This window comes from Stomoxys calcitrans, chromosome 1 (assembly GCF_963082655.1).
Source record: "Stomoxys calcitrans chromosome 1, idStoCalc2.1, whole genome shotgun sequence".
NCBI classification, from domain to species: Eukaryota; Metazoa; Arthropoda; class Insecta; order Diptera; family Muscidae; genus Stomoxys; species Stomoxys calcitrans.
In genome coordinates this window covers 205,481,408-205,603,303 of record NC_081552.1, presented here as the reverse complement: position 1 = coordinate 205,603,303, position 121,896 = coordinate 205,481,408, and the positions used below count along the sequence as shown (strand labels likewise).

The following is a 121,896-nucleotide window of genomic DNA, read 5'->3' as shown; positions in this document are numbered from 1 at the left end:
GGAACTATATCAGGTTATAAACCGATTTAGACTATACTTGGTAGAGTTGTTGGAAGTCAATAATAAAACACTTGGTGCAAAATTCCAGCCAAATCGCATAAGAACTGCGCCCTCTAGGGGCTCAAGAAGTCAAGACCCAACATCAGTTTATATGGCAAATTTGCAAATTTTGCTCATGGACATTCCACTAAGGAACAGGGGCAAACTTCTCACATATCAATGAGTGCAGTCCGATTCAAGTTTAAGTTCAATGATAAGGGGCCTCCTTTTTATAGCCGAGTCTGAACGGCGTGTCGCAGTGTGACACCTCTTTGGAGAGAAGTTTTACATGGCATAGTACCTCACAAATGTTGCCAACATTAGGAGGGGAAAACCACCGCTGAAAAATGTTTCTCATGGTCTCGACAGGATTCGTACCCAGGCGTTCAGCGTCATAGGCGGACATGCTAACCTCTGCGCTACGGTGGAGTTCATATGGCAGCTATACCAAAACTTGGTCCGATTGGACCCATTTACAATCCCAACCGCACTGCACTAATAAGAAGTATTTATGCAAAATTTCAAGTACCTAGCTTTACTTTTTCGAAAGTTAGCGTGACAGACGAACAAACGGACAGACAGACGGACGGACATGGCTAAATCGACTAAAATGGAGATTTATTAGCAAATTTGGCACCAATTTAGAAAAACTAGCTACTCTAACACTAAGATGTACTTTAAAAGATTACATATTGCTGGCTTTAAGGTAAATTTTTGAATTTTGATGTAAAAAAGGGACCTAAAAGATCCATTTAGGAAGTTGCTAAGGGGCTAAACTGTTCCACAAGAATAGTGCTTGCAATCTTGTCAGCAATATTGCCGAATACCCTATACATTTAAAATACAAGCATTACGAGTATATGTAAGACGAAAATTTAGATAAGTGTCCGGAAGGGAGGAACTTGCCTTCTCTTGCTTGATTACTTACTCGATATAAACTTTCAAAGCGCCAATAGACGCATGCACTTTTTAAAACCCTTCATCATAGGATGTTTTACGCGTGCTGTGTGGCATTTGACACTGTCTTGTTGAAACCACACGTCATGCAAATCAAGCTCTTGCATTTTGGGCAAAAAAAGCTGGATATCATCTCACGCTAGCGCTTACTCCCATTCACAGCTACGTTAAGATTCGCATCATCTTTGAAGAAGTACGGTCCAATGATGCCACCAGCCCATAAACAGCACCAAACAGTGACTTTTTCTGGATGAATTGGAAACTCTTGCAATGCGTCTGACTGCTCTTTACTCCAAAATCGACAATTCTGCTTATTTACGTACCCAGTGGGTCCATAAAATGGAAGAAGGCGCGATGAACATTCTTAGCAGAGTACGCATTTTGTTTGTAAGACGATTCATGCTTAAATGTTTGACATGCGTCTGACTGCTACGCATTTCTGTTTGACAGTGAATATGTTTGCCCGTCTTTAAACCTGTTGCAATATCCATATGTATCAAAAAGGGAAGGCCTTCAAACTGAACCATCTACGTTATCTTTGCCCGTCTTTAAACCTGTTGCAATATCCTTATGTGTCAGAAAGGGAAGGCCTTCAAACTGAACCATCTCCGCTTTCCTCGTCAACAGTCAGATATCAGTTTTCCCCTTGCTAGACCTCAGACCTCTGGGTCGAGCTAACTATTTCTAACACCCTCTTATCATTGCTGCAGTGCCAATTTCGTATCCTTTTCCATTGTCTAAGCCTTACACAGCTAAGCTAGCATCCATTACATAGCTGCTGTTTTGTTATCCCTGATCCGTATCAAATTCGATGTACTTGCCACCAGATAGTCTTACTCATCTCTACTGATACATGTGGCTGTACAAGCACGCTGGTCAAAATACCTTAACCTTTGGAGGCCACTTAGGTGGAGAGGTAGCATATTTGTTGTTGTGCGCTCTAAAAACTAACAAGTAAAAGCGTGCTAAATTCGGCCGGGCCGAATCTTATATACCCTACACCATGGATTGCATTTGTCGAATTCTTTTCCTGGCATCTCTTCTTAGGCAAAAAAAAAGGATAAAAGAAACGACTTGCTCTGCTATTAGAGCTATATGAAGATATGGTCCGGTTCGGACCACAATTAAATTATATGTTAGAGACCTGCGTACAATGTCAGCCAATTCGAATAAGATTTGCGCTCTGGCTGAAGAAGTAAAATAAAGAGGTCGATTTATATGGGAGCTGTATGAGGCTATAGACCGATTCATACCATAATAAACACGTTGTTGTTGATGGTCATGATAGGATCCGTCGTACAAAATTTCAGGCAAATCGGATAATAATTGCGCCCTCTAGTGGCTCAAGAAGTCAAGAACCAAGATCGGTTTATATGGCAGCTATACCAGGTTATTGACTGATTTGAACCTAACTAAGCATAGTTATTGGAAGCCATAGCGAAACACGTCGTGCAAAATTTCATTACAATCGGATAAGAATTACGCCCTCTAGAGGCTGAAGAAGTCAAGACCCAAGATCGGTTTATATGGCAGCTATATCAGGTTATGGACTGATTTGAACCATACTTGGCAAAGTTGATGGATATTATAACAAAACACGTCATGCGAAATTCCATTCAAATTGGATAAGAATTGCGCCCTCTAGAGGCTGAAGAAGTCAAGACCCAAGATTGGTTTATAGGGCAGCTATATCAGGTTATGTACCGATTTGAACCATACTTGGAACAGTTATTGGATATCATAACAAAACACGTTGTGCAAAACTTCATTCCAATCGAATAAGAATTGCGCCCTCTAGAGGCTCAAGAAGTCAAAACCAAAGATTGATTTATATGGCAGCTATATCAAAACGTGGACCGAAATGGCCCATTTACAATCCCAACCGACCTACACTAATAAGAGGTATTTGCGCACAATTTCAAGCGGCTAGCTTTACTCCTTCGAAAGTTAGCGTGCTTTCGACAGACAGACGGACGGACGGACGGACATGGCTAGATCGCCATAAAATGTCACGACGATCAAGAATATATATATACTTTATGGGGTCTCAGACGAATATCTCGAGTAGTTACAAACAGAATGACGAAATTAGTACACCCCCATCCTATGGTGGAGGATATAAAAAGTAACCTCGAGAAAGAAAATCTATGTTTTCCATGCCACGCCTCTAAGTTGGTTCATGGCTGGTATGGTGTCCTCACCTAAGTGCCGGTATCTGTTAGACGCAAAAGCTGGGCAATGACAAGGTCTCAACGTCTCATTATCTCCCCGCATGCCCTACACATGCTATCACTTGCAGCAACGATTTTTTTATAAGTGAGCTCGTAGTCCTATTGGTCCTGTCATTATACCAATAGCTATACTGACCTCCTTCTTACTTCCTTTCAGTAATAGCCTCTTCTTCTCACCATCTGGATCCTCCCATAGGATTTTCGCCGTCCTACCGACTGTTTCGCTGTTCCACAGGGTTGCATGCCCGTTTGTTGCCCAGGCCCTTAAATCGGACTGCGTCGACCCGAAAGGCTACGCGATAACCAAGTTTATTGAGGGCAGTTCTTTGGCCTTCACCGTCAAATCGTCTGCCCTTTCATTTCCCCTTACTCCGTTATGGTCCCGCACCCAAACGATGCGGATTTTGCCATGTTTGCAATGTAGACCCCAGGCTCACTCTGCCCCCTAGCTTTGATTCATCCGCGTATTTTATAATAAGTTCGTCGTCTTTTTCATCCTTGAAAAACTCCTCTAGGCGCTCTATTCGAACTCGCCAATTAAACGAAGGTCACTTTTTATTGAACTTAAACTTAAATGGGAATAAATTCTTTGACATGAGAAAGTATCCTCGGTGTTCCTTAATGAAATTTTTATGGGCACATATGTAGTTGCAACTTTTACCTTGGTCACCTCATAAAATATGCCAATGTTCTTGCAGAAGAACATTCATAATTGAAAAATTACCACATCAAATGGTATAAGTGGCAGTAACGGGATCCCAACGACAATACCTAATGGACGTTCACACATTTCATTCATTTAAAGGTTGTACTCGGACTTGTGTAAATCCAAATGCGTCTACGCATTCATGAGAAATTTTTAATTTTTTTAAATCTCACAAAAGAAGTCGTTGGCTGCGAGATACTGTCAGTTTAAACAAATGGCATTGTATTCAATTGCAATTCATATCTAGACTGAAAGAATTTTTTGTACAGTGTAAATTACCTTAAAGTGACGGCAAATTGAATTAATGCGATTTCCTTCAATTACTCGAACAACGGCTGAGATTTGGTGCTGAAAAGATTGCAAATTAGGTATACATTGTTAGTAAAAGCTGAGGTTTGTCACGTTTTGCAAGTGATATGAAGAAAGAAAGATGTGTGTTTACATGTTCCATTTTGCCCCAAACCGTAGGATAAGGTGTCAATAAGTGTCACTAATAAAAGCGTCTTTTATGGGCCAATAGACCATAAATCGGCGGATGGATCTATAGCATCTACATCCAAATACGCTTCGATCTGGATCATATTCAGTTCGGATGTCGACGCGCTTAATAAAACGCATTGTTCTCAATTTAGGCGAAATCGGGTAATAAATGCCCCTGTTATGGGCTTAAGACCCTGAATCGGCAGAACGATCTATTTGGCAGCTTATCTAAATACAGCCCGCCATGAACCCTATTCGACTCGATATCAAGGAGCCATAGTACAACCTATTGTCCTAAATTCAGTGAATCAAAAAATGCGGATTTTATGGCTATATCGAAATATGGTCGAATTTGGCCCAGCTATATCAAAATGAGGTCCGATGTGGCCCATTCAAGAACTCATCCAGAGAATTAAACTAAAATGGGAGACAAACCCAACACTTCGGATTTATTTATATTAACCCCCCTTTCGTCATAGCAGTTATATCGAAGTATGAACCCATTTGAACCAAACTATTCAAGCCGGTAAAACAGAATATCGGACGCCACCGTAGCGCAGAGGTAAGCATGTCCGCCTATGACGCTAAACGCCTGAATTCGAATCCTGGTGAGACCATCAGAAAAAAAAATTTTTTCAGAGGTGGTTTTCCCCTCCTCATGCTGGCAACATTTGTGAGCCATGTAAAACTTATCTCCAAAGAGGTGTCGTACTGCGGCACGCCGTTCGGACTCGGCTATAAAAAGGAGGATCCTAGTTATCATTGAGCTTACAACTGGAATAGGACTGCACTGAGAAGTTTGTGTGAAGTGAGAAGTTTTCCCCTGTTCCTTAGTGGAATATTCATGGGCAAAATTTGCAATTTGCAAAACACAATATTGGTCTATATGGCAGCTATATTTAGGTAGGGTTAGGTTGAAAAGAGGTCGCAGATAGTAACCCGCCCCAATGCCACAATGGACATACACCTAAGACGGCAATCGGTTTGTTGTTCGCTCTAAATACAAAAAAAAAGTAACCTCGAAAAAGAAAATCTAAGTTAGGAATTCCGTGCTACTTACAAAATCCTAAATTGTTTTCCATGCCACTCCCCTAAGTTGGTTCATGTCTGGTATAGTGTCCCCAGCTAAGTGCCGGCATGCCCTATACATGCTATCACTTGCGGCACCGATTCTACATAAGTAAGCTCGTAGTCCTATGTATCCCGTCATGATACCAATAGCTATGCTGACCTCTTTCTTACTTCCTTTCAGTAATAGCCTCGTATTCTCACGATCTGGATTCCTCAATAGGATTTTCGCCATCCTAACGACTGTTTCGCTGTTCCACAGGCTTGCATGAGCATTCGTCGCCCACGCCCTTAACTTGGACTGCGTCGACCCGAAAGGCTACGCGATAACCAAGTTTATTGACGGTAGTCCTCTGGCCTTCACCGCCACATTGTCTGCTCTTTCATTTCCCCTTACTCCGTTATGGCCCGACACCCAAACGATGCGGATTTTACCATACTCAGACAGTAAAGGCGTTAATCTCCTTCTAACACTGTCCCGTCATGATACCGATAGATATTACTGACTTTCTTCTTACTTCCTTTCAGTAATAGTCTCGTATTCTCACAATCTGGGACCCCCCATAGGATTTTCGCCGTCCTACCAACCTTTTTGCTGTTCCACAGGCTTGCATGAGCATTCGTCGCCCACGCCCTTAACTAGGACTGCGTCGACCCGAAAGGCTACGCGATAACCAAGTCTATTGAAGGCAGTCCTATGGCCTTCACCGCCAAATCGTCTGCCCTTTCATTTCCCCTTACTCCTTTATAGCCCGGCACCCAAACAATGTCATCCTCAGAGAAGGCGTTAATCTCCTTCTTACACTGCAAAACTCTTATTGACCTTATCGTCCTGGTTGTTATTGCCCTTATGGCCATTTAACTGTCGGTAAAGATGTCTACACTCGATATCCTCGCGTCAGCACCATGCCTTCGTAATCGCCCGTATCTCCGCCTGCAGGACCGTATTATAGTCAGGCAGTCTAAAGCAGATCTCAGTCTCTGAGTTCTCAATGTCTCTGTCCTCTAGCTGTGATCCATCCGTATTCCATGATCTTCCAGATGGCAAAACAAGGATCCCGTCAATCCAAGACTGCGCCGCAGGCATCAGTGCCTCGCACTCGACCTCAAGGTTCATCTCAGGTATCCGATCGGAAACCTTTTCCCCTTCCTTCCGGGTTTCCCATCGTCGCCTCGATTATACCGTGATGGTATGAGCTGCTCCTCTCCTAAATTAATTTTCCCATCGCCTTAAGTCTCATAGACGCAGTGGCTGCCTCACACTTAATCTGTAGGTCAAAGAGTCAATGGGATATCTTGAATAGTCTCCAGTGTGCTAGTGGGCGTGGTCCTCATCGCTCCGCCTATACCAAGACAACATGTTCTTCGAACCTGTTGTATGGTCACTTTTTCTTTTAGCACTTTTTCTCCATAGCAGTCCACCAAACTACTGATGTGTGAGTAAGCATTGGTCTAATCAGAATCTTGTAGGGCCAGTGGACTATCCTCGGATTTAGGCCCCATTTCGAGCCTACGGCTCGTCTACATACTGCCCGTCTGTCGAAAGCACGCTAATTTTCGAAGGAGTAAAGTTAGGCGCTTGAAATTTTGCACAAATAGTTCTTATCGGTGTGGTCGGTTGGGATTGTAAATGGGTCATATCGGTCCATGTTTTGATATAGCTGCCTTATAAACCGCTCTTGGATATTGACATATTGAGCCTCTACAGGACGCAATTCCGATCCAATTTGGCTGAAATTTTGCACGAAGTGTTTTGTTATGACTTGCAACAACTGTGTTAAATATGGTTTAAATCGGTCTATAACCTGGTATAGCTGTCATCGGTTTGTATGGGATCTTGACTTCTTGAGCCACTAGAGGGCGCTATTCCTATCCGATTTGGGTGAAATTATGCACAAAGTGTTTTGTTATGATTTCCAACAACTGTGATAGGTATGGTTCAAATCAGTCTATAACCTGATATAGCCGCCATATAAACCGATCTTGGGTCTTCTTGACTTCTTGATCTCTTGAGCCTCTAGAGGGCGCAATTCTAATCCGATTGGAATGAAATTTTGAACGAGGTGTTTGTTATGACTTCCAACAACTGTGCTAAGTATGGTTCATATCGATACATAACCTGATATAGCTGCCATATAAACCGATCTAGGATCTTGACTTTTTGAGCCACTACAGGGCGCAATTCTTATCCAATTTGATTGAAATTTTGCAGGAAGTGTTTTCTTATGACTTTCAACAACTGTGCTAAGTATGGTTCGAATCGGTTTATAACCTGATATAGCTGGTATATAATCCGATCTGGGGTCTTGACTTCTTAGGCCTCTAGAGGGCGCAATTTTCATCCGATTTGGCTGCAATTTTGGCATAAGGTATTTTGCTTTGACTTCCAACAACAGTGCTCAGTATTGTTCAAATCGGCAAATAACCTTATATAGCTGCCATATAAACCGATCTGGGATCTTGACTTCTTAGGCCTCTAGAGGGCGCAATTCTTATCCAATTTGATTGAAATTTTGCAGGAAGTATTTTGTTATGACTTCCAACAACTGTGCTAAGTATGGTTCAAATCGGTACATAACCTGATATAGCTGCCCTATAAACCGATCTGGGATCTTGACTTCTTAGGCCTCTAGAGGGCGCAATTTTCATCCGATTTGGCTGGAATTTTGACATGAGGTATTTTGCTATGACTTCCAACAACAGTGCTAAGTATGGTTCAAAACGGCAAATAACCTTTTATAGCTGTCATATAAACTGATCTGGGATCTTGACTTCTTAGGCCTCTAGAGGGCGCAATTCCTATCCAATTTGATTGAAATTTTCCACAAAGTGTTTTGTTATGACTTCCAAAAACTGTGGTAAGTATGGTTCAAATCGTATTTTGTATTTTGTTATGACTTCCAACAACTGTGCTAAGTATGGTTCATATCGGTACATAACCTGATATAGCTGTCATATAAACCGATCTGGAAATTTGACTTCTTAAGCCTTTTATAGGGCGCAATTTCTGTCCGATTTGGCTGAAATTTTGTGCAACGGCTTCTTCCATGACCTTTAGCATACGTGTGCAGTATGGTCTGAATCGATCTATAGCGTGATACAGCTCCCATATAAACCATTCTCCCGATGATGCTTCTTGAACCTCTATAAGGCGCAATTCCTATCCGAATGGACTGAAATGTTACCCAATGACTTCTACTGTGGTCTTCAACATTCAATTCATTTATGATTCGAATTGGACTATGACTTGAAATAGTTCCAATAGCATAACAATTCATGTCCATTATTCTTTGTTTGCCTAAAAAGAGATACCGCGCAAAGAACTCGACAAATGCTATCTATGGTGAAGGGTATATAAGATTCAGCCCGGCCGAACTTAGCACGCTCTTACTTGATTTTATTTCTTCTAATCAAGCAATCAAGTGAAAGTGTTTGAGCAGAATCATACACATATATAAAACACCCATTTCTACAACACTGCAAGTCGCATAAATTATTTGTCAATGATTCCGCCGTCGGTCAACACCCCAGTTTCATTTAGCATATCGATTAACTTCCTTTCCGCATGTGATTCTTGGGAAGCAATTATAGACGTAATTCAATTGTTCTGTTTTCACTATACATTAAGCAAATATTCGTACACACATACATGCATACACTGTGTGCAATAAATACCCATGAGTGTGTAAGGGGTTCATTTTGTCATTCCATACAAATGATTACTCATTCAAAGCTGTTAACTCGGCTCTCAATTGCTCAGTTGTCTGGCAACTTATTTATATTCATGACACTAAATGATCTATAATAACATATTTGCCAAGAAATCAAATTAAATCTGACACAAAATTTGCATTGATCAGCTGATTGAGTTGGGAAAATACATGTGAACGAATGCTCACTTTTGTGTTGTTCACTTGAAAGCAACCTCAAAGCTGGCTGTCATTGTCATATCTTGACTTTTATTTTAGATATATGGCTATGGATTCTTTCGGAGAGGAATGTTATTATACAAAGATAGGATTCATTTTAAACAGTTAATGTATTACGTTATAATACTAACCAGCCGTAGGAAGAGTTGTTTCAAATCTTATATAACACTTAAAAGCGCATTAACCCATTAACATTAGTAAGGAAAGAGAGATGTGGAAATGAAATTTTTTTACTTTAATTGGCTATAACAGAACATTTGTTCCACTAGCCGAACGTAGAATAGCGTTGCAAACGCCTCGATCTTCTGCGCTCATTCTGAAATCTCTGACACCAAGATTCGAGGTGTCTCCCATCACTTGATCTTTCCATCGGGCTTTTGGTCTTCCCGGTTTGCGTGTTCCACCGAGTTTGCCTTCAAAACACTTGTTTGCTGGAGCTTCTTCATCCATTCTGACAATATGACCTAGCCAACGCAACCGCTATATTTTGATGCGTGTAACTATGATATCGTCGTCATACAGCTCGTGGTTCATACGTCGCCTATATTCTCCATGAACACAAACTAATTCATATATTTTACGAAGAATCTTTCTCTCAAACACTCCAAGTACTGCCTCGTCTGCTTTCACAAGTACCCATGCCTCAAAACCATATATCATCGCGGGTAGTATCAGTATCTTGTATAGTGTAATCTTCGTCTGTCGAGAGGTGGCCTTGTTTCCAAACTGCTTACTTAGTCCAAAGTAGCATCTGTTTGCCAGTATTATTCTTCGCTTTATCTCAAAACTGGTGTCTTTCGTTTCGGTTATGGCGGTGCCGAGGTAGATAAAGATATTGACTATCTCAAAGTTGTGGTTCCTAACTTTCTCCATTTTCTTTATCTGCTCGGTTGTGCAAGGCTTTTTGGGAGTTAAAACCATCCATTTCGTCTTATCTCCATTTACTGCCAGACCCATTTTCACTGACTCTCTTTCGATTATTTCAAAGGCAGCATTTACTACTTCCGGTGACTGACCTATGATGTCGATGTCGTCGGCATAGGCGAGCAGCATGTGTTTTCTTGTGATTAGTGTTTCATATCTATTCACATCTGCACCTTGTATAATTTTCTCCTGTCTCCGCGTCTGAAACCTCCTTTGGTATTAAATGGTTCGAAGAGATTCTTTCCTATTCTTACTGAGGAACGTATCAGCAAGTGTCATCCTGCAGAGTCTTATTCATTTTGCAGGGATACCAAACTCAGACATGGCTTTGAACGTAAAGGGGTATCGAAGGCGGCTTTGGTAGGTGTTATTTTGTCCTTCTCGGATCTTTTTCAGGATTTGGCGCAGTGTGAATATCTGGTCTAGGGTGGATTTACCAGGTTTAAAGCCGCATTAATAGGGCCCAATTATCTCATTGACTTTAGGTTTTAATCTTTCACACAGTACGTTCGAGAGTATCTTGTATGCGATGGGGAGGAGACTTATTCCACTGTAGTTGGCACATTCCGTCTTGTCTGCTTTCTTGTGTACGGGACATAGTATGCTGAAACTCGATGATTATCGGGTATGCGTTCTTCTAGCCAGATTGAGCAGATAAGTTGATGCATATATCTTATCAGCATGTCGTCTCCGGTCTTAAATAGTTCAGCGGGTAACCCGTCGGCTCCTGCTGCCTTGTTGTTTTTTAGTCGGGTCACTGCTACTTGGACCTCATTTTGACTAAGAGGTAAACATTATACACCATCATCATTGATTGGTTCTGCGGTATCCTCTTCGCCGCCAACGTCGGACACTAGCAGTTGGGTAAAATGTTCTTTGCATATCCTCAGCATGCTATCTGTGTCAGTTACCAGATTTCCTCCTTTGTCTCTGCAGGAGGATATGCCTGCACCACAGCCATCGGTTTGATGTTTTATTCTTTGATAAAATTTCCGGACCTCATTCTGGCACCTGTGCATCTCAATTCGCTCACACTCACGTCTTTCCATTACCTCTTTCTTTCTGCGGAATAGACGTTTTTCTCCTCTCTTTTTCTCCCGATACCTCTCCTTCATCTGGCGCTTTACTACTGATTGCAGGTTTGCTCTATATGCCGCATTCTTGGCTTCAGTAGCATCTCGACACTCTTTGTCGTACCAGGAGGCTTCCGCTGCCCAAGTACGGATTTCGCGGCATTTTCCATGGAGGAGGCAATAGTTTGTCACTACGCCGAAATGAAATTTAGATTTGCTTAAAGAGGACGAACGAAACTTCCTTTTAGTAATAGCCTCGTCTTTTTGCGATCAGGATCCCCCTCGGCAGTTCTCTGGCCTTCACGGCCAAATCAGTTGCTTTCTCATTACCAGTTACTCCGTACAGTTACACCCAAACAATGCGGATCGTTCCATCCTCAGAGAAGGTGTTAATCTCCTTCTTTCACTGCAAGACTGTTTGTGGCCTTATCGCCCTGGTTGTTATTGACCTTATGGCAATTTAACTGTCCGCAAAGATGTTCACACTCGACGTCATCGCGTTAACACCATATCATCTCACGCATTCGATGATTGCCCGCATCTCCGCCTGCAGGACCGTCTTGTGGTCAAGCAGTCTAAAACAGATCTCAGTCCCAGGGTTCTCAATGCAGACCCCCAAGCCCACTCTGTCCTTTAGCTTTGATCCATCCGTGTACCATGATCTTCCCGATGGCAATACTAGGGTTCCATCAATCCAAGACTGTGCCGCTGGCAGCAGTGCCTCGCACTCGACCCCAAGTATCGTCTCAGGTATCCGATCGGAAACATCTTCCATTCCTTTCAGATTCCCTATCGTCGCCTCTATCATACCGCGATGGTATGAGCTGCTCCTCTCCTCAATCCATTCTCTCATCGGTGCAGTGGCTGCCTCCCATTTAATCTGTATGTCTATGGGTCGGATATCTAGAATAGTCTCCAGTACCCTAGTGGGTGTGGTCCTCATCGCTCTGCTTATGCCAAGACAACATGTTCTTTGAACCTGTTGTATCATGCTTATGATGCACTTTCTCTCTCTATCCCAGTCCACCAAACCAATGAGCCGTAAGCAAGTATTGGTCAAATCACGAACTCGCCTTTCAATAAGTCCAGTTGGAGTTTTAGCAAAAGGGACTTATAATAGATAAGTCCCGTACTGGCATCTAAAATAACCTGTTCTTGATGAACACTTGCTAAGACGATTCATATTGATTTTGGCTGTGATCAATAGCAATACCCAAGAAGGGTGAGGCAAACAACCCTGCGAATTATCGGCCAATTGCGATATGCTCCGCTCTCTCCAAGGTCATAGAGAGCATGGTTAATCATCATCTTGTGAGGTATTTAGAGTCTAATAGCCTTTTTAGCGACCAACAGTATAGGTTCCGCAGAAATCGCTCTACGGGCGACCTCATGGCACTTTTGTGGGAACGTTGGAGTCGCTCAATCCACCAGTTTGGTGAGAGTAAGGTTGTGGCTCTGGATAATTCCTAGGCATCCGATAGGGTCTGGCATGGTGCACTACTATCAAAGCTTTTCGCATTTAGTGTCGGTAATGGCTTCGTTCGATTTATTTTCTCAGAGATCGTCTTATTCGAGTCATTATAAAGGGTGATTTTTTTGAGGTCAAAATTTGTCAAAATTTGAACACATTTCGAACCGAACACTGATTTTGGTAATAAAATTCAATGATTTGCAAGCGTTGCTCGTTAGTAAGTCTATTCATGATGAAATGTCAAAGCATACTAAGCATCTTTCTCTTTGACACCATGTCTGAAATCCCACGTGATCTGTCAAATACTAATGCATGAAAATCCTAACCTCAAAAAAATCACCCTTTAGATGGGTTCTCATTCAATGAGCATAAATTGACCGCTGGTTTACCCCAGGGCTCCGTTCTTTCTCCTTCTCTTTTTATACCCTCCACCATAGGATGGGGGTATACTAATTTCGTCATTCTGTTTGTAACAACTCGAAATATGCGTCTAGGACCCCATAAAGTATATTTAATATTCTTGATCGTCGTGACATTTTAAGTCGAACTAGCCATGTCCGTCCGTCTGTCTGTCGAAAGCATGCTAACTTTTGAAGGAGTAGAACTAGCCGCTTGAAATTTTGCACAACTACTTCTTATTGGTGAAGGTCGGTTCTCGTCCAATTTGACTGAAATTTTGCACGTGGTGCTTTGTTATCACTTCCAACATATATGCGAAGTATGGTCCAAATCGGTCCATACCCTGATATAGCTGCCATATAAACCGATCTGGGATCTTGAGTTCTTGAGCCTCAAGAGGGCGCAATTCTCATCCGATTTGGCACAGATTTTGTACAACGGCTTCTCCCATGGCCTTGAACATACGTGTGCAATATGGTCTGAATCGATCTATAGCTTGACACAGCTCCCATATAAACCGATCTCCCGATTTTGCTTCTTGAGCCCCGAATCGGACCATAACTTGATATAACTCCACCTCCTCCTGCGTTCATATTCATTATTCTTTGTTTGCCTAAAAAGAGATACTGCGCAAAGAACTCGACAGATACGATCCATAGTGGAGGGTTTATAAGATTCGGTCCGGCCGAACTTAGCACGCTCTTACTTGTTCTTATTTTCATCAACGTTTTGTTGGTTCAGACATCGAATCCGATCTTCTCATTTGCGGATGACATTAATCTCTGTCATTCGTACTCATTCGACCATAGGCCGAGTCTTCGAGAGATTGAGGACAAGAGGCGGGTTATGGACGATACACTCTGCCAGGATTTGCTGGCCATTTCTGAGTGGGGTCGAATGAATCGAGTAGATTTTAATGCACGGAAGATTCAGTGCTGCTTGTTGTCACACAAACGATTCGTTGACCCTTTACGATATTGTCCGATGTCGCCGAAATTTGGGACTGTGAGTTAAGTGAAGCTTCTCGACATTCTTCTTTAATTTGGCCCAGATCGGTCTAGATTTGCATATAGCTGCCATATAGACCGATCTAACGATTTAAGGTTTTGGGTCCATAAAAGGCCCATTTATTGTCCGATGTCACCGAAATTTGGGACAGTGGGTTGCGTTAGGTCACTTGACATTCTTCTTTAATTTGGCCCAGATCGATCAAGATTTGAATATAGCTGCCATATAGACCGATCTCTCGATTTAGAGTTTTGGGCCCATAAAAGGCGCATTTATTGTCTGATGTCGCCGAAATTTGGGACAGTGAATTAACTTAGGCCCCTCGACATATTTCTGCAATTTGGCTCAGATCGGTTCAGATTTGGATATAGCTGCCATATAGACCGATCTCTCGATTTAAGGTCTTGCACCTATAAAAGGCGTGTTTATTGTTCGATTTAGCCAAAAATTTGGGACAGTGAGTTGTGTTAGGCCCTCAGATATCTATCTTCAATTTGGCTCAGATCGGTCTAGATTTGGATATAGCTGTCATATAGACAGATCTCTCGATTTAGGGTTTTGGGCCCATAAAAGGTGCATTTATTGTTCGATTTTTCCCAAAATTTGGGGCAGTGAGTTGTGTTAGGTGCTTCAATATCCTTCTTCAATTTGGCCCAGATAGGTCCAGATTTGGATATAGCTGCCATATAGACCGATCTATCGATTTAGGGTTTTGAGCCCATAAAAGGCGCATTTATTGTCTGATGTCGCCGAAATTTGGGACAGTGAGTTGTGTTAGGACCTTAGATATCTCTCTTCAATTTGGCCCAGATCGGTCTAGATTTGGATATAACCGCCATATAGACCGATCTGTCTATTTAATGTTTTGGGGCCATAAATGGCACATTTATTTTCCGCTGTCGCCGAAATTTGGGCAGTGAGTTGTGTTACGCCCTTCGACATATTTCTTCAATTTGGCTCAGATCGGTCTAGATTTGGATATAGCAGCCATATAGACCGATCTCTCGATTAAAGGTTTTGGGCCCATAAAAAGCGCATTTATTGTCCGATGTCGCCGAAATTTGGGACAGTGAATTAACTTAGGCCCCTCGACATGTTTCTTCAATTTGGCCAAGATTGGTCCAGACTTGAATATAGCTGCCATTTAGACCGATCTCTCGATTTAGGGTCTTGGGCCCACAAAAAGGCGTATTTATTGTCCGATGTCGCCGAAATTTGGGACAATGAGTTGTGTTAGGCCCTTAGATATCTTTCTTCAATTTGGCCCAGTTCGGTCTAGATTTGGATATAGCCACCATATAGACCGATCTCTCTATTTAGGGTCTTGGGCCCATAAAAGGCGCATTTATTGTCTAATGTCGCCGAAATTTGGGACAGTGAGTTGTGTAAGGCCCTTCGACATTCTTCTTCAATTCGGCTCAGATCGGTCCGGATTTGGATATAGCTGCCATATAGGCCGATCTCTCGATTTACGGTCTTGCACCCATAAGAAGCACATTTATTGTCCGATGTCGCCGAAATTTGTAACAGTGTGATGTGTTAGGCTCTTAATTTTTCACCGGGTTTTGACGAAAAGTGTTGTATGTAAACCTACCCGAAGTGGAGAGTATTCAAAGTTCGGCCCGGCCGAACCTAAAGCCTTTTTACTTGTTCTTCTTGAGCCACTATAGGGGACAATTTTTAGCAGGTTTGGCTCGTATCGGTCCATAACCTTATATAGCAATTCTTATCCATTATAATTTGTTTGCCCATAAAGAGATACCTGACAAAGGACTTGACCAATGCGATCCATGGTGGAGGGTACATAAGATTCGGCCCTGCCAAACTAAGCCCGCTTCTACTAGTTTCTTGCTAATTTTAAATAAGACAGTTTTTTTTTTAATTGTTGTACAAAAATGTTTCTTTATTGGCTTAGATTTTATTAAATTGTATTTGTTCTTGCTCTGCCACATAAAACTAAAACGCCAAGTATCATTTATTTTGCAAATAAAAATTCCACACAAAAATTCCACATAGGGGTTGAAATAATTAGATGAACTGCTCGTTCAACTCAGCCCCTTGAAATGGTCCCACCCACCTAGCTACATACCTAGCTACCGGACACACGGCCATTGCATAGGTATGACGATGATGATGATGGTGATCTGATGATCACATGAACAACAATCAGAGCTATGAGTGCGCCATGATATGGACACACCATCGCCATCACACCGCCCCAATTGCTATTGCCTATGAGTGGGGCAAAGAAGTACATTTTTCGGTTTTATCCGGCAGGTTTAATTAAAGCTTCAGACGTCACTGTAAAACGACGTTAATATAGACACAAAAACGATGCGGCAGCTCAGTGGCTTCGAAATTGCCATTAAATGGTCAAACGCCATCAAACGACTGCGTAGTTATTAAAGGCATGGAGTTAACGTTGCAGCAACACGTGAACGTCGGCGTCACTGGCAGCGGCCACTGGCTGACTGAAACGAACGCAGCAGCGTTCCTTTTGCGGTGTAGCTGGCCAAAGAGTTTCCGTGTGTGTTTAAAACTGCAAAAGCTGTCGGCACACAGATTTAGTCGTTAACGCACGGCCAAAACGTACACTTTACACGGAAAGCGCAAACTGATAATAAATCAAAAACCAAAATAAAAACGAAATTGCCGCGAAAAGAAAAAAAGGTTCTAATTTAAAATAAAGAGCATAACCACAACCACCTTAAATAGTCAAAATTGGGATTAAAAAAAAATCGAAAATACAAAAAAAAAATCAGTTTGCCCCGAGCGGAAATGAGAGCATAGTGCTAATTGAAATTCGGCAATATTTCATGTTTATTTTTTCGCAAATATAATTTACAGTGTTGTTCGTATTTGCCTACTTAAACTAACCAAATAAAGCATAGCCAAATAAATATTTTGAAAGAAATAAAATTTTTGAATTTCTGACGTATGTAACACCTGCTGAAAGGTTGCTTGTTAATCACTAGATTACATAGTTTTGGAGCAGAAAATTAGCATCAAATAAAAACAAGCTTAAGTGCAGTGCAGTTAATTTGAAACTAGATTTACACTTGAGCCTGCATGCCTACTATCTGCGTAATTGTTTTGTCGAATCTAACTGACTGCCAGCGGCGCTTAAATTAAAATATCATTGAAATCTCAAATAAACAATCAACGCAAACCCAGCAACAAATCCACGGTTAGTAAATCCCCATTTTTTTTGTTATTAGTTTTTGTGATACGTACGAAAACAAATTGTTAACTTACATATTTACATACGATACCATTTAATTAGAGTAAATAATTATTATGTGTGGCTTTTTGTTGTTTCGTTTCATTTTGTTTTTGTCTTGTTGACGACATTGCCCAAGAACATTGTCGCTGTTTGCTCTCCAAGATCATAGCGCGCCAACGGAAACGGAAGCTTATATTAAGACACCATAAACACAATAAACGCACACTTTGCCTAAATGAACTATTTGCGAAGCATATAAGCACCTACGGGCAGATAAATAGCACACAGGCAAATAAATGTCCTAAATAACTTACATTCATACAACTACTGCGATTCAGGGTATGTAACGATTGATTCAGAAGTTTGTCCATCAACGCGAATATCAGGATTAAAGAGCGGAAACTTATGAATTTGTATACCCTACACCATGGGATGGGAGCATACTAGTTTCGTCATTCTGTTCGTCATTGCCCGTCCTTGTCTGTCTGTCGAAAGCACGCTAACTTTCGAAGCAGTGAAGCTAGCCGCTTGAAATTTTCCACAAATACTTCTTATTAGCAGGTCGGTTGAAATGGTCCATGTTTTTTTATACAGTTGCCATATAAACCGATCTGGGGTCTTGACTTCTTGAGCCTCTAGAGGGCGCAATTCCTATCCGATTTGGCCGAAATTTTGCAAGAAGTGTTTTGTTATGACTTCTAACAAATGTGCTAAATATGGTTCAAATCGGCCAATAACCTGATATAGCTGTCATATAAACCGATATGGGATCTTGACTTTTTGAGCCTCTAGAAGGCGCAATTGCTAACCGAGTTGGCTGAAATTTTGCATGACGTATTTTGTTATGACTTTCAATAACTGTGCCAAATATGGTTTAAATCGGTTAATAACCTGATATAGCTGCCATACAAACCGATCTGGGGTCTTGACTTTTTGAGCCTCTAGAGGGCGCAATTCCTATCCGATTTGGTCGAAATTTTGCATGACGTATTTTGTTATGACTTTAAACAAGTGTGCCAAATATGGTTTAAATCTGTTTATAACCGGATATAGCTGCCATAGAAACCGATCTGGGATCTTGATTTTTTGAGCCTCTAGAGGGCGCAATTCCTATCCGATTTGGTCGAAATTTTGCATGACGTATTTTGTTATGACTTTAAACAAGTGTGCCAAATATGGTTTAAATCTGTTTATAACCGGATATAGCTGCCATAGAAACCGATCTGGGATCTTGACTTTTTGAGCCTCTAGAGGGCGCAATTCCTATCCGATTCGGCTGAAATTTAGCATAACATGTTTCGATATGTCTTCGAACAACTGTGCCAAGTATGGCTCAAATCGGTTAATAACCTGATATAGCTGTCATATAAACAATGTTGAATCTTGACTTCTTGAGCCTCTAGAGGGTTGCACCCTTATCTGATTCTTATCTGATTAAGCAGAAATTTAGCATGACGTATTTTGTTATGACTTTCAACAACTGTGCCAAATATGGTTTAAATCGGTCAATAACCTGATATAGCTGTCATACAAACCGATCTGGGATCTTGACTTCTTGGGCCTCTAGAGGGCGCAATTCCTATCCAAGTTGGCTGAAATTTTGCATGACGTATTTTGTTATGACTTTCAACAGCTGTGCCAAATATGGTTTACATCGGTCAATAACCTGATATAGCTACCATACAACCGATATGGGATCTTGACTTTTTGAGCCTCTAGAGGGCGCAATTCGGCTGAAATTTAGCATAACATGTTTCGATATGACTTCGAACAACTGTGCCAAGTATGGTTCAAATCGGTCAATAACCTGATATAGCTTCCATATAAACGATGTTGAATCTTGATTTCTTGAGCCTCTAGAGGGCGCTATTCTTATATAATTAAGCCGAAATTTTGCATGGCGTATTTTGTTATGGCTTTCAACAACTGAATATTTCCAGCGTTACTACAGAAAGAGGCAGACTATCTGGCGCCTTATCTAGCCAACATTTTCACAGCGTGCCTAGGACTTGCATATACTCCGAAAGCCTGGCAGAAGGCAAGGGTGGCGTTTATACCCAAGCGCGAAAATGCAAGTTATGCGTCACCGAAGGCCTACAGACCCACAAGATTTACGTCCTTTCTATTCAAAACCATGAAAAGTATTGTGGACACCATGATAAAGAGTAGGACATCCAGCGAACTGCTCAGATACCAACAGCATGCCAATGGGAAGGGAAGGTCGGTGGAGATTGTCCTGCACGAGGTTGTGCATAAAATAGAAAAATCCTTCGATGCCAAAACTTACACCCTGGCGGTATGCATTGACATCGAGGAGGCTTTTAACAATGTGCGGGCCGACACACTCATCCAATCCTTAGACCAGTACCGGGTGGACCCGGTCCTTAGAGACTGGATAAACCATATGCAAAGGTGGATAAATTGTGTGTGCCTTGGCATAAATATAAGGGAGAAAGTGACACAAGGCAATCCACAGGGGGGCATTTTATCTCCATTTTATCTTTTATCTCCACTCCTATGGGTGACCACCATAAATTACCTTTTACGGATGCTGACTGAGGAGGGATTTGACCCCGTCTCTTGCGCAGACGATCTTATAATACTTCTAAGGTCGAAGGATCCAAACGAGCTATGCAGAAGGGCCGAAACGGTTTTGCATATGGCATATGACTGGGCTAGACCCAGAGGTCTCAATGTTAACCCTGAGATGACAAAAAATATGCCTGCTCACGAGGAAAACGAAGGTGGGCCAATTTAACGCACCACATCTCCACGATTTCGATATCTGACAAGGCAAATACTCAGGTGTGATCTTGGACAGGAAACTAAATTGGAAGTGTCATATTTAGGAGTGTACTGAGAAGGCTCACATATGTTGGGAACTATGTAGACAGGCCGTAGGCTCAAAATGGGGCCTGAATCCAGGGATAGTCCACTGGCTTTCCAAGAGCGTGATTAGATCAATACTTACTTACGCCTCAGTAATTTCTATCAGTGGACTGGTATGGAGAAAAAATGTGCCACATAAGGACCATACAACAGGTTCAGAGAACGTGTTGTCTTGGCATAGGCGGAGCGACGAGGACCACGCCCTCTAGGGCACGGGAGACTATTCTAGATATCCGACCCATTGACATACAGATTAAGTGTGAGACAGCCACTGCGGCTATGAGACTTAAAGCGATGGGAGAATGGATTGAGGATGGGAGCAGCTCAAACCATCGCGCTATAATCGAGGCGACTATAGGAAATCTGGAAGGAAGGATACCTGAGATGGCCCTTGAAGTCGATTGCGAGGCACTCCTGCCATCGGCACAGTCTTGGATTGACGGAACCCTAGTATTGCCATTTGGAAGATCATGTTACACGGATGGATCAAAGCTAGAGGACAGAGTGGGCCTGGGGGTTAACATTAAGAACTCGGGGAATGAGATCTGTTTTAGACTGCCTGACCATAATACGATCCTGCAGGCGGAGATCCGGGCGATCACGGAATGCATGAAGTGGTGTGGTGCTAACGCTAGAACGTCTAGTGTGAACATCTTTACGGACAGTTAAATGACCATAAGGGCAATAACAACCAGGAAGGTAAGGTCACGAACAGTCTTATGTGTTTGCAATTGCCCTTGAAGTAAAAATCGGGCGATATACATATATATGTGGAAGCTACATCTAAATCTGAACCGATTTCCGTGAAGCTCATCAGTAATGTCGAGTCTTAAAAAAATCCATCCTGCCAAATTTTGAGAGAATCGGTTAGCTAATGACAATTGTTATGGCAATATTCGTCCAAATCGGACGAATATATATATGTGAGCTATATGCAAATCTAAACCGACTTTTTCCAATTTCAATAGGCTTTTTCTCTAGGCAGAAAAACTTGCCTGTACCAAATTTGAAGACGATTGGATAAAAACTGCGAGCTGTACTTTGTACACCAAATATCATGGACAGACAGACAGACGGACATAGCTAAATTGAATCGGAAAATAATTCTAAGCCGATCGGTAGCCATAACAGATAAGCTTAGTATCTTCAATAAGTTAATGGATAGAATTTTAAGTACTTTTCAGGATGTAAATGTGCTCTTTAAACCCATTTTCCTCTAATTGTGTCCTAAAGACCTACACCGCACAGTGGTCGAAAATCGAAAAAAAAAAACTAAAACATATGCAGGCTGAGAATGGGTAGAGATATATCTTTGAAATTGGGAATGGTTAGAGCTGAGGTGTTAGCAAGAAAGAGTGCAAAACATCAAAGCCCTAGATAGTCCTTGCTTAAATACCTTGATTTGTTCTTTTTGTTTGTGAAGAGGACATATTGTGGATGCTTTTTAAGTGAAATTTAAACAAGATATGTTAACTTAAACGGGTGCTATATGTTCTTCAAAATAGGAAATTTTTTATTATAAACTTTGAAAAAACCTCCCACTTTGGTACATGGTTTTTAAACCCATCACCAAAGGTATACTCATTTCCGACCCTATACGGAATATATTCTTGGTCGGCGTAAAAATCGAAGACGATCTAGCCATGTCTGTCCGTCTGTCTGTTAAAATCACACTACAGTCTTTAAAAATAGAGATATTGAGCTGAAAATTTGCACAGGTTCCTTTTTGTCCATAGGCAGATTAAGTTCGAAGATGGGCTATATCGGTATCGGACTATATCTTGATATAGTCCCCATATAGACCTATCCGCCGATTTAGGGTCTTAGGCCCATAAAAACCACATTTATTAACCGATTTCGTGAGTTGCGAAAGGGTCTTCGACATACTTCTTGAATTTGGCTCAGAACGGTCTAGATTTGGATAAAGCTGCCATATAGGGTCTTGGGCCCATTAAAGGTGCATTTATTGTCCGATTTCGCTGAAACTTTGGACAGTAAGTTGTGTTAGCCCCTCGACACCTTTCCACAATTTGGCCCAGATCAACCCGGGGTCGGAGTCGAGTGGTAGACTACGCAGCCCTGGTCCAAATCGGTAAATATGCCCGTTCGGGTGGGTTTTGGGATGGGGTCTCCCCAGGTTATTTGACCCCTAAATTATATACCAATTTCTTGTTTTTGGGGTTCCATAAGGTGGCATACAGCCATCTTCGAGATTTGGCGTTTATTTGACGATCCTGACAATATGGGACTCAAATGAAAGGTATTCGGTGTTAGATTACGACTAAGGTCAGGAAGTATGAATAGGCTTTATAATTTATTGACATCGGAAGGGGGCGGACCCTCCACCGTTACCAAAAACACCACTCAAAATCTAAAGTGGACCGATATGGACAATATGGGTATCATATGAAAAGTATGCGGGACCAGAAAACAAATCTGGCATACAAATTCATGTCGAAGTATAGGGGGTCACCCCACCCCCACAAAAACGCCCAAAATGGGCACATTAGCCAATCACAGATATATGGGACTCGGTTTGTTTGTTCCGTTTAGTCCGAGAAACGGCAGAACCGATTTTCTTGAAATTTTCGCTTATTGTGAAGGTTAGTGTGGAAGGAAACATAGGCTATATAATTTTTCGGTATCGGAAGGGGGACAGACCCTCCCCCTAATGCCAAAAGTACTACCCAAAATCAAAAGTGGACCGATCGGTACGATATAGGTATCAAATGAAAGGTATTTGGGAGTAGATTATGAATATGATATTAAAATTTGCGTGCAAGTCTAGGTGGCGCTTTTACGTCAAATGGGTTATTTGACCCATTATGACATTATGGGACTCAAATGAAAGTTATTTGAGAGTAGAAAACAAATTTGATATCCAATTTTGAAGCCAAGTGTTATGGGGTACGCCCTAAAGCACCAACATTAAGAGGGGATAAACACCGCTTGATCCGATGTTCTCGCCAGGATTCGAACGCGTCCAGCGTCATAGACTACAATGGCACGAATTCGATATCCACATTCAGGGCGAAGTGTCCTCATCCTAAAAAGATATAAGAAAGTTAAAGAAGGCGCAGCGGAGCGGACCCGGTTCGGCTAGTAGCTCCCATATAAACCGATCTTCCGATTTGACTTCTTAAGCCCCTGGAAGTCACAATTTTCATTCGATTTCGCTGAACTTTGGCATATGGTGTTCTCTAATGACCTCCAACATCTGTGTCAAGTAGGGTTCAAATCGGTCTATAACCTGGTATAGCTCCCATATAAACCGATCTTCAGATTTGACTTCTGGAGCCTCTGGAAGCCACAATTTTCATTTGATTTGGCTGAAATTTGGCATATGGTGTTATCGAATGACCTCCAACATCTGTGTCAAGTATGGTCGAAATCGGTCTATAACCTGGTATAGCTCCCATATAAACCGATCTCCCGATTTTACTTCTTAAGCCCCTGGAAGTCACAATTTTCATTCGATTTCGCAGAGCCTTTAGCATATGGTGTTCTCTAATAACCTCCAACATCTGTCTCAAGTATGGTCCAAATCGGTCTATAACCTGGTATAGCTCCCATATAAACCTATCTCCCGATTTTACTTCTTGAGCCCCTGGAAGCCGCAATTTTCATCCGATTTGGCTGAAATTTGGCTGAAATTTTGCCTATGGTGTTCTCAAATGACCTCCAATAACTGTGTCAAGTACGGTACAAATCGTTCTATAACCTGGTATAGCTTCCATATAAACCGATCGCCCGATTTGACTTCCTGAGCCCCTGGAAGCCGCAATTTTCATCCGATTTGGCTGAAATTTTGCCTATGGTGTTCTCAAATGACCTCCAATAACTGTGCTAAGTACGGTTCAAATCGGTCTATAACATGATATAGCTTCCATATAAACCGATCGCTTGATTTGATTTCCTGAGCCCCTAAAAGCCGCAATTTTTTGAAATTTTGCATGCGGTGTTCTGTTTTAATTTTCAACAACTGTGCCAAGCACGGTCCAAAACAGTCTATAACCTGACGTAGCTCCGATATACCCTCAATAATCCTTGTTCGGTTCCTAGAAGCTTTAATTTTGCTGGTTTCACAGATGTTTGCTATGTAGAATAAAATTATGCCCTTTCACTAAATTTTGTTTGTATAAATTTTTAGCAAAATCCATGGTGGTGGGTTCCCAAGATTCGTCCCGGCTGAACTTAGATCGTTTTTTCTTGTCGAGTCTATTCGGAACAGACAAATAAATCAAGCGCAACACTTTAATTTTATATAATAGAAGGAGAAGATATTTTCAAGTACCCCAAACGGTGTGGGATGATAAACGGTGAGATATGCACGATTAAGTCTTTACTTACATGTTAAACTTATTTTGCTGTGTAGTTTAACTTTTTATGGTGTATGAGATTTAATGGTTGACAATGTACGGTTTTATAACATTATATTTTTTTTTTATTTATTTTCAAATTTTCCATCAACTATCAGACTTATCCAAACTAACAACGATGTGGTTAGTTATACTCCTTTCTTGATGTAGGCCATGGAAGGTCTCCATTTAATTTTTCTGCTTTTGATGTTAGGTCACCAAAAAACTGATACAATGTTGTCAACATAACTTTCATTTTATTTGTTTGTATTGTTGCTAATAATCATAAATTGCCCTAAAATGATTCACGTGCCAGCCATATAAGAAACCTTCGGGTGGTTTCTTATATGCGACTTAAAATTTCAGATTCAATTCAATTCAATCTTAAAACACAGCTCACGGAAAGTTCTTCAACCAGTTTTGAAGTAGAAAATTCTAAATTTAAACTAACTCCACACAACATCTAACCCAAATAGCTATAGAACAGTCAAAATTCGATTTCGATTGGGAAAAGCAACGCCAAATCAAGTAAAACGTACAAAAATATTTGCTTTAATTAGTTTCTGTTTCATGCATATTAATCACTCTGTATACTTGTTAGCGAAACAATGGTGTCTAACATCTAGCCCTAAGCTACACTATGGCCTGGGAAGTCAATATTTGGATTTTTGCCATTGAAATTCTCAAAAAAAAAAAAAAAACTAACCAAATCTGAACATCACACCTTTCGTATATTATGTTAAATTGGGGTTTCGACATTCGCAGCAGTGTCTGAACAAAGTTCAAACACATGCTCACTTTACTAGCACGATTGACATATGGATGATGCTGAAGGGAAGGGGAGAGAGAGAAAGAGAAAGGAGATTATAATTTTCAATTTTATTTATTTACTTCAATAAATTTGAATTAATTAAAATTAACGCGCAAAATCAATTCAAATGAAAGTTTACAAATTGCCACGCGGTGTGTCATGACACAGCTTAAATACGATGGCGGTATGATGTATGTATAATGGCGGTAGTTATATATTAGGGTGAGTAGGTAACTTAATTCCAAATCGTATGAGAATTGCGCCCTCTAGAGGCTCAAGAAGTCAAGACCCAAGATTGGTTTATGTGGCAGCTATATCAAAACATGGACTGATTTGAACCATACTTAGCGCAGTTGTTGGAAGTGATACCAAAACACCACGTGCGAAATTTCAGTCAAATCGGACAAGAATTGCACCCTCTAGAGGCTCAAGAAGTCAAGATCCCAGATCGGTTTATATGGCAGCTATATCAGGTTAAGTATCGATCTGCGGCATACTTAGCACAGCTATTAGAAGTCATAACGAAACAACACGTGCGAAATTTCAGTCAAATCGGACAAAAATAGCGCCCTCTAGAGGCTCAAGAAGTCAAAATCCCAGATCGGTTTATATGGCAGCTATATTAGGTTATATACCGATTTGGACCATACTTAGCGCAGTTGTTGGAAGTGATACCAAAACACCACGTGCAAAATTTCAGTCAACTCGGACAAAAATTCCGCCCTCTAGAGGCTCAAGAAGTCAAGACCCAAGATTGGTTTATATGGCAGCTATATCAAAACATAAACCGATTTGGCCCATTTACAATCCCAACTGACCTACACTAATAAAAAGTATTTGTGCAGAATTTCCAGCGGCTAGATTAACTCCTTCGAAAGCTAGCGCGCTTTCGACAGACAGACGGACGGACGGACATGGCGAGATCGACTTGAAATGACATGACGGTCAAGAATATATATACTTTATGGGGTCTCAGACGCATCCCATGGTGGAGGGTATAAAAATCAATTTGTAATTGTTTGTAGGTTTGTTTGCGTGTTCCTTATAGACTCAAACACGGCTGAACCGATTTTCTTGAAATTTGCACAGATGGTGCATAATTATCCTGTGGTGAAAATAGGGTACCACATTTTTTGATGTCTAAAGGGGGGACAAACCCTCCCCTTATTTTCAGAAAGGCCAGATCTCGGTGATTAGTGGTGCAATTAAAGCGAAATTTTGTGTGCTCTCATATAGTACCCCAAAAATAAAAATGTGGTATCCAAATTTCGGGTGGGGTATCTAGGGGTGCTGCCCCACCCTAAAACCTACCAAACATATATTTACACCAATCACGACAATATGGGACTCAAATGAAAGGTATTTAGGATAAGAAAACGTATCTGATATCCAATTGTGGGACCACGTGTTTTTGGGGGACCAATCCAACCCCCTAAACCGGACATATTTACCGACCATGGCAATATGGGACTCAAATGAAAGGTATTTGCGAGTCAAAGACGAATCTGATATCCAATTGTCGGACCAAGTTTCTGGGGGCACATCCCTTCCCCAAAACACCCCCCAAACAGGACTTATTTACTGACCATGGGAATATGGGGCTTAAATAAAAGTTATTTGAGTGTAGAATACGAATCTGATATCCAAATGTGGTACCAAGTGTTTGGGGGGACGCCCATTCCCGAGAACATCCCCCAAAGAGGACAAATTTACGATCATAGCAATATGGGGCTTAAATGAAAGGTCTTTGGAAGTAAAGCAAAAATGGGATATCAATATTCGGGAAAAGTGTCTATGGGGTTTGAAACAAAACATCTCGTGTAAAAAATCGGACCAAAATTGTGGTTTCTATAGCCTTCAAAGTCAATATCGAATGAAAGATATATATTGGAACTTTATCTAAATTGGATCCGATTTTGATGAAATTTTGCACACGTTGTGGGTCGTCAAATAAAACATCACATGGTAAATTTTGTAAAGATCGGACCAAGATTGTGGCGACTACGGCCTTCATAGGCCATATGGGATGAAAGATATATATGGGAACTTTATCTAAATCTGATCCGATTCTGATGAAATTTTGCGCGCATATTGGGAAGTCAAATAAAATATTTCACGCAAAATTTTTTCCAGATAGCTGAGTCCGAACGGCGTGCCGCAGTGCGATACATCTTTGGAGAGAAGTTTTACATGGCACAATACTTTACAAATGTTGCCAGCGTAGCCACATATATATACCAATCTTCCTACTAAACTTTTCAAGAGCTCCAGAAGCGATAACTACGTCTCACCACAGGTATATTAATTAAGCCATTACATTTGTAACATATCGAAATATTGATCTGAGATACAACAAATTATGTATATTGTATGTAGCTTTTGCCGTATCCGTCCGCCCGTCTGTCCGACTATCTGTCTGTCTGTTTTAAATGACCCAAATCGGTCCATGTTTTGATATGGCTGGCGATTTGACTTTTTGAGTCTCTAGATTATCGCAATTCTTATCGAATTTGGCTGAAAATTTTCACATGGCATCTTGTTCCGACTTCCGATAGCTGCGACAAGTATAGTCTAAGTCGGTAAATAACCTAATATAGTTCTTGAGAACGCGCAGTTACCACCTTATTTGAAATTTTAGAAGAAATCGTTTGCAATGACTTCCAAAAACCATGTAAAGTATGGTTCAAATCGGTCCATAAACTGATAAAAAAAAAGGTCAGCGGTGTTTATCCCCTCCAAATTCTGGCGAGATACTAACTTTAATTGGGTATGACAAAACATTTGTCCTATTAGCCGAATGTAGCATAGCGTTTCAAGAGCCTTAACTTTCTGCGCTTGTTCTATAATCTCTGACACCAAGTTTCGAGGTGTCTCCCACCACTTGATCTTTCCATCGGGCTTTTGGTCGTCCCGGTTTGCGTGTACCACAGTGTTTGCGTTCAAAAGGCTTTATCCATTCTGACAACATGGCCTAGCCAACGCAGCCGTTGTATTTTGATGCGTTTAACTATGCTATCATCGTCATACAGCTCCTACAGCTCGTGGTTCATACGTCGCCTACATTCTTCATTAATACAAACTGGACCATATATTTCACGAAGAATCTTTCTCTCAAACACTCCAAGCACTGCCTCGTCCGCTGTCACAAGTACCCATGCCTTGGAACCATATAACAACACGGGTAGTATCAGTGTCTTGTACAGTATAGACTGTGTCTGTCGAGAGGTGGCCTTGTTGCCAACTTAATTCAAAGTAGCATCTGCTGGCCAGTATTATTCCAAACGATGTCTGAACGTCGCATGGCTTTTTTTTAATTTTTCTTCCCATAGCTCGGAAGGAATTCTGAACGACGTCTGAATTTCGTGTCGGATGTTCTTGTCTCTTTAAACATTATTTGAACCGTTGAGAGTGTTTGTTCCGACAGTTGTAATGAAATTCGGAACGAATTCGGGACTCTGTGTCGGATTTCTTTTTGGCTTCTTTTTTGTGATTTTGTGGCACATTTTTGTAACGTTAGAAATTTTTCCCGACAGTTCAGAAGCAAATCTGAACGATGTCGAATGTTTCTGTCTTTTTTGTGCTTGCATTTTTGCATGTTTTTGTTGGAGACCAGCGTAGCTCAGAGATAAACATTTGCGCCTATGAAGCTAAGCGACTGCGATCGACTCCTCCAGAGAAAATGTTTCAGTCGTGGTTTTGTCCTCCTAATTGGGGAGACATTTGTGAGGTACTATGCCATGTAAGAACTTCTTCCCAAAGAGGTTTCGGCGCGCCGTTGGGACTCTGCTTTAAGGGAGATTCTTAATGGAATGTTCAAGAGCGAATTTGCAATCTAAACCGTCGCACAGTGGGGGAAAATCTAAAAAAAAAAAACTAGTAAAAAATATTCCGTGTGAGATAGGGTAGAGATATCTCTTTGTAATTTGGAATGGTTAGAGCTGAGGTGTAAGCGAGATCGTGTGCAAGAACCGGTTGTCCGCACGCTTTTTAACACGCACATTTAGTTGGTTACCTCGGTATTTCGAAAATTTGTTGGGGCTGTAAAATTTTCGCACGACATATATTTTACGGGTTTCTTCAATTTTTTTCCCTCTGTGCGTCGGAAACCACATTCGTATTCTATAAGAATTCTTTGCGAACTCGATAAGACAGTTGGAAATGTACATGCGAATTCTAACAAGTAAAAGCGGCCTAGGCTTGGGAACCCACCACCATGGATTCTGCTTAAAAATTTAACAAACTAAACTAAGTTGAAGAGCATAATTTTATTCTACATACCAAACTTCTGTTGAACCGCCAAAAATTAAAGCTTCTGGGCACCGACCAACAAGCATAATTGAGAGACTGGTTTATAAGGGAGCTATATCAGGTTATAGACCGATTTGAACTTTGCTTAGTACAATTGTTGGAAATCATAAAGAAACACTACATGCAAAGTATCAGATAAATCGGACAAAAATTGCGGCTTCAAGGGGCTAAATATGTCAAATCGGGAGATCGGTTTATATGGGAGCTATATCCAAATCTGAACCGGCCTGTTTGCAATCCCCAACGACCTACGTCAATAAGAAGTATTTGTGTAAAATTTCAAGCGGCCGGCTTTACACGCTCGACCGCTATCGTGATTTCGACAGACGGACATGGCTAGATCGACTCAGAAGGTCAAGACGATCAAAACTATAGATACAGTCGAACCTCTATAACGAAAAAAAAACTGAAGACACATTTTTTTTCAAACATTTTCAGCTATTGGGTTGCCCAAAAAGTAATTGCGGATTTTTCATATAGTCGGCGTTGACAAATTTTTTCAACGGCTTGTGACTCTGTAATTGCATTCTTTCTTCAGTCAGTTATCAGCTGTTACTTGTAAGTGTAAAAAAAGTATATTTGATTAAAGTTCATTCTAAGTTTTATTAAAAATGCATTTGCTTTCTTTTACAAAATCCGCAATTACTTTTTGGGCAACCCAATATTTCAAACTCTCTGTAACAAAGTTCTCAGTAGCGAATACTTCTCTGTAACGAAATGTTTTTTTAATAGTGCAATTTGAAATTCTCATACAAACTAATCTCTCTATAACGAAATTTTTGGCACCTCTAAGCTCGCCACTAAATTTGGTCACCTGGGCATTTCGAAAACTTTCCCGGAGTGGCCCATCACAATTTGTAGTCCGTTTTCCAAAAGTATTGATGGAAAGTGCTCAATAACCCCTACAAAATAGTCCGCTTGAAGTCTGCTATGAGTAGGGGATTTTCGACTTTCAATTTCTTGATCTTTTGCTTCGAACAATATTTTTAGCCACAGCCAGTTTACTAGAGAATGGAGATTTTAAACCAACCACGAAATCGGTATTTGGGTAAAAAATTAATTTTTATTGTTGGTCTTTTGAGGACAGTTTTAACTGCAAAACTAAAAATTTTCCCTTTCAGCAAATTAAAAATTTAAAAATCGGAACACAAATGAAGATTTGATTGAGGGGCTTGACAAGAGGTGCCCGCACCACCCAGGACCTTAAAATTTTGCGCTTAATCTTGGTAACACCTCAGCTATAACCATTCATTCAAATCATTATTTCAAAGAGTTATTTCTACCCGTTCTAAAACGGCAGTTTTACTTCTATTTTCCTCTGGGTGATTGTTCATTAGGTCATATGAATCCCAATTTTGGTGAGTATTTCGTCGGTCCCCAACTCCTACGTCATAGAGAAGATTGACTATACTTTATGGGGTCTTACTTCAATATTTCGAAGTGTTACAAACGGATTGACTAGATTAGGGTACCCCTATTCTATGGTGGTGGATTACAGAATTTGGTCAGAAATCGATAAGGCAAGTCGGCAAACACCTCCGTATTCATTTAGACTTAGCATCAGAATTCGATCACAAGTCTTAACAACAACTTTAAATTCACTTTTGGTTCAGAAACATCGACAGAAACATCAAAATTCCCTCCGACATTTCGTTCCAGAGTAGTGTCAACCACTCCATATATTTTCCATTAAGAATTCGTACAGACTTCGGATCCGAATTCGGATGAATTTTCCGACTTTCTTACAGACTTCTGAAGGTTTGGTTCTCTGGGCCATTATCCTTTGTTTACCTATAAAGAGTTACCGGACAAAGAACTTAACAAATGCTATCAATTCTATAGGCTATATGGAGGTTTGATCGTTTTTCAGTTTGGAATTGATTCAGAAAGTCAATCAAATTATTTACATTTATTTCGATAGCCACATCAATGTCCGATTCCTCAATCCAAAGTTATTTTTATCTACTTTCTCATAAAGCTCTTCGATGTTCTTGTTATTGTTTTCTATCTGTATAAATAAAGGATTGGAAATATATAACATGCTGGAAGATATCCACCGACCTACCCTAATATTCATAAAGTAAATTGTTAAATTATGTACACACTTGTATTGAAATAGCACACACATGACCTGTGGTATAGCAATTGAAGTGATTGTAATGACACCAATGAGAAAATTTACACTAAAGGTGTTAACTCGTGCACTTCCGGTCACGTAAGTGAATCAACACAAGTTTGTTATACAGTCTGGATATCATACAATGATAATTTCACTTTCAGAATGCCGTTGTTGTCACCAATTATGAAAGAAAGGTTATATTCGTATTAGGGTTAATGAACTTCACGATAAGTTCTTGCTTAAGTCAATAAAAAACGTGTTAAGTTTGGCCATGCCGAACTTTGGATACCCACCACCATGGATAAAATAGCCCTCCTCTTTTCTAACAACTCCACAACCATATCCACAGTAATATGCGTAGCGTGATTACAACTGACGGACTCACGAACAGACAGACGGACGGACAGACTCAGGGACATCGTTAAATCGTCTTAGAATTTTACAACGATCAGAAATATATATATATATATTGGGTTGCCCAAAAAGTAATTGCGGATTTTTTAAAAGAAAGCAAATGCATTTTTAATAAAATTTAGAATGAACTTTAATCAAATATACTTTTTTTACACTTTTTTTCTAAAGCAAGCTAAAAGTAACAGCTGATAACTAACAGAAGAAAGAATGCAATTACAGAGTCACAAGCTGTGAAAAAATTTGTCAACGCCGACTATATAAAAAATCCGCAATTACTTTTTGGGCAACCCAATACTTTGTAGGGAAGGAAATGGATATTTCGAAGTGTGATGGTAAACGGAATGACTAAATTAATATACCCCTCCTATCCTATGGTATAGGGTATAAAAAAAAACTAATAATAAATGAATGATTGATTTAAAATTTGCTGTTCCCAAAAATTGATTATTATTCGCAATCATTCTGCAGGATGGGCAGTAAAAAAAAAAACGGATTAACGACTTTGCTTTAATTGCAGTGCCTTAACCTTTCAGGTAATAAAGCACATTGGGATAAAAAAATAAAAGTGGGAAAATTCTGAAATTTTTTTACAAATAAAGCAACTTATTTAGTTGCTGTCAAAGATTGTTCGATCCATTACTCACCATCACTCTTGTGATTTGATTAAGCTATGTCCGTATGTAAGTCCCTATCCGTCTATCTGTTTATGTCAATTTGTGTACAATGTACAGATCGCAATTTCCATCCGATCATCATGGTGGAGCGGCTGTATCGGGCTCCACTAGCCGACAGAAGACTGGTGAGCAGAGGCTTTTGACGAATACATCAGGTTCGAATCTTAAAGACAAGGTCGAACCTATTTTATCTTCGCATGCCTATGATGTTGTTGTAGCAGTTTGTTGTGCTCTATCTTTGGTCTGCTTGATTCTGTTGAGTGTCACGATCTAGGAACCCTGCGACTAAGAAGGGTTGCGTCCAGAGGGATCTGGGTCTGAGTCCAGTGGGTCTGGCCCGGCAGTTAAACAGGTGACGTTGGTCACGTGTGGTCCCTAGTCACAATCTGGACATATATCTTGCACGTCGTCATCAATCCTTGCTCCGTAGAAGTTAAGGCCGCTGTATCTGCCGGAACGCAATTGAGCCAGAACTTCTCTGGTTTGCCGGGGGAGGTCAATTTCTTAGAGTGCAATGGAAGGCGGTCGCTCTCCAAGGACTACATTCACCCGGTAGCCAATTACCGCATCTGCTACTGTGTCTGCATGAATGTTGTCTAGACCCGCTTGATATGCCGCTGGATCCTGAGGTTTTCTCTTGTAGAGCTGAAACTCACGCTCTAGATCATGTAGATCTACTTTAAGGCTTCTGGGCGGTGGATATCTATCCACAAGATGATGATTTGGATGGTCTCTGCGATAACAGCCCAAAAGGTATTACTTAGACAGCATGTATTGGGTTGCCCAAAAAGTAATTGAGGATTTTTTTAAAGAATGTAAATGCATTTTTAATAAAGCTTAGAATAAACTTTAATCAAATATACTTTTTTTTTACACTTTTTTTCTAAAGCAAGCTAAAAGTAACAGCTGATAACTGACAGAAGAAAGAATGCAATTACAGAGTCACAAGCTGTGAAAAAATTTGTCAACGCCGACTATATGAAAAATCCGCAATTACTTTTTTTATGTCTTCGCACTGGTAGGATCTTTGTCTCCTGATGGAAATGGTCTACATGAGAACTAAGGGGACAGCCGGTGGCAGTTCGGAGATCGGCATTCTGACAGATCTGAATATTATTCCACTACGTGTAACATAGTTGACGAGACCACACTGACGCTGCATAACTTACCACACACCGCCCAATTGCTTGTACGTGGTCAACAAGGTTTCTTTGTCTACATCCCAAGTGCTGCTGGCAAGTGACTTGACGACCCTGTTTCTACTTTTGACCTCATCCCAAATCGATGTGGCATGTGGGGAGAATGTGTAAGAGCTGTCAGTACTTTGGGACACTTGATGGTCGGAATCATTTCTCCATCGACCATCACTGCCAGCTCGGCATTCACCACACGCGTATTTGTAGTGAACAACGTGGCTGAAGATTTGGTGGCATAAAGCTTCAGATTTCCTGCAGCGAAATATGGGGCAAGTTTCTGGAGGTAGATCGCAGATGTCAACAATGTGTGGGGGGCCTGATGCCATGATCATACAATGGTCCGCATATGATACGATCTCTATGCCGTCTGGAGGGGGTGGAATGGAGGAATGCCTAGGCTATCGGCCTAGGTATGCAAACCAATACACCCTTTAAGAGGTTGGAACAATAAAAGATGTATCGCTCACAGGTTTATTTAGAGGTTTGTGGCGAATGATCCTAAAACTCTCACCAATAAGAAGAGGGGCTCCCTTAATTGGGCTCGGAGGTTTGCTGCACAGGTTACCCCAAAGACTGCACGTCTACATTTAGAAAAGACACCAAAAGGCTGCGGTCACCTGGAGGGCATACCATGACAAAAATAACTAAGGCGAACAATTACAAAATGGCTCCAAGAACCTTTGCTAATGTCGCTAAGGACAGCATGGTGATGGTAGTTGTCGACATGGGAGAAGAACAGTTCTGCTTACCTAGGCACAATTGGAGGGGGATAGCCAATGGACTGTCCTCTGTATACTCTGATATACTTGCGGTATTGCCCGGGCCTCCTCCAGTTTGTGACGATGCAGGCTGGTATCGAAGCCGATGCAGACTAATTGCCGCTCAATTGAAATGTATCGTTACATCCTAAAAAAGATTGGCGAGATCTAGCCAGGCGCAGCACTGGATTTAGTCTACAAAGGAAGATATTCATTTTCGTCCAATGGTACTCGCTGGGATATCAAGGGTTGCCTGAGATCCTGAGTCTATACTTGAGAGACTTAGGGACTGTAATCCCAATTTTTTAACTACTGAGTGGAAGATTGGATAAAGCTGATGGCGATCGGAGTATTCGTAATGAATTGCGGCTGTCTCGCAGACCTCAACAAGTCGGAAGGAGTTGTATCCTATGGATTCAATAAGTTGAGACTGAAGGTATATAGAAGCGGCAGTGTTGGGGAATCAGAAGACATCTCAGCGGCTGTTGCTAAACACTTGCCTGAGGAACTAACGACAACATCTCTAAAGACAGGCGGATTGCAGTAGACTATATATCCTTGTGCCACGATCGAAGCAGGAGGGGAAGACGTCGAGAAGAGACCCAACAAGCCCTGTGTGGGTGGGTCATCCGGTAGGATTAAGCTAACGGGTGTGCCAGCGGGGAAGGACGGAACTCAAAAAGTACTTCCACAAAAGCAGCTAGTGAAGCATCTATGGAAGAATCGTCCAAACCGCAAGTGTCCAGTGTCCTGTGTGTTCTCAACTGTCACTGCATGCGCAAGGAAACTCATCATGACAAGATCGATCGAATCTTGTGAGAATTCTTTCGTGGCGGATTCAGAAGACGAGGCTAACGCAGCAGTGGTGGAAATTCTGAATCCTGACTATGCTCCGGTTTTTGCAGATAAACTTCCAGCAATGTAAGAGTAGCTAAAGCGGTAGTTGCGTACAAACAACGGTATCGAGTGGAGAGTCTCAATGAGTGGCCGGGCGTCACCGGCTCTTGCCCAAATACTAAGTGCCTATGATGTTCGATATGACAAGGCGAGTTATTGGCGCCTTGAAATAACAAATGGCCACCATGTTCCCGCGGCGATCGAACCTTTGGACCGAAATGAGCTTGCTCACCTACAGGATCTTGACAAGGATCTCCACCTCCATATGCAAATGTGGCTGCAACAACAACAACCATTGGGTCGTCCAAAAGGCTGAGCTAAGAAAATCCGAGTCGAGCTGAGAAAGGCTCAGAACAAGTCCTATGTGGAATTCTGCAGCTTCGTGGAAGATACATCTGAGGACTCTAGGTTAGGGAAGTTCCTATCATTAAAACCTATTACGGTGCGATATATTCGTCTGAATCGAAAATCCTTTAGGCGATAACAAGTTTTGACTCTTTTAAGTCGCCAGGCCTTGATGATATATTACCGGTTGAATTACAAGCTGTGTCCGGTAGACTGGCACCTTGGCCAAGGGAGATATACTCTGCTTGTATCAGCATGTAGGAAGGTAGGAAGGAAGGAAGGAAGGAAGGAAAGAAGGTTGGAAGGAAGGAACGAAGGAACGAAGGAAGGTAGGAAGGTAGGAAGGAAGGAAGGAAGGAAAGAAGGTAGGAAGGAAGGAAGGACGGAAGGACGGAAGGACGGAAGGAAGGAAGGAAGGTAGGAAGGAAGATAGGAAGGAAGGTAGGAAGAAAGGTAGGAAGGAAGGCAGGAAGGAAGGAAGGTAGAAAGGTAGGAAGCAAGGTAGGAAGGAAGAAAGGTAGGAAGGAAGATAGGAAGGAAGGTAGGAAGAAAGGTAGGAAGGAAGGTAGGAAGGAAGGTAGGAAGGAAGGTAGGAAGGAAGGTAGGAAGATAGGAAGGAAGGAAGGTAGGAAGGTAGGAAGTAAGGTAGGAAGGAAGGTAGGAAGGAAGGTAGGAAGAAAGGTAGGAAGGAAGGTAGGAAGGAAGGTAGGAAGGAAGTCGATGTGACGATGACGGGTGGAGCGATGGGACGACGGATGGATGAGCATTTAGTAGACTGCATCGAAAAGATCGGTGAGCTGAAGGCGGCTGGACCATGAAGTTTCGGAGCTGGTCGGAAGAGAGTGTATGTGGTGTTGGACGCGTGAGGCGATATGACGATGAATTGATGAGCAGTTAGTAGGCTGGATTGAAGAAGTCGGTGAGCTGAAAATGGCTGGACCAAGAAGTCTTTGAGCTGGTTTATTAGGTGTGTGTGTGAAGTTCTGATGATTTGAAAGTTGTAACTCGGTATCACTGTTATTCTTTGTATACATACTGTATACCGTGTGTGTGAATGTTTCGGCGGCACTCCTGTTTTGGCTCAGACTTGTGCTGAGTCATTTTGGGTAATGCCACCTAATTGCTGACTGTTTCCTAATGATGTTTTGCTATGGGATGGTGCTTGCATCATCCCATTAGGTGAACTGTCTGGAGTTTAACTAGTAGTAGTTGGACTACGTGGTCGAACCAGAGTCCTTAATCTGGTGCCACGGGAGTCAGGAGCCTCTAGAACTTCGGTTCCAGCCTGACTATTGCGGAGGCCCCAGTTGGGAGCAACGTGGTGTCTGTGGTTTAATACCTAAAATCGCAGGAGGGGCATTTCGATGCTCGGCATGAAGTTGCATGTACTCAACCGGGTGCCGTGACCCATAGAATGGAAAGAGTTTGGATAATGCTCTACTCCTAACCAAGTTGTAGGACACGTTCAGACAATGTGAACTCGATTTGGTACTTATGGTAGCTTCGGTTATCCATGGAGTCGTTTGTAGACTCATTGTTTTCACCCGGTGTTAAGAGTCCTGCAGGATTAAGCCATCGTGGCAGGTGCCTGCATAAAACACCATTTGGACTTTGGACTTGTCTTCTTGGGAGGAGAAAATGTTCCAGAAAGGCAAATCTTGCAATATACAACTGCAAGAAAGCCATTGGCAAAAGCTGAAAGTTTTCAGTAACGACTTCTGCAAAAACTGTGGTAGACGTCGTTGCTTTGAGAACTTGTCTGATTTACCAGATGTGAGCATTGGCAAGTTGATTGACTTTTTAAAGCCATCTGGATGGTTCAACGGTAGGAACTAAAAGGCATCTTACTTATCATGTTCCTGTGGAGTCACAAATGACGACTCCGTTTAAGTATGTCTGATGATGCACCCATTCTAAGGTGCATAGTGTTGCCAAATCAAAAATTTGGAAATAATTCTGGAACTGAGGTGTTTTGAGGTGTTTTACAAAAATTTTGCAAAATTTGGAGGCTAGTGGCTCCAGAGACTGATCCATGAGGCTTGAAAGTTGGTCACCTCGAGCATGTCATATCTTGGGCCGATCCGTTTTTTACTTTTTTTTTTACAGAAAAAGCTCGTAAAACGCTGCAAACAATCCTTTTTTTCAAATTCTAGTATAATTTTGCACCTTTGCAACGCTGTAAAAAGTTTTTCGATCAGTTCACAAATAGTCACACAATTTTAGAAATACCGGGGATACTTTGATAACTCATAAACCGTTAGACATAAAACCGTTAGGCCAATAAATCACTGTTCAAATTTGACATGCTCGAGATGATCAGCTTCCAAGACCCATGGATCAGCCTCTCGACCCTGATGGGTTGAGATATTTTCCAACCCTTTCAAAAGTTCTAGAACTATTTCCCAGATTTTTCGATTTGGCAACATTGTGTGGTGCTTGGTGCTAAAATAGCAAAAATATTTTTACATATTTGAAAATGTCTGCACAATTATGTCACAAAGAAATGATCTTAAACTTGACAAAGTCACAGTTCAAACCATCTAAAAAATGATTTTGCTAAAAGCATCAGCAGCAAGAGCTTTAAACTGGCATTAATTCATTGTGGCCCAGTGGCAGAAAAAAAAATTTATCAACTTTCTATGCTCCAGTGGCGATTTCACTACGTCGCAATTTAAAAACCAACTCAAAAATAGAGTCGCAATATAAACTTAACTTTAGCAGCTGATGTCAGATGTTATCTGCTTACTGACCCATTTTCTATACAGCAAAAATTTTCAAAAACACAAACAAATGACTGCTATGTGAAATTGCACGGCTGTCAGGCAAAAAATAAAATACTACAAATATATCCATTTGCAGGTTCTTTATACCCTACACCACCACCACTGTGGTACAGGGTATCATAAGTTTGTGCATTTGTCTGCAATGCTAAGAAGGAGAACAGCTAGACCCACTGATAAGTATACCGATCGACTCAGAATCACTTTCTGATTCGATTAAGCCATGTCCATAATCCATGTATTCTTGCAATCAAAGTGCAAATCGTATTTGTTCCCAATCATCCCCAATCAGCCCAATCATCACGACATTTTGCACTCATCTTTTTTTTGGCCCAAGGACGAACACTTTTGATTTCGGTAAAAATCGGTTCGGATTTAGATATAGCTCCCATATATATGTATCGCCCGATTTGCACTTAAATGCTTGTAGCAGCTACAATTTTCAACCGATCTGCATAAAATTTGGCATGAATTGTTTTGTTACTGATCTTTACATATCTGCGCAATTTCATCAAAATCGGTTCAGATTTAGATATAGCTCCCATATAGATATAGCGCCCGATTTGCACTTAAATGGCCGTAGAAGCTAACATTTTCAACCGATCTGCACAAAATTTGGCACGAATTGTTTTGTTGCTGGTCTTAACATTTGTGCAGGATTTAATCAAAATCGGAACAGATCAAGATATAGCTCCCATATATATGTATCGCCCGATTTGGGCTTAAATGGCCGTAAAATCTACAATTTTAAACCGATCTGCACAAAATTTAGCACGGATTGTTTTGTTACTGATCCTAACATATCTGCACAATTTCATCAAAATCGGTTCAGATTTAGATATAGCTCCCATATATATGTATCACCCGATTTGCACTTAAATGGCCGTAGTAGCTACAATTTTCAACCGATCTGCACAAAATTTGGCAAGGACTGTGTTGTTTTTGATCTTAACATAAGTGCAGGATTTAATCAAAATCCGCTCAGATTAAGATATAGCTCCCATGTATATATATCGCCCGATTTGCACTTAAATGGCCGCAGTAGCTAAAATTTTCAACCGATCTGCACAAAATTTGACACGAATTATTTCGTTACTGATCTTAACATAACTGCAAAATTTCATCAAAATCGGTTCAGATTTAGATATAGCTCCCATATATATATATAGCCCGATTTGCACTTAAATGACCGTAGTAACTACAATCTTTAACCGATCTGCACAAAATTTGGCACGAATTGTTTTGTTACTGATCCTAGCATATCTGCAAAATTTCATTAAAATCGGTTCCGATTTAGATATAGCTCCCATATATATGCATCGCTCGATTTGCACTTAAATGGTTGTAGCAGCTGCAATTTTCAACCGATCTGCACAAAATTTGGCATGAATTGTTTTGTTACTGATCTTAACATATCTGCCAAATTTCATCAAAATCGGTTCAGATTTAGATATAGCTCCCATTTTTATGTATCGCCCGATTTGCATTTAAATGGCCGTAGTAGCTAAAATTTTCAAATGATCTATTTGAAAGTCGGTTCAGATTTAGATATAGCTCTCATATACATTTACATTTATATATTGCCCGAATTTATAATTGAAGGGTAGGTGTAGGGTAGTACATGGTCGGCTCCGTCTGACTTTTGCTTTTCCTTACTGGTTTTTTAATATAATTTGTAAAAGTCTATTTTGCAAATTCTAGCGAAACACCCAAAAACAGAAGAAACCAGTAAGGAAGGCCAAAAGTCAGACGGTGCCGACTGTATAGTACCCTACACCTACCCTATAAGTACAATGTGGGACCTATTTCCAATTCTGAACCAATTTTTATGTACCTCGGTGAGCAAATATGTTCAAACTGTAAAAACTACGGTTGACAAATGACAACATTATGGCATATACCCAAAATCTGACAAACATATATACGGGAGCTGTATCTAATTCTGAACCGATTTCGAGCAAACTTCTCAGACAATGTGGTAGTCGTCGAGGAAAGCGTTGTGCAACATTTTGGTTGTTACAAACAAATTCACTAAGTCATAATACCCTGTACCACAGTAGTGGTGTGGGGTATAAAAATGTTGTCAGCTGCATGTTTTCTTAATTTTTTGTAGCTTTGTATTTCCAAGAAACCTAAAAAATGTCTGAATCAAAAATATTGACTTATATCACTGTTAAAGTAAAGACTTTTATTCAATTAATTACAATCATTTGACAACATTTATTAATTACGAAAGCTCTGCTATGGCACTCTTCTAGCTTTAGCTCTGAATGAACAAATGAGTGCGATTATGACGAAGACGATGATGTAGCTCGTATTGCTAGTAAAAAAGTTTTTTCTCATTTAGTCTAGAGGCTTTAATTGAAATAAATATATCCAAAAAAAAAGAACAATGTCTTATATTATTTTCTTCCAAACTCATGAATATCATACTATCGAACTTGTTTTGTAATATCAATAAAATTGCACTAACGATTACATTTTAGTGAACTTGTTTGGATTTAGTAGGCAATTTAAAATTCAAAAGTCTAGTCTCTATGAGTCTTCGTTGTGTTCTTATGGTATGTTGGATTTCTTTTAGCACTAGAAAGACCAATCGGTAATTTTCATCATATTTTGAAATTCATTCGAAATTTTGTTTGAAGAAAATTTTTTTTTCGAAAATTTATGTAGCGTTTTATTGTTGTTGTTGTAGTTGTAACCACATTTTCATGTGGAGGTGAGCAAGCTCGTTCCGGTCCAAAGGACCGACCGCCGCGGGAACAGGGTGGCCATTGGTTATTGAAAGGCGCCAATAACTCGCCTTGTCATCGTAGGCACTCAGTATTTGTGCAAGAGCCGGTGCCACCCGACCTCTCACTGAGACTCTCCGCTCGATACCGCTGATTGTCCGCGACTGCAGTTACAGCTACACCGGATGGAGCATTCCACTATCCGCAACCTGTGGACGCTTCCGGTATCTCGCAGCTAAGCTTCTCGTGACAACACTGAACACCACACAGATCGGGCCTCAATGTTCCAGCTTGTGTGGTGCTCACAGCTATCCTGTGCCGGGAGCGTTTTATTGAATTGGTGTAATGGTTATGTTTCACACATTCTTTTATTTTAAACATTTTCTTTACGGAGATAACTATGTGGTATACCTGGATTGAATTACCAGTCATTTTAACCCCTTGTATAAAATTGTACCACTATTCGCCAAATTTTATCAAAATACTGGTAAAACCTAATTTGCAGAAGAATTTATGAATCCTTTGATCAAATGGAAGCAAATTTTTATGGCATTCTTCGAATAAAAAAAAACTCTAATCTTCTCTTGGGATATATTAAATTTTTCTATAATAAAAATGAAACTTTAGTAAGAATACCTCCATAATATGAATACTACCTGCATTCCACCCGCTGCGCTGCGCCCTGAGATATTTGCACATAAATTTTAATGTCTTATTGGTAATCTACTCCAAAATACCTTTTATTCGAACCGCATATAGCCATTATTGGCTAATTTTCCCATTTGGGGGTTTTGGAGGGGATTTGGGAGTGGGTCGATTCCCGATTATTAGGATCTACCTTATTAACGTCATATTGGTAATCTACTGCCTAATACTTTTCATTTGAGTTCCATATTGACATGATCGTACGATGTGCCTATTTGGGAAGTTTTTGGGGTCGGGGAGGCCCCCTAGGTAGTTGGACCCAATTTTTAATATCATTTTCGTACTCTCCTTCCTAACATCTTTCATTTGAGTTCCATATTGTACCGATCGCTCCACTTTTGATATGGGGACCGTTTTGATGGTAAGGGGGAGGGTCCGTCCGCCCCCTTCCGATGTGAAAAATTATATAAACCCAACATATAGATTTGGATCGTACTTGGCACGGTTTTTGGAACAAAACGTGCAAAATTTAAGCCAAATTGAATGACAACTGCGACTGCTAGAGCCTCAAGAAGTCAAATCTCGGGATCGGTTTATATGGGCGCCTTATCTATTTATGGATCTATATGGGATGTTGTGGTGTATAAGCGTACTTTGCATAGCTTAGGTTAGGTTGAGTGTGTTGTCCATCAAAGGTGAGTTCACTCGCTGGACAATCTGGCCCTTGGTGACCTCGGATTGAAGGTCATTCACGAAGAAAGAAAGACAAGAGAAATGGAGAACCCGAGCGGGGGGTGAAGAAACGCCCATCTCCACTCAAGCACAAATGTATCTACGCCGGAGCTTATGGCATCCCTCGTCGGAACCATCCTGTTTCATTAGCAAATCTCAGGAGACCTACCAAAGGTACGTTCGCAAGTTCACCCAGATCACAGAAGAAACGGCTCCCCAGAAAGGAAAGCCTACGTGCCTTGCAGACCCGGACATGAACACAGCAAGTGCTCAATAGTCTCCTCTTTATTTTCATCGAGGCGACACCTACAGAAGTCATTGTGCGGTATTCCCATGCTTCTTGGGTCTCAAGAAGTCAAAACATGCGGTCGATTTATTATCTTACTTCCGATTAGAATCTTACTTGGGACGAATGCTGAAAATCAGAGCAGAAGTCTTCGTGCCAAACTTCCGCCAAATCGGATGAAAATTGAGGCCTGTTGGGGCTCAAGAAGTCAAAACAGGAGATCGGTATATAGGGGGGCCGATATAGCCCATTTGGAATCCCCAACGACCTACATCAATAAGAAGTATCTGTGCAAATTTTCAAGCGGATTTCTTTATTCGTTCGACCGGGATCTCGACAGACGGAGGGATGGAAAGACTGACGGACTTGACTAGAAAGATTTAAAATTTGAAGACGATCAAGAATACGCGGTGTTACAAACGGAATAAATAGATTAGTATACCTTCTATCCTATGGTAGGGGGTTCTAGTTGTTGTAGCAGTGTGTTGTGTTCTATCCATCCAGGAACTCTGCAAGAAGGGGTGCATCCAGAGGGATCTGTGTCTGAGTCGAGTGAGTCAGGCTGGGCAGTTAAACGGGTGACGTATGGTCCCAGGCCACAATCGGGACACACATCCTGCACGTTGGCATCAATTCTTGTTCAGTAGGAGTTGAGGCGACTCCATCTGCCGCATCTTAGTTAAGTCAGAACTACTCTGGATTGTCAGGGGAGCTCAATTTCATCAGGTGCAATGGGGGGCGGTCATTCTAGCATATCCGCCAATGCTTAACATGGAAAAAAACTCTATTTGTGAGATACTATGTCATGTAAAAACTTCTCCCCAAAGAGGTGTCGCACTGCGGCACGTCATTCCGACAAGGCTATTAAAAGGAGGTCTCTTATCGTTGAGCTTAAAATCAAAACGGACAGCACCGATTGATATGTGAGAAGTTTGCCTCTGTTCCTTAATCAAGTGTTTATAGGCAAATTTGCATTTGAAATAAATGACGGCAAAACCCAAAACGACCATTTTATTAAATTTTCCATAATCTATTAGCATAACTTAGCATCATCGATTCCCTTTAATATTTCTAAATTTCCTCTTACTTAGACATAGAATTCTATTGGCCTGTGTATGTTAATCATATCATATTGATATGGAATGCAAGTGAAATTCTTAAGACCAAAACAATCCAATTGACACTTTAATGCAGGTGTCAATAAATAAAAAAGTGGGAAGAAATCTCATGGCAACATTAAACAAATGTCGTATTGACTTAAACCAATAAATATTCTTGTGAAAAAATGCTGATGAATTCCTATCAGATTATGACAAATCAAAACAAACAACAGGTACGACAATCATTTAAATATCGCGATCTCATGTCAATTGTTAAGTGTTTAAAGCAACAAAATTTTGACACATACTCAGTCATCATCGTAAGAACACTTAACTAGAAAGTAACTCTTAATGGCAGTTGGTATAACATCAAATGTTGTTTAGGACCAATTTTAAAACCATCTATTAAAAATTATTGTGATGATAAAGGCTGACTTCCGAAATGTAAGTTGCGGGTTTCAAACCCTTTATCTGGAGATCGGTCTATATGGCAGCTATATCTAAATATAGTCTGATCTGTATCATGTTTGGGTCGGATGTTGAGAGGCTTAACACTGGGCACTGTTCCAAATTTCAGCGAAATAGGATAAAAAATAAAGCCTTTATGGGCTTCAGACCCTTTATCGGGAGATCGGTTTATATGGCACCTATACCTAAATATAGTCCGATCTGAACCATATTTGTGTAAGATGTAGAGAGGCTTAAAATAACCCACTGTTGCAAATTTCAGCGAAATCGGTGAAACATAAAGCTTTTATTGGCTTCAGACCCTTTATCGGCAGATCGGTTTATATGGCAGCTATACCTAAATATAGTCCGATCTGAACCATATTTGGGTCAGATGTCGAGAGGCTTAAAATAACCCACTGTTTCAAATTTCAGCGAAATCGGTGAAACATAAAGCTTTTATAGGCTTCAGACCCTTTATCGGCAGATCGGTTAATATGGCAGCTATATCTAAATATAGTCCGATCTGAACCATATTTAAGTCAGATGTCGGGAAACTACTCTCTGTTTCTGTATTTTTCAGCGAAATCGGATGAAAAATAAAATCTTTATGGGCATCAGACCCATTATCGGAAAATCGGTCTATATAGCAGCTATATCCAAATATGGTCCGATTTAACCCGTTCAAGAACTTAATCAGGGTGCATCAAAAAGACGTATCTGTGCCAAATTTCAGCTCAATATCTCAATTTTTGAAGGCTCTAGAGTGATGACAACAGACGGACAGACACACGGACATCGGTAAATCGTCTTAAAATTTTACTACGATCCGAAACATATATACTTTGTAGGGTCGGAAATTGATATTTCGATGTATTGCAAACGGAATGACTAAATGAATAAACCCCCTATCATACGGTGGTGGGTATAAAAATTGCCGAAAACCAAGGTTATGCATGTTTTGGTAACATTTTTAATATATTTGACACTTATTTAATAAAGGGTGATTTTTTCGCTATTATCTTGTTGGGAACCCTGGTTTAAATAGCTCACGCAAGTTTCGTGTTTTGTTTCACTGTCAAACATCTTCAGTTTGCGTTTGTTTCTCTTTCGAGACGAGCTCAATGCAAATGGAAAACGAAAGCCAAAGATAGCAACACAAACCAACCACTATGGGACGCGTTTCGTCTTTGGTTAGAAGACTTTTCAACCATATTAGGTGTGATGGCTTCCAGTTTGGTTTATAATTTAACCATGAATCATCTCACAAACAAACAACGCTTGCAAATTGTTGATTTTTATTATCAAAATGCGTGCTCTGTTAAGAGAGTACAGCGCGATTGCTCATTTTTCGAGCTCATTTTTGGCGCAATGGGTACGAAAATAAGCAGAATTGTCGATTTTTAAGTGAAGATCAGTCAGAAGCATTGCTACCAATGTATGCAGAAAATGTCACAGTTTAGTGCGGTTCTTAGGCTGGTGGCATCATTGGACCGTACTTCTTCAAATATGATGCGCACCGTAACGTAACTGTGAATGGTGAGCGCTACCGTGAGATGATATCCAACTTTTTTCTGCCGAAAATGCAAGAGCTTGACTTGCATGACATGTGGTTTCAACAAGACGGTGCCTTCTGCCACACAGCACGCATTACAATGGACTTATTGAGAGGCGAGTTCGGTGAACATTTAATTTCCCGTTCGGGACCAGTCAATTGGCCGCCTAGATCGTGCGATTTAAAGCCTTAGACTATTTTTTGTGGGGCTAAGTTAAAACTCATGTCTATACAGTCAAGCCCAAGAGATACCGTCCAAAATGTTGGAAAGAGTATGCCAAAATTGGACTAAGCGGATGGACTATTTAAGGCGCAGTCAAGGTCAACATTTGCATGAAATAATCTTCAAACATTAAGATATGAATTTTTCTGAATTTTATGTGTTTTCTTTTTTGAAAAACTTTCCTATAGCTCTTAAAAAATCACCCTATATTTCTTAACAAATTTAATAAAAACCAACTATGTATTGCTTCCCGTGCGATACATATCGTACATGTCCAACACCGCAGTATAACGGTATCATGACATTGCATTGATACATTTTGGAAGTCAACCATACTGATGGTGGTCGATCGAACTGATTATGAGGGCAGGGAAGGTTTCCAGAAAGCTATTCAAAAAAGCAAAAGCCACCAGGGCACAAAAGGACTGGGACGTCAATAAGAGAGAGTTAAGAGAATAAAGTATACATATTCTTGATCGTCATTTCATTTTAAGTCGATCGGTCCATGTTTTGATATAGCTGCCATATAAACCGATCTTGGATATTGACTTCTTGGGCCTCTAGAGGACTCAATTCTTATCCGATTTGACTGATATTTTGCACGTAGTGTTTTGGTATAACCTCCAACAACTGTGTTAAGTATGATTCAAATCGGTTCATAATCTGGTCTAGCTGTCATATAAACCGATCTTGGATCTTGACTTCTTGAGCCAATAGAGCGCCCAAATCTCATCGAAAGCACGCTAACTTTCGAAGGAGTAAAGCTAACCGCTAGAAATTTTGTACAAATACTTTTAATTAGTGTAGGTCGTTTGGGATTGTAAATGGGCCAAATCGGTCCACGTTTTGATATAGCTACCATATAAACCGATCTTGGATCTTGACTTCTTGAGCCTCTAGAGGACTCAATTCTTATCCGATTTGACTGATATTTTGCACGTAGTGTTTTGGTATCATTTCCAACAACTGTGTTAGGTATGAGTCAAATCGGTTCATAATCTGGTATAGCTGTCATATTAATCGATCTTGGATCTTGACTTCTTGAGCCAATAGAGCGCGAAATTCTCATCCGATTCGGCTGAAATGTTGCATGAGGTGTTTTGTTATGACTTCCAATAACTGTGCTAAGTATGGCGCAAATCGGTACATAACCTGATATAGCTGTCATATAAACCAGCCTGGGATCTTGACTTCTTGAGCCTCTAGAGGGCTTAATTCTTATCCAATTTGGCAACGGCTTCTCTCATGACCTTCAACATACGTGTCTAATATGGTCTGAAACGATCAATAGCTTGATACAGCTCACATATGAACCCATCTCCCGATTTTGCTTCTTGAGCCCCTACAAGGCGCAATTCTTATCCGAATGAACTGAAATATTACACAATGACTTCTACAATGTTCAGCATTAATTTATGGTCCGAATCGGACAATATCTTGATAAAGCTCCAATAGCATAACAGTTCTTATTCAATATTATGTGTTTGCCTAAAAAGAGATACCGCGCATACAATTCGACAAATCCGATCCATGGTGAAGGGTATATAAGATTCGGCCGGGCCGAAATTCGCACACTCTTACTTGTTTTTATTATTATTTACGGATATTGTACTCTTTTTAAACCCACCACCATAGGATGGGGGTATACAAATCTAGTCATTCCGTTTGTAACGCCTCGAACTATTCGTCTAAGACCTTATAAAGTATATATTGGGTTGCCCAAAAAGTAATTGCGGATTTTTCATATAGTCGGCGTTGACAAATTTTTTCACAGCTTGTGACTCTGTAATTGCATTCTTTCTTCTGTCAGTTATCAGCTGTTACTTTTAGCTTACTTTAGAAAAAAAGTGTAAAAAAAGAATATTTGATTAAAGTTCATTCTAAATTTTATTAAAAATGCATTTACTTTCTTTTAAAAAATCCGCAATTAGTTTTTGGGCAACCCAATATATTCTTAATCGTCTCGACTGTTAAAATCACGATAGCTGTCGAAGGCATAGCCAGCCGCTTGAAATTTTACACAGATATTTACTATTTATGTAGGTCGTTCGGGATTGAAAATAGGCCATATCGGTTCAGATTTGGATATAGCTCCCATATAAACCGATCTCCCGGTTTGACTTCTTGAGCCCCTGGAAGCCAAAAGTTTTGTCCGATTTGCTAAAATTTTTCGTTATGATTTCCAACAACTGTGCCAAGTACGGTCCCAATCGGTATATAACCTGATATGCTCCCATGAAAACCAATCTCACGATTTGACTTCTTGAGCCCCTGGGAGACACAATTTTTGTCCGATTTTGCAGATAGTGGTCTGTTATGACTGACCAACAACTGTGCCAAGAAAAATTCAAATCGGCCTATAATTTGATATAGCTGCCATACAAGCCGCAATTTTTGTCCGATTTAGCTGAAATTTTGCATGTAGGGTTCTGTTATGACTTTCACGAGCTGTACTGAGTAAACTCCAAATCGGTTTATAACCTAGTATAGCTCTCATGTAAACTGTTGATTAGACTTCTTGAGTCTTAACATGCCGTAATCTTTATCCGCCTTGGCTGAAATTTTGCATGCGGTGTTCAGTTGAGACTTCCAACAACAATGATCCAAATCAGTCTATAACCTAATATAGGTCTCTCGATAATCTTTGTTCGGTCCCGAGAAGCTTTTATTTTTGCTGGTTTGCAGAAGTTTGCTATGTACAATAAAATTATGCCCTTCAACTAAATTTAGTTTGTTTGGGTTCCCAAGAGTCGCACCGGCGGAATTTAGCACGCTTTTCCTTTTTTTGTTTTATCTGAGCAAAAAGTAGACAGTATATTGAGCAACTCGTTCGAGTGCGGATGGTAAACTCGGAAAGTGCAAACTATAAAAATTTCACCATAAGGCCAAATATTCTAGTAAGTCCAATGACAAAAATCATTAGAGCAACACCCAAATGGCTGCCAGGTATAAACAAAAACAAGATTTTCTATGACACATACATTGTATGGTAACATTATCCATTCCAAAGTTGGTATTTAAATGTGCGAAAACAACAACTCCCATAAGTAGTTTTTTGTTTTATTTATAGCATAACGAATATAGCAAAAAATAAATGGAATTGTGCGAAATTGTAAGGTTTTTAATGTAAATGTGAATCATAACATGATAACAACATGAAAGAGTTTATATTACTAACTGAGATCTGCTTATAATTGGTAAAATATTTAGTTTCAATTATGCAACAACTTTAAATTCAACTTGGCATCATTTTCAACAAGCACAATTTATTTTAAAATTAAAACAATATGCATGACCTTATATTAATCTTTAAATAAAGAAAAACTAGCTGAAATCCCGAATAGTTTAGGTTAGGTTGAAAAGGGGGTGCGGATATTAATCCGCCCCATGCCACTATAGGCATACACCTAAGCCAGTATTCGGCTTGTTGTGCGCTTTAAATACTAACAAGTAAAAAGGCGTTAAGTTCGACCAGGCCGAACTTTTGATACCCCCACCTCGGGTATATATGTAAACCATCTTTCATCAAATTCTGGTGAAAATTTCATACCTTATGACCCACAGCAGTTATGTCGAAATATGTTCCGATTTGGACCAAATACTAATAAGAACAAGTCATTGTTCAATTGTGTATAACAAAATATTGGTCTTTTTTGTAGCTATATCTAAAAATAAACCGATCTCAACCATATACGACACGGATGTCGAACATAAGTCACTGTGTCAAATTTCAGTGAAAACGGATTTTAAATGCTCCTTTTTTGGAACCAAGACTTTAAATCGAGATATCGGTCTATATGGCAGCTATATGCAAATCTTGATCGATCTAGACCAAATTGCAGAAATATGTGGAGGGGCTTAACTTAACTCTCTGTCCCAAATTTCGGCGACATCGGACAATAAATGCGCCTTTTATGGGTCCAAACCCTTAAATCGAGGGATCGGTCTATATGGCAGCTATATCCAATTCTGGACCGATCTGTGTTATATTGCAGAATTATGTCAAGGGATTTAACTTAACTCTCTGTCCCAAATTTCGGCGACATCGGACAATAAATGCGCCTATTATGGACCCAAAACCTTAAATCGAGGGATCGGTCTATTGACAGCTATAACCAAATCTGGACCGATCCGGGCTAAATTAACGAAAGATGTCGAAGGGCCTAACACAACTCCCTGTCCCAAATTTCAGCAAAATCTGATAATAAATGTGGCTTTTATGGGCCTAAGACCCTAAATCGGAGGATCGGTCTATATGGGAGCTATATCCAAATCTGAACCGATCTGGGCCAAATTGACGAAGGATGTCAAAGGGTCTAACACAACTCATTGTCCCACATTTTAGCAAAATCTGATAATAAATGTGGCTTTTATTGGCCTAAGACCCTAAATAGGCGGATCGGTCTATATGGGGGCTATATCAAGATATAGTCCCATATAGCCCATCTTCGAACTTAACCTGCTTATGGAAAAAAAAGAATGTGTGCAAAGTTTCAGCTCTATATCTCTATTTTTAAAGGCTTTAGCGTGATTTTAACAGAAAAACAGACAGACAGACGGACGGACATGTCTAGAAAGTCTTATATCGATACGCTGATTAAGAATATAACTACTTTATAGGGTTGGAAATGGATACTGCGATGTGTTGCAAACGGATTGACAAAATGAATATACCCCCATCCTTTTGTAAGATTCGGTATATCGGGAAGTGCATCTATCCCGCAAAATCCACAAGGCATTTGCAGATTTGCTATTAATAATAGGTTGAGTTAGGTTAGGTTTAAGTGACAGTCTATTGAGAAGATGCCTTCTACTTCCTACCGTTGAATCATCCAGGTCTCATTAAAAAGCCCACAAACTTGCGAATGCCCACATCAGCTAAGTCAGACAAGTTCTATAAGAAAAAGACCCTAAAATGAAACTCCTTCTAACTGCTAGTGCGGGACACACACACAGAAGGTGTTCTATAGTCTCTTCTTCTTCGATGTACTCACAGCTTCTGCAAAAGTCGTTGCTGGCAACCTTCAGCCTGTCAGCATGTCTTCCGATTAGACAGTGACCTTTCATGACGGACACAATGACTGGGACGTCTGTTTTAGCCAATGACAACAAAGCGGTAGGCAGACCCCTTCAAGTCTTGACCAGACTACATAGTTTTGGAATACCCATGAACATTTTACTAAGGAACAGAGGCAAACTTCTTACATATCAATGAGTGCTGCCCGATGCAAGTTTAAGCTCAATGATAAGGGACCTCCTTTTTATAGCCGAGTTTAAACGGCGTTCCGCAGTGCGATACCTCTTCGGGGAGAAGTTTTAGCATGGCTTGTATGTATGGCATAGTACATCTCAAATATCGCCAGCATTAAGAGGGGAAAACAACCGCTGAAAATTGTTTTCCAATGGTGTCGTTAGGATTCCCATGCAAGCGTTCAGCTTCATAGGCGAACATGTTTAACTCTGCGCTACGGTGGCCTTCATTATTGTTTCGTTAAATTCTTATGGAACCTACAAATCTTGTTATCTTATTATGTAAACAACCCACCGTTAAAACCTGATAAAAATACACATACTTCAAAAAATCTTATGGCACGTTCTCACTTAAAATTCTTCTCAAGAGACATTACAATCATTGTAAACGCTTTTTGTTAACATTATGTTGACCCTGACCTATAAATCAAAAATACTCAGAATGGATTAACAACATGATGACCAAGATATGTTGACTGTTTTCTTTTTTGTTAACGGCGAGTTTAAAATGAGCACTAATAGTGGTACAACTATTGGGTTGCCCAAAAAGTAATTGCGGATTTTTTAAAAGAAAGTGAATGCATTTTTAATAAAACTTAGAATGAACTTTAATCAAATATACTTTTTTTACACTTTTTTTCTAAAGCACGCTAAAAGTAACAGCTGATAACTGACAGAAGAAAGAATGCAATTACAGAGTCACAAGCTGTGAAAAAATTTGTCAACGCCGACTATATGAAAAATCCGCAATTACTTTTTGGGCAACCCAATATATACAAGCCCTGGTATCAGAGATGAAACAATTACATTTGAAAGGTGTAATTAGATATTGAATACTGAAGAGACAAGCTAAAGATTACAAGCAAGTAATAAAAGTTCATTTAGTGATATGCTTAAGATTCCCTCCAATGACAAAACACTGACATATTAAACAAAGTTACCGTGATGCACAACCATAAAAATTCAAATTTTCACCATTTGTTTGATAGATTTTCGTCTCTTTAACGGCAATAAATCATTTATTAAAGCAATTAAAGCATTGCAACTTGATGATTGCAATCATAATCGGTTATTGAATGCAGTAGCAAAAAATTTTTATATTGCTCAAAGCAAACTTGCTTTGCTGAAATTCTGACATTGTCCATATATAAAGTTCAATGTTCTTTTATGGACTTTGCCTGAAAGTTAGACAAAAAACGATTTACAATCTTAAATTGTTAGATTGTTTAAAATCCAACCGTATCAGAGCAATGTTTATGGTAAAACTAGTTCTTGATATGCGTTTTAAAACAAAAAATCATGGTTTACCTTGGATATGCACAAGACATGTTACAGACACCTTAAAACCCACAATGAATTATGAAAAGAATTTGAAAACAACATTTGATACGGCACCAGAGTTCTGTGTAAGAAGCTGAATTATGTTTTTATAACCACCACCAAAGGATAAGGGGTATATTCATTTTGTCATTCCGTTTGCAACACATCGAATTACCCATATTCTTGATCGTCGTAAAAATCTAAAACCATCTAGCCATGTCCGTCCTTCTGTCTGTAGAAATCACGCCACAGTCTTTAAAAATGCGAGATATAGAGCTGAAACTTTGCACAAATTCTTTTTTTGTTCATAAACAGGTTAAGTTCGCGGATGAGCTATATCGGTCTTTATCCCCCATATAGACCAATCCGCCGATTTAGGGTCTTAGCCCTATAGAAGCCACATTTATTACCCGATTTTGCCAAAATTTGGGACAGTGAGTTTTATTTGGCCACTCGACATTTTTCTTCAATTTGGCCCCGATCAGTTCAGATTTGGTTATAGCTGCCATATAGACCATCTCCCGATTTAAGGTCTTGGGCCCATAAAAGACGCATTTATTGTTAGATGTCGCCGAAATTTGGGACAGTGAATTGTGTTAGGCCCTTCGACGTCATTCTTTAATTTGGCTTAGATCGGTCCAGATTTGCATATAGCTGTCATATAGACCAATCCGCCAATTTAAGGTCTTAGACCCATAAAAGCTACATTTATTATCCGATTTTTCTGAAATTTAAGACAGTGAGTTGTGATAGGCCAGTCGATTTTTTTTTCAATTTGGCCCTGATTGGTTCAGATTTGGATATAGACCAGATTTGGTTATAGCTGCTTCAGAAAAATGTCGAAGAGCCTTCACAACTCGCTGTCCTAAATTTCGCCAGAATCGGCCAATAAAGGTGCCTTTTATGAGCCTAAAACCTTAAATCGAGAGATCGGTCTATATATCAGCTATATTCAAATCTGGACTGATCTGGGCCAAATTGAAGCTGGATGACGACATCGGACAATAAATGCGCTTTTTATGGCCCCAAAGCCTTAAATCGAGAGATCGGTCCATAGGGCTGCTATATCCAAATCTGAACCGATCTGTGCCATATTGCAGAAGTATGTCGACTCACTGTCCCAAATTTCAGAAAAATCGGATAATAAATGTAGCTTTTATGGGCCTAAGACCTTAATTCGGCGGATCGGTCTATATGACAGCTATATCCAAATCTGAACCGATCTAAGCCAAATTGAAGAAGGACTTTGAAGGGCCTAACACAACTCACTGTCCCAAATTTCGGCAACATCGAACAATAAATGCGCCATTTATGGGCCCAAAACCTTAAATCGAGAGATCGGTCTATATGACAGCTACATTCAAATCTGGACCGATCGAAGCCAAATTGAAGAAGGACATCGAAGGTCCTAACACAACTCACTGTCCCGAATTTCAGAAAAATCGGATAATAAATGTAGCTTTTATGGGCCTTAGACCTTAATTCGGCGGATCGGTGTATATGACAGCTATATCCAAATCTGGACCGATCTAAGCCAAATTGAAGAAGGATGTCGAAGGGCCTAATACAACTCACTGTCCCAAATTTCAGCAAATTCGGATAATTAATACGCCTTTTATGGGCCCAAAACCTTAAATCGAGAGATCGGTCTATACAGATCGGCTACATTCAAATCTGGACCGATCTGGGCCAAGCTTCAGAAAAATGTCGAAGCGCCTTACACAACTCGCTGTCCCAAATTTCGCCGAAATCGGACGATAAATGCGCCCTTTGTGGCCCCATAACCTTAAATCGGCAGATAGGTCTATATGGTACCTATATCCAAATCTGAACCGATCTTAAAGCTTAACACAACTCACTGCCTCAAATTTCGGCGACTTCGGACAATAAATGCGCCTTTTGTGGGCCCAAAACCTTAAATCAAAAGATTGGTCTATATGGCAGCTATATTCAAATCTGGACCGATCTGGCCCAAATTGAAGAAGGATGTCGAGGGGCTTAACGTATTTCATTGTCACAACTTTCGGCGACATCGGACTATAAATGCACCTTTTTAGGCCCAAAGCCTTAAATCGAGAGATCGGTCAAATTATGGAAGTATATCGAGGAGCTTAACTTAATTCACTATCCCAAATTTCAGCAAAATCGGATAATAAATGTACCTTTTATGGGCCTAAGACCCTAAATCGGCGGATCGGTCTATATGACAGCTATATCCAAATCTGGACCGATCTGAGCCAAATTGAAGAAGGATGTCGAGTGGCCCAACACAACTCACTGTCCCAATTTTGGCAAAATCGGATAATAAATGCGCTTTTTATGGGCGCAAGACCTTATATCGAGAGATCGGTCTATATGGGGACTATATCAAGATATAGTCCGATATAGCCCATCTTCGAACTTAACCTGCTTATGGACAAAAAAAAAAGAATCTGTGCAAAGTTTCAGCTTAATATCTTTATTTTTAAAGACTGTAGAGTGATTTCGACAGACGGATGGACGGACGGGCATGGCTAGATCGTCTTAGATTTTTACGCTGATACTTTGTAGGGTCGGAAATGGATATTTCGATGTGTTGCAAATGGAATGACAAAATGAATATACCCCCATCCTTCGGTGGTGGGTATAAAAAAAAACATTTTCTTTGACCGGCCGGGGGATTCGAACATGGGTTTGCAACTACTTAAGGGCATGGGAGTCCTGTGTGCTACACGCATATTAACAACTAACCCAACAAAACGATGTGTTCAAAATCCACAAATTTCAATTATATTGTCTGTCAAGTCTCTGCAAACCTACTTCAACATATAGTCTTCAATTCAATGCTCACAATTTGTTGAGAATTTAAAGTTTTCCATACAAATTCGGTAGTTGATTTTCTCACAGAGTTATTTTTTCTGTGCAGAATCGACAAAAAGTGAGATAATTTTGAGCTACCGCGGCAATTTGTTCAGTTATTAACGGCAACACTGGTTCCCAACAGAATGACAAAATTAGTATACCACCCATTCTATGGTGGAGGGTATAAAACATTTGAATTTTTTGAACTTTCTTATAGCCGTTGTCTAGTGTGCTTTAAAAATTTGTTGTTGCATGTTGATTACTGCATCTAATGTGATGACTAGTGCAATAATTTTATTGCAAATGATATGGTATAAAAGTAAATAGTTTTTCTTTTCAGATCGTGATTTAGGCAAGTATTCGTCTTAACGCTTAATTTGTGCTTATTGGTCTATTCATAATCATTTACTTCCTAAATAAAATCATCGTTTGTTTTTATCGCACATCTGTTAGTCGGAGTGAAATTGTTAGTTTTCGGAAAAGAGACAAACACGCGATGCAATCCCCATGCCAACAATTAAGTAATTGGCCGATATAAGTATATGCCATATTGATGCATGCACACATGTATTCAAATTTCTCACAAATAGACTCATAATTTGTTTCACTGAAGAATCTAATAAATTATAGTGTTTAAGTAAAACTGACGCCAGCGGTTTACAAATTAGTTATGACTTTTTGAAAAGCGGAATTAGATGAGGAATGCTCTTAATTGTGCCAAGTCTAAGGTTTTAGATAAACACCTAGTACATCTAGCTCTTGGAAAAAGGCAATAACTCATTTTTTTCTACAGAAAAGAAGAAAAGATAGATCTTGTGTCTTGTATTACATTCCAAAGGTTAGCAGTTGATAGATTTCCTTCAAATAGTTCACAATCTTTCTTATCTCTAAAATTATTTCACATCTTGTACCACTGAAGTCATAGAATTTTGAATCACTTTCTTCGTTTAGTTGTAATCACATTTTATATAGCCCTGTGTCGAAACAAAACTCTAGCAGCTTAATGCCATTGACATTGATCGTTCTCTTCGCTACGATAGCTCCCTAACGTAAATGTCAAAGTCAGCCGTGCAGCTACGAGCCAACAGACAATTTTTGCCAACTTCGTATAGGTTTATTTAACATAAGTAGGCCAAGAGGCTACTGGGTAATGTAATTTTCTCTATTCTCTGCCAAAATTGTTGTGTTTGCTTTATCAACAACAACAACAATTATAGCCACTTTAAAAGCCATTCAACTCGGCATTCTACCCAACATATGTATGTGAGAAACAACTGCTCAGCCATGTGCCATGAGATCAGCATTACCATATTTCACTCCCTTCACCACCCACACGCACGTGACATGCATTTGCATACGAAGTGAAAAGAACTATGTGAAAAATAATCAGAAGTTTAAAAGGGGCCAGTCACAGGGCCTATTGAATCAAACATCCTTCAATGGTGGTTATAAATAGTAATCTCATCTGAGAGCCTAAATAATTGTTGGGTTGCCCAAAAAGTAATTGCGGATTTTTCATATAGTCGGCGTTGACAAATTTTTTCACAGCTTGTGACTCTGTAATTGCATTCTTTCTTCTGTCTGTTATCAGCTGTTACTTTTAGCTTGCTTTAGAAAAAAAGTTTAAAAAAGTATATTTGATTAAAGTTCATTCTAAGTTTTATTAAAAATGCATTTACTTTCTTTTATCCGCAAATCCGCAATTACTTTTTGGGCAACCCATTTTAAAACATAAGAGCTTTGTAGTAAAGGTGTGATACAAATTTTAGTAATACTGGAATAAGTTTTAGTTCTACTGGGACCACTTATCAAATATTGATTTCCGCCTTTATAAGGTACTAGCTGACCCGGGTCCGCTCCGCTGCGTCTTCTTTTACTTTATATGGAACAAAAGTTTCCTTGGAATATTTATTTTCGACAATTAAAGATCTTTCAGTGAAATACCATGCTAACTTGACCAACAGTTTAAGAATATGAGTGCCTTTGTCTGAATCCCATATGATCTTTATTGGTCTACGAATTTAAGTTTGGATAAGGTGTACTCCACTCTTAAAATACTTCATTTCAGACCGATATTCTCATGATGTCTGATTTATTGGTGTTTTGGGGCGAGAGGTGGTCCCCCAGATAATTGGCCCTGAAAAAATATCAGCATTGTGATCTTCTCTAAAATACCATTTACCCCATATTGCCATTGGCTTAAGAAGAGTTTACAGGATGCGGCGTCCCCCAAACACATGGCCCCAAAATAGGTTATCAAATTCGTTTTCTAATCTCAAAGACCTTTCATTTGAGCCACATATTGGCATGGTCGAAAAATGTTAACCCTTTGGGGAAGGGGTGATGCCCTAAATACATGGTCCTACATTTGGATATCGAATGCGTATTTTGGGAAAGGTCCCGAAAATGGGTATCAATTGTTGCTCTACCCCCCAATACCATTTAAGCTCCACATTGACATAGTCAGTAATTATGCCAGACTTAGTGTTGTTTTAGGAATTGGGGTGTTTCGTGTAATGGAAGATTTGTTGTCTAAAGAATTACACTACTCCCATGGTATACACATGATTCTGTGCACCTGTTGGAAGTTGTATTGATGGCTTCGAACGATGTAGGCAACGGCAATGGCTCTCGTTGTTGCTCCGTGTGGCCAGGTTCAAATCCCGGCTGGGCCCTGACGAATTTTTATTTTTTTCTGTATAGTTTGCCCTTTCATTCAATCGCCCTGTCATATACGCTCTTGAATTTTTTTTGAATACATTCTTTAGATGCAATGCATTGACTAAGTGCATTTTAGTAAATTTTAATTTCACATATAACGGCTAAAGAAATGAGCAAAATATTAGTACAACACATGAAAACATATCGCAAGACACATGCTGTAGAAATTGGAAAAAATCCAATTACGAAAAAATTTTGAGGAAAAATTATATCCCAAAACAACTATAAAGAGAACAAATCTCTACAGAAGTTTCCATCAAAATCAAAACTTAACAATCAAATTAGCGATGATTATTTGATTTTGATGCATTTTTCTCCACCTACATTAAAAGTGTAAATTAGAGGGTATCATTATATGGACACTATATTTAAATCTGAATCGGTTTTGAGGGCCTTTTGCAGAGGTGTTTAGATAAGTAATAACACCATCGGTACTGAATTTCATGCAAATGAGTGCAAATAAGTAAAAGCGTGCTAAGTTCGGTCGAGCCGAACCACCATGAATTCTGCAAAAAAAAAGTAAGGAAAGGCTTTATAGTAACCTACTTTATAATACCCTACACCTACCAAAGGTGTACAAAAGGGTGTACACATATATAAGTACAAAATGGTGGCTATATCTCATTCTGAACCAACTTTGATGGATCTTGGCGTATGTATTCAGATAGGTTATTAAAATTACTGTATCAAATTTCGAGCAAAGCAAACATGTTCAAAATTTAATAACTGCGGCAAACAAATGACAAAAAATTACCCAAAATGTGACGAACATATAGATGAGAGCTATATCCAAATCTGAACCGAGTTCAATCAAACTTAATGGATGTTGTGGAAGTCGTCGAGGAAAGCGTTGTACAAAATTTTGGGAAGATTGGTCAATAAATGCGCTTGCAGTGGGTCTAGGAGTGAAAATCGGGCGACGTATATATATATATATGAGAGCTATATCTAAATCTGAACCGATTTCTATAAAATTCACCAGTAATATCGAGAGTCATTAGAAAATCCTTCCTGCCAAATTTCGAGAGAATCGGCTAACAAATGACCATTTTATTGCTGTATTACTGCAAATCGGACGAACATATATATGGGAGCTATGTCCAAATCTGAACCGATTAATATAAAAATCCCCAGTAATATCAAGAGTCATAAGAAAATCTCTCCGGCCAAATTTCGAGAGAATCGGTTAACAAATGACCATTTTATTGCTGTATTACTGCAAATCGGACGAACATATATATGGAAGCTATATCCAAATCTGAACCGATTTCTATAAAATTCACCAGTAATATTGAGAGTCATAAGAAAATCCATCCTGTCAAATTTCGAGAGAATCTGTTAACAAATGATCATTTTATTGCTGTATTACTGCGAATCGGACGAACATATATATGGGAGCTATATCCAAATCTGAACCGATTTCTATAAAATTCCATATTAATATCGAGAGTCATAAGAAAATCCTTCCTGTCAAATTTCGAGAGAATCTGTTAACAAATGACTATTTTATTGCTGTATTACTGCAAATCGGACGAACATATATATGGGAGCTATATCCAAATCTGAACCGATTTATATAAAATTCACCAGTAATATCGAGAGTCATAAGAAAATCTCTCTGGCCAAATTTCGTGAGAATCGGTTAACAAATGACCATTGTATTGCTGTATTACTGCAAATCGGACGAACATATATATGGGAGCTATATCCAAATCTGAACCGATTTTTTCCAACTTCAATAGGCTTCGTCTCTAGACCGAAAAACTTGCCCATACCAAATTTGAAGACGATCGGATGAAAATTGCGACCTGTAGTTTGTATACAAATTAATATGGACAGACAGTCGGACATACAGACAGACGGACAGAAAGTGATTCAGGGTCGATCGGTATATCAATGGGTCTATCTCTCTTCCTTTTTGGGTGTTACAAACCAATGCAAATGCGCAAGTTATAATACCCTGTACCTCAGTAGTGGTGTAGGGTATAAAAACTAGTTGAATGATATAATTTTATTCCATATACCAAACTTCTGTCAAATCAGCAAAAATAAAAGCTTCTAGGAACTGAACAAGGATGATCTAGAGACCGCTTCACATGGGAGCTATATCAGGTTATAAACTGATCTGGACCATATTTAACACATTTGTTGGAATTCGTAATAGGACACCGCAAGCAAAATTTCAGCCAAATCGGACAAAAATTGCGGCTTGTAAGGACTCAAGAGGTCAAATCGGAAGATCGGCTATCAGGTTATAGACCAATTTGGACCGTACTAGGCAGAGTTGTTTGAAGTCATAACAGAACACCACATGCTCAATTTCAGCCAAATCGGACAAAAATTGCGGCTTGTAAGGGCTCAAATCGGGAGATCGGTTGAAATGGGAGCTATATCAGGTTAAAGACCGATTTGGACCGTACCTGGCACAGTTGTTGGATGTCATAACAGAACACCGCATGCCAAATTTCAGCCAAATCGGACAGGGGCTCAAAAACTCAAATCAGGAGATCGGTTTTATATGGGAGCCATATCTAAGTCTGAACCGATGTAGCCCATTTGCAAGACCCAACGACCTACATCAATATTAAGTATCTGTGGAAATTTTAAAGCGGCTAGCTCTACACGCCAGACGGAGGGACGGACATGGCTAGATCAACACGGAGCATCGAGACAAATACTTCGAGGTGTTACAAACGGAATGACTAGATTAGTATACCCCCATCCCATGGTGATGGGTATACGAATGAACACCTTATACGGGTGAATAAGCAAATTTGCCAATGATAATTGCACGAAGGAACCGGGGCAAACTTTTCACATATCACTCAGCGCTGTTCAAATCAAATTTTAAGCTCAATAATAAGGGTCCTCCTTTTTACAGACGAGCCCGAACGGCGTACCGCAGTGCGATACCTCTTTGGGGAGAAGTTTTACATGGCATATTACCTCACAAATGTTGCCAGCATTAGGAGGGGATAACCACCGCTGACAATTTTCTCTCAAGTTCTTGCCAGTATTCGAACCCAGGCATTCAGCGTAATAGGCGGACTTGATAACCTCTGCGCTACGGTGGCCTCCGATTTAGTAAGAAGTGTTTTTGGAAAATTTCAAATGCTAGCTTTACTCGATGAAAATTTAGTGTGCTTTTGACAAGCAGACAGGCATACAGACGGACGGACCGTCGGATGTGCATGGATAAATCGGCTTAGAATTTCAAGACGACCAATAGTATGTATGTACTTTGTTGGGTCTCTGTTCACTACTTCGATGAGTTACAAACGAAATGACGTAGTTAGTATACCCGCATCCTATGATGGAGGGTATACAACTTAATCTTGCTGATATTCAAAGTCACAAGCATTTCATTTACAATCCCAATTAGGTAATATATTTGTTCCATATGCCGCAGCCACTGTGCCATGTGGGTGATACATATGGCTGTAGCTTTTGCCTAATATTTATATTTCGTTGGCTTTATTTACAATTGTGCTATTTTAAAATACCAAAAAGATCTTAAAATATTTTAATTGTTGAATTTGTTTGCTATGCTATGACAAAGAAACTATGTACATGAGTACATACATCATTTATCATTACGTTACCACATATATTTGAATTTTGTTTTCAATTTTTTCTATTGCAGAACAAATATTGCCATCAAGTGTCTTGACGTGTTTTACCCTACCCATAGGCCTGTGGCAGTTTGCTGAATTCGTCTCGTTAGAATGACTAAAAATGGTCAAACAAATCCGGCATATGTTCCAGATGCCACAGATAAAGCATCAAAGAAATATTCATTGGAGTTAGCGGAAAAGGGTGATAAGTCGGTCATAGCAGCGAATCAGGATAGCTATGATCCCTATAAGCATCGCGAGGTGGAGCATCCCACAACGTAAGTTTTTTAAATATATCAAAAAAAAAAAAAACAAACTTTGTAAACATTTAAAATTTGTCCTTATCAAAATGCAGAAATTCCGAAACCATGTTTCATTTCTTGAAAGGGTCATTGGGAACTGGCATATTGGCCATGCCAAATGCCTTCAAAAATGCTGGCTATATTTCAGGAAGCATTGGTACAATTGTGATAGGAGCCATCTGCACATATTGCATTCATCAGCTGGTCAAGGCCGAATATGAATTGTGTAAACGTCGAAAGGTAGGCTACCCCTCAATCGCTTGTTGTTTGAAAAAAAAAACAAAAAAATGTACTTTTTTCTTTTCTGTCATAGACTCCTAGTATGACCTACCCCAAAGTAGCGGAAGAAGCTTTGTTAGAAGGTCCCACCTTCTTCCACAGATTCGCCCCATACATTGGCGATTTGGTCAACACGTTCCTGCTGATTTACCAATTGGGCACATGTTGTGTGTATGTGGTATTTGTCTCCTCCAATATCAAATCGGTAGCCGATTACTATCTGGAATCCCCCATTGATGTACGCATTTGTATGCTGATCATACTCATGCCCCTCATTCTCATCAACTATGTTCGAAATCTGAAATATTTGGCCCCATTCTCCACTTTGGCTAATGCCATAACTATGGTGTCCTTTGGCATAATTTGTTATTATCTTTTCCGTGAACCCATAACGACGGAGGGCAAGGAAGCCTTCGCCCCAGTGAGTGGATTCCCATTGTTCTTTGGCACCGTTCTATTTGCATTGGAAGGTAAGTTGAAATACAATCATAGGTTAAACAAGTAAAAGGGAGTTAAGTTCGACCAGGCCGAATCTTATGTACCCTCCATCATGGATCGCATGGGACTAGTTATTTGAATCAATTTAGGTAGGTTATGGACCGTACTTAGTAAGGCTGTTAAAAGTTATAATACAATAAATAAGTAAACGCGTGCCAAGTTCGGCCGGACCGAATGTTGGGTACCCACCACCATGGATTAGCTAAAAATGTACCCTTATAAACTGAGTTTCTATTTGAATTATTTTGGTCTCAAGAAGTCATATCGCGATACCGCTATTTAGGGGGGACTATATCAACATATTGACCGATTCGTATAAAACTTGGTATGGATGTTGTAAGTCATAAGAAAGGGGTTTGGGCCAAATTTCTGCCAAATCGGGTGAAAATTTAGGCTTCATAGGGGTGAAGAAGTCAAATCCGGGGAACCGTTTATATGGGGGCTATATATGTTATTGGACCGATTCGCATAAAACTTGGCACTGATATTGAAAGTCATAACTCAAGTCTTTGTTCCACATTTCAGCCAAATCGGATGAAAATTTAAGTTTCTAGGGGCTCAAGAAGTCAAATCGGGGGATCGGTTAATATGGCGGCTATATCTGCTTATAGACCCATTCGGATCATATTTGGCATGGATGTTTAAAGTCATCCAAATCGGATGAAAATTGAGGCTTCTAGGGACTCAAGAAGTCAAATGGGGGGATCGGTATATATGGGGGCTATATCTTCTTATAGACCGATTCGGGTCAAACTTGGGATGGATATTGGAAGTCGTAACTCAAGTCTTTGTTCCAAATATCAGCCAAATCGGATATAAATTAAGGTTTCTAGGGGGTCAAAAAGTCAAATCGGCTGACCGTTTTATATAGGGGCTATATCTGTTTATAGACCGAATCGGATCATACTTGGCATGGATGTTTAAAGTCATAACACAAGTCTTTCTTCCACATTTCAGCCAAATCGGACGAAAATTGAGGCTTCTGGGGGCTCAAGAAGTATAATCCGAGGATCGGTATATAAGGGGGCTATGTCTGTTTATAGACCGATTCGGATCAAACTGGGCATGGATGTTTAAAGTCATAACACAAGTCTTTATTCCACATTTCAGCCAAATCGGTTGAAAATTGAGGCTTCTAAAGGCTCAAGAAGTCAAATCCGGGGATCGGTATATAAGGGGGCTATATCTGTTTATAGACCGATTCGGATCATGCTTGGCATGGGTGTTTAAAGTCATAAAACAAGTCTTTGTTCCACATTTCAGCCAAATCGGATGAAAATTGAGGCTTCTAAAGGCTCAAGAAGTCAAATCCGGGGATCGATATATAAGAGGGCTATATCTGTTTATAGACCGATTCGGATCATACTTGGCATGGATGTTTAAAGTCATAACACAAGCCTTTGTTCCAAATTTCAGCCAAATCGGATGAAAATTGAGGCTTCTAAGGGCTTAAGAAGTCCAATCGGGGGATCGGTTTATATGGGGGATATATCTTTTTATAGACCGATTCGGTTCATACTTTGCATGGATGTTGAAAGTCATAACACAAGTCTTAATTCCACATTTCAGCCAAATCGGATGAAAATTGAGGCTTCTCAAGGCTCAAGAAGTCAAATCCGGGGATCGGTCTATAAGGGGGCTATATCTGTTTATAGACCGATTCGGTTCATACTTGACATGGATGTTGAAAGTCATAACACAAGTCAATGTTCCAAATTTCAGCCAAATCGGATGCAAATTTAGGCTTCTAAGGGCTCAAGAAGTCAAATCCGGGGATCGGTATATAAGGGGGCTATATCTGTTTATAGACCAATTTCGGATCATAATTTGCATGGATGTTGAAAGTCATAAGACAAGTCATTGTTCCAAATTTCAGCCAAATCGGATGAAAATTAAGGCTCCTAAGGGCACAAAAGTGTAGAACATCCGGCAAACTGCTCGAATACAAACAGCACGCTTATGTCAAGGGAAGGTCAGTGAAGACTGACCTGCACGAGGTTGTGCATAAAAAAGAAGAATCCTTCGATGCCAAAACTTACACCCTGATGGTATGCATTGACATCGAGGAGGCTTTTAACAATGTGCGGGCCGACATACTGATCCAATGCTTAGGCCAGTACCGGGTGCACCCGGTCCTTAGAGACTGCATAAGCCATATGCTAAGGAATAGGTGGATAAATTGTGTGTCCCATGACATAAATATAAGGGAGAAGTGGCCACGGGGGGGATTTTATCGCCACTGCTAAGAGAGACCACCATAAATGACCTATTACGAATTCTGGCTGAGCAGGGATTTGAACCCGTCTGCTACTCAGACGATGTCACAATACTTCTAAGGGGTAAGGATCCGAACCAGCTATGCAGAAGGGTCGAAAAGGTCTTGCAGAGAAGACTGAAATATGCCTGTTCACGAGGAAGATGAAGGTAAGCCAATATGACGCACCACGTTTCCTCAATAATCGATATCTGACAAGGTCAAATACTTAGGTGTGATCTTGGACAGTAAACTAAATTGGAAGTGTCACATTCAGAAGCGTGCTGAGAAGGCTCACAGATGTTAGACACAATGTAGACGGGACGGTAGGCTCGAAATGGGGTCTGAATCCGACGATCGAGTCCACTGGCTCTACAGGAGCGTGATTACACCAATACTTACGCCTCAGTAGTTTGGTGAACTGCTATGTTGAAAAAGTGCACCATGAGGACCATACAACAGGTTCAGAGAACATGCTGTCTTGGCATAGGCGGAGCGATGAGGATCACGCCCACTAGGGCACTGGAGACTATTCTAGATATCAGACCCATTGACATACAGATTAAGTGGGAGGCAGCCACTGCGACTATGAGACTTAAGGCAATGGGAGAATGGATTTAGAATGGGAGCAGTTTATACCAACGCGGTATAATCGAGCCGACAATAGGAAACCTGGAAGGAAGGGAAGAGGTTTCCGATCGGATTCCTGAGATGGACCTTGAAGTGGAGTGCGAAGCACAGCTGTCAGCGGCACAGTCTTGGATTGACGGAACCCTAGTATTGCCATCTGCAAGATCATGTTACATGGATGGTTCAAAGCTAGAGGACAGAGTGGGCCTGAGAGTCCACATTGAGAACCCAGGGACTGAGATCTGTTTCAGACTAACTGACCATAATACGGTCCTGCAGGCGGAGATCCGGGCGATCGCGGAATGCGTGAGGTGGAGCGGTGCTAACGCAAGGACGTCGAGTGTGAACATCTTTAGGGACAGTAAAATTGCCATAAGGGCAATAACAACCAGGACGGTATGGTCGGGAATAGTCTTGCAGCGTAAGAAGAAGATTAACGCCTTCTTTGAGAATGGCAAAATCCGCATCGTTTGGCTACCGGGCCATAACGGAGTAAGGGGGAACAAAAGGGCAGACGATTTGGCGGTGAAGGCCAGAGGACGACTGTCAAGAAACTTGGTTAACCCGAAACCTCTCGGGTCGACGCAGTTCGAGTTAAGGGCGTGGGCGACGAATGCGCATGCAACCCTGTGGAATGGCGAAACGGTCGGTAGGACGACGAAAATCCTATGGGGGATCCAAATCGTGAGAAGACGAGGCTATTACTGAAAGGAAGTAAGGAGGAGGTCAGTGTAAGAAGATTAACGCCTTCTCTGAGAATAACATCGTCCACATCGTTTGGGTACCGGGCCATAACGATGGAAGGGGGAACGAAAGGGCAGACGATTTGGCGGTGAAGGGCAAAGGACGGCCGTCAAGAAACTTGGTTAACCCGAAGCCTCTCGGGTCGACGCAGTCCGAGTTAAGGGCGTGGGCGACGAATGCGTATGCAACTCTGTGGAACAACGAAACGGTCGGTGGGACGGTAAAAATATTATGGGGGGATCCAGATCGTGAGAGGACAAGACCATTACTGAAAGGAAGTAGGAGTTCAGTATAGCTTTTGGTATCATAACAGGACACATAGGACTACGAGCTCACTTATGTAAAATCGGTGCGGCAAGTGATAGCATGTGTAGGGCATGCGAGGAAGATGATGAGACGTTGGAGCATTTCCTTTGTCATTGCCCGGCTTTCGCGTCTAACAGATACCGGCACTTAGGTGGGGACACAATACCAGACATAAACCAACTTAGGGGCGTGGGATGGAAAACAATGAAGGATTTTGTAAGTAGCACGGAATTTCTAACTTAGATTTTTTTCAAGGTTGCTTTTGTTTAAGTATTTAGAGCGAACAACAAGCCGATTACTGGCTAAGATGTATGTCCAAAGTGGCATGTGTTTTTTTTTATTTCTAACATCCAAAACGCAGGGGATGTCCCCTATACATGCAGTGCATTGCGTTGGCGAGAGGAAATTTGAAATTGGAGGGGGGAAAGGGATGTAGTGCTTATTGACATTTGTCTTAAATCTTTGGATGTCAAAGTGGATGGGAAAAACATTAGCCGAAAGTCGATTCCACATACGAACGGTTCAAGCAAAGTAAGAATTCTCCTTATAATGCATTGTGCGGTCCGCTGGCCAATCAATTGCAAACGGGTGTGAGTTCCTGTAATGTCTAGTATCGCTGACATACATCCTTACATCAGGAATAAGAAGACGGATATCACATACAAGTACCGATAGAACAGCGCCATACAACCCATATTGCGACGATGTATAAGGGAGGTAATAGACTTGGATGCTTTACTGTCCCCAATCAATGCCATCGCTCTCCTCTGTACACGGTCCAGTAGCCTCAGAATGCTTCTTTTGACACTTCCTAAGCCCAACGAACATCACTTTGTATTTTCCTGCCCGGATCATCAAGAGCTTCCGATTGCTGAACATTTATACCGTTGATAGATGGTCGTAATGGGTCAGTGTATCTTTTGTGTGACAACAGGTAGCACTGAGTCTTCCGTGCATTAAAATCTACTCGATTCATTCAACCCCACTCAGAAATGGCCAGCAAATTCTGGTAGAGTGTATGGTCCATAACCCGCCTCTTGTCCTCAATTTCTCGAAGACTCGGCCTATGGTCGAATGAGTACGAATGACAGAGATTGCTGTCATCCGCAAATGAGAAGATTGGATTCGATGTTTGACCCAACAAATCGTTGATGAAAATAAAAACAAATAAGAGCGTGCTAAGTTTGGCCAGGCCGAATCTTATATACCCTCCACTATGGATCGCATCTATCGAGTACTTTGCGCAGTATCTCTTTTTAGGCAAACAAAGAATAATGAATATGGACGGAGGAGGAGGTGGAGCTATATCAAGTTATAGTCCGATTCGGGGCTCAAGAAGCAAAATCGGGAGATCGGTTTATATGGGAGCTGTGTCAAGCTATAGATCGATTCAGACCATATTGCACACGTATGTTGAAGGCCATGGGAGAAGCCGTTGTGCAAAATCTGTGCCAAATCGGAAGAGAATTGCGCTCTCTAGAGGCTCAAGAACTCACGATCCCAGATCGGTTTATATGGCAGCTATATCAGGGTATGGACCAATTTGGACCATACTTCGCATAAATGTTGGAAGTGATACCAAAGCACCACCTGCAAAATTACAGTCAAATCGGATAGGAATTGCGCCCTCTAGAGGCTTAAGAAGTCAAGACCCAAGACCGGTTTATATAGCAGCTATATCAGGTTATGGACCGATTTAAACCATACCACGCACAGTTGTTAGAAGTGATATCAAAACACTGTGTGCAAAATTTCAGTCAAATCGGATAAGAATTCCGCCTTCTAAAAGCTCAAGAAGTCAAGACCCAAGGTCGGTTGTTACAAACAGAATGACGAAATTAGTATACCCCCATCCTATGGTGGAGGGTATAAAAAGAGAAGGAGAAAGAACACCAGCGGTCAATTTATGCTCATTAAATGAGAACCCATCTATATCGACTCGAATAAGGCGATCTCTGAGAAAGCTCGAAATAAAAGCGAACGAAGCCATTACCGACACCAAATGCGACAAACTTTGATAGTAGTGCACCGTGCCAGACCCTATCAAATGCCTTGGGGATATCCAGAGCCACAACATTACTCTCACCAAACTGGTAGATTGAGCGACTTCAAAGTTCCGACTGAAGTGCCATGAGATCGCCCGCAGAGCGATTTCTGAGGACCCCATACTGCTGGTCGCTAAGAAGGCCCTTAGCCTCTAAATACCTCACAAGATGGTGATTAACCATGGTCTCCATTACCTTGGAGAGAGCGGAGCATATAGCAGTTGGCCGATAATTCGCAGGGTTGTTTGCCTCACCCTTCTTGGGTATTGGCTGAACGTTCGCAACCTTTCAACGCACCAGAAAGACTGCCGCACGGTATGTAAGGTTGCGTAATGGACGAGCGAGCGTCGAAGAACACCTGCGTAAGACAAGTGTTGATATGCCATCCGAGCCCGGGAATTTAGACATTCTCAAGAACCCTTTTAACTCCACGAGTTTGATAAAATATTTGGGGCATGACGCCAGATACATTTCCGATTGAGGGGAGTGGTTGATTCCTATCCGGCAGGGAAGAGTTCCCTGCAAATATATCAGCCAACAGGTTAGCTTTATCAACAGGGTCAGTGAACGTTTGATCATCCTTAACAAGGCACGCCGTTCGGACTCGGCTATAAAAAGGAGGTCCTTAACCATTGAGCTTAAACTTGAATCGGACTGCACTCGTTGATATGTGAGAAGTTTTCCCGCCCCTGTTCCTTAGTGGAATGTTCATGGGCAAAATTTGGAACATTTGAGAAAAGAGCACGATGTGGTGGATATTGTTTTCAGGCCCAAGAGTCTGGGGGACCACCTAACCCTTGAAAACACCCCTAGATCGGACACCATGAGAATATCGGGCTGAAATTAAGACTCCCGCACGGTAGGCTAGGTTGAAAAGGTTGCCTAATGGACGAGCGAGCGTCGAAGAAAACTTGCGTAAGACAAGTGTTGATATGCCATCGGGGCTCGGGCATTTATTTACGTCTAGATTCTCAAGAACACAAACTCGTTGAGTTAGAGTTTGAAAAAATATTTGGGGCATGACGCCAGATACATTTTCGATTGAGGGGAGTGGTTGATTGCTATTCGGCAGGGAAGAGTTCCCTGCAAATATATCAGCCAACAGGTTAGCCTTATCAACCGAGTCAGGGAACGTTTGAACGACAATAAGCTCATACTTCCTCGTGTAGAAGCAAGAACCTTAGTACGCAGACGCTGTTCGTAAAGAAAATTTTCGCGCCTAAGCACATTGCCACACGAAGATCTTGCCTGCTTGCGCAGCAGTTCAGTATTGGTTAAACATCCGCACCCTCTTTTCAACCTAACCTAACCTAGTTTCTGCTTATCAACCGGGTCAGTAAACGTTTGCTCATCCTTAACAAAAGTTGGAATAGATGAAGAACTACCCTTTACTCTTCTTACGAACGACTAAAAGCTCTTACTTCCCCGTGTAGAAGCAAGAACCGTAGTACTCAGAGGCTGTTCGTAAAGAAAATTTTCGCGCCTAAGCACATTGGCACACGAAGTTTTTGCCTGCTTGCGTAGCAGTTGAGTATTGGTTAAACATCCGCACCCTCTTTACAACCTAACCTAATTCACAATAGTTTCTGTTTATAATGGGAAACCACGCAAAGAACTTGACAAATGTGATCCTTGAGGGAGGGTATATAAGATTCGGCCCTGCTGAACTTAACAAGCTTACACTTGTTTTTGGTTAAAAATTAATTTTACAATATTTTTATTTAAAAAAAAATAATCTTTTTGCAGCCATTGGTGTCATTCTACCTTTGGAGAATGAAATGAAAACTCCCAAAAAATTCGGAGGATCCTGCGGCGTCCTTAATCTGTCTATGATTCTGATTGTTTTCTTGTATGTGGGCATGGGTCTATTTGGCTACTTGAATTATGGCGATGAAATTGAAGGATCTATAACATTGAATTTACCAGCAAAAGAAGTGTAAGTTTTCCAGACACCTTTTTTAAGACAAAAAAATGTGTATTCACAACATTTGCTTCCAACCCAACAGATTGGCACAAAGTGTCAAGGGAATGTTGGCATTTGCCATTTTCATCACTCATAGCTTGGCTTGCTATGTGGCCATTGATATCACCTGGAATGATTATGTGGGACGCAAATTGGGGCCACAACGTTCGAAATTATTTTGGGAATATGTGGTGCGCACCTGCTTGGTTCTGGTGACATGTAAGTATCGCAATGATTTAATGTGAAACTTTTCGAAGAGCATCATTTTTTTTTAAATAATTGTAAATTACAGTCTTATTGGCTGTTGCCATACCAAATTTGGAGCTATTCATCTCATTGTTTGGTGCCCTGTGCTTGTCCGCTTTGGGTTTGGCCTTCCCTGCTCTTATACAAATCTGCACACATTGGTACAATACCCATGGGACAGCTAAAGTTTGGTTAATTTTTAGTAAGTATGAAGAAATATTCAACCATTAACCGCTGAATGGGTGGAAAACTAAACAAAAATAGTAAAGGAAAGCGACAAAATGAAGGCGTCAACAGATGAAACAGTAGACTGAATACCAAATACCACCTATCTCACTTATATTAGCTTAATATTTATTATTCTCTAAACATGTTTTTATTTCATTTTATTACAGGCAATTCTGTCTTGATTATAGTTGGCATACTCGGTTTAGTAATCGGTACATACACATCACTGGCGGAAATTATTGCCACATTTTCAGACTAAATAAGTCCATACAACACATGTCAAGCAGTTCCATAACAGTATAGAGTACATCATTAAAACATTCCACTGTCAAACAATAATACAGAGTTAAGCTTTAGCATAGTCTAATTTATTTATTATCAAAACATAGCTGGGACCTAAACTGTACGTCATTGTCGTTGTTAAATAAATTTATAAAATAAAAAGTGAATGCCATTTTAAGAGTTTATAACAATAATTATAAATTGAAACTAATCCAAACATTTTTCTAATACGACTTTGTGATATTTAAAAAAAGAGAGTATTGTACCTAACTACCTACCCAAAATACCTACAAATATGAAAAGTAGTTGTGATACCGAATACCTGTATGTATGTATGTAAATGTATTAAGATGATTAACAATTCATGAAATGTGAAATAAAACCAATTTTCATGACATAAATTATAGTCCCGTTATTTTTAAGGTCCCTTTATGTACCCCCCCATATGATATTATAAACACATGAAAGATATACGATCCCAAAAACAAACACATCCCAAAAACGAATAGAAAAATTCATCAAACTCTTCACAGAAGTTGCATGAACATAAATGATTGCCTCTAGGTTAAGTTCATAAATTCTGATAAACTAACCAGTAGCCTAGGAATTCAATTCTTCAAATAAACATTCAATATATACCAGTGAATAGAATTATTTCTTCCCATTTCTGTAGAACCTTGTTAAGCTCGAGAACAAATAAAATATTTATTTAAATAGTGAATGTGTTTTATTAAAGTGCTAGCTGGACCAGGGCCGATCCGTTGCGCCTTCTTTTACTTCATATGGAACAAACTTTTCAGTAGGATAAGTTGGACTGTTTAAATTCACATTAATTATGCATGGAGAGTTAATTACTTCTTAATTACTTCTTTATTACTTCTTTATTACTTCTTTATTACTTCTTAATTACTTCTTAATTGGGGTCAAATCATGTTGTTATAAAACTGTCATTGATATGGAAATTACGTAGCCCTTTTTTGTTAGGGAATCCTCATTGTACATTTATCTCTATGCTATGTCACCCTTTCTTGTTGTGGGATCCTCATTATGTTGTTATAAAACTGTCATTGATATGGAAATTATGTAGAAATTTTCTGTTATAGGACCCTGATTGTATATTGATTCTCTATGAATGCTAGGAAGGTTTCGGCACTAGCCCTTTTTTGTTGTGGGATCCTCATTATGTTATTATAAACTGTCATTGATATGGAAATTATGTAGACCTTTTTTGTTAGAGGATCCTCATTGTACATTGATCTCTATGTATGCTAGGGAGGATTATTATAAACGGTCATTGATATGGAAATTATGTAGACCTTTTTTGTTAGAGGTTCCTCATTGTACATTGATCTCTATGTATGGTAGGGAGGATTCGGCTTAGCCCTTTTTGTTGTGGGATCCTCATCATGTTGTTATAAAACTGTCAATGATATGGAAATTATGTGGCCCTTTTTTGTAAGGGGAATGGGAGATTCGAACTTGTGTGAGCTGCTATTTCGATTAGGAATTTGGGATCCTACGTTTTTATTTGTGGGTGTTATTACTAGGAATGGTGTTGATTTAACTGAAAAGTGGGATTGAAACTATTTGGTTTGTCAATTATGGAGTTATAAAAATTCATTGAGTGTGACCCTCACTGTATGCTATGAATCCTGTGGGTATTGCGCATTTCTTGTGTTTTGTAAAGATGTAAACTGCGGTAAGGCAGAAAAAAGGGAATGTTTGGTTTGATTATTATCTAAAAATTGTTTTCAAGGGTGCCTTAGTTGGGGGTTAATGTTGACTTTTTTCCACTTAAAGTGTGACCGTCACCGTATGTTATGAATGCTGTGGCACTTGCGCATTTCTAGTGTGTGTGTGTGTGTTGTAAAGTGTGTAGGATATGTTTATTAAGGGGTTGATGGTCGTTTTCTAACTCTGAGTTTTTAATTTTTTTGTCTCTATATGTTGCCAGTGAGTGGTATCCATAAAGACTTCATTGTGTTGTAAACTGCGATTAGGTAGTAAGGAATATTCTCTGTGTGACTTCTAATAAAAACACGAAAGAATTCGAAAAAAACCAATCATTTCTAAGATTTCTATCTGAAGAATAAGATGGCAAACCAACATTTCCAAAGGAGCCAGCCTTTGTTTTCCCAACATGATGAGAATCAAAAAATACAGAATGAGAGCAACAATTCTCATAATTCAATTAATGAACCTGTTGCAATTTCTTTCCAACTTAGCCAAAATCTAAATATTTTCGCAGGAGAGTGAAAGAGAAGTATTTTTGGATATTTCCCAAAAAAATTGTACAACAATGTGAGGCCTCACAAAGTCAACAAATCATAAGTGACGATGAGGAATGTATTCCTGAGACTGATGACGAGCAAGATGATGCAAATTCTATCCAGGAAATATTTCCATGGAGATTGTTCCCAAACCATTTCGACCCAAACAGTCAGCCTATACCTGGATCGGTCGAAGACGATATGTTGCGGATATCGGAAGAGGAGAAAGAGACCGTATTGAACCAAGAGTTAAGGAAAGTTGAAGGGGACTGGAATACAGAAATGGATCCAGTTATTTTTAGTAGTTTAGAAATGTTTTTTTAAATATCCTGTAAAAGTATAAAGAATTATAAATGAAAATTTAGGAGAAATTTATATATAACTAGCTGACCCGGGCCCGCTCCGCTACTCCTTCTTTTACTTTATATGAAGCAAAAATTAAAGAGCTTTTAGTGAAATACCATATGATCTTTATTGGTCTACGAAACTAAGTTTGGATGTAAGGTGTACTCCATTCTTAAAAATACTTTATTTCAGCCCAATATTCTCATGGTGTCTCATTTAGGGGTGGTTTTCGGGGGTAAGGTTGCCCTCCAGACACTTGGCCCTGAAAAAATATCATCAGCATCGTGCTCTTCTCTCAAATACCATTTTCTTAAACCCCATATTGCAATTGGTTTTGACGGGAGTTTACAGGATGAGGCGTCCCTCAAACACTTGGGCCCCAAAATAGGTTATCAAATTCGTTTTCTAATCTCAAATGCCTTTCATTTCAGCCACATATTGGCATGATCGAAAATTGTTTACCCTTTGGGGGGTGTTTTGGGGAAGGGGTGGTGCCCTAAATACATGGTCCTACATTTGGATATCAAATTCGTATTCTACTCCCAAATGCCTTTATTTGAGCCCCATATTGCGATCGTCAGTAAGAAATTGCTTGTTGTGGGGTATTTTGGGAAAGGGGTAGACCCCCAGAAAATTGGTCCCGAAAGTGGGTATCAATTCTTGCTCTACCCCTCAATTCCTTTCATTTAAGCCCCACATTGACAGGGTCGTCAAATATGCCCAATTTAGGGGTGTTTTGGGGAGTGGGGTGGTTCCCCAATCACTAAGCCCTCAAAATGTATCAGCAACGTGCTCTATTCTCATATATTTGCACCCCATATTGCCATTGGCCTTAAAATTGGATATCAAATTCGTTTTCTAATCTCAAATGCCATTCACTTAAACCCCTTATTGAAAAATCCAGCAAATATATCCGACCTTCACTGTCTTGAAGACCCAAATTGTCTTGGTGAGCAAATTCGTCCTACTTGGGGGTTGTTGCGGTGGTGGGACGTCCCCTAGATAGTTGCTCTCGAATGTTGATGTCAGATTCATGGTCTACTCCCAAATATCCTTCATTTGAGCTCCATTTTTATATAGTCGGCAAACATGACCGGTTTGGGGGGGGGGGTGTTTTGGGGGATGGAGCGGCCACTCAGTGAGTTGGCCTTGAAAATATGTATTGGATTCGTATTATACTCTAAAATACCTCTTTTTGTTTGGTGTTATGGGGGTGGAATGGCCCTATAGACACTTTTCCCGAACATTGCTATCAGATTCGTGCTTTACTTTTAAAGACCTTTTATTTGAGTCCCATATTGCTATGGTCGTGAATTTGTCTTCTTTGGGGAATGTTCTCGGACGGCCCACTAAACACCTGGCCCCACATCTGGATATCAGATTCGTATTCTTCACACAAATACCTTTCATTTTAACCTCATATTGCCATGGTCAGTAAATAGGTCCTGTTTGGGGGGTGTTTTGGGAAAAGGGTAGACCCCCAGAAACTTTGTCCCAAATTTGGATATCAGATTCGTATTTTACTTGCAAATATCTTTCATTTGAATCTTATAACAGATGTGTACTCAGCTTACAAATATCTTTCGTTTGTTAAATATGTCCTGTTAAGGGTTTTTTTTTTTTTTTTTGGGGGGGGGGGGGAGGGAGTTTTGAGACACCAAGGAATAAATTCAGATCAGATATTGCCATATTGCTTTCTTTAGATACCCATATTGCTGAAAACGGTTAAAGTCTCCTGTTGATTGGTGTTTTTGGGGCACCCCCGACACCTAGAGTAACGTTTGAATGCCAAGTTCGTACCTTAAATACCTTTCATTTGATACCCATATTGCCCAAAGCGGTGAAAGTGTCCTCTTGGGCCTTTTTTTGGGGTGGGAGACCCCCCGAAAGTTAAGAGTGAAATTTGTATACCAAATTCGTACTCTACTCTTAAATACCTTTCATTTGATACCCATATTGTCCAATTGTACACATGTCCGTTCGGGTGGGTTTTTGGATGGGGCGTCCCCCCAGGTTATTTAACCCCAAAATTTTTTAACAATTTCTTGTTTTTTGGGGTACCATAAGGTGACATACAAAATTTCGCTTTAATCGCTGCACGCATCTCCGATATTGGATATCATAAAATGCATTTTCACCGGTGGCCCAAACTCTAGCATCTGTGAAAATTTCATGAAAATCGGTTCAGCCGTTTTTGAGTCTATACGGAACAGACCAACAAATTAACAAATAGATCTAGGGGGGGGGGCCCTAGGAAAGCACGCTTACTTACGAAGGAGTTAAGCTAGCCGCTTGGAATTTTGCACAAATACTTCTTATGGGTGTAGGTCGGTTGTAAATGGACCATATCGGTCCATGTTTTCATATAGCTGCCATATAAACCGATCTGGGGTCTTGAATTCTTAAGCCTCTAGGGGGCGCAATTCCTATCCGATTTGACTGCAATTCGCACGAATCCTAACTTCTTGAGTCACTAGAGGACGCAATTCTTATCCGATTTGGCTGAAATTTTGAATGAGGTGTTTTGTTATGATTTCCAACAACTGTGCCAAGTATGGGTGAAATCGGTGGATATAAACCGATCTGGGGTCTTGACTTATTGAGCCTTTAGAGGGCGCAATTACTATCTAATTTGGGTGAAATTTTGTACATCGACTTCTCCCATGGCCTTCAACATGCGTGTCAATTATAGTCTGAATCGGTTTATAGCCTATTACAGTTCCCCTTTTTGAGGGCGTAATTCTTATTCGATTTGAAATTTTACACAATGACTTCTACTATGGTCTCCAACATTCATTCCTTTTTTGGTCCAAATGCGCCCGATAATGCTATGTTGGAGAAAAGTACTCTTAATTTGGAAATTTCTACTTAATTCAGTTGAAAATGTATTCCTGTGGATTTTTCTACTCTCAAATAACTCTTATATAAACCCCCAATAAGTAAAAGTCCTGTTTAAGAGTGTGGTGGATTTCCAGAGACTTGGTCTCAAAAGTGGAAGTCAAATCCATTCCATACTGCCATGGTCGGTAAATATGTCCGATTTGAGGGGTTCTTTGGGGGTGACCCACGAAACACTTAGTCCCACAATTGGATATCAGATTCGCTTTCTACTCTCAAATATATAAATAATAGCCATATTGTTGTGATTGATCTATAAATCCGTTTGGCGGGTTTTGGGTGTGGGCGGCCCTCCTAGGCATCCCACCTCAGATTCTGATACCAAATTTTTGATTTTAAGTTCATGTTAATGTGCTAACCAAATTTCGCTTAAATCGCCTTACCCATCTCTGAGATCTGGTGTTTTTGAAAATTATTTTTAAGGCCCTTCTTCGAGTGGGAAAGTTAAAAAACAAGTAAAAGCGTGCTAAGTTCGGCCGGGCCTTGGGAACCCACCACCATTGATTCAACTGAAATATGGGAGCTTTATCTAGTTGTAGACCGAATTGGACCGTATTTGGTGCAGTTGTTGAGAGTCATAAAAGAACACTATATGCAAAATTTCAGCCAAATTGGATAAAAATCGCGTTTTGTAAGGGATCAAGAAGTCAAATCGTAAGATCGGTTTATATGGGAGCTATATCATGTTCTTGACCGATTTGAACCGTACCGTTTGGCACAGTGGTTGGGTGTCATAACAGAACATCATGTAAAAAATTTCAGCCTAATCGGATGAAAATTGCGACTTCCAGGGGCTCAAGAAGTCAAATCGGGAGATCGGTGTATATGGAAGCTGTATTTAAATCTGATCCGATATGACCCATTTGCAATTTGCAATATAAATAGCCAGCTTTTGGGTATAAATGGGTAAATACCCGGGTATTTACCCAATTTATCCAATTTACCGGGTAAATACGTTTACCCATCACCCGTCTCTAGTAATGACTAGATTAGTATACCCCCATCGTATGGTGGTGGGTATAAAAATTGCAATATACCATGTCCTACGAAATCTCCACGATAAATTTGGCTGTGTAAATACGAACTCTTGTTACATGGTAGTACGAACTAAGCTAACATCTTCTAACAGGGTGATGCATTGTACAGAAAGATTAGCATAGACACGAACCTGTACACCAAGCATCATATTAGACAAACTTTCATTTTCAATACAGGGTGAACAATTTGCTTCGCAATTGTTATACCCACCACCGAAAGAGGGGGGTATATTCATTTTGTCATTCCGTTTGCAGCACATCGAAATATCCATTTCCGACCCTATAAAGTATATATATTTTTGATCAGCGTAAAAATCTAAGACGATCTAGACATGTCCGTCCGTCTGTCTGTTGAAATCACCCTACAGTCTTTAAAAATAGAGATATTGAGCTGAAACTTTGCACAGATTCTTTTTTTTTTGTCCATAAACAGGTTAAGTTCGAAGATGGGCTATATCGGATTATATCTTGATATAGCCCCCACATAGTCCGATCCGCCGATTTAGGGTCTTAGGCCCATAAAAGCCACATTTATTATCCGATTTTGATGAAATTCGGGACAGTGAGTTGTCTTAGGCCCTTCGACGTCTTTCTTCGATTTGGCCCAGATTGGTTCAGATTTGGATTTAGCTGCCATATAGAGCGACCCTCAGATTAAGGCTCTTAGGCCCATAAAAGCCACATTTATTATCCGATTTTGATGGAATTCGGGACAGAGAGTTGTGTTAGGCTCTTCGACGTCTTTCTTCAATTTGGCCCAGATCGGTCGATCGATCGACATATAGACCGTTCCTCCGATTTAGGGTTTAAGGCCCATAAAAGCCACATTTATTATCCGATTTTGCTGAAATTTGGGACAATGAGTTGTATTAGGCCCTTCAACTTCCTGCGTTAATTTGGCCCAGATCGGTTCAGATTTGGTTTTAGCTGCCATATAGACCGACCCTCAGATTAAGGGTCTTAGGCCCATAAAAGCCACATTTATTATCCGATTTTGATGAAATTCGGGACAGTGAGTTGTCTTAGGCCCTTCGACGTCTTTCTTCAATTTGGCCCAGATCGGTGCAGATTTGGATATAGCTGCCATATAGACCGATTTCTTGATTTAAGATTTTGGGCCCATAAAAAGCTAATTTATTATCCGATGTCGCCGAAATTTGGAACAGTGGGTTAAGTTAAGCTAGTTGACATACTTCTGCAATATCGTACAGATCGGTCCAGCTTTGGATATAGCTGCCATATAGACCGATATCTAGGTTTTAGGTTTTGGGGACATAAAGACGCATTTATTGTCCGATGTCGCTGAAATTTGAGACAGTGAGTTGTGTTAGGCTCTTCGACGTCCTTCTTCAATTTTGCCCAGATCAGTTCAGGTTTGAATATAGCTGCCATATAGACCGATCTCTCGATTTAAGATTTTGGGCTTATAAAAGAGGCATTTCTTGTCTAATTTCGCCAAAATTTGGGACAGTGCTTTGTGTTAGGGTCTTCGATATTTTTAGACAGCTTGGCCCAAATCGGTCCAGATTTGGATATAGCTGCCATATAGACCGATATCTCGATTTAAAGTCTTGGCTCCATAAAAGACGCTTTTATAATCCGATTTCACTGAAATTTGGCACAGTGACTTATGTTAGGCTTTTCGACATCCGTGTCGTATATGGTTCAGATCGGTTTATTTTTGATATAGCGACTGTACTTATTAGTATTTGGTCAAATCGGAACATATTTTGATATAACTGATATGGGACATAAGGTATGAAATTTTCACCGAATTTTGATGAAAGGTGGTTTACATACTATATATACCCGAGGTGGTGGGTATCCAAAGTTCGGCCCGGCCGAACTTAACGTCTTTTTACTTGTTTTTTTTTTTTTCTTCTGTTAACAATAAACGTTTATTTATTCATTTGTTGAAGTGATATTAGGATCCAAGTATAAATTAAAGTATTGTATAAGATTTATATATTTATTTTGAGTAGAGAAAATTTGATTTTCCAGTCGTTGGATGTGTTTATTATTTTGAATATTTAAGCTTAGTATTTATTAAGAAGACATAATTCGTGGATATCGTTATCCTTTAATCCACAAAAACCATTTTAATTCAATGCATTTCAAATTTATTCCCACACTCACAATTATTTTCATACTCAAAGAAATCATTTAATTTCTTCAATATAATCAATTTTAATATTGCAAAAATGTTGATTATGCTATTTAAATTGCTATGAAAACATATTCTTAAAAAAAGTAGAAAAAATTTATTAATACTCACCTCTTTTATAGGTCTGCCGTCTCATCCACTGTTAAATGATGTTTTTTTTTTTTGCTTCTTCTATTCCATCTTATTGAGTGTAATTTCCAATTGAAAGCCTTTGTTATTTGTTGTTGCAATCTAATAGTTTTGCCAAACTCTCTTCCTATGTCTTTCCTTTTGTTTTTTTTTTCTCTCGCACTCTGCATAGCAAGGTTTTAACCCACAAAACACTAACAACTTTAAACATCTGGTAAGCTAACACACCACGATCACTCATTGTCTTCAAATGTCAATGAAAAGTTTAATGTTTGTTTTTTAGGCCAACACTTTTAACATGTTTTTAACACTTTTAAGCTATTGTTTATGGAAAAGTTTTTACACAATTACGTCCAACGAACGATTTTCTATCATTTTTTACACAATTTGAAATAGTTGAATGGGTTTTACATTAGTTATTACACTTTTTAACAGAGCCTACCTATTACGCGACCGTACCGACAAGAATATAAACACGAACTAATGTTGCGAGCTATGTATGCAGTTGGCATATTTCACCACATTGAAACTGCATGGTGGTGGGGGTGGGGAGTTAGGAGAATGCAATCACCTAATCAATTTATGTTGGGTTGGGTGTCAGCCCCACCACAAAACACCTCAAATGTATGTATATATAGACCGATTAGGGTAATGTGGGTATCAAATGAAAGGTATTTGGGAGTAGAATACGAAAATGGAACACCCAACCCCAAAATTAAAATTAAGAGAAATTTTCTATAAATATCAAATTTTAATAATTTTTTCATTGATTATAGACAGTTGGACAATGTTTTCAATGAAAATCCAATTTCGAATATATCGCTTAGGAAAATCAAGTTGAGAAAACATTTTCTACGACATTTTGTGTACGAATCAGACATTCGACAAAATATTCAATGAAAATAAAATTTCAAAGAATATTTTTATTTGAAATTAAATATTTATTAATTATCCCAGATTTTCACAGTTCAGAAAGAGTTTTTCAATGCAAAGCTATTTTCTAGGAAAATTAAATTTCGTTGTTGGTTTACAAAGCTTAGACCAATGTATTTGTATACCCTCCACCATAGGGTGGGGGTATACTTATTTCCTCATTCTGTTTCTAACAAGTCGAAATATGCGCCTAAGACCCCATAAAGTATATATATTTTTGATCGTTATGGCATTTTAAGTCAATCTAGCCATGTCCGCCTGTCCGTCTGTCTGTCGAAAGCACGCTAACTTTCGAAGAAGTAAAGCTAGGCGCTTGAAAATTTGCACAAATTAATTTTATCAGTGTTGGTCAGTTGGGATTGTAAATGGGCCAAATCGGTACATGTTTTGATATAGCTGCCATATAAACCGATCCTTGGTCTTGACCTCTTGAGCCTCTAGAAGGAGCAATTTTCGTCCGATTTGACTGAAATTTTGCACGTGGTGTTTTGGTATCACGTTTAACAACAGTGCTAAGTATTGGCAGAATCAGTGCATAACCTGATATAGCTGCCATGTAAACCGAACATAGGTCTGACTACTTCGGCTTTTAGAGGACGCAATTCTTAACCGATTTGACTGTAATTTTGCACGAGATATTCTGTTATGACTTTCAACAACTGTGCTAAGTATTGTTCAAATCGGTTCATAACCTGGTATTGCTGCCAAATAAACCAATCTTGAATCTTAACTTCTTGAGCCGCTAGAGGGCGCAACTCTCATACGATTTTTCTGTGTCTGAACTGTGCCAAGTATGGTTCAAATCGGTTCATACAAATAGCATTTCGACAATATTTTCCATGTTCAAAGAGTTTCTATGAAAATAAAATTTTAACAAAATTTACTAAGAAAATAATATTTTGACGAAATTTTTGTGTATTTTTCACAATTGGAAATATAATTTCTATGAAAACTTAAATTTAAAATTGCAGAAAATTCAACATTTGAAGGAATGTTCTGTTAAAATCGAATTTTGACAACTTTTCCAAATGGTTACTAATTTAAAAACACAAATTTATGCATATTTCTTTTTAATTGTTTCGCCATGGGTGTTTGTGTGATTTTCCCGAAAAACTGCAATTCAGTCGAAAATAAATTTAAAAAAGCAAAAATGTTAATGTTCCCCCAACACATTTCATTAAGAAGAAAAGGGAACATTGAACTGAATTTTTGGGTACAGTACAAATGCAGTAATGTTACCATGGCGAAACAATTAAAGGTTTGTATTGGGTTGCCCAAAAAGTAATTGCGGATTCTTCATATAGTCGGCGTTGACAAATTTTTTCACAGCTTGTGACTCTGTAATTGCATTCTTTCTTCTGTCAGTTATCAGCTGTTACTTTTAGCTTGCTTTAGAAAAAGAGTGCAAAAAAAGTATATTTGATTGAAGTTCATTCTAAGTTTTATTAAAAATGCATTTACTTTCTTTTAAAAAATCCGCAATTACTCTTTGGGCAACCCAATACAACAACCACAAATCATATGGTGCAATCCGTCATGTTGTCATCAAGCTGATCGGCGTTTTGCCAACACACACAAAAAAATGTGTGTGCGTGTGTGTATACATGAGCAGAGAATATGCGAGAAAGAAGATAACAAAAAAGAGAATGCAATCAAAAATCTGTTATCTTAATGCCGTCAAACCTGGCCGGCGGTTAACAGTTGTTCGCGTGGGACCGCCTTTTTAAATCCGCCTTGTAATATTACAAAGATTTGCTTTAAAATATTTCTAAGCTGTTTTTCCTCCTATAGTAAATATATATGCCTTACTCAAGCCATTGCATACGCATTCACTTAGGTTTGACTTTTTGCAAATTTTCATGACACCCTGTGTTTCATGGTGCTCTCTGTGCTCTTCCAGACGTTTGTTGACTTGTTTACATGTGTTTTTGTTGCAAACTGAGTTGATAGAAAAGTAAGCGGTAAATCGTCAATACCATTAACTGTGCTTCGTGAAATTTCCCCCCCAATATAGACCGATGGAGTGCAAGGGATTGGCCCATAATCTGGAGGCAGTTCAACGCACCGAAGATGTGCGTCTCAAGGATTTGGCACCGTTTAGTAAAATGTTACTTTCCGAACAGCTACGCAAGGGATTGCATCAAGCCGGCTTTGTCTATCCAACGGTAATACAAGCAACCGCTATACCTTTGGGAAAATCTGGAATAGGTAAGAACAGCTTGCCATGTGAAAAGCGTTCAATTGTGACTCCTTTGATTTCTTTCAGATTTGTTGGTACAATCCAAGTCGGGCACAGGCAAGACCTTAATTTTTTGCTCCATTGTCTTGGAGGCCTATAACAGTGAAGTGCGCGAACCCCAGTCTTTGATTGTTGCTCCCACGCGCGAGATAGCCACACAAATTGAGGATACCCTAAATAATATAGGAAAATTCTGCCCCGGTTTCAAGGCGGTATGTGTGATAGGAGGTTTGGATGTAGCCGATGACCGCAAGCGTGTGCAGGGAGCCAAAGCTATAGTTGGCACCCCGGGTAGAATTTTGCATCTCATACAAAACGAGGTACTCAATACATCTCAAATCAGTTTGCTGGTGCTGGACGAGGCTGATAAAATGTATACCCACACCTTCCGCCAAGATCTACAGCGGATACGCAATGCTCTGCCTAATCGCAAACAGACTTTGGCTTGCAGTGCCACTTTCGAAGACAATCTTGACCAAGAAATAGCCAAAGTAATGAAAAATCCACTGCTGGTGTCTACAGAGGAAAGAGCTACCGTATTGCTGGGAATTAAACAATTCGTCTATGAGTTGCCGGAGCAGAAAACCAGCATTTTGGAAATGCAATTGAAATTGGATGCTCTGAGACATATATTCGGCCGTGTGACCTTCAAGCAATGCTTGATATTTGCTGGTTCCCAATCGCGGGCGGATTCTTATCGCAACTATCTGGAAAAGGATGGTTGGCCTTGTGAACTTATCTCAGGGGCCCAAAATCAAAAGACTCGTTTGGAACAATTTCGCAAATTTCGAGAATTTAAAACTCGCATTCTCCTGGCCACTGATCTCATGGCCCGAGGCGTCGACTCGGAGAATGTCAACTTGGTCATCAATTTGGAATTACCCACCGATTCGGTGACATATTTGCACAGAATTGGCAGAGCTGGACGATTTGGTTCCCATGGCATAGCCATTAGTTGTGTGGCATCGGAAAAGGATCAAAAGACTTTTAAAAAACTCATAACCGATGTGGCAACAGGCATGAAAGTTCTAAAATTCCCCTCCAAAGCCGAAGAGGAAAAGGAGCAGCGTGACTTGTGGAATTTTACACAATTTGAGGATGACATAAAATACTTTGGGCTATATCAGGCGGAGCCCATGCCAAAGGCTCCCCTGGCTTCGCAAGACAATATATCGTTGACACCCTCGTTGTCCGAAAACAAAGAGAATCTATCGAACAATCTAACATCGCTGCAACAATCCTCCATTGACACCAACACCTTTCTCATCAACTCCAAGGATAGTGCAGTTAATATGCCGCAATTGACAGAGTCGTCACAGGTTCCCGAAAAGCAGCTTGTGAATGAGGCAAATGTCACAGCACCTGCAAATTCTGAGAATATAAATGCCCATACACCTTGCGAGTCTATCAATGAGGGTTCTACACATCAACTCATAACTTCGAATACAATTGATGATGCCAGCAGCATTGCGGCTGATAGTTTGCGCAGTAGTCAACAGGATATATCACGCTATCAATCGGTATTGATGCAGAAATCTGCTATACCTACTTTGGTCGAGTTTTTGGTTGATCGTCAATCGTCGCAGGATACACCGACAAAACGCAATCAAGACCTGTTCGATGCATACACTGAAGAAGTGTTGAATGACCCAAAGGATGTGTCAGAGGTAAATGATTTGAAAGTTCTTGCAAAGCAACGTTTTTTTTTTTTTTAAATATGAGGCATTGTCTGGAAAAGGGAGCTTTCTCATTGGTCATGTGGCGGCTACGGACACTGTGTTATCCTTGATACCTGAGCCTCTTTTTGATAAAAAGTATTGTATCACTATTCCTGATAGCACCGATTGGAACTACAATATCCCTGGTAATAGAAGTTACATAGACTTCTAATGGGGATGGTTCCAAACTAGACGACCAGGTGGGCTTTGGGGTGTACTCTAAAGATCTAGAACTGGTCCTATCGAAAAGAGTACCCGATCACTGCAGTGTGTATCAAGCGGAGATCCTTGCAATTAAGTAAGTGCTGGAATGGCTTAGAGATATTGGCATACCGACGATTGCCATAAATATCTTCTCAGACAGCCAGGAAGCCATTAAATTCTCAAAGAACAAATTTCTGAACACAAAAACCGCCCTCGACTGTTGCAGATCTCTCAACGAGATGGCTGAACAGTTCAAAATTCAGCAGTTCTGGGTGCCGGGCCACAGAGATATCGCAGGTAATAGTAAAGCGGGCGAGCTTGCGAGACTAGGAACTGCCTAACTCATTCCAGGGAAACTGAAATCTGTGGATATGCCGCTAGCGGCATGTAAGCTAAGTTTTCAGGACCAGGCCCGAAGAACAACGAATGATAGATGGTCACAAAGAGGGGGCTGTGAGCTTTCCAAAACTATGTGGCCTAATCTAGTCTGGAAGAGGTCTGCCGCTTTGCTGTCCCTGGCTAGAACAGACGTCTTAATCATTGTGTACGTCATGACAGGTCACTGTCTTATCGGAAAACATGTTGACAGACTGAAGGTTGCCAGCAAAGACTTTTGCAGAAGCTGTGAGGACTTCGAAAAAGAAGAGACACCTTCTGTGTGTGTGTCCCGCAATAGCAGTCAGAAGGAGTTCCACTTTAGGTTCTCATTTCTTTGAGAACCTGTCTGATTTAGCGAATGTGAGTTATTGGCCTTTTTAAAGCGATCTGCATGGTTTAGCGGTAGGAACTAGAAGACATCTTCCTTCTTCTGTTCCTGTGGTATCGCAATGGCCGAAAACGTCTGAGTGAGTCTGATGGCAGACTGCCACTTAAACCTAGCCTAAGGGTCCAACATTTGAAATAAAGGGTGATTTTTTTGAGGTTAGGATTTTCATGCATTAGTATTTGACAGATCACGTGGGATTTCAGACATGGTGTCAAAGAGAAAGATGCTCAGTATGCTTTGACATTTCATCATGAATAGACTTACTAACGAGCAACGCTTGCAAATCATTTTCAGTGAATGGGCCCTAGAAAAGTTGGCAGAAAATCCGCTTTTTTATCGACAAATTTTGTTCAGCGATGAGGCTCATTTCTGGTTGAATGGCTACGTAAATAAGCAAAATTGCCGCATTTGGAGTGAAGAGCAACCAGAAGCCGTTCAAGAACTGCCCATGCATCCCGAAAAATGCACTGTTTGGTGTGGTTTGTACGCTGGTGGAATCATTGGACCGTATTTTTTCAAAGATGCTGTTGGACGCAACGTTACGGTGAATGAACACATTTCGAACCGAACACTGATTTTGGTAATAAAATTCAATGATTTGCAAGCGTTGCTCGTTAGTAAGTCTATTCATGATGAAATGTCAAAGCATACTGAGCATCTTTCTCTTTGACACCATGTCTGAAATCCCACGTGATCTGTCAAATACTAATGCATGAAAATCCTAACCTCAAAAAAATCACCGTTTATAAAAAATATTTTAAATATTTTTTGTGATTTTTTTTTAATTTGTGATACATATTTTTTTTTAAATTTAGGAAATCCTGCAGAAAAAGCTTGTTGGGAGTTTCTAAATCCATTTATTTGATTTAAAGTTATAGCGGTTCGAAAATTATTTTGTTAAAAAATTTGAATCCTGACAGTATGGCAACCCTGCATTACACGAACCTGAAATCATGCGCTTTTCTTAACCGAATGGCTGACATTTTGCACAATGACTTCTTCCTTGACCCCTAACATACGTGCCAAGTTTGGCCTGAATAGTTGTAAAATCAGACATAGGTCCCATATGAAACGATCTCCCGATTTTACTTCTTGAGCCTCTAGAGGGCGTAATTCTTATCGGATTTTTTTGAAATTTTCCACAGGGGCAATTATTATCCGATTTGACTGAAATTTTTTGCTGTGACGTGTTCCAAGACATTTAACAGTATGGTCCAGTACAAAAAGGTCGGAACAAAACCTGATAAAGCTCCTATATAAACCGAACCAGGTGCAGTTCTCAAGCGAATGGCTAAAATTTTGCACAATGACTGCTTCTATGACCCCTAACATACGTGCCAAGTATGGCCTGAATTGGTGGTGTTAAACCAGACATAGCTCCCATATAAAACGATCTCTCGATTTTACTTCTTGAGCCTCTAGAGGGCGTTATTCTTATCCGATTTTTCTGAAATTTTGCACAGTCACTGCTTCTATGACCTCTAACATACGTGGTAAATATGGTCCGCATTGGTCCATAACCTGGTATAGCTCCCATATAAACCGGTCTCCCGATTTTACTTCTTGAGCCTCTAGATGGGGTAATTCTTATCCGATTTTTCTGAAATTTTGTACATGACCTCTACCATACATGCCAAATATGGTCTGAATCGGTCCATCGACTGATATACCTCCCACCTTGAGCCTCTAGAGGGTGTAAATGCTATCCGATTTTGTTGAAATTTTGCACAGCCCCTCTATCTATAGCCTCTAACATACGTGTCAAATATGGTCTCAATCGGTCCATAACCTGATATAGCTCCCATTTATACTGATCTCTCGATTTTACTTCTTGAGCTCCTTTAAGGCGCACTCTTTATCCGATTTGGTTGAAATTTTGCACATTGGTATCTACTATGGTCTCCAACATCCAAGCCAAGTAAGGCCCGAATCGGTTCATAAGCTGATATAGCTCCAATAGCATAGCAATTCTTATTCATTATCCTTTGTTTGTCTATAAAGAGATACTGGGCAAAGAACTTGACAAGTGCCACCCATGTTGGAGGATGTATAAGATTCGGCTCGGCCGAACTTAGCACGCTTTTACTTGCTATCCCTTATCCTCAATCCCATGGCAGCCGGTTGTACGTACCGGATTAACCCGATGGAGTACTTCATCGGCAAGGGCTGCCGCCTCAGTGTACAATACACTGCTACAACAACAAACAACAACATCCCTTATCCTTTGTTTGCCTATAAAGAGATACCGGGCAAAGAACTTGACAAGTGCCATCCATGGTGGAGGGTATATAAGATTCGGCTCGGCCGAACTTAGCACGCTTTTATTTGTTTTCCGATGTTCGATTCGAACCTAGGCTTTCAGCGTCATAGACGGACATAGTAACCTCTGCGCTATGGTGGCCTCCATTTGAGTAAATTTGCAGTAGAATGTGTGGGCGAATATGAGGGTGTCCAAGATTCGGCCAGGCCTTTTGCTTGTTTTGAATTATTTAGAATTTCTAAGCTTAAGGAAGGTTAACGATAGATGATGCTTACCTTTGGGTACAAACCACTCCACTTGGGGACCGTAGGGTAGTCCCCGCACTGGATAACTATGAGGACCTCAAAGACTGGAACTTTTATCTCCGACCTATGTGGTTGGTGTTGTTGTTGTTGTAGTAGTGTGTTGTGTTCTATGTTTGTTTGGTTCTATTGAATATCCAGATGCAGGAACTCTGCGACTATGGTTGGGTGCGTTCAGAAGGATCGATTCTGAGTTGAGTGGGTCTGGCTGGGCAGTTACAAAGGTGACGTGTGTGTGCCAGGTCACAATCGGAACACACATCCTACACATTGGCATCAATCTTTGCTATGCAGCAGGGAATTGAGGCGGCTGCACCTGCCGGATCCATATTTGAGCCAGAACTACTCTAGTTCGCCGGGGAGTTCAATTTTTCTGTGGTGTTCATGGTTATCTCGAGAAGTTTAGCTGCAAGTTACCGGGCCGTCTATAGTTTGCAAATAGTGGAATGCTACATACGGAGTAGCTGCAACTGCAGTCGCAGACAAACAGCGGTATCGAGTGTAGAGTCTCAGTGAGAAGCAGGCCGGTACCGGTTCCTGCTTAAATGCTGATGCCCGATATGACAAGGCGAGTTCTTAGCGCTTTTCAATAACCAATGACCATGACGTTGCCGTGTGTCAACTCGCAATTCTTCAGAGCTTCCAGAGTTTGAATTAGGAATTTCCCCAGATGCCATTGTCTGACTAGTGCCATAGATAAGGTATAGTTAGCAGTTGTGCTCATTTCATTTGAAAAGGTTGAGAGGTAGGCGTGTAGCAGACTCAATCTATCAGTTTTGCTCCAGCATTTGGTCCATCCTAAAAAAAAGTTAAAAAAAGGGTTGTTGGTTGTAGGAAAGGGAAAAATCATTGCGTTAAAAGGAAGTTAGTAGATCAAGTGTGTTATACGCTGATCAACGTTGTATCATGTATCAGCGAGAATTCCCCTAAAGGACCCAGCACAGCCCTTGTAATTGTTTGAAGGTCCTTCTTACACTCTCTGACAAGGCTCGATCTTACATTACCCAAACTCAAAGTCTTTAGCGCCACCTGACTGACTGCCCGGACATATGACGACTATAAGACTGAGGACTCACTCCTTTTGCTATGTCTCCCAGAGCCTTGAACACGGCTCTGAAAAAACCACTGCCTGACAAACGCTACAAACGAGAAGCCTCAATGACTCCCATTTTCTGAAAATCTTAATAAAGTGTCCTGTCCCAGTGCTTATGCCTAACTTGAACCGGGTTGTATAGTTCCAAGATGCACTTCCAGCCAAGGTCGGACTATTACAAAACCAAGCTTCCCCATTTTGCAAGTCGATCAAAAAGTCAGCGCCCTCTCTCGAATGTAGTTTGTCATGTCAATTACACCTTGTATGTGTAAAAAAAGGCGGGCATTGGCACAAAAGGTAATCTCCTCCCCATTGGAAATGCTGGAGTAGTCCACAGCTTCCTGTGGAAGGTTAGTTGTTGTTGCTAGAGTACCAGTGTGTTGTGTACTGTATTTCGTCGGCTTGTTTCAGTTGAATATCCAGATCCAAGAATTTTGCAACTAAGGTGGGGTGCTTCCAGCGGTATCTGAGTCTGAGTCGAGTGGATATAACGGGGCAGTTAAACAGGTGACGCGTGGTCCCAGGTCACAAACGGGATACCCATCTTGCACGTTGGCGTCAATTCTTGCTCTGTAGGAGTTGAGGCGGCTGCATCTGCGCGAGTCGTAATTGAGAACTACTCTGGTTTACCGGAAAGTGACTGAGGTCCTGCCATCCCAGACCACAGCTTGCCTAAACCGGTACATAAGTTACATTGCTCTAAGTGTTCCCGCAACAAATTCCGCTTATGTTCGTTGATTACCCTGTTTTGCTGAATCTGGGCGCGATGTTCCCAAGTTGTTGTTGTTGTTGTAGCAGTTTATTGTGTTCTATCTTTCGTCTGCTTGATTCTGTTGAGTGTCAAGCCTCAGGAACTCTGCGACTAAGATGGGGTGCGTCTACAGGAATCTGGATCTGAGTCGAGTGGGTCTGGCCGTTAAAGTTAAACAGGTGACGTGTATCGTGCGGTCCCTGGTTACAATCGGGACATACATCTTGCACGTCGGCATCAATCCTAGCTCTGTGGGAATTGAGGCGGCTGCATCTGCCGGAAAGTAATTGAGCCAGAATTACGCTGGTTTGCCGGGGAAGGTCGATTTCTTCAGGTGCGATGGGTGGCGGTCATTCTCCAAGGACAACATTCATCCGGTAGCCATTTCGCGCATCTGCCACCGTGTCTGCATGAATGTTGTCTAGACCCGCTTGATATGCCGCTGGATCCAGAGGTTCTCTCTTGTAGAGCTGAAACTCACGCTCTAGATCATGTAGATCTACTTTAAGGCTTCTGGGCGGTGGATATCTATCCACAAGATGATGATTTGGATGGTCTCTGCGATAACAGCCCCAAAAGGTATTGCTTAGACAGCAAGCAGTTATGTCTTCGCACTGGTAGGATCTTTGTCTTCTGATGGAGGTGGTCCACATGAGAACTAAGGAGACAGCCCGTCGCAGTTCGGAGGGCGGCATTCTGACAGATCTGAATATTATTCCACTGCATGTCACAAAGTTGACGAGGCCACACTGGCGCTGCATAACTTACCACAGACCGGCCAATTGCTTTGTACGTGGTCAACAAGGTTTCTTTGTCTGCAGCCCAAGTGCTGCCAGCCAGTGACTTGAGGACCTTGTTTCTACTTTTGACTTTATCGCAGATTGCTGTGGCATGTGGGGAGAATGTGTACGAGCTGTCAAATGTGACGCCAAGTATTTTGGGACACTTGATGGTCGGAATCATTTCTCCATCGACCATCACAGTCAGCTCAGCATTCACTTCACGCTCGTATTTGCAGTGAACAATGTGGCTGAAGGTTTGGTGGCGGATATCTTCAGATTTCTTGCAGCGAAATATGAGGCAAGTTCGTTGAGGTAGACGTTCAACCTATCGCAAATGTCATCAATGGGTGGGGGCCTGATGCCATGATTGTCCAATCGTCCGCATATGATACGATCTCTATGCCGTCTGGAGGTGGTGGAATGGAGGATAGGTAGAGGTTAAACAGTGCCGGAGATATCACAACACCTTGGGGAACTCCCTGTTTCACTCTACGGTGCTTCGACTTCTTATCTCTAAATTCCACGAATGACTGGCGACCACACAGATAATTCGCGACCCATCGTTTCAGGCCTGGCTGGAGGGACGTGTTGGCGATGTCCTCAAATAATTTGGCATGACTGACCGTGTCAAATGCCTTCGATAGGTCCATTGCCACGAGGACCGTCCTATCACATGGCCTGGGCTGATTGAAGCCACGGCAAATGTGTGTGGTGTGATGGCATGCAAAGCTGTTGTTGTGCTATGCAGTCGAAATCCATGTTGATGCTCGGCGAATGGAAATTCTCCTACGAGGCTCGGGAGGAGTAATGCCTCATGCGTCTTTGCCACTGGTGAGAGAAGGGAGATCGGTCTGTACGACTCCCCCAAATTCGGATCTTTTCCAGGCTTCAGTAGCGGGATCACTCTGCCCATTTTCCAGACATCGGGAACTATAAGAGTGTTCAGAGACAGGTTGAGGACAGTGGTAAGGTACTCAACTTCAAGTACATCCAGATTCTTCATCATTAGTGTAGAGATTCCGTCGGGGCCCAACGTCTTAGATGATTTGGCTGTTCATCGGCTCGGAGACCACGAATACGGCGAATGGCTCTCCTCCTTGCCCTATCTCTCTCGGGATGCACAAAAATTGACGATTGAACAACCTGGCGCATCTCTTCGGATCAGTCACGGTTACTTCGCCAAAAGTGGTAGAGGTCCTGTCATCCCGTCTACCGGGGTTCCAGAGTGACTTAACAGTAGAGCACAGTTTGCCTACACCGGTGCCTAAGATACAAATTCCGCTTATGTTCGTTGACTACCCTGTTTATTTCCAGATTCAGCTCGCTGATTCTGGGGTTAGCGGGGTTCATAGCACAAATTCCATCACGCTCATCTGCGAGTACTACTGCTTGCGCCTGGAAAATGGGCCGCATTTGGGGTATTCGACCGGCTGGTATAAAGCGAGCGGTTGCTGCGTTAATGATGTCTCGGAATTTCCTCTCGGCCACTAGCACATCAGAGGGGGGTGGCAGTTCACTGAAGCAGCGATTGGTATGCTCTCTGCAGCCAGTCCAATCGTCCTTCTTATGATTGATAAACGTACGGCGCTCAGAGGTTATGAGTAGTTTGGTATGGCTGACCGTGTCGATAAAGCGAGCGACGGCTGCGTAAATGATGTCTCGGAATTTTCTCTCTGCAGCTAGCAAGCGGCGGCTGGTGTACTCTCTGAAGTCGACCCAATCGGCCTTCTTCCGATTGATTAACGTTCGGCGCTCAGAGGTTATGAAGTCGGGTGGATTGTCGATGGTGAATATCATGGAGAGGTGGGCTGATATTTTTATAATATTTGAGCTGGGGTGTTGCTGTTTTGTAAATTGCCACACGGTAGAGGTCGGAGGGGTCCCAGAGACGAGGACGCGATAACGACGACCAACTACTGTCTATGATTGCACAACACCTTGCAACATATTCAGTGTGTCTATACTTCCGCAGTGACTTAAGGCCAGAGCACGGACACCGAATAATGATTCAGGCGGTTCTGGCAAACAGAACAGAACCAGGGTCCGGGGTTATTTTCGATCCTGGCACGGACCAGAAGCGTACGGAAATGGCACTTCGGAATGTGCTACTCTCATGACTGAGGCGACAGCCGATACCGATGAAGGGCTCCATTGCGCTATGGGGGGAAATCGTAAAACAGCGGCAAAAATTCTGCAAATTTTCAATTTTTACCCATAGTGCATCGGGTCAAACCAGTACGTGCAGGCAGTACCTCCTTGTCAAGTTTTTGCAGTTTCTGGTTCCACCAAACATCCCATGGCAGCCGGTTGTACGTACCGGATTAACCCCGATGGAATTCTTCATCGGCAAGGGCTGCCGCCCCAGTGTACAACACACTGCTACATCATCAACCAAATATGGAACTAAATGTGGGATAGTTCAGTGGACATTTTTCCTAAAGGCGTGAAAGGGCCCGCTTGCCTATTGCTAATTTGAATTGTCGTCCCATTTCAAAATCATAATTTTCATTTCAGATTGACGTTGTCGTGGATGGTCCTGTTCTAAACTCTACCAAATTGGCTCAATTAAAGTCACTGCTCATCGATAAGCCAACACCAAAGACGCCGGTTAAAGAGAATGTTGACTTATATTCGGATTTTGCTAACTTTAAAGAGGAAGACAGTTCAATTTCTCTATCGGACGATGTGAACAAGCAAACCTTCATAATGTCGGTAACAACGCCATCCATACAACAGGATTCTCTCGAGGAATTGCGCAACAACTCCTCAGATTTATATCCAGCCACAGATGAAACCACAGTGACTACAGAGTCTCATGACAGGGGCAAGGGCCCGAAGCATTTTCCTTCGCCAGCTCATAATCATGTGCCAACAGGCTTTATACCCGATGTCGTACCGGATCCCAATATGCAAAGCAATAAAATGCAGCAAAGACAGAAGCTATCGATAAATGTAACAGCACATGTAAGTCCCTTAAAAGTTTTTGAATAATTTTCATGTTTTTTTTTTTAAATTTTTTATGATTGCACCACTTAGATTGAAATACCGCCCTATCAATCACCTCCCAATTCGGTATCGCCCATTGTCAATGCATTGGAAAATCGCGAGGAAGCAGCATCACCCTCTACAACTGAAAGCTCTGTGGCCACATTGTCCAATCAGGAGGACGAGGGCCAGCAGTCTGGCTCAGAGGCAGAACACTCTGGCGGTAATAGCAGTGGCTTTGATGAGAAAACATCCACTTCTGGTTCATCAGGGATTGAAACCTCGGAACCAGAGAGTAATAGGGCACAGGGAGGAATACCTGCCTATGAAACCTCTAGCGATGAAGAGGATGGTGAGAGACTATTCAACATTTTTCCAATGATGATTTTTAAAATTATTTGGTGTGTTTCTTTCTAGACGAAGAGGAAAGTGATGACAATGATTTTTCCTATGATGAAGATGATGGAGACGATGAAGGTTAGTCATATTCTATATTGGCTAGTTAGTTGCTTACAATCTAATGGTGTTGTTGCTTTTTTCCAGACGAAGCCGTGCATTATTTCAGTGATGAGGATGATGATAATGAGACTAGAAATTGCGTTGGAGAAGTACTTTATCGTCGACCCGCTGCTCAAGCTTCTAGTCAAAGTTCATCATCGAATACGATCACAAATGCTGAAAATAATCCCCTTAATGTGGCCTATCAATCAGCCTATTCACGTTGGGTGGATTTGTATTGGAATCAAATGACACTGGTTCAGGATTATGTCAAATTTTTCATTTTTACACGAGAACAACAACAACAACAGCAGCAGCAGGAACAACATGAATAGAACAAAATAGAAATAGTTGATACAAATCTAGGCCAATAAATGGCATAGGGTATAAAAGACTTGATTTGAATTCAATTGATATGAATTTTTTCCCCACAATATCCTAATCAATTTTTGGGCTAAAAAACTTCCTAACTTCCTAAACGAATTACTCAAAATGGCACTAAAGAAATCAGGTATTTCTTTCCCTATTATCATAAATTTTTTATTTACATGAATTTACACAAACCTAGTTTAGAGAACAATAAAAAAAAACAATGCTGAATTAGTTTTTTTTGAAATACAGTGTGTTTTTGTACCCTCCACCATAGGATGGGGGTATACTAATTTCGTCATTCTGTTTGTAACTACTCGAAATATTCGCCAAAGACCCCATAAAGTATTGGTTGCCCAAAAAGTAATTGCGGATTTTTTAAAAGAAAGTAAATGCATTTTGAAAAAAAACTTAGAATGAACTTTAATCAAATATACTTTTTTTACACTTTTTTTCTAAAGCAAGCTAAAAGTAACAGCTGATAACTGACAGAAGAAATAATGCAATTACAGAGTCACAAGCTGTGAAAAAATTTGTCAACGCCGACTATATGAAAAATCCGCAATTACTTTTTGGGCAACCCATATATGATCGTCATGACATTTTAAGTCGATCTAGCCATGTCCGTCCGTCCGTCCGTCTGTCGAAAGGACGCTAACTTTCGAAGGAGTAAAGCTAGCCGCTTGAAATTTTGCACAAATACTTCTTATTGGTGTAGGTCGGTTAGGATTGTAAATGGGCTATATCGGTCCAGGTTTTGATATAGCTGCCATATAAACCGATCTTGACTTCTTGAGCCGTTAGAGGGCACAATTCTAATCCGATTTGGCTGAAATTTAGCACGAGGTGACATTTAAGTCAATCTAGCCATGTCCGTCCGTCCGTCCGTCGAAAGCTCCCTAACATTCGAAAGAGTAAAGCCAGCACAAATACTTCTTATGGGTGTAGGTCGGTTGGGATTCTAAATGGGCTATATCGGTCCACGATATAGGTGCCATATAAACCGATCTTGGATCTTGACTTCTTGACCCGTTAGAGGGCACAATTCTAATCCGATTTGGCTGAAATTTAGCACGAGGTGACATTTAAGTCAATCTAGCCATGTCCGTCCGTCCGTCCGTCGAAAGCTCCCTAACATTCGAAAGAGTAAAGCCAGCACAAATACTTCTTATGGGTGTAGGTCGGTTGGGATTCTAAATGGGCTATATCGGTCCACGATATAGGTGCCATATAAACCGATCTTGGATCTTGACTTCTTGAGCCGTTAGAGGCACAATTCTTATCTGATTTGGCGAGGTGTTTTTTTTATGATTTCCAACAACTGTGCCGAGTATGGTTCAAATCGGTCCATAACCTGATATAGCTGTCATATAAACCTATCTGGGGTCTTGAGAGTCACTAGAGGGCACAATTATTATCCGATTTGGCTGAAATTTTGAATGAGGTGTTTTGTTATGACTTTCAACTGATGGTCTAAGTATGGTTTAAATCGGCCCATAACCTGATATAGCTGCCATATAAACCGATCTCGGGTCTTGACATCTGGAGCCACTAGAGGGCGCAATTATTATCCGATTTGGCTGAAATTTTGAATGAGGTGTTTTGTTATGACTTTCAACTGATGGGCTACGTATGGTTTAAATCGGTCCATAACCTGATATGGCTGTCATATAAACCTATCTGGGGTCTTGAGAGTCACTAGAGGGCACAATTATTATCCGATTTGGTTGAAATTTTGAATGAGGTGTTTTGTTATGACTTTCAACTGATGGGCTTAGTATGGTTTAAATCGGCCCATAATCTGATATAGCTGCCATATAAACCAATCTGGGGTCTTGACATCTGGAGCCACTAGAGGGCGCAATTATTATCCGATTTGGCTGAAATTTGGAATGAGGTGTTTTGTTATGACTTTCAACTGATGGGCTAAGTATGGTTTAAATCGGCCCATAACCTGATATAGCTGCCATATAAACCGATCTCGGGTCTTGACATCTGGAGCCACTAGAGGGCGCAATTATTATCCGATTTGGCTGAAATTTTGTACAATGACTTCTCTCATGAACTTTAACATACGTGTCGAAAATGGCATGAATCGGTTTACAGCCTAATGCAGCTTACCTATAAACCGATCTCCCTATTTTACTTCTAAAGTGCGCAATTCTTGCTAGATTTGGCTGAAATTTTACACAATGACTTCTACTATGGTCTCCAATATTCATTTGAATTATGGTCCGAAATGAACCATAGCTTGATAATGTTCCAAAAGCATAGCAATTCTTTCCATTTATCCTTTGTTTGCCTAAAAAGAGATACTGTGGAAAGAGCTCGACAAATGCGATCCATGGTGGAGGATATATATAAGATTCGGCCCGGCCGAACTTAGCACGCCTTTATTTGTTATATTCATACCCTACACCATCACTGTGGTACAGGGCAGCTGGTGGTCCCATGGCAGGCGGTTGTATGTACCGGATTGACCCGATGAATTCCTTAATCGGCAAGGGCTGCCGCCTCAGTGTACCACACATTGCTACAACAACAACAACAACAGGGTATGATAGATTTGAGCATTTTTTTGCAACGCTAAGAAGGAGAAGAGCTTGACCCATCGATAAGAATACGGATGGGCTTAGAATCACTTCCTGATTTGATTTGGCTATGTGCGTCTCTCTGGCTGTCCATTGTAATGAAGGTACAGGTCGCATTTGTTGTCCGATTTTCACAAAACGTTGCATAAGTCTCTTATTTGGTCCAAGAACGAACGATATTGATTTTGAAAAAAGTCGGTCCAGATTTAGATATAGCTCCCATATATATATATATATATATATATATATCTTTCATTCGATGTGCCCTTTAAAAGCTGTAGAAGTCCCAATTTTGGTCCGATCCTTACGAAATTTGGCAGAAAGTTTTTTTTTTTTTTTTTGACGTCCCAATATGTGTGCAAAATTTCATTGAAATCGGTTGTTGTTGTTGTAGCAGCTTATTGTGTTCTATCTTTCGTCTGCTTGATTCTGTTGGGTGTCAAGACCCAGGAACTCTGCGACTAAGATGGGGTGCGTCCACAGGGATCTGGGTCTGAGTCAAGTGGGTCTGGCCGGGCAGTTAAACAGGTGACGTGTATCGTGCGATGACTGGTTACAATCGGGACATACATCTTGCACGTCGGCATCAATCATTGAGGGGGCTGCATCTGCCGGAACGTAATTGAGCCAGAACTACCCTGGCTTGCCGGGGGAGGTCGATTTCTTCAGGTGCAATGGGAGGCGGTCGTTCTCCAAGGACTACATTCACACGGTAGCCATTTACCGCATCTGCTACCGTCGAAGCACGACTCCCCCAAACTCGGGTCTTTTCCTGGCTTCAGTAGCGGTATTCTTGGGGTATTCGACCGGCTGGTATAAAGCGAGCGGCTGCTGCGTTAATGACGTCTTGGAATTTCCTCTCGGCCACTTGCACATCAGAGGCGGGTGGCAGTTCACTGAAGCGGCGATTGGTGTACTCTCTGAAGCCAGTCCAATCGGCCTTCTTGTGATTGATAAACGTCGGCGCTCAGTGGTTTTGAAGTCGGGTCGATGGTGAGAATTATGGGGAGGTGGTTTGACCCCAAAGAGATGACGGCTTGCCAGGATACGTCACTCAGGAGATCAGGGGATGCAATGGAGATGTCTGGCGAGCTGCTGCACCTCCTCGTAATACTAGTGGGGGCATCCCCATTTACCGTGCAGAACGTAGAGCTTTCCATCTGCTCTGCCAAAGCTATGCCACGCTGGTCGTTACCTAGGGGAGAATGCCATGACGTGTGATGCGAATTAAAGTCCCCTAGAACCAGACGATTATGGCCAGATAGTAACCCACTTATGTCGGGATTGTAAGCCTGGTACAAGTTGTATAGCTCTATCTCGGCAGTACTGGACCTGACTGCTATCCCCATGTATTCCATGTAGGGGCCAAGCACCATGCGCATGCGAGATAGGTCTATATTGCACGGAATGGGGTATCACGAAGGCTAATCCCCCACCTCCATTCCTTGAGCGATCCTTACGTAGCACATTTTATACGGGGCAACTGTGCAAGCTGTAGGTCTTGGTCAGCTTTGTCTCCTGGATCGCTGCGACCAATATATCTTTCCGACTTATAAAATACACAATCTCATCGATCTTGCCACGAAGTGCGTTGCAGTTTAACTTCAAAAACCATACACTTTCCCGGGACAGCCCTGGCAATATTTGGGCTGGGATGCTGCCGTTGCGTAAATTGCCGTACGGAAGAGGTCGGGGGTAACATAGTCCGACGACGCGGACGCAGAAGGCGACAACGCTTGTGACCCACTGCTGGCTATGTTCGCACAGCACCTTGCGACATAGCCAGTATGACTATACTCCCGTAGCGAAGTGTGGCCAGAGCAAGGTTCGGAAATGTACCCACTCCATGCATCAGTTACACCGACCGATGATGAAGGCGGTTCTGGCAAACCGAACAGAACCAGGGTCCGGGGTTCTTTTCAACCCCGGCGCGGATCAGAAGAGTGCGGAGAAGGCACTCTGGGATGTGCCTCTCCCATGACGAAAAAAGACGAACACGTACACCGAGTTCGTCGTCATTACGGGAAGCTCAGCTGAGAGCTGTCGGGTGCGTCCATAAGTTGCGAATAGTGGGATGCTTCATATACGGAAAATAACTTGACAAATGTTATCCATGGTGAAGGGTATATAAGATGCGGCCCGGCCGAACTTGGGACGCTTTACTTGTTATACCCACCACCGACGGACGGGGGTATATTCATGTTGTCATTCCGTTTGCAACACATCGAAATATCCATATAAAGTATATATATTCTTGATCAGCGTAAAAATCTAAGACGATCTAGCCATGTCCGTCCGTCTGTCTGTTGAAATCACGCTACAGTCTTTAAAAATGGAGATATTGAGCTTAAACTTTGCACAGATTCTTTTTTTGTTCATAAGCAGATTAAGTTGGAAGAAGGGCTATATCGGACTATATCTTGATATAGCCCCCACATAGACCGATCTGCCGATTTAGGGTCTTAGGTCCATAAAAGCCACATTTATTATCGGATTTTGCTGAAATTTGGGGCAGTGAGTTGTGTTAGGCCCTGCGACATCCCTCTTCAAGTTGGCTGAGATCGGTCCCGATTTGGATATAGCTGCCATATAGACCGATCTCTCGATTTAAGGCTTTGGGCCCATAAAAGGTGCATTTATTATCCGATTTTGCCAAAATTTGGGACAATAAGTTGTGTTAGGATTATCGACATATTTCTTCAATTTGGCCTAGATCGGTCCAGATTTGGATATAGCTGCCATATAGACCGATCTCTCGATTAAAGGTCTTGGGCCCATAAAAGGAGCATTTACTGTCCGATTTTGCCAAAAATTTGGGACAGTGAGTTAAATAAAGCCTCTCGGCATACTTTTTCAATTTGGCCCAGATCGGTTCAGATTTGGATATAGGTGCCATATGGACCCATCTCTCGATTTAAGGTCTTGGGCCCATAAACGGCGCATTTATTGTCCGATTATGCCAAAATTTCGTACAGTGAGTTGTGTTAGGCCCTTCGACATCCTTATTTAATTTGGTGTAGATCGGTCCAGATTTCGATATAGCTGCCATATAGACCGATCTCTCGATTTAAGGCTTTGGGCTCATAAAAGGCGCATTTATTGTCCGATGTCGCCGAAATTTGAGACAGTGAGTTGTGTTAGGCCCAGATCGGTCCAGATTTCGATATAGCTGCCATATAGACCGATCCTCGATTAAAGGCTTTGGGCCCATATAAGGTGCATTTATTGTCCGATGTCGCCCGAATTGGGGACAGTGAGTTGTGTTAGACCCATCATCATTCTTCTTCAATTTGGTTTAAATCGGTCCAGATTTGGATATAGCTGCCATATAGACCGATCTCTCGATTTAAGGCTTTGGGCCCATAAAAGGCGCATTTATTGTTCGAAGTCGCCAAAATTTGGGACAGTGAGTTGTTGTAGGCCCTTCGACATTCTTCTTCAATTTGGCCCAAATCAGTTCAGATTTGGATTTAGCTGCCATATAGACCGATCTCTCGATTTAAAGTCTTGGCCCTATAAAAGGCACATTTATAATATGATTTCGCTCAAAATTGAACGCCATTTTACTTGTTTATATATAGCATACTCACTTAGACTATTTCAGTCCATTGTGGTAATAGGAGCAAGCTACCGGGGCGAGGCGATTTCCAAAAACGTGTGCATGCAAAAGTATATATATGGTGATCTGATAAACGATCTCCCCTGAATTGCATGGAATTACTTTATTGTCACTATTTAAATAGTGTGTGCATTTTTGTTTTATCAAAATGATTTAAACATTATTGTTTTAATTGGCGCCAATCACATTCGTTTGTCTGCAAAATACATATGCGGTTCCCACAACCTGCCCCAAAGTTGTTGAATGCTGCTGTTACTTTGATTGGTAATCTACTTCTGCACTGTGTAGTCGGACGTCTATCATCTGGTTTCATTTTTCTCCAACTAAAGAATTAGAATTGAATCAAACGAGTCCATAAATAAATAGACATCCATGTGTAATTTTTGCATATTTATGCATGCAGTCGATGTTTATCATTTCCAGTCAAAACGATTTGAACAACTCTATTATGGTAGTTAAACAATGGTCAATTGGAATTATAATTGGTTTGGTCAAAGCCATTTGAATTATATGTAATGTGGTGTAACTTACACTGAAAGAAAAAAAAAAAAAAACAATGCGAAATGAGCAATTTCGATGGATTATATGGATCTTAGAGATGGATAAAAGGCAGCCAAACAGCCTTTAATTCGCTAAAGGACGTCTGGCTTAACAATTGGAAAATCATCTGCTCTGCTTGCCGGATGACAGAGATATCAAGACTAGCAACTACTTTCCAGGGTAATTGAGATCTTTTGGCATGATTTTGAAACTAGTTTTTTGAAAGCGTTGTACAAAATGTTGGGAAGATTGGTGAATGAATGCGCTTGCAGTGAATCTAGGAAATCGGGCGATTGATATATGAGAGCTATATCTAAATCTGAACCGATTTCTATGAAATTCACCAGTAATATCGAGAGTCGTAAGAAAATCCTTCCTGCCAAATTTTGAGAGAATCGATTAACAAATGACCATTTTATTGCATTATTACTGCAAATCGGACAAACATATATATGGGGGCTATATCTAAATCTGAACCGATTTGGAACTTACTTCTTAGATATTGTGGTAGTCGTCGAGGAACGCGTTGTACAAAGTTTTGGTAAGATTGGTCAATAAATGCGCTTGCAGTGGCTCTAGAAGTGAAAATCGGGCGATATATATATATATATATATATATATATATATATATATATATATATATATATATATATATATATATATATATATATATATATATATATATATATATATATATATATATATATGAGAGTTATATCTAAATCTAAACCAAGAGTTATAAGAAAATCATTCTTGCCAAATTTCAAGAGAATCGGTTAACAAATGACCATTTTATTGCATTATTACTGCAAATCGGACGAACATATTTATGAAAGCTATATCCAAATCTGAACCAATTTTTTCCAATTTCTCTAGGCCGAAAAACATGCCTCTGCCAAATTTTAAGACGATCGAATGAAAATTGCGACCATGCAAAACCAGTAAAAACGCATTAAGTTCGTCCAAGCCGAACTTTCGATACCCACCACCTCGGATATATATGTAAAACACCTTTCCTTATAATCCGCTGAAAAATGCATAATTTATGCACACATAGCAGCTATATCGAAATATGGTCCGATTTGGACCAAATCCGGGACGGACATTGAACGGTCTAATAAGAACAAGTCACTGTTCAATTGTAAAGAAAAAAATATTGTTCTTTTTGGTAGGTATATCCAAATGTAGAGCGATCTGAATCATATACGACACGGATATCGAAAAGCCCAACATAAGTCACTGTGTCAAATTTCAGCGAAATTGAATTATATATGCGTCTTTTAGAGGGGCAAGACTTAAAATCGAAAGATTAGTATATATGGCAGCTATATCAAAATCTTGACCGATCTGGGATGCAAATTGAAGAGGGATTTCAAAGGGCCTAACACAACTCACTTTTCCCAATTTCGGTGAGATCGGACAATAAATGCTCCTTTTATGGGCCCAAGACTTTCAATCGAGAGATCGGTCTATATGGCAGCTATATCCAAATCTAAAGCGATCTGGGCCATATTGCAGAAAGATGTCGAGGGGCTTAACACAACTCACTGTCCCAAATTTCGGCGACATCGGGCAATAAATGCGCCTTTTAAGGGCCCAAATCCTTACACCGAGAAATCGGTCTATATGGCAGCTATATCCAAATCTGGACCGATCTGAGCCAAATTGAAAAAGGATGTCGAAGGCCCTATCTGGACTGATCTAGGTCACACAACTCACTGTCCCAAATTTCGACGACATCCGACACTAAATGCGCCTTCTATGGGCCCAAAACCTTAAATTGAGAGATCGGTCAATCTGAACAGATCTGTCCCAAATTTTGACGAAATCGGACAATAAATGCGCTTTTTATGGGCCCAACACCTTAAATCGAGAGATCGGTCTATATGGCAGCTATATCCAAAACTTTACCGATCTGTGCCAAATTTAAGAAGGATGTCGAAGGCCCTAACACAACTCACAGTCCCAAATTTCGGGGAGATGGGACAATAAATGCGCCTTTTATGGGCCCAAAACCTTAAATCGAGACCGGTCTATATGGCAGCTATATCCAAATCTGGAGCGATCTGAGCCAGGAATGTTGAAGAGGAATGTTGAAAGGCCCAACACAATTCACTGTCCTAAATTTTGGCAAAATCGGAAATTAAATGCGCCTTTTATGGACCCAAAACCTTTAATCGGGATATCGGTCTATATGACAACTACATCCAAATCTGGACCGATCTGAGCCAAATTGAAGAAAAATATTTGAGGGACTCACTCTTCCAAATTTCAGCAAAATCGGAAAAAACGAGAGATCGGTGTATATTTGCCTAAGAGAACAAACCTTATGGTGGTGGAAGAAATACCCAAGGATGCCTATATCTCACGGCATGTCACCTGACGATTTGGCATTATAAGTTCACACTCGGCATCAATTTTCTCTGGTACAACTACCAATTTTGGACAACCTTCACGGAATTCAAGTTTGAGCGAGCGTCGGGCGCGATAGGATTCATTAAACTAGTTTTTACAGGATGGTGGTTCCACACCACACAAAGATTTTAGTTCATCAATGCACTCTTGTCATGATAATCCACTCCGAAAGTTGTGAAAAATGGTCGCACGAAAATGTTCACGTGTTAATTTCATTTTTTTGACAAATTAATTTTTGCAAATCACTGTTAATAACACAAATCATGGCCGTACATCAAAAAATACTGAGTACGGTTATGCTAGAAAATGTGAAATTTTCCAATGGAAATGTCAGATTGCACCTAGCAACACATGGTGTTACCTAGGCCAGAAACTTTTATGGCAGCCCTCGTAGCAAGAAACAATATTTCTGCAGAACATGTCATGGCATAGAGAAAGAGCAAACTAAAGAACATCTGATGTGTCGGATGTCATAGCGACTGGATAGAGTGAAATTTAAAGTGAAATGAAGTGATTTTGAAGTCATATTTAGGGTGCGATTGTTTTGACCAGTTTGAGACAGTTTAGACGGAGGAGTTCTTTCGAATCTGGAGAGGATTTGTAAGGAGGCGGGGACACGTCGGACTGTGCTATTAGCACCGATTCGTCGGTGGCCCGTGCTGGACGAGAGGCTAGAATAAGCAAGGAGTCAGCGGAGGTGTTGTCCAGTGAGAGTGGGGGTGAGGATGACAAACGCCTTAAACTAGGTTCGCCTGGTGTGCCGTTTGATTACCTTTCATGGCGTAGTGTACTCATGAGATTAGGCGAAATAGGTTGTCGAGAACTATCTCTAGGGCGTAGTTACTTCTGTGGTAGAAGAGCTTGCGTGGTTGATGCTAGCGATACGGTTTGGAAGGATATTCAGTGTGGCTGCCCTCAGGGGTTCATCTGTGCTCCCTATATATGGAACCTTATGATGGATCCCTTGCTGGGACGTTTCGCTGAGTCCTTCAAAATCAGTGCATATGCGGATGACCTGCTCATCCTGGTTGAAGGAGATTCCAGACTTATTCGGAAAATCGCGGTGAGTTTGCCATGGGCATTGTGAACGAATAAAGCGATCGTGTTGGTTGGATCGTGTTAACGTCGCGGAGGACAAAACCGTGGCAATGTTGCTCAAGGGCATCTTGTTGCGGAATCGTCCACCCACCATTCGATCTGGTGGAGTTAGCATCAGGAATGTAGCGCTCGTCAAATATCTGGGAGTGACTGTTTCAGAGAGAATGGGTTTCCTGGTCCATTTGGATCGGGTGAAGGAGAAGATGACTGGAGTAGCCGGAATGGTTAAGCGTGTTCTGCGTAGTGATTGGGGTCTTAGTCGTTGCGCTGTTCGGTCCATATATGGTGGTCTATATGTTGCTTGCGTAACTGATGAAGCGCCTGTAAGGCACGGAATTGCTGCGACAGTCTTAGGACGAAAGAAGATCCTCTCTTGTCAGAGGGTGGTAATGCTGGCTTGCTTGCCTGTGTGTAGGACTGTTTCGATAGATGTGCTACAGGTATTGCTTGGCGCCCCCCCGCTTGATTTACTCTTGAGTTACATGGCCGTCTAGTGTGAAGAAGGGAATTCCATTAGCGCGTGAGGATGGGCTCACTGCTTCTGAGCTTGCAGATGGGGATGTTAGGCGGCTCAAGGCACTCCTTTTGGAACGTCTTGATGATAGGTAGAAAACTAGTTGGACGAACAGTGCCAATGGTCGGGCGACGTACGAATTTATTCGTGACGCGACGTTTGTACGAGACTTCGGTTTCGCCCTTAGTCTGGGCTTCATACTGACGGGACATGGTTACTTTAATGCATTTTGGCATCAGAGGAACTTGTCCGCGACTGATCTGTGCGACTGTGGGATACCTGAGGACTGGAGGCATATACTGATGGATTGCCCATACTATGCAGACATTAGAGATTTAGGCGCGATGGGGATTAGCGAGGCGGTGTGGGATTTCAGTAGGGCCCTTGAGGACGAGACGACTGTTGCAAGGCTGGCCACCTTTTTCCGGAAAGCATTTCTTAGGAAACGGACAAGACTTAGTGGAGGCATGAATACACGCTAGTTATCCATGACGGCAAATCGGATAGTAATTGCGACCTCTAGAGGCAGATCGCAGATCGGTTTAGATGGCAGCTATATCAGGTTATGAACCGATTTGAACCTTATTTGACACAGTTATTGAAAGTAAGAATAAAATACGTCTTGCAAAATTTCAGCCAAATCGGATAGGAATTGCGCCCTCTAGAAGCTCAAGAAGTCAAGACCCAAGATCGGTTTATATGACAGCTATATCAGGTTATGGACCGATTTGAACCATACTTGGCACAGATGTTGGATATCATAACAAAACACGTCGTGCAAAATTTCATTCCAATCGGATAAGAATTGCGCACTCTAGAGGCTCAAGAAGTCAAGACCCAAGATCGGTTTATATGGCAGCTATATCAGGTTATGTACCGATTTGAACCATACTTGGCACAGATGTTGGATATCATAACAAAACACGTCGTCCAAAATTTTATTCCAATTGGATAAGAATTGCGCACTCTAGAGGCTCAAGAAGTCAAGACCCAAGATCGGTTTATATGGCAGCTATATCAGGTTATGAACCGATTTGAACCATTCTTGGCACAGTTGTTGGATATCATAACAAAACACGTCGTGCAAAATTTCATTCCAATCGGATAAGAATTGCGCACTCTAGAGGCTCAAGAAGTCAAGACCCAAGATCGGTTTATATGGCAGCTATATCAGGTTATGAACCGATTTGAACCATTCTTGGCACAGTTGTTGGATATCATAACAAAACATGCCGTGCAAAATTTCATTCCAATCGGATAAGAATTGCGCACTCTAGAGGCTCAAGAAGTCAAGACCCAAGATCGGTTTATATGGCAGCTATATCAAAACATGGGCCGATGTGGCCCATTTACAATACCAATCGACCAACACTAAAAAGAAGTATTTGTGCAAAATTTCAAGCGGCTAGCTTTACTCCTTCGGAAGTTAGCGTGCTTTCGCCAGACAGACGGACGGACATGGCTAGATCGACATAAAATGTCGCGACGATCAAGAATATATATACTTTATGGGGTCTCAGACGAATATTTCGAGTTGTTACAAACAGAATGACGAAATAAGCATACCCCCCCATCCTATGGCGAAAGTATAAAAATAATATGAGGTTTTTTTAAAAACAAAAGACTTAAGACACATGCAGGCTAGTTTTGACATAGCTAAGATGTTAGCCGATTTATTATTTAAGACTCGTTAATCAATACAATGTATCTTGAAAATTTTATGAGTGTCGTTTAAACAATTGCTTTAACAAATTTCGCTTTATTTGAAAATTCATAAAAATAATTCATAATTAAAATTTATTGTAAGCTTTGTGAGTCATGAAGTTAATCGAAAGGACCTCTGCGAACACACCTTTATTTGTAATTTAATATTTAATAACCTCGTAAGTAGTTAATCAGCAATCATTGAAACACGACCAGCTAATATAGTCTTATTGGTAAATAAAAACAATATATTAAAGTTGTGATAATTTGGCCATGAACTGTCTCTGTCTATCAAACCCTATTGAGATAATCGTTAAAAATATTATTTTCATAGTTTTCCCATTAAAGTGCTGGTTTTTGATAGTTGGTCAAATTGAAATGACATACCACGAATGAAATTAAACACTAATTGGTCTTAACCGAATAGGAGTTTCATAATAGCATTGAATTATACCAATGCGGCAATCACTCTTCAGATATGTGTGTGTGTGTGTGTGTTATATGGATATTTCTAATGGACAGGCATGAAAAGTTCAATTCGACAACAATGCAAAACAATGAGACTCATTTTTCTGATTGCAAGAAACCATGCAATTTTGTTTTCAACCTCCTCCAGGGGCATAATTATGCAAGGGGAGAACTGTATTTAAATCAACGAACTTTAAGGTCCGCTTTAATGAAAGAGCCACAGTCACCCACCTACGCGAATGGTGCTGATCTTGCACTTTTTTTTTAACCGAATAACAACAAGATGTGAGTAATAAGTGGCCCTTATATTTTCAATTATTTTGAATGGTGTGGGCAACTAAATCTTGTTTTTATACCCACCATCATTGGATGGTGGGGGGGGGGGTATACTAATCTAGCCATTCAGTTTGCAACACCTCGAAATATTAATCTGCGACCCCATCTTCTTCTTCTTAAATATAAAAATCAATTTGTGTTTGTTTGTTTGTGTGTTCCTTATAGACTCAGAAACGGCTGAACCGATTTTCTTGAAATTTTCACAATGATGCATAATGACCCCGTGGTGAAAATAGGGTACTACATTTTTTGATATCTGAAGGGGTGGCGGACCCTCCCCCTTACCCTAATTTTCAGAAACGCCAGATCTCGGAGATGGGTGGTGCGATTTAAGTGAAATTTTGTGTGCTAGTATCCTAAAAGTAAAAATTTGGTATCCAAATTTTGGATGGGGTACCTAGGGGGGCTGCCCCACCCTAAAACCTACCAAACATATATTTAGACCAATCACGACAATATGGGACTCAAATGATAGGTTTTTAAGAGAAGAAAACGTATCTGATATCCAATTGTCGGACCAAATGTTAGGGGGACCACCTCAACCCCCCACACACCTCTAAATCCGACATATTTACCGACCATGGCAATATGGGACTCAAATGAAAAGTATTTGCGAGTAGAATACGAATCTAATATCCAAATGTGGGACAACGTCTCTGGGGGTCCACCACTTCCCCAAAACACCCCCCCCCCCCCCAAACAGGAATTATTTACTGACCATGGGAATATGGGGCTTAAATAATAGGTATTTGAGTGTAGAATTCTTAGCTGATATCCAAATATCGAACCAAGTGTTTGGGGGGCCGCCTCTGCCCAAAAACATCCCCAAAGGGGACAAAGTTATGACCATAGCAATATGGGTTGCAAATGAAAGGTCTTTGGGAGTAAAGCACGAATCTGATATCAATATTCGGGAAAAGTGTCTAAGGGGCCACCCCAACCCCACAACACCACCCAAATAGGAAGTATTTGCTGACTGCTGTAATATGAGGCTCAAATAAGAGGGTTTTTAGAAGAGAATACGACTCCGATATATATTTTCAAGGCCAATTTATTGAGTGGCCTCTCATCCCCCAAAACACCCCCAAGCCGGCCATGTTTGCCGACTATGGAAATATGGGGCTCAAATTAAAGATATTTGGGAGTAGACCACGTATCTAATATCAACATTAGGGACCAACTGTTTAGGGGACGTCCCACCACCACAACAACCCCTAAATAGGACGTATTTACTCACCAAGGCAATTTGGGTCTTAAAGAGAGTGGAACTAAATATTTTTAGTTTTTTAGGGCCAATATCCCAAACCGGATATATTTGCTGACTTTTGCAATAAGAAGTTCAAAAGAGATTAGAAAACGAATTTGATATCCAATTTTGAGGCCAATGGCAATATGGGGTTCAAATAAATGATGTATAGATATATGAGAATAGAGCACGTTGCTGATATATATCCCGGGCTTAGTGTTTGGGGGACCACCCCACTCCCCAAAACACCCCTAAATCGGGCATATTTACCGACCATGACAATGTGGGGCTTATATGAAAGGTATTGGGGGGTAGAATACGAATTTGATATTCAAATGTAGGGCATCATCCCTTTCCCAAAACACCCCCAAAGGGAAAAAAATTTTCCACCACGCCAATATGTGGCTCAAATGAAAGGTATTTGAGATTAGAAAACGAATTTGATAACCTATTTTGGGGTCATGTGTTTGGGAGACGCCTCATCCTGTAAACTCCTCTTAAGCCAATGGCAATATGGGGTTTAAAGAAATGGTATTTGAGAGAAGAGCCCTTTGACATTCTTCTTTAATTTGGCTCAGATCGCTCCAGATTTGGTTGTAGCTGTCATATAGACCGATTTCTGGATTTAAGGTCTTGGGCCCAAAAAAGGCGCATTTATTGTCCGATGTCGCCGTAATTTGGGACAGTGAGTTGTCTTAGACCCTACGACATCCTTCTTCAATTTGGCCTAGATCGGTGCAGATTCGGATATAGCTGCCATATAGACCGATTTCTCGATTTAAGGTTTTGAATCGAAAAAGGCGCATTTATTATCCGATTTCGCTGAAATTTTGGTCAATGAGTTGTCTTAGACCCTACGACATTCGTCTTCAATTTTTCTCAGATTGGTTCAGATTTGGATATAGCTGCGATATAGACCGATCTCTCGATTAAAAGGCTTGGCACCATCAAAGGCGCATTTATTGTCCGATTTTGCTGAAATTTGGGATAGTGGATTGTGTTAGGCCCTACGATATCATTCTTCAATTTGGCCCAGATCGGTCTATATTTGGATATAACTGCTATATAGACCGATCCCTCGATTTAAGGTCTTGGGCCCATAAATAGCACATTTATTGTCCGATTTCACAGAAATTTGGAACAGTGAGTTGTGTTGGACAACTTTCTGCCATTTGGGCTAGATCGGCTCAGATTTGAATATAGCTGGCATATAGACCGATCTCTCGATTGAAGGTTTTGGGCTTATAAAAGGAGCAGAGCGAAAGTTGGGATAGTGAGTTGCGTTAGGCCCTTTGATATCCCTCTTCGATTTGGCCCAGATCGGTCCAGATTTGTATATAGCTGCCATAGTACCGATCTCTCGATTTAAAGTTTTGAACCCATCAAAGTCGCATTTATTGTCCACTTTCGCCAAAATTTGGCACAGTGAGTTGTCTTAGACCCTACAACATCCTTCTTCAATTTGGCCTAGATCGGATCAGATTTGGATATAGCTGCCATATAGACCGATCTCTCGATTTATGGTCTTGGGCCCATAAATAGCGCTTTTATTGTCCGATTTCTCCGAAATTTGGGACGGTGAGTTATGGGAAGCCCTTCGATCTCTTTCTGCAATTTGGCCTAGATCGGCTCAGATTTGGATATAGCTGGCATATAGACCGATTTCTCGATTTATAGTCTTGGGCCCATAAATGGCGCATTTATTGTCCGTGACAATGAGTTGTGGAAGGCCCTTCGACATCCTTCTTCGATTTGGCCCAGATTGGTCAAGATTTAGATATAGCTGCCATATAGTTCGATCGCTCGGTTTAAAGTCTTGGCGCCATAAAAAGGCGCTGAAATTTGACACAGTGACTTTTTGACATCCTTGTCGTTAATGGTTCCGATTGGTCTATATTTGGATAAAGCTACCAAAAAGTCCAATACATTTTGTTCTACAAAATTGAACAATGTCTTGTACTTATTAGACCATTCAATGTCCGTGCCGAATTTGGTCGAAATCGGACCATATTTCGATATAGCTGCTATTGGGCATAAATTATGCATTTTTCACCGCACGATGATGGAAGGTGGTCTACATATATACCCGAGGTGGTGGGTATCCAAAGTTCGGCCCGGCCCGATCTTAACGCCTTTTTACTTGTTTCTATTTCGATTCTATCCCACTGTGAATTGTGGCGAATGCTGGTGTGGAGTCTGGCAGATAAGGCACTCTCTTGATGAAATATTTCTCCAGTTTGTCGATTTCTCCGAAGTTTTTATATCCCAATACTTGTACTGCTTATGGATCTGCTGAAGCTAAGAAGAGTTTTCACAAAGGCTGTTGTGAGAAAGTCGTTCCATGTACAATTTTTTCAACATTGGTTGTATAACTGTTACAGTCTAGTAATTAAATTCATCATCAATGTGATCGTTACCATAATTTTTGATAATTTACCCTTTATTCAGAGGAAATTCGAAATTTTCCGCTTTTTATTTTGTTAAAATTTTTACATCACTGTATTTCTAGTATTTTCCGCAGTTAATTGCAGTATTTCTTATACAGCATTTTAAGCCTATTTTCACTGTAATTGACATTAAAACTGAATGGATGGCTTAAATTGACTTTTAGCTATGGAGCTATTGTATTAAACAAAGATTGTTTATCACTGATTTGTACTAAATGACACTTTAACATGCTGAGAACGAAATTATCATCGTATTGTATGGTATGGGTTTCGATTTAGGGATTTCATGCTGTGAACAAAAATGTAAGAATGTGAAGAAAATAAGATCTAAGAAAATTCGACTCTTGCCGAAAACATTAAAAACACATCAGCGGTGGTAGTCGCCTCACCGATTCTGGCCTTATTTTTGAGATCTTCAGTCATATTGAACTTCTTTGTATGGAGATGAAAGGCAGGACATGTAAAATTATATGAGAAAATTATTGTTGAAGTTGAAAGGGATGTTTGGGTGGGCCCTCTGATAATGATGCGAGTATCCTACCCTATTTCCAAATCCCTTACATGTAAGTGTCATATTGTATCGATAGATATGTATATGCTCATTTCGAGGTGTTTTTGTTTGGAGATGGGGCACTAAAGCCCAAAATTAAATTTCAGATTTAAGTTTCTGGGTTTCTATGAGGACCTAAAAAAATCCTAAAACGGTCCACCCATCTCTGATATATCTGGAATATATTATTTCAGCATCTTTTTCTCTGCAGCCCCAAAGCGGACAATTTTTATGTACGAAAAAGTTCATTCGGGCTGAGCTCAATGATTTCTTCCGCCATTACAATTGGAAGCTTTGCTTTCTTGATTGTGACATAGATGCAGCAGCTGAATTGATAGCGAAACTAATTTTAATTGGAATGGAGTTATTTATTCCAACCAAAGTAACGTCAGTTAAATCAAAGGACAAAAGCTCTTTCAGATCGAAAGAGTTGGCATTAAGAAATTGGTGCCAATTGCTGCGCAAACAGACAAGAACTTTATGTGCCATAGCACTTAGACGCTAAAAGTTTCTGCACGAACAGCGCCTTCGTGACAAAGTTCTAGGGGAAGTCCAAGGGGAAGAAAAAGCTTTTGGTCGTTTGTAAAAAGAGTGAAGGGCAACTCATCGGCTATCCCGGCTCTCATTAAAGACTACCAGATATTCACAGAGACGGTTGATATGGCTAACCTGCTGGCTGACATGTTTGCGGGAAATTCTTCACTGCCGGGAAGCGATCAAGCTCTCCCTGTTATTGAAGACGTATCTAGTTCCATGCCTCAGATATATTTTCGAATACGTGGCGTCAAAAGGGTTCTTGAAGATCTCAACGTAAATAAATCTCCGGGTCCGGATGGCATATCGTCACTTTCTTTATGCAAGTGTTCTTCGACGCCCTCTCAACCTATTCAACCTTGCTTACCTTGCGGGTATTTTCCCGGCGGGTGGGAAGATTGCGAACGTTCGGCCTATCTCCAAAAAGGTTGAGTCGAACAACCCTGCGAATTACCGACCAATAGCGTTATGCTCCGCGCTTTGCAAGGTTAGGGAGAGCATGGTCAATTACCATCTTGAGAGGTACTTAGGTCCTATGGTCTTCTTAGCGACCGACAATGTGGGATCCGCAGAAATCGCTCCACGGGTGACTTGAAGACATTTCCATCAGAACGTTGGATTCACTCTATTCACCAGTTCGGTGAGAGCAAGGTCGTGGTAAAGTCTCATATCTCCAAGGTATTTGATAGGGTCTGGCACGGTGCACTTCTTTCAAAGCTTGTTGCCTTTGGTGTCGGTAAAAACTTCGCTCGATTTTTATCGCGATTTCTCAGAGATAAGAGGCCACCGTTGCGCAAAGGTCAGCATGTCCGCCTATGACACTAAACGCCTGGGTTCAAATCCCGGCGTGAACATCAACAAAAATTTCAGCGGTGATTATCCCCTTACTAATGCTGGCTACATTTGTAAGGTATCCTGCCTTGTTAGAACTTCTCTACCAAGTGGTGTCGCTATGCGGCACGCCGTTCGGACTCGTCATAAAAAAGGAGGCGCTAAGCTTTCATTGAGCTTAAACTTTAATCGGACTGCACTCAATGATATGAGGGAAGTATCCCCTGTTCCTTAAAGGAATGTTCATGGGAAATTTAGTAGTTTCTCAGAGGTAGCACTATAAGAGTTGTAGTAGATGGGTTCTCATCTGATGATTGACCGCAGGAGTACCACAGGGCTCCGTCCTTTCTCCCTCTCTTTTTCTCATTTTCAATGACGATCTACTGGGTCAGTCTTCGAATCCGATCTACTCGTTCGCGAATGAAAGCAATTGTTCTTTTCAGCAGGAGATACAAGTTGCCTACAGTGGAACCTGTCTCCTTGGGAGGAGAGAAAGTTCCATTTACGGAAAGCGCAAAATACCTGGGTGTTTTGCTGGACAGGAAATTTAACATTTTGGAAAGGCCAAGAAAGGCAACTCTTGCCCTATACACCAGCAAGAGAGCCATTGGCAAAAGTTAGGAGTTTAGACCGCGTCTCATGCATTGGGTATATACTGCAGTTGTCAGACGTATAATACTATATGGTGTTGTGGTCTGGTGGACGGCGTTTCACAAGCCCACCTACTATTCAATACCCAACCAGATCCAAAGGATGGCTTGTTTGTGCATCACATCCGCACTGAGGACAACACCATCTGATGCACTGAATTTAATGCTACATCTAATACCCTGGACATTGTGGCTAGACAAATTGCTGCGACCACTGCCGTCAGGTTAAGGGAGCTTTCTCTTTGGTCATGTGGCAGCTACGGACACTGTGTTGTCCTTGACACAATATCCGATGTTTCAGGCAGTGCGGATTACACCCTACCTGAGCTGCTTTTTGATAAAATGTACTGTACCACTATTCCTGATAGAACCGATTGGAACTACGATATCCCTGGTAATAGAAATTACATAGATTTCTATACGGTTGGTTCCAAACTAAATGACCAGGTGGGCTTTGGGGGTGTACTTTAAAGATCTAGAACTGGTCATATCGAAAAGATTACCCAACGACTGCAGTGTGTATCAATCGGAGATCCTTGCAACTAAGGAAGTGGTGCAATGGCAAAGATATAATGTCATTGCCACGATTGGCATAAATATGTTCTGAGACATCCAGACAGCCATTAAATCCCTGGAGTACGTATTTCTGAACACAAAAACCGCCCTCTACTGTCGCAGATCTCTCAACGAGATGGCTGAACAGTTAAAAATTCACCAGTTTTGGGTGTCCAGAGATGCAAATGAAAATTTTGCCCATGAACATTCCACTAAGGAGCAAGGGCAAACTTCTCACATATCAATGAATGCAGTCCGGTTTAAGTTTTTAAGCTCAATGATAAGGGACCTCCTTTTTATAGCCGATTCCGGACGGCGTGCCGCAGTGCGACACCTCTTTCGAGAGAAGTTTTACATGGCATAGTACCTCACAAATTTTGCTAGCATTAGGAGGGGAAAACCACGCTGAAAATTTTGTATGATGGTCTCGCCGCGATTTGAACCCTGCACTACGGTGACCCTTGAGCCACAGAGATATCCCAGGGAATTGTAAAGCGGACGAGCTGGCGAGACTAGGAACTACCCTACTCCATCCAGAGATACTGGAATCTGTGGGTATGCCTCTAGCGATATGTAAGCTCAGTTTTAAGGACCAGGCCCGAAGGACAATGAATGATAGATGTCACAAAGAGGGGGCTGTGAGCATTCCAAAACTATGTGGCTTAGTCTAGACTTGAAGAGGTCTACCGCTTTGTTGTCACTGGCAAGAACAGACGTCTCAGTCATTGCGGCCGTCATGACAGATCACTGTCTAATCGGAAAACATGCTGACAGACTGAAGGATGACTGCAACGAGTTTTGCAGAAGCTGTGAGGACATCGAAGAAGAAAAGACTATAGAACACCTTCTGTGTGTGTGTGTGCCGCACTGGCAGTCAGAAGGAGTTCTACTTTATAGGGGGGGTAGGGTATCCATTATTTCCTTGATTATAGTGGAAATGTGGGTTGTGTGGCGCTGTTCTATTGATTCTTCCACGGTGGCCAGCTGATCGGACCATACATTACCGAGATAATTCTTTTTTCGCAAGGACGGTTCGTATGTGGAATCGACTTCCGGCAGATGTTTTTTCCGCAACTTGCGACATCCAGAAATTCGAAACAAATGTCAATAAACACTACTCCCTATTTCCACCCTCCCATCCTTAACTATCCTCTCCAACGAATTGCACTGTATATGGAGGGGACATCCTCTGCGTGTTGGTTGATTGAAAAAAAAACCAAGTAAAATCGTGCCCCATGGATTCTGCTAAAAATTTATACAAAATAAATGTAGGTATGATGGCTTCAAGGGCCGTGCATTGGTATGTGGTATTTAAATCGTATTAATAGCGAAAACGCATCCATGATGCAATTACCAAATTAACCACGCTCGACAACCCTGTCTATTAGCTTTACTTTTCCCAATGCATGTATGCATGTTTATATGGACCGTACTTGTCACAGTTATGGGAAGTCAAAAGAGAACACTATCAGCCAAATCGGACAAAAATTGGGACTTCTAGGGGCTCAAGAAGTCAAATCAGGATATCGGTTTAGATGGGAGCTATATCAGGTTATAGACCGATTTGGCACAGTTGTTGGAAATTACAACAGAACACCACATGCAAAATTTTAGCCAAATCGGACAAAAAGTGCGGCTTCCAGGGGCTCAAGAAGTCAAATCGGGTGATCGGTTTATATGGGAGCTATATCGAAATCTGAACTGATATGGCCCATTTTCAATCCCCAACGACCTACATCATATAAGTTATCTGAGCAAAATTTAAGTTTCTAGCTTTACGTGTTTGACCGCTATCGTGATTTCGACTGACGGACGGACGGACGCAAGGATCGACTCAGTACGTCGAAACGATGAAGAATATTTATACTTTATGGGGTCTAAGACGAATATTTCGACGTGTTGCAATCGGTATGACTACATTAGTATACCCCCATCTTATGGTGGTGGGTATAAAAAGGCATTAAGTTCGGCCGGGTCGAACTTTGGATTCCCACCACCTAGGGTAGATATGTAAACTACTTTTCGACATAATTTGGTGTAAAATGCATTATTTATGTACCCTATCGCAATATGGTCCGATTTGGACCATATTCAGGGCGGACATTGAATGGTCTTATAAATACAAGTCGCTGTTAAATTTTCATTCAATATTGGTCTTTTTGGCAGCTATATCCAAAAATAGACCGATCTGAACCATATAGGACACGGATGTCAAAAAGCCTAATACAAGTTTCTGTGGATAATACATGCACCTCTTATGGGGCCAAGACTTTAAATCGGGGGTTTGGCAGCTATATCCAAATCTGGGCCGATGTGGGCAGTCTCCAAGAAGGATATCGACCCTATCGCCTAAGACTACTCACTGTCCTAAATTTCATCAAAATCGGAAAATAAATGTGGCTTTTGTGGACCCAAGACCTTAAATCAAGAGATCCGACTATATGGCAGCTATATGTAGAAGGGCCTTATACAACTCACTGTCCCAAATTTCAGCGAAATCGAAGAATAAATGCGCCTTTTATGGTCTTTAGATCCTAAAGCCCTAAATATAGCCCAATCTGGAACATATCGGAACAGATATTGCGAGTCTTGATAAAACTCAATGTTTTAAATTTCAGTGAAGTCGGGTATAAAGGCGTCTGTTATAAGCCGAAGACCCATAAAATCGTCAGATCGTTCTACATGAGGGCTATATCCAAATATGTTCCGATCTGGACCAATTTTTGGTTTGGATATCGACGGGCCTAATAAAACTCACTGTTTTGAATTTCAACGAAATCCGGCAATAAATGCGCCTGTTATAGGCTTAAGACCCTAAATCGGTATACCAGCCTATATGGCACCTATATGTAAGTATTGTCCGATATACACCATATTCGGGTCGGATATCGTGGTCCCTAGTGCAAATCAATGCTTCGTATATCAGCAAAATCGGAGAATAAATGCGTCTCCCTTAGACCTTAAAGCTGAAGATCGGTCTCTATGGCAGCTATATCTAAATATTGGCCGATCTGGACCATATTCGGGACAGATGTTGGAAGTGTGTTATAGGTCTAAGACTCAAGTTCGGCAGATCGGTCTATATGACAGCTATATCCAAATACTTTCCGATCTGGTCCGATTTTTGGTTCGGATATCGGCGAGCTTAATAAAACTCTCTATGACAAATTTTAGCGAAATAGGGTAAAAAGTGAGCTTGTTATAGGCTTAAGACCTTAAATCGTCAGATCGGTCTATATGGCAGCTGGCCCATTCAATGACTTAACCTGTGTATAGAAGAAATACGAGTCTGTGCAAAATTTCTACTCAATATCTCAACTTTTAAAGACTGTAGAGTGATTGCAACTGACAGTCTCACGGACGGACAGATGGACGGACAGACACATGGACATCGTTAAATAGTCCTAGAATTTTACAACGATCCGAAGTATACATACTTTGCAGGCTCAAAAATGGATATTTTGATGCGTTACAAACGGAATGACTAAATGAATATACCACCATTTGGGGTGGGTATAAAAATAGACACCGTATGAGCAGACTTAAAAAAAGTTTCCCAATTGAACTCCCTAGAAAGTACAACTCCTACCCATACTCAAGTTGATGTTTTTACATTCAGTTGTTAGGGTTTCATCTGCTGTCGCTGGTGGTCAAAACGATGAAAAAAAAAGAATAAAAACCCGTACTCTTATAATGCTGAGGTACCTTTTTGGAGCAGCATAAATGTCTTTTGTTTCGATGGGCTGGCCACCAAACAATGAGAGCAGAAATCTCCTAAAGACCAACTGCGATGGATAATCACCACAAGAAGAACAGCATCTACAATAACAACAATCGAAAAAAAAGACAAAACAGTTGAAATCTTTATTACTCTTAAACAATAAATCGGATCTTTTTTTATACGCCATGGCGTTCGGTGGCGTTCATACCTTTTTGGCATCGAATCGCATGATGTTGGTGGTGTTGGTGGTGGGTTGTTGCCTGTTGATATTTTATTTAAAGGTGATTTGCATAAATGCATACAAATTGCTGATAAATTTAACAAAAAGTCAACCACAACAACAACGCCAACATACACAGTCACTGTATAGCCAAGTACTTGCCATGATTTGGAAAAAAAGGTCCCCAAAATGAAGATAATGGAAAAAAACACCTTCACTACTTCTTGTTCGGAAAGCGGATTAGGAACTCCATTAAATGTTGCATATAATAATTTACATTACTAATCATAAAATCTTTGTACTAAGTTGGCGGCTTTTGTTCGTTGATTGTGGCATAATGGGTCCATAACTTTAGTTCCTATTGACTTTTTGTGTAGTTATTACAAATTGGCCAAACTAAGAAAGGGTATGTCAAAAACGCAAATTTGCCCATGAACATTCCATTAGGGAAGAGGGGCAAACTTCTCACATATCAATGATTACTGTCCTATTCAAGTTTAAGCTCAATGATAAGGGGCCACCTTTTTATAGCCGAGTCCGAACGGCGTGGCGCAGTGCGACACCCCTTTGTGGAGAAGTTTTTACATGGCAAAGTACCTCACCGCAGAAAAGTTTTTATAATGTTCTCGCCAGGATTCGAACCCAAGCTACCAGATACTTGACTCATCTCTCAACTTCTAAAAAGGTGGTATTATTGGCCTTATACATTTGCCAGTGCATATACTGCACCTTCTCTGTAGATATTTCAAACATTCCCGAGTTGTTATATGGTTCTGAGGCATGGGTACTTGTGAAAGCCGATGTGGCAGTGCTTGGAGTATTTGAGAGAAAGATTCTTCGTAAAATATATGGACCAGTTTGCGTTAATGGAGAATATAGGCGACGTATGAACCACGAGCTGTATGACGACGATGGCATAGTCAGGTTAGGTTAGGTAAGAGTGGCAGTCCTTTACAGACTAACTTTGACAATTTTAGGTCCATTGTGATACCACAGTAGCGACAGACCAAGGCTTCGAACCCAGGACCCCTGCACTGGTAATCCCAGCACTCTACCAACTCGGCTACCGGGGTGTCCGATAGCATAGTTACACGCATCGAAATACAACGGCTGCGTTGGCTAGGTCATGTTGTCAGAATGGATGAAGAAGCTTCAGCAAAGAAGTCTTTTGAAGGCAACCACGGTGGTACACGCAAACCGGGCAGAGCAAAAGCCCAATGGAAAGATCAAGTAGTGGGAGACACCTCGAATCTTGATGTCAGAGGTATGAGCGCAGAAGATCGAGGCGCTTGGAACGCTATTCTACGATCGGCTAGTGAAGCAAATGTTCTGTCATAGCCAATTAAAGTAAAGTAGGTAAGTTTGAACACTCCATGTGGAAATTTACAAATCATTGCCCTTCAATCTCAAATGATCAAAAATTACAACACTCCATTAGTGCACGCCCTATTAATATCACGAAGTGGGAAGGTTCGATAATTTCCGAATTAATTGTGGGACATTCGATTTTTGTTTGATCCAAGTTGACATGTATGAAGTCAAAGAGTTGGACAGAAACCTCATTTGTTGTAACGAATTTATTCATAGATTTTGCTATTTAAATCTTATATAAGTAAATGTTGTGGAATGTTTCCCTGTGTTAGGGAGAAATAATTCAAAAGTTTTGATTGATTTTGCAGTCCGGGTAGGTTTAGGTGGCAGTCTGCCATCAGTCTCATTTTCCATTTTGATACCACAGGAACAGAAGAAGGAAGATGCCTTCTAGTGCCTACCGTTGAACCATCCAGATCGCTTTAAAAATCCCAATAACTTGC

The 121,896-nt window shown here is 40.7% G+C and overlaps 2 protein-coding genes across 3 annotated transcripts; both read left to right on the top strand.

Annotated features, from left to right (window-relative positions):
* Nucleotides 1-16,841: 16,841 nt before the first annotated feature.
* On the top strand, nucleotides 16,842-73,016 carry LOC106090942 (proton-coupled amino acid transporter-like protein CG1139). The gene is made up of 9 exons (XM_059360696.1): nucleotides 16,842-16,955; nucleotides 17,133-17,472; nucleotides 62,553-62,801; nucleotides 62,879-63,065; nucleotides 63,139-63,574; nucleotides 71,328-71,517; nucleotides 71,588-71,763; nucleotides 71,837-71,992; nucleotides 72,186-73,016. The coding sequence occupies exons 3-9, from the start codon at nucleotides 62,635-62,637 to the stop codon at nucleotides 72,275-72,277; spliced, it is 1,404 nt and encodes a 467-aa protein (XP_059216679.1). The 5' UTR covers nucleotides 16,842-16,955; nucleotides 17,133-17,472; nucleotides 62,553-62,634; the 3' UTR covers nucleotides 72,278-73,016.
* A 10,972-nt stretch (nucleotides 73,017-83,988) lies between these two features.
* Nucleotides 83,989-96,274, top strand: LOC106090940 (probable ATP-dependent RNA helicase DDX20). 2 transcript variants are annotated; one of them, XM_013257304.2, is made up of 6 exons: nucleotides 83,989-84,284; nucleotides 84,343-85,982; nucleotides 94,706-95,143; nucleotides 95,228-95,528; nucleotides 95,594-95,653; nucleotides 95,720-96,274. In XM_013257304.2, the coding sequence occupies exons 1-6, from the start codon at nucleotides 84,095-84,097 to the stop codon at nucleotides 96,007-96,009; spliced, it is 2,919 nt and encodes a 972-aa protein (XP_013112758.2). In that variant the 5' UTR covers nucleotides 83,989-84,094; the 3' UTR covers nucleotides 96,010-96,274. The 2 variants fall into 2 exon arrangements, with proteins under 2 accessions (XP_013112758.2, XP_013112757.2); XM_013257303.2 differs by having other exon boundaries at nucleotides 94,706-95,155.
* Nucleotides 96,275-121,896: the final 25,622 nt, after the last annotated feature.

What these genes read in the sequence shown, in the direction of transcription:
- LOC106090942 (XM_059360696.1), top strand. Translation starts at nt 62,635, where the DNA reads ATGACTAAAAATGGTCAAACAAATCCGGCATATGTTCCAGATGCCACA. An exon ending in AATTTACCAGCAAAAGAAGT is followed by an intron (nt 71,518 to 71,587) that starts GTAAGTTTTCCA and finishes CCAACCCAACAG; the next exon opens with ATTGGCACAAAGTGTCAAGG. An exon ending in TAAAGTTTGGTTAATTTTTA is followed by an intron (nt 71,993 to 72,185) that starts GTAAGTATGAAG and finishes ATTTTATTACAG; the next exon opens with GCAATTCTGTCTTGATTATA.
- LOC106090940 (XM_013257303.2), top strand. Translation starts at nt 84,095, where the DNA reads ATGGAGTGCAAGGGATTGGCCCATAATCTGGAGGCAGTTCAACGCACC. An exon ending in TTTGGGAAAATCTGGAATAG is followed by an intron (nt 84,285 to 84,342) that starts GTAAGAACAGCT and finishes GATTTCTTTCAG; the next exon opens with ATTTGTTGGTACAATCCAAG. An exon ending in CGATAAATGTAACAGCACAT is followed by an intron (nt 95,156 to 95,227) that starts GTAAGTCCCTTA and finishes TGCACCACTTAG; the next exon opens with ATTGAAATACCGCCCTATCA.